General features: G+C 35.2%; 3 protein-coding genes across 12 annotated transcripts; 2 read left to right on the top strand and 1 right to left on the bottom strand.

The window, feature by feature from the left end:
- Window positions 1–1,171: 1,171 nt before the first annotated feature.
- LOC100254300 (cell division control protein 48 homolog B) lies at window positions 1,172–58,406 on the top strand. 5 transcript variants are annotated; one of them, XM_010657685.3, is made up of 13 exons: window positions 1,172–1,294; window positions 1,402–1,565; window positions 2,090–2,134; window positions 2,587–2,637; window positions 3,073–3,222; window positions 6,745–6,852; window positions 20,789–20,888; window positions 21,052–21,330; window positions 21,404–21,573; window positions 30,954–31,082; window positions 56,161–56,248; window positions 56,409–56,486; window positions 57,764–58,406. In XM_010657685.3, the coding sequence occupies exons 2-13, from the start codon at window positions 1,441–1,443 to the stop codon at window positions 58,232–58,234; spliced, it is 1,794 nt and encodes a 597-aa protein (XP_010655987.1). In that variant the 5' UTR covers window positions 1,172–1,294; window positions 1,402–1,440; the 3' UTR covers window positions 58,235–58,406. The 5 variants fall into 5 exon arrangements, with proteins under 5 accessions (XP_010655987.1, XP_010655986.1, XP_019078166.1 ...); XM_010657684.3 differs by having other exon boundaries at window positions 2,582–2,637; XM_010657686.3 differs by having other exon boundaries at window positions 1,179–1,302.
- Window positions 58,407–59,099: 693 nt separating this feature from the next.
- LOC100262960 (uncharacterized) lies at window positions 59,100–68,949 on the bottom strand. Its single transcript, XM_002267249.5, has 7 exons — window positions 68,138–68,949; window positions 65,932–66,034; window positions 65,755–65,820; window positions 63,030–63,203; window positions 62,817–62,913; window positions 59,570–59,703; window positions 59,100–59,463 (listed from the first exon to the last, which is right to left on the bottom strand). Exons 1-6 carry the CDS (start codon window positions 68,691–68,693, stop codon window positions 59,581–59,583), a joined length of 1,119 nt encoding a protein of 372 aa, XP_002267285.1. The 5' UTR covers window positions 68,694–68,949; the 3' UTR covers window positions 59,100–59,463; window positions 59,570–59,580.
- Window positions 68,950–79,193: 10,244 nt separating this feature from the next.
- On the top strand, window positions 79,194–90,143 carry LOC100268113 (transcription factor SRM1). Of its 6 annotated transcripts, none has more exons than XM_010657688.2 (4): window positions 79,194–79,360; window positions 80,496–81,277; window positions 88,480–88,983; window positions 89,542–90,143. In XM_010657688.2, the coding sequence occupies exons 2-4, from the start codon at window positions 80,898–80,900 to the stop codon at window positions 89,585–89,587; spliced, it is 930 nt and encodes a 309-aa protein (XP_010655990.1). In that variant the 5' UTR covers window positions 79,194–79,360; window positions 80,496–80,897; the 3' UTR covers window positions 89,588–90,143. The 6 variants fall into 6 exon arrangements, with proteins under 6 accessions (XP_010655990.1, XP_019078288.1, XP_059595872.1 ...); XM_019222743.2 differs by lacking the exon at window positions 79,194–79,360 and adding an exon at window positions 79,709–79,725; XM_019222744.2 differs by lacking the exon at window positions 79,194–79,360 and adding an exon at window positions 80,347–80,363.
- Window positions 90,144–121,896: the final 31,753 nt, after the last annotated feature.

The raw sequence follows: 121,896 nt of genomic DNA, 5'->3' as shown, positions 1-121,896 counted from the left end.
GAACAAGTTCAACTGGTTAAGTTTTATCAATTGAAGATGGGTTAAGCCTACACAAAAATTTATCCCCCTTCTAATAGCAGATAGTTCTCTCAGGAACTAATGCCCCTAAGCTTTCAAAACTCTCTAAAAGTTGGTGATTCTTCTTCTTGGATTCATAAGAGAAATTCATAATTCATGCATAGTGGTGTCGTGTCACCTTCTCAAGATTATTTGTAGTTATTGAAGTGTAAATCTCATGGAGGAACAACTGTCAAGTAAATTTGTATATCACTTGTGATCGTTGTTTTATATTTAATGAATCATAGCTATGCGATCTTTGAGTCTATGATTTTACATTCATGAAATCTTTGGGAGAATTTGAAGGTAGTTTTTTCCGTGTATTGTGCATTATTGTTTTATATACATATATAGTGATAATTGTTATAGGAAACAATACATATATGAAGTTAAAAGGCATTGTTTACAAGTCTTTGTGAGACTTTTTGGGTGGAATTGAAAAAGCATTGCGAACATGCAACAAGTTTAATTGTTTGTTTGACGGAGGGAATTAAATATTTTATAGGGTTCTTGTTTATAGTTGTATATATGGAAAGACGTGGTATTCTTGGTGGAAATAGGTTGAGAAAATTATTTTTTAAATTTGAGTTACGAATGTAATTTATTCCTAAAAAAATAGTTGTGAAGTTTTAAAGCGGTTCTTTAAAAACCTAATTTTGAGAATTGTTTTTAAAAAACATTTGTTCATGACAGTCACGCATTAGGCTATGCCAAAAGCTATGGGCTAAATATACATTTGGGTTTATCTAGGGTTTTTGTTCACTTCTTATAATGTTGTTCATTCAAAGTTTTGAAGAACTAAATTTTCTTTTCATTTTCTCAGCAACCAAACAGATTTTCTGAGACTGGATGAGTTTGAAGTTATGGATGGAATGGAGCAAACAGCTTGGTCTGACTTTGCCTTGATCGATATCCTGAAGGTGGACTTTTTCCTGCTTAGCCTGTCAAAGACAGCCTTGCTTAGGCCCAAATTGGGATGGTACTTTCCTTTGACACGGGCCTAGGCCCATGGGGATGGACCCGAGCTGGGAGACTGCGTATTGAAAAATATATTTTTTTAAATGTAGAAAAATTATTTACATTTTGTTAATGCTTAAAATCAAACGGTTGAAAGCGTTCACCTCTCTCTTGTTCGGGCCCGCCCCCGAGCCCAAATCCTTCTTTCTTTATAAACAAAGCGGCTTCGTATTGGGATGCCAAAAACTGTGAGCTTTGCCGCCATTAACGCAAGCACAGAGTAAACTTGTGAATAATTTTCCTCGTTCTCTTTCGTTTTCTCAGCAGCCAAACGGATTTCTGAGTTTTTTTTCTTTCCTCTTTTTTTCTTTTTCGTTCATTTTGTAGGGCTTTGATTTAGGTTATCAATGGAAAGCAGTAGCAGCGATGGCAGGAATGAGTGGAGAGCAGAGGAGGCTATTGCTGGCAACGCCCAAGCACTTGAAGCTCTCAGAGAACTCATCACATTCCCACTCTACTATTCTTGTGAAGCTCAAACGCTCGGTCTCAAAGTAATCTCCTTTGTACCTTTTCGATGGCGAGATAACACAGGAAAAAATGTTTAACAATGTTTTCGGATACTGTTTTTGATTCATTTCTTGAAAACGGGTTTTTGTTAGAAAGAGAATGCCAAATCACACAGAATTCTTTTTGGATTTGTTCATCCGACACATTCAGTGGCAGGGGATATATAATTTTGATAGGAAACAACCATTAATTATAATGAAATAGGATATAGGATTTATTTTGCCACTATGTATGATCTGAGAAGCTATTGGGATTGAATAGCATTACTCCTTTAGGAACCAATAAAATGTGGTTTTTGGGTTTTAAGAAATTCAAGCTTGTTAGTAATTGGAAAGGAAGATGAGAATTGTTTTATGTGTTTATTTTTAAAATTAAACCATTAAAATTTGTTATCGGTTTGGTTTTTGAAAGTTTTCTTTTGTCTCTATAAGCACAAATTGGATGTGGTTTTATTTCCTAAAGGCAGTAAAAGTAGTTCTAACTGTATATTAAATTTGATTTGTTTCAGTGGCCGCGCGGTTTACTGTTATACGGCCCCCCTGGTACTGGAAAGGTATTGATCGCTATGAACTCCTGCTTTATTGTTTCCTTCATCCTATTTTTTGTTGGGAATGAAGCGTCAATGTATGAATGAATATTCAAATATATTGGTTTGTGCACAATTGTGAATTCCTTGTTCCATGTTTGTTTACTGTTCTGGAGATTCTATTTTGATAAGAAGGGAAAAATGCTGAAATGAGCTTGATAAAAGATTTTATTTTTAAGTTGTTCCATCATTTTCCTCCATTTTCTTGTTCTTTATAATGTTCTAATAGGGTTGTGGGGTTTGAAAACCGAAACTCAGGTTGGAATACAGAGAATTATTGTTGCTGTTCTTGATTTTCTGCTAAATTATGTTAATTCAAAATGTGCTTTCTTCATATGTAGTTATCTTGTTCAAGTGTTAGGACTGATTATTGAAATTTCTTTTTCTAATTGTTATTTTTTCTTGCATTGCTAGACCAGCTTGGTACGTGCAGTTGTTCGTGAATGCGGTGCCCATTTAACTACCATAAGGTGCTGCATCTTAACCTATATACATTTCATTCCTATCCAAAAAAAAAAAAAAAAAAAGGAAAAAGAAAAAGAAAAAGAAAAAGAAAAAGAAAAGGGGAAATCTATTTGCATTTGATTAGGTGATCTTCTCTGCAAATGATGGTTAAAAAAGTTCTATTCGTTTTCTTTTGGCGACTATTGTATATGTCTTGTGTATTTTGATGTGCTCTTTTAATACAATCTTTATTTACCTATCAAAAAAAATAAAAAAAAATCACTTTCCTGCAGTCTTTGCTCTCCATTTTGTTAGTTTGCTCCCGGTACAACTTTTGAGCATTTCTCTTTGCTTGTTCTCAAACCTTCCATGAAACTGAAGATTTAATTCTCTCAAGCTATGGTGGTTTTATATTATTTATGTCTTTGTCTTTTCTCTTTGGGGTTGGCAATGTTTTGCAGTCCACATACTGTTCACAGAGCACATGCTGGAGAAAGTGAGAGAATTCTGCGAGAGGCCTTTTCAGAAGCATCTTCTCATGCAGTGTCTGGCAAGCCATCGGTTATCTTTATAGATGAAATTGATGCCCTTTGTCCTCGTCGTAGTTCTAGGTATGTAGCAACTATCTATATTACTTAAGCGAACTTTAAATATCTTTATTTAATAATAAAAAATATAATGAAGAAGTAAAGAAGATAATGATTGCTATTAAAGATAGAAGATGCACACGAAATGTGCCAAAATGTACACTGGGAAGTAAAGGCCAGTCCCAGCACCCACCAGGTAACCCAGTTGGTCAGGGGGAGCACTGGGAAGTGTGGTCTTAATAAGTTGTTCTGGTTCAAAACTTGCCACTGATGATACCTTGTTTATGGTTGTTGTAGGATGGTCAATATCTCAAGGTTTGGGTCCCCATAGAGAGTCTTAAGGGCTTGGCCATGGAAGGTTCCTCGGTTATCCAAAAAAAAAAAAGGATGGCAGATCCTTCCCACAAAGGAAAACAATCTCATGGGGGAAAAGTGTGGCCTATAAAAGCGTTAAGGCTCTTGCTCACCTCTTGTTTGGCTCATCTTCACTTGGACCACAAACCTAGGATGCCATCCGAAAGTGGTTCCCATATTAATGTATTGGTCCAAACTTCTCCTAATGTGACATCCATACTGGCATGTGCCCCTGCTTCAGGTTGAAACCCCAAGACCTAAACAAGGGGATCACCTCAGCCTTTAGATTCATAATCCTGTAGAAAGCCCTCTAAGAGAGGTAGGTTTTCAGCTTCAATGGCCAAATTGTTCCCTGCCAGTTTAGGGAGGCCCAAATGAATTTTTTTGTTGTGGTCTCTGAATAGCTTATACACAAATCCCATTTGACCCCAATGAATGTTTAGAAAAGATTCAACCTTAGAATACTCAAGGAAGGAGTCATTGGCCAAAATATTAGCTTTCCTCTAATTTCCTAGATACACAACTTCCGTTCCATAGATATAATGCTAATGGACTGCCAACTGCATTCTGACTGAAATCATAGGGAAGTCAATAACCTACTTGTCTGACATCTCATGTCCTGACCCTTGTTTGCTTTTGGAGATCATAGATTCATTTCCAACCATAAAACTCAAATAGTCACAATGTTGCACAGGCACACCCCTTGGCAAAGCCATTGAAGATGGTCCTCATAACATATTTCTTTTGGAGCCTCTCCACAAAATCCCAACTAAATTGAACAACCTCTGCCATAGCCTATTAGAGATGGGGCAGTGCAGAAACAAGTGTTGCATGCTACTCTTAAGCATGCGAAGCCTCTGTCTTGGTTGGTTGGTTTTATAAGTCTTCTTACATTGGGTCATATAATTGGTAGTGACCTCCTAGTTACAAATCATGCAAATGTTTTATTTATTGTTATTTTTTTATCTTTTATTTTTATTTTTTATTTTGGGAGGGGCCCCTTGACTTTCCAAGTTATTTACCTTATTGACTAAAAGAAATATTTGGAGGTAAACAAACCCCTCCTCTCCAAGGAACAGCAATGCTCCTTACAAAATACAAATAGAGGTTGATATGTGGACAGTTTCTTGAAATACAGGAGAAAAGTGAAAGTAGATTGGGTAGGATTAAAGATTGAGCAGAGATTAGAGCTAGTGGTCTTCCTCCACTCTTGCTTACTTATCAAAAAAGATTTAGTGGTGTTCCTCCACCTTGAATTCTAAAAAAGTGGGAAGGGAATTTTTCAAAGGTCGATTTCCTTGCCCTGAATCTCTCCAAAAATGAATTTGAATCTATTTTTAACAATGGATCTCACATGGAAATAGAGGTCAGGAAAACCTCAGGAGATGGCTTTCCAAGGGCAACTTTATGATGTATTTCCCCAGCATTAGCATCTCATTCATAAAGCTTGCAAACTATAGTTAATTTTAATAACAAAATGCAATAGTTGGGTTTGCTTTGTATGAAATCTCCAATCTGTCTACCTATAAGGGCTCTATTTAAAGAAATCTCATCCAATCCTAGCCCCACTCTTTTGCTGAGTCATACACATACCCTTCCACTTAATAAGTTGGTTTTGGCTAGATTCCCCATACCTTGAGTGGATGAAATTCCTATCTGTTTAATATGGAAGTGACCCTAATTGGTGTTTCTGTTATAATACATATAAGAAAGCTGATAAATACATCTTTTATTGTAATTGGAAGATGAGTTTTTTTATAAAGGACTTGTATACCACTTTGTATACATAGGGTGCACCACTTTTATTTTTTTTTAGACTCTGCTTAATTTATTCTCTGTCTGCCTATCAAAGAAAATATTTTTATATGGGAACTACCTAATCTCTGAATCCGTAATCTCATGCATAGGGAGATTTGGACCCTTCACTTGATGGTCCATCTTAAAGATTTCCAAGCTCTAGACTCACAAAACTCGCATTAGTTATTAAATTAGACTTCTTTCCCTACCATGTAATTGATATGTTGGCAGGATCTGATCTCAAGTCTAATTGATATAATTGAATATAGATGTCTCATTTTTGCTTCTAGGTGAAGTCATAGCTGGTGTTCATACGATCACTTCACTGGCAAATCAGATAAATGTGCTGATTGTTCTGAAAGCAAACTTTGGAATCTGATCTGGACAACAAATTTGGCCAAGTGACTTGGTTAGTCAGCTGGGTTAGTGATACTGCATCATACATAGTTGGGATAATTTGAGAAGTATGAAGTTTTGTGGCAGAGTTATCTATTTAATGATTTTGTGTTCAAATAACTGAAATTAACGTCACTAGTGAGAAAAATCACTTTAAGAACTCTTGAATGGAAAAAAAAAGTGTGCATCAGCAGTGGGAAAAGGAGGTAAATGTAGGATTCTTTAAAAAACTGACGTATAATAAGCAGGAATAAAATGGAAATATGCTACTTCCCTAGCTTGGTTGATTGGGTCAAAGTAGATTTTAAACATTGATGAGAATGCAGTCACTTCCAAACAATCGTTTCTGTTACTTTTTTGATTGTTGTGGAAGACATCTTCATATTATGTATGGCTTGACGGCTTGGTGAAAATCATCAAAATTCTAAATCTCAGTCTGGTGTTGAATTTTGATCTATCTAGAAACAATGTCAGTTCATGGTTAAATAGTTGTAGGTATGCAAGTTTTTTAACTTTATGTTTGATGAAACTTTAATCAATGTGGAATTGGGAATGATTTGTAAATTATGTCCGAGATAAACTTAAGGTATGGTTCAAATCAAGAAAACAGAGTTAAGGTACAAAACAATAACTGTTGTCAATCATGTGTTCATTTCTTATAGTGAAGTTTATGTATTCTGTACACCGAACTATACTTTAGGCTAAATCCATCCATAACTCTCTCATCATTTCACAAAGCACATTAGTTTCTTGTTTGCAAAATGCAGAGGTTGTTGCTTTTGTTTTCTATTGATTGTTTCTTTTCCTGTATAATAATTTGAAACATGCCAATCTGGATCAATTGAGAACCTGGGAACAATGGAATGTGCTAATACATCTGTTGGCTACTTCCTAGCTTGTCTTTCTTTGTTTTCCAATTTTCTCTCTTTGTTGATATCTGGTTAAAAATAGAAAAAGAAACTTGTCTATTTACGTATGTATGACATGTTTCATGTGCAGGAGAGAACAAGACATTCGTCTAGCCTCTCAGCTATTTACCCTGATGGATTCCAATAAGCCCTTGTCAGCATCTGTACCACAAGTTGTCGTGGTGGCATCAACTAATAGGTTATTGTTACACCTTTTGTTTTAGGGGCTCTCTCTATTTACTTATTTGGTCATTTCATTAATATTTCTATATACATATATGATTTTCTACGCTCAATTGTTTGTTGAAAATACATATGTATATATATATATGTATGTATTCTTTATTTTATTCGTCTCTGGAGTTACTAGATAATTTGGAAAATATTATTAAAACTCTGTTGTTATAGCCATAGAAGTGGGAAAAACATGTAATTGTGTTTAAGATAAACTTGGCTGGTAAAAACATTTTTTTCAAGGTTTTCTATTTTCATGGTTTTGTTCAAATTTGAAGGTTTTCTAAAGCCTATAAATAAGGCTAATTGGGGGTCTGATGGCAAAGTTTTTTGAAGTGGAGAAAAAGGCTTTCCAGGTAAAGTTTGAAAGCTTTAATGGGGGAACCTAGATCTCAATAACAAAGAGAAGTCGAGGTTTTGTTGTCTCGATAGGTTTTGGAGAGGAGGAGTTGGATTGGTTGTCGGAGCATTTGAAGAAAGTTGTGGAGTTGGAGGCTTCTAGGGGTTTTATTCGAAAGATTAGGGGCAAGACTAGGACTCATTTGATGGAGATTTGTTTCAATAGTAGAGGGAGATTTATGAAAATTACAGAATTTGTTACAAAGAGGAAACCTTTAGTTCTAGTTGTTCCTGAGGGTGTTAAAGGAAATGGGTGGGAAGCCCTTAGGAAGACGATTTCTTCAATGCAAGACTTGTCTGATCAAGTTGTAAGAGCCTTGAAGGAGACGATTGAAGATTCTCAGGTGAGTAAGGGCATTTATAGAGGAGGTCGGTCCTATGCAGATGTGGTTGCAGAGGAAGGACCTAGGAACGAAGCTCTGTTGCCAGTTGGAAAATGGGTCAGAGCTGTAATTTGTGAAAGCAAAGGAAAAGTTCAAGATTGGTTTTATGTAGGAAAAGCTATTGCGAGGATGATGGATATGAAAGGAATGGTGTCTGTAACCCCTATTTCCGCTTACAAGGGGTGCTTTTGCGTGGATTTTGCAAGGAGAGCTGATTGGTTTCAAGATCAGGGGAGTTTAATAGTGAGAGGGCCTGTTTTTCTGAGGAGATGGTCGCCAAGAGAAAATACGATTGTATTTGGAAAATTTAGAAGGGGTTGGTTAGAACTAAGAGGCCTTCCTTTTCATTTATGGGACGAGGTTCAGCTGAGATACATTCTGCAGAAGTGGGGGAAGGTAACGAAGGTGGCACGAGACTCTCTAAAGCTTGTAGACCTGTCGAAGGTAAGTTGTGGGAGGAGATGCTTCCAAATGTCGTGCTACCCGCGCTGCTAGAGGTGGAAGATGGGGCCTCGTCGTTCACGGTTGCAATTTCAGTCATCGGAGAAGTTGAAGGAGACGACCTTCTCTGGTTTGAGTCAACTCGGAGCAATGACGAGTTGATGTTAGCGGGAGGTTGCGTCTCTCAGAGGCCAAAGAACTCTGCGGGGCTACGTGTTACTACTAGGGACAATGAGTGCTACAATTGGAGGACTCTTGATCGTTCCCGTTCTCATTCTTCAGTTTCAAATTTGGCGGAGAAAGGCTACGGAGGGAGTCTCTTGGGCCCAGCGGTGGGAAGCGTTATCGGGCCAACAAAGCTAGATGCCTTGTTTAAAGCCCAATCTGTTAGGGCCCAGTTTGGGGCGAAGAGTTTTGGGCCTCCTGCTGGTCCAACCCACGAAACAGAAGTAGGATCTTTTAATGGCAGCCCTGTAGCACCTTTGCCCTCAAAGTTCCAATGCTGGGGATCCTCTGCAAAGGAGGTAATGTCGATTGTTCACTCTCAAGAGTCGTCAAAGATAAAAGGCCCCTTAGTCTCTGCAAGGCGTTAAACAAGAAGTTGGCCTCCAAGCCTAAAGGTGTCGTCTTTTGCACTGAAACGTAACCTAGATGGGGGTGGTTCGGCGGAAGCAAATCTTAGCCATTTTCCGGTGCAGTTCAGTCTCCAATAAGGGCGTTCTTTCTCCTGTTCCAGAAATTTCCCAAGATATCATCGGGGAGACAAAGGGAGACGAAGGGCTTTCGCGTTGCAGTATGGTTAACAAGGTGTGTCTTCCTTTCTCAACTTCCTCTGAGCAGGGCCATCCTTTGGCTGGGGCTTTTGTTCCAAAATCTCTTCCTGTCTCCTCTGTTTCTGCTGTTTCCTCTTTTCGGTGCCAACCCTTTTTTTCGATTCCGTTGGAGTCAAACTTTGCTTCTCAGGTTGTTCCCTTTTTGAATTCTCCTGGTGTTGAGCTTAGCCGTTGTGTTGGCGTGCCCTTTTCTGAAGGTGTGGCGTTCCCCTTAGAAGCCTTTAACCGAAATTTTAAAGACTGTCCTTTCCTTAGGGAATCACTTAGTAGCCCGAGATGCTTTGCGTCTCAGGTAAGGTTTCATCCCCAGAGTTAGATACTCCCACCCTCCCGTTGGAAGGTTTTCAGATTGAGGGCCTCACGCCTAGGAAGATGGTCAAGGTTCAGTCGGTTTTAGAGAGTTTGAGGATTAGAATTGTTAGAGATAATGGAAAAGGTGTGGTAGTAGAGAGCAAGAGTACTCCTTCTGCGGACAAGGTCTATTTTAGAAGGAAGAGAAAAAATGATTGTGGAACCCAGGGAGAGGCTTAGGTTTGGTTGCAGCTTGTGCTTGGTTTTTTGTTTACATGAAGATCTTAAGTTGGAATACAAGAGGATTAGGTTCCAAGAAGAAAAGGAGGACTGTCAGAAGGTTTTTAAGTTCTCAAAATCTAGATGTTGTGATGATGCGATGGAGAAGAGCGAGAGAGAGAGGGTTGGAGAGAGAGAGAGTAAGAGCGAGGGAGGAGAGCGAGTGAATCTGTGTGCGAGCGATGGTGCAGAAAGCATCGTCCGCTTGGAGCCTTGGAACAGCCGGAGGAAGAGCAGCTTCGAGGTGGAGTCGAAGACCTTCGAGATCGAGGTAGAAAAGAAGAAGGGCAAAGTGCAAGTCATTATTGTGGAAAGGAAAAGAGGGGTGTCGTCGTGGGTTAAGATGGGTTCGGATAGTCTAGGGCTTTTTGTGGAAAGTTTGGCTCTATGCATTAAGGACACGTGAACTGGCAAATGGATAAGAAATTAGAAGGAAAGAGGGAGGATCTACTCGCTGTTGCGTGATGAAAACAAGGGGGGATGCTTCATCCGTCTGGGTGTCGAGGATCTAGAGAAGAAAAGGTTCAACATCTTTATCCCCAAAGGAAGAGGAGGGAAAGGGGGCTGGGTTTCTATGGTGGAGACGCTTAGGGCTTTGGGTGTTGCTACGGAGAGGAAGGAGAGTCAGAAGGACGAGGCGATGCCGTCGGTGCCCATTTTAGGGAAAAGTTTTGCGGAAGTGGTTAATCTGCAAAATCGCAAAGGCAGGTCAGTGGCTAGGGTGGAAGTAAGCCACAAGGATCTCAGCCAAAATCTAAAAAGGTTGGATCACTGCCTCGTTGGCTCGTGGGATCCAAAATCAGTGAAAGGGGATGACTTGAGAAGTTGGGGGACCCAAATGGCACAAACTTGGGGGTTGAAGGGCAACTTAGGTTTGGCTAAGTTGGAAAGGGGAAAGGTGCTGCTGGAGTTTGAGATGGTGGTTGAAGCCGAAAAAGCTCTAAATCTGGGAGGAATTTTGCTAGGGAAGACATTTCTGCAACTGGAGAAATGGAGCCCTAGGACGGGGTGTCCGATGAAAAGAGAGAAGAAAAACGAGGCATGGGTGAGAATCGTGGGGTTACCCATCTCTTTATGGGATCAGGCCATCCTTAGAAAGGTAGGGGAGAAGTGTGGGGGATTTTTAGCTATTGATTCTCAAACGGAGAAGCTGGAGGAGTTGCAATGGGCAAGGATTCTGGTGAAGCTAAACGGCGATGACATCCTTAGCGTGGTGGAAATTGGGGTCGAAGGGGTGTGTTATTCGCTAACCTTGTGGTGGGAGGTAAGGCCGGTAATGAGATTGTTGCCGGCAGAGAGGAGGGGGAAGAACAGCGGAGCAGAAAGGAGAGGTTGAGGGTGACATCTCTGCACGCGCGTGTTGGAAGAGGTTGACGACGCAAGGATCGAGACCCACTTGCAGTCTGCTGATGGGAGCGGGGGCAGATAGGTGGGTCGGGGCTTCATTGGGCTCGGTCTTGGGGCCTCGTTGGGTTGTCAGTGGGGGACCAGGAAGGCCTACAACTTATAGGGGGCCCATTGGGCTTGACCCAGTCTTATCCCCTTTTCCTAAGGTTGGGTCGTCTTCTATTGGGCCTTCGTCTTTGGAGGGCTCTAGGAGGTTTAAGGCCTTGGAGGCCATTGGGGCGCCTGGGCTGGCTAGGATGGACGACTGCCGAGGCCCATCCCAATCTTTGGTGGGCAGCTTTGGTGTGGCCCTGCCACTGGTGTGGGCTGGCCCAAGTCTTTTGAGGGGTTCAGACGCTGAAAGCTTTTCCTTCTAGGTGAAAAATGGCCGGCGGAAGCAAATTGAGGAGGAACTCTATTCTGTGGAGAGATCAAGGACTGATAGTGCCCTAATTGAGGAAGCGTCGAGGTATGGGTGTGCTCCTAACCCTTGTGGTTTGTTTTGGGTCCTCATCTTCTCTTTCTTTCTTTTTCGGTCGGACTCCATTAGGGGAGTATTGCGATCTTTCTGGGGACGATAGGGTGACTTCCCAGAGGGAAATCCCATTACGCATGCTCCTCACTCCGGGACCCCTAGAAGAGGAGAATGTCAGCCGCTAGGAATTGACGGAGGTTATCAATGGCTGCAAGGAAAACTGTGGAAAGGAGTTGTGTTTAGTTCAATCTATGCCACGAGAAGGAAAGGGTTGGGAGGAGGATAGTTGGGAGGAAAGTGATATGGCCAAATTCAGTAAGTTTTTGGGGTTTTCGATAGAAGGTCTAGAGAAAGACATTTCGGATTTTTTGGTTAAAATCTGAAAGAGAAGGGAAAGAGTCCACAACAAAAACCTTCTAGAAAAATCTAAGTTTGAAAGGGAATTGAAAAGATTAGAGTGCTCAATTAACTACGAGGGGGGGAAAAACAGAAATGTGGAATGCAAGTAAGAGGGTGTCAGATCATGGTAGTTAAATGAAGCTAAGACTCTTGAGTTGGAATGTTCGTGGAGCTAACGACAGTTCCAAAAGAAAGGTGATTAAGGCCATGATCAGAAGTCAAAGGGTGGATTTGTTCTGCATCCAGGAGACCAAAATTCAGGCAATGACAGAGGGGCTGGTGAGAAGCTTGGGTAGTGGTAGATTTCTCAATTGGGGTACCTTGGATGCCCATGGTTTTGCGGGAGGTTTATTGATTTGCTGGGATAAGAGGACCCTGGAAGTGCTTGAAATAGAGGTGGGAAACTTCTCAATCTCTTGTAGGCTGAGGAACGTGGAAGATGGGCTAGTTTGGATGTTTACTGGTGTGTATAGGCCTTTCTCTATAGAGGAAAGGGAGTGTATGTGGTAGGAGATAGGGGCGATTAGAGGTATTTGGGATGATCCTTGGTGTTTAGGGGGTGACTTCAATGTCATCCTATCCCAGAGGGAAAGGAGTAATCAGGGAAGGCTAACGAGTGCAATGAGAAGGTTTGCCCAGATTGTTGATGAGTTAAAGCTCATTGACCTTCCATTGCAAGGGGGTGTGCTTACCAAGAGTGGGGGGAGGAATAATCAGGCTTGGGCTAGATTGGATAGGTTCCTAGTGACCCAGAATTAGCTTGATCATTTCAATGGGGTCATGCAAAGCAGGCTGCCCAGACCTACCTCAGATCATTTTCCTATCTTGTTGATGGGGGGTAGGTTAAGGAGGGGCCCTTCCCTGTTTAGGTTTGAAAATATGTGGCTTAAAGCTGATGGCTTTACGGACCTTCTTCGGGGTTGGTGGCAGGGGTTTGAGGTGAGAGGGAGGGCCAGTTTCAGATTAGCCACTAAAATGAAGGAGCTGAAGCAAAAAATCAAAGTGTGGAATAGGGAGGTGTTTGGTAGGCTGGAAGCTAATAAGAACTCAGCTCTTCAACAAGTGGAGTTCTGGGATGGGGTGGAAAGTGAGAGGAGCCTTTCTGAAGGAGAAACTGAGCTAAAAAAAAGAAGTCAAGGAATCTTTTAAAAAGTGGGTTTTAATGGAAGAGACCCACTGGAGACAATTGTCAAGGGAGCTGTGGCTTAAGGAAGGGAATAGGAACACTGGCTTTTTTCATAGGATGGCAAATGCCCACCGAAGGAATAATTCCCTGGATAGAATTAAAATTAATTGGGTGTGGATGACTGAGGACCAGGAGGTGAGGGAGGGGATAGTGAATGCTTTTCAGTATTTGCTCTCAGAAGAGCCAGGCTGGAGAGCTGATATTGAGGAGCTGCACCTTAATCGCCTCAATTCCCGTGAAGCTGAAGTCTTGGAGTTGCCTTTTACTGAAGAGGAAATTTACTCTGCCCTAATGGAAATGAATGGTGATAAAGCTCTAGGCCTAGATGGGTTCACAGTGGCTTTTTGGCAATCAAGCTGGGAGTTTGTGAAGGAGGAGATTGTGGACCTGTTTAAAGAGTTTTATGACCAGAGATCTTTTGCCAAAAGCCTTAATACCACCTTCTTGGTCCTCATCCCTAAGAAAGGAGGGGCTGAAGACCTGGGGGATTTCTGGCCAATTAGTTTGTTAGGGGGGTTGTATAAGCTTTTGACTAAGGTGTTGGCGAATAGGTTGAAGAAGGTGTTAGACAAGGTGGTTTCTGGAGATCAAAATGCCTTTGTGAGGGGCAAACAGATTTTGGATGTGTCACTTATTGCCAATGAGGTGATTGATTTCTGGCACAAAAGAAACGAGAAAGGGCTGATCTGCAAATTGGACATTGAAAAAGCCTATGACAGCATCAACTGGAACTTTCTCATGAAAGTTTTGTTTAAAATGGGCTTTGGGTCATGGTGGATGGAGTGGATTTGGTGGTGCATCTCAACCGCCAAATTTTCAGTCGTGATCAATGGGGTGCTTGCTGGCTTCTTCTCGAATTCCAAGGGGCTAAGGCAAGGAGATCCTCTTTCTCCGTATCTCTTTGTGTTGGGCATGGAAGTGCTAAGCAATCTGATAAGAAGAACGGTTGATGGGGGCTTCTTGTCAGGCTACAAAATTCGAGGGAGAGGGGAAGTGGAGATGATAGTTTCCCATCTTCTTTTTGTTGATGATACAATCATCTTTTGTGAAGCTAGGAAAGAGCAACTATCCACTTTAAGCTGGATTCTGGCTTGGTTTGAGGTGTCTTCCGGTCTCAGAATTAATCTAGATAAGAGCGTCTTAATTCCGGTTGGTGAGATGGAAGAAATTGAGGAAATGGCAGTGGAGCTTGGGTGCAAAGTGGGGTTTCTGCCCACTGTTTACTTGGGGCTGCCCCTTGGAGCCCATCACAAAGCTATTTCTATATGGGATGGGGTGGAAGAGAGAATGAGGAGAAGATTAGTCCAGTGGAAAAGACAATATATATCGAAGGGTGGGCGTATCACCTTAATTAAGAGCACATTGGCCAGCTTGCCTATTTACAATCTGTCCCTCTTTCAAATGCCTAATATTGTTGCAAATAGGCTCGAAAAATTACAAAGAGACTTTCTTTGGGGAGGGGGAAGCTTGGAGAGGAAAGTCCACTTAATTAATTGTGAGGTGGTGTGCACTCAAAAGGAGAAGGGTGGCCTAGGCATTCAGAAGATTGATCCCTTGAACAAAGCATTGTTGGGTAAATGGTTATAGAGATTTGCCTTTGAAAATGACAATCTTTGGAAGATGGTGATTGGGGTGAAATATGGTCAGGAAGATTTTGGGTGGAGAACTAAAGAAGCCCGTGGGACTTATGGAGTGGGAGTTTGGAAGGAGATTATGAAGGAGGCAAAGTGGTGCTGGGATAGCATAAAGTTTAAGGTGGGGAAGGGGACTAGAGTTAAATTTTGGACTGATTAGTGGTGTGGCAATGCGGCGCTATCCCAAACTTTCCCCCAGCTTTTTGCCTTAGCGGTCCATAGGAATGCAACGGTTAATGAGATGTGGAATCTTAGATTTTATAGAGATTTTAATGATTGAGAGCTGGACTTGATTAGAGGATTGCTTAATATGCTCAAGGACTTCAGGATATCTTTAGAGGAGGACTCAGTGCTATGGAAAGGTGGGGGTCATGGCAAATTTGGGGTTAAGGATGCTTATAATGTGCTGGTTGTTCCCAATGCATGCGCCTTCTCGACTAAATGCACCTGGGTGGACAAGGTCCCAACCAAAGCTGCCTTTTTTGCTTGGGAAGCCGCGTGGGGGAAGATTCTCACCTTGAATAGGCTTAAAAAACGGGGATGGCAACTCCCTAATCGCTATTTTTTGTGTGGTTGTGAAGAGGAAAATGTTAATCACATTCTTTTACACTGTATAGTGGTAAGGGCCCTCTGGGTGATCGTCCTTGCCCTTGTTAGGGTTCAGTGGGTGTTCCCAGAGTTAGTTAAAGAGGCGTTATTCAGTTGGAGGGACTCTTTTGTGGGGAAAAAAAAGGAAAAAGATTTGGAATTCCATCCCGTCGTGTATTTTTTGGACAGTATGAAAGGAAATGAATAGATTAGCTTTTAGGGGAGGTTCTTTAGCTATACAGAAACTCAAAAATTCTTTTGTATGTAACTTGTGGAGTTGGGCTAGGGTGTATATTGGAGAGGAGTCCTCTTCGCTCTTAGGCTTTTTGGAGTGGCTAGCGGCCACTTAAGGGTGGGTGAGGTTGCTTGTTTTAGGCTGATTTGTATACTCCCTGTATGCTTTGTGGCCTTTGCCCTTTAATATATTTGTGATTATCTATCAAAAAAAAAAAAAAAAAATCTAGATGTTGTGATGCTTCAAGAAACAAAGAGAGAAACTTGGGATAGGAGGTTTGTGAGTAGTGTTTGGAAAGGTAGAAGCATGGAGTGGGTTGCTCTTCCTACTTGTGGGGCATCAGGGGGGATTGTGATTATGTGGGATTCAAATAAGTTCAAGTGTATAGAGAAGGTGTTAGAATCTTCCTCTGTGAAGTTGAACTTTGGTGAGGAAGGGTCTTTTTGGTTAACTTCAGTGTATGGCCCGAATAAGCCTTTGTGGAGGAAGGACTTTTGGTTGGAGCTTCAAGACCTGTATGGTCTGACTTTCCCAATGTGGTGTGTAGGAGGGGATTTTAATGTAATAAGGAGGATCTCTGAGAAACTGGGTGATTCTAGGTTAACATTCAACATGAGGTGTTTTGACGAGTTTATAAGGGAGAGTGGTTTGTTGGATCCCCCTTTAAGAAATGCGGCTTTTACTTGGTCAAATATGCAAGTTGCTCCTATTTGCAAGAGGTTGGATAGGTTTTTGTTTTCTTCTGAGTGGGATTACTTTTTCTCTCAAAGTCTTCAAGAGGCACTTCCTAGATGGACCTCAGATCATAGCCCAATTTGTTTGGAAACTAATCCTTTAAAATGGGGTCCGACTCCTTTCAGGTTTGAGAATATGTGGTTGCTCTATCCTGAGTTTAAGGAGAAGTTTAGTGATTGGTGGCAAGAGTGTACGGTTGAAGGTTGGGAAGGTCACAAGTTGATGAGGAAATTAAAGTTTGTTAAATCAAAATTGAAAGATTGGAATAAAGTGGCCTTTGGAGATTTAAGAGAGAGGAAAAAGTTCATTCTTTCGGACTTAGGTAGAATTGATTTAATTGAACAAGAAGGGAATTTGAATCTTGATTTGGTATCAGAAAGGACTTAAGAAGAAGGGAGCTAGAGGATTTGTTATTAAAGGAAGAGGTTCATTGGAGACAAAAATCTAGGGTCAAATGGATTAAAGAAGGGGATTGCAATTCTAAGTTCTTTCATAGAATGGCCAATGGAAGGTGAAGCAAGAAGTTCATTAAGTCTTCGATTTCGAAGAGGGGGGGTGACTTTAAGCAACATTGAGGTTATCTCTGAGGAGATTGTAAATTTCTTTAGGTGCTTCTTGGAGGGTTGAAGGGTTAGATTGGGTCCCTATTTCTAGAGAGAGTGCGGTTTGGCTGGACAGGCCTTTTTCTGAAGAGGAGGTATGATTGGTAGTTTTCCAATTGAATAAGGAAAAGACCCCTGATCCTGATGGTTTTACTATTGCAGTATATCAAGAGTGTTGGGATGTGATCAAAGAGGATCTCATGAGGGTGTTTCTTGAGTTCCACACCAATGGGATAATAAATCAAAGTACAAATGCGACCTTCATTGCTATGGTGCCTAAGAAAAGCTAAACTTTTAAAATCTCATATTATAGACTTATTAACTTGGTTACAAGTTTATATAAGATAATTGCTAAGGTCTTATTAGGGCGTTTACGCAAAGTCCTCCATGAAACAATCTTTGGCTCTCAAGGAGCCTTTGTTGAAGGGAGACGCATTCTGGATGCTGTGTTGATAGTAAATGAAGTGGTGGATGAGAAAAGAAGGTCAGGGGAGGAAGGGGTAGTCTTCAAAATCGATTTTGAGAAGGCCTATGATCATGTGAATTGGGGCTTTTTAGATCATGTGCTAGAAAGGAAGGGGTTCAACCCGAAATGGAGATCTTGGATAAGGGGATGTTTGTCTTCATCAAGTTTTGCAATCCTAGTTAATGGGAATGCAAAGGGTTGGGTTAAGGCCTCTAGAGGTTTGAGACAAGGAGACCCCCTTTCTCCTTTCCTTTTTACTTTAGTAGCAGATGTTCTAAGTAGGTTGATGTTCAGAGCAGAGGAAACTGGGCTAACTAAGGGTTTCTTTGTGGGGAGGGATAGGACTAGAGTGTTTTTGCTACAGTTTGCAGATGACACCATCTTTTTCTCTAAAGCCTCTCTGGAACATCTTCAAAACCTCAAGATTATCCTTTTGGTTTTTGAGCAAGTATCAGGTTTAAAAATCAACTTAGAAAAAAGCACAATTTCAAGTATTAATACAAGGCAAGAGTTGTTGTCTATTTTGACCTTGGTTTTTTATTGTAGAGTGTCAGAGTGGCCTTTGTCCTATTTAGGTCTTCCATTGGGAGGGAACCCAAAGAAAATAGGCTTTTGAGATCCGGTGGTTGAGAGAATTTCGAGGAGGTTGGATGGTTGGAAAAAGGCCTTTTTGTCTTTGGGAGGGAGGATTACTTTAATTCAGTCAGGTCTGTCTCACATCCCTAGTTACTTCCTCTCTCTCTTCAAAATCCCAGTATCAATAGCCTTAAAGATTGAGAAGCTACAAAGGGATTTTCTTTGGTCTGGGGCGGGGGAAGGGAAGAAAGATCATCTTATTAGATGGGATGTTGTTAGTAGACCAAAGGAGTTGGGAGGTTTGGGTTTTGGGAAGACTTCTTTGAGAAATATTGCTCTTTTAGGGAAATGGCTTTAGAGGTTACCTAGAGAAAGAAGTGGTATTTGGCATAAGGTTATTGTGGGTATTTATGGGATACATCCTAATGGATGGGACGCCAACATAGTGGTTAGATGGTCACACAGATGTCCTTGGAAGGCTATTGCTCAAGTTTTCCAGGATTTTTCCCCTTTTGTTCACCTAGTGGTGGGGAATGGGGAGAGAATTCGTTTTTGGGAAGATCTTTGGTGGGGTAACCAAACTTTGTGCTCTCAATTTGCTGGTCTTTATAGAGTTATTTATGTGAAAAACCTCACTGTCTCAAATGCCCTTGGCAATTATTTTCCACTGTCTTGGAATTTTAATTTTCGTCGCAATCTTACTGATTCAGAAATTGATCTCCTTTAGAGATTAATGTCCTCCTTTAGTTCAGTGTTTTTCTCTCCTTTGGCAGATTTAAGAGCGTGGTCTTTGTCATCGTCAGACTTGTTTTCAGTGAAATTTTTTTTCTTGGCCTTGTTAAAAGTCTCAAATCCTATCTTGTTCCTTCCGGCCAAGTTCTTGTGGAGCTCAAAAGCCCCCTCAATGGTTAGGGCCCTCGCTTGGTTAGTAGTACATGAGAAGTAAACACCAACGACAAGTTGCAATCGAGAAGACCCTACAAATCCCTCTGTCCTCAATGGTGCATTCTTTGCAAAGGAAATGGAGAATCAATCGACCACCTTTTTCTTCATTGCTTGTTACCATTGGACTCTGGCACAAGTTGTTCAATCTAGCAAGGTTGGCTTGGGTCCCTCCAAGGAATATTGAGGACATGTTGGTTATTGCTTTTAAAGGTTTGGGAAATTCATTAAGAGGCAAGACACTTTGGCAAATCGCTTGCCTTACTTTGTTATGGATGGTGTGGCAAGAGAGAAACAATAGGATTTTTGAGGATAAGGGGAGAACGGAAGAGATGTTATGGGACTTGATTCTGTTCTTTTCCTCTCTTTAGGCCTCTTGTACTGCAGTTTTTAGAGGAGTTCCTCTAAGTGTTTTACAATTCAATTGGGCTGCGGTTTGCACTTCAAAAGTTTGAGAGTGTTGGGGTTTCTCTTTGTTTTTAGTTTTCTAAAGTTGGGTGGTTTCTACTTTGTTCAGTTTTTGTTTTTGTGGGAAGGACCTCTCATCCTTCTCTTGTTTTTTTCTCTTTCTCTTGTTCTTTTCTTCTATTAATATAATTTTCTTCGTTTCTGATCTAAAAAAAAAAAACATTTTTTTCATATACACTCTTGTGGCTTTTGCCTAAATATTTGAGTGTGGAACCATTTAAACAAGAAACATGAATTGTTGTAAGTTATTATAAGTTTTTATGCACCCTGGAAATGAAGAAAAAAATAAAGCTTAGAACTCAACTGCTACTAGGAAAATCGAAAGAACACTACAAAATAATGGAACTTACGTTTTTCTTTTTTTTTTCTTTCAAAATTTATAAATCAAAAGAATTAAATCACTTAAAGGATTCTAAACACATATCAAGTCATTCATTTAAACAAATAACTTCGATCTCCAAGGCCTTCAAAGTCAAGGCATTATAAGAAATTGGTTAAAGAAGGATTTCTTGTGCTTTTTCCTAATAATCAATATATACTAATGGATTTCTAGATCTAGAAGATTTTCCTTTTCCTTTTAGGTCAATTACTGCCTTTTAGCCCTTTCCAATACAGCATAACTTAACCTGTTCCCAACGATTTTGCTTCAGCTACATTAATCCTTTTTTGCCTCCCAGCTTTTTGAGAACCATATACTCCATTTTTCCTAGGAAATTGTATTTTCTAATTGCACTGGCCTGAATGTTCTTTTCAACTCTTCTCTTGTCCGTTGGCACCTACTATTTTGTATCAAAACTTCACTCTCCCAGACTTATACGCTAATTGGCCAAATGCTTCTCATATTTTCTTCAACTATTCTATTTCTAACTTCTCATGAATGCATTCATTTTTATTTTCTCTTTTCTTGTATATGACTCATCCAGATTAGCATTCTCATTTAGGATATAAAAATCATTTAGCATTTCATTTCTTAACGAATCAACTATTGCCATTATAATAGTTATCATATCAGCAATCAGCAAGTCAAGATGGTGGGAATAATCTTGGCATAGTTAACCACATTTAAGCAAGGAGCCAGCTGAGAATTTCTTCCACTTCTATTTTTAAAATGAAATATTTTCTATATATTGGCTATAAGATTTGCCAGTTATTCCCTTGTTTTTGTTTCCTTCGCAATTTTCCAATAGTACCAAGATTTTAAATTACATTCTTTGCTTCATATTTTCAGTGTACATCCAAATATTCTATACATGGAACTTAGAAAAATCTTAGAAAAATTCTCATTTGTCATCTAAATGTGTTTATGAATTAAATGCCTTTATGCTGACAAATATAATGTAGAGAAACAACAGGAGCTTATGTGAAAAAAAAAATGTTTTCAGTAGAGTGTTCCTCAAAACAAACAGGAAAGAAATGTTTTTGCACCAGATATGTGTAAATGACCTTTTCCTAAAACAATAAATGTTAGATACCCTTTTATCATTGTTATTATTATTTTTAAGAAAATCTATAAAACTTTCATTTGAATATATTTGTTATTTCTGGTTTTTATTTTATTTTATTTTATTTTTTTATGTTCATAGAGTGGATGCAATAGACCCTGCACTAAGAAGGTCAGGGCGTTTCGATGCAGAAGTTGAAGTTACAACGCCTACTGAAGAGGAGCGCTTTCAAATTCTCAAGGTAAATATAGCATATTTGAAGTTTATATGGTCTTAGGTTAATTATTCAGTGACACCCACCGGCCACTTTTTTAAACAGTTAACCTTTTGTAAGATGTTTGGTAGAATGTTAGAGTGGGAACAGTTATATGGATCTAACACTGTATCGGGTCAATATTGTTCAGCTCTATACAAAGAAACTTTTGTTGGATCCTGAAGTAGACTTACAAGGCATAGCTGCATCTTGCAATGGATATGTTGGGGCTGATTTGGAAGCTTTATGCCGTGAGGCTACCTTGTCTGCAGTGAGGTCTTCAGATGCAAATGAAGTTGGTGGTGTGCATTTAGCAATGGATGATTGGAAGCATGCAAGATCTATAGTTGGTCCAAGCATAACAAGGGGTGTTACTGTAGAAATCCCAAAAGTGTCCTGGGAAGATATTGGAGGACTTAAAGATTTGAAGGTTAGCAAATATTCAGAGTTCATTTCACAAACACTTCACACTGACCTCTAACTATGTCTTGATCTATGGACAGAAAAAACTCCAGCAAGCTGTTGAATGGCCTATAAAACATTCTGATGCATTTGCAAGGCTAGGGATATCACCAATGAGAGGGATTCTTCTGCATGGACCTCCGGGGTGCTCAAAAACCACTCTTGCTAAAGCCGCAGCTCATGCTGCCCAAGCTTCTTTTTTCTCCTTGAGGTTCAACCATCTTAACTCTTTTATGCAAGAGATTATTCACTGACGAAAACTTAAGCATAATAGGGAAATTTCAAGTACTCCTTTGCGAAAAACCATGACAAAGAATAATAATAGGGGGAAAAGAATAAGGGAACAAAAACAAAAACATACAAACCACACGACGATTAACGTGGTTTGGCCTAAAGCCTACATCCACGAGCGAAGACAAAGAAGAACTTCCACTATTGTTGAAGGTGATTACAACCCTAGAACTCTCAAATCCCAAAGTTCCAATTACACCTAAAAAGAAACTCGCCTTTTTGGTGAAAATCTCATCCTATATTTTTTCCTAATTACATAGGAAGATTCCATATAGGAAACTAATTGTATAATTCTCAAAGATGCTTATTTCTAAAAGATCTCACAGTAGGATATTTCCTTTATAATAATAAGAAACTCCCTTGTAAGAATATTTTCTATTAGAAAACTATCAATGACTTTCCAATTGACTCAAAAATAGAATTTGAGACACTTTGCAACACTCCTAAAAAGAAACAAAAGGCAATTTAGGGACAACAACACATGTTGTTTGTCATTTTATGCTGGTAGTGAGGACCCACCTACAAACTTCCTGCCTTGGAATCCCTTTAAGGGTAAAAGCTTGAGGCCACACTCCTTTGAAGGAATTTACCATCTGGATCCTCAATCCTAATGGTTAAACAATTCTTCCTATTTTGCTGAACTGAAGAATTCAATGTGCCATTTTGGTGGATTGCTCTTTGTGCACCTTGCCTTGTATCAATATGGTGTTTGTGATTGAAATACTTGAAATAGTCTTTTAGTTCATTGATTACATTATATTTGGTGTTTGTGATTGGAATACTTGAATAGTCTTTCAGTTCATTGATTAAATTGTATTTGGTGTTTGTGATTGGAATACTTGAATAGTCTTTCAGTTCATTGTTTCATTAAGTATCCTCAACCACAATGATTAAGTGTTCTAGATGAATTTTGAGAAACATATGAAGGTAACCTCATGTCTATATTTTGACTAAAATTGCCTTCCAGCCACCATTATTGATTTCATTAACAAGTTGCATGCTGATAAGCATTTATTTAAAATTAAGCTTCTTTTATTCTCATTTTGTGCATGCTTGTGGGTATGTTTTTTTTTGGTAAATGTGCCCTGTTATTTAATCTTATGCATTTTGTATAATTGTTTTGTGCTATGCTGCTAGTTGCTTCCTTTTGGTTTATTATCCAATGGATCCTTGCCCCAGTTGATTAGATATTTATGCCATGAAGCGTTTTCTATATTGAAAAAACCACTTTGTTGTCACTTTATTTCTCACTACCTGATGTTGAATTCATATTAGTTTTCTTTCTTTTATACCAATTTTAGCATCACTTCTTTTATGATTAAGCTTCATTCTCAACTTGGTAAACATAATTGTAAATGTCTAAATGACAATGCATGTAAGCTCCTCCTTGACAAGGCTATTGCATATTGCCAATGTCATCACTACAAAGTTCATTGATCGGGAAAAATACCAGCACCCTAAAATTTGACATATAAATTTTGGTCAAGTCGAGTTGTGCCACATGCTGAATCACGTGCTAAGCCGCCATTCGGGCCCAATGTGCCTAGCAATGCCTGCTGCCCCAACATGCCAGCAATGCTTGCTGCACCTCCAGTCACCACTGAGCCTACACATGAACCATTGTAAGTGTCCGTCTCCACCTTGCCTTGCTCATTAGTCACTCATGGGTGCAAGGTGCCATCCCATGAGGCCTTGGTGTCATGTGGTTCAAGTCAAGGTGCTAACAAATCATCCCCACCTAGAGAAGTTGATGCCCTTATCGACTTGGTCTACAAGTATGTCTAGATGGCCATGCCAAATCACCATAAAGTAACATCAGGTTCCAAACTTCCCTTTGATTCCTCATGTCTGTGCACAAGGCATTACACCATTGTGCTAAGCATTAGGCATCCCCTTTGAGTTGGCTGGGTTGCTGCTGCATTGCTATACCTTGGCCAAGTCTGTCTTGGTGCTGCAATGTCCAATGGCATTGCGCTCATGGCTTACTAAGCCGCCTCCTTGCACAAGATATTACGTCGTTGTGCCACCTTGCCTTTATCATAGGTTACTCATGAGGCCAAGGTGTCACATGCTCTATGTCAAGGGGCTAACAAACCACCCCTACCTGATAGAGTTGATGCCCTCGTCTATTGAGATTGCAGGTAGGCTGGACTGCCTCCTCAAATTGCCACAATGTGACATTTTGTTCCCAACTTGCTTCTGTTTTCGGGACTGCCCTTCCATTGAACCAGAAAATTAGTTCTACAATTTTTTTTGCTCATCACCATGGTTGGATGATCCAATATCTTCTCGGCCTCATGATCAAACTACTTTTAGATCACTGGTGGAACACATCTAGCTTGTATCCTTCCTGGACTTGGGTCCTCCTGGTAAGGATTCAAGAAGCTTACATGGATCATAGGGTGTATCTTTAGCCTGTCCGGTGACTTTAGTTTGTAAGCTGCTTGACCCCCTTTTCATTACCTTGAAAGGTCCATTGTATTTAGGAATCCACAACATACCATTCTCGGGGCATAACAGATTTGATATTAGGTGATGTGCAGTCTTGCTGCTCATATTTTTCCAAATATGAAGAGTTAATTTCAGGAGGACCTTGTCTCCAATTGGAAATTGTGAGGATCTTCTACCCTTATCAACCTACTTTTTCATCCTTCTCACTGCCTTTTCGAAACTCTCACAGGCTTTGTCAAACATTTCCTGTGTAGACCTCACAAATCTATAGGTTGCAGGCCCCTTTGCTTTAGAACCATCCCCATCAAAGTTGCGTGTGGCCGAACCTAAACCCTTCAGTGGCAGGTGGAACACGAAGGATTTGGAGAACTTCCTTTGGGACATGGAGCAGTATTTCAGTGTTGCCCATATCCTCGCGAATGAATAAATAACTATCACGACCATGTATCTCTTCGGGGATGCAAAGTTGTGGTGGCGAACAAGAACACGTGATGAACTTTGTTGAAATTTGGCATTCAAAGTTAGGGTTCTTAATTTAGGAAAGTTGTTTTAAGAATAAAAAAGGAGAGATCATTTAGGATGATTCAGTTTCCTAATTTTAGGAGAGAATCAAGCCAGATTGATATCTTCTTATTCAGTCATTTGTGTATATATATGTGTATGGGGTGTACCTAAAAAGATCAATAAAAGGAATTCAGAAATTCTTCATGGTATCAGAGCCAGGTTTCTGAAACCCTAATCCCTTCTGGCCACCTCTTATTCAGGCCATCATTCATTCCAGCCAAATCTCTCTGGCCATTTCTCAATCCGATCATCTCTCTCTGGCCATCTCTCATTCCGGTCATCAGTCCCTATTCTCAGAGCCAAGGGAGAAAATGCTTTCCGGTCGGTCGAATCGTCGTCAGAAAACATTCACCGTCGGCAACTTTTCAGGCGAACTTTTCCGACAAACTTTCCGGCGACGGTTTTTTTCTACACCACAAGGACCGCCTGGAGGAGATCTCCAATTTTTCCCAAAGCACCGGAGCCAGAAAACCATCCACGCGCCGTCCACGCGCGTTTTTTCCGGCCGGCGACTGCATCTCACGCGCCGGCGCGTGAGGGCGCGTGAGCCACTTTCCAGCGACGCGCTTCCTCCTCTAGGCTCGCCTGACGCCGACCAACCACCCTTTTTACCTGTTTCTGCCATCCGAGCCCTGCACGTGCCTCTTTTGGGGTTCTTTTGCCTCCGTGGGCCCTCCGATCAGTTTTTCCGGCGTCCTCTGGCTATTTTTTCTCAACTCCAATCCCTGCACGTGCCTTGGGAAGTGTTTTTCTACCTTTCCGGTCCATGACAAAATACGGAATGGCATCATCACAAGTATCCAGCGTCACGTCACCAGAATCAGGGGGCAGATATGAAATTCCAAACCTTGGTGGCAGTGATTCCTCTCCTATTCTCATCACAGGACACAAGTTAAATGGCCATAACTATTTACAGTGGTCACAATCTGTGTTGCTGTTCATTTGCGGTAAAGGAAAGGATGAGTACCTCACTGGAGAAGTAGCTATGCCAGAAACTACAGAACCGGGTTTCAGGAAGTGGAAGATTGAAAACAACATGATCATGTCATGGCTTATCAATTCCATGAACAATGACATAGGTGAAATTTTTTTGCTGTTTAGGACTGCAAAGGACATCTGGGATGCAGCCAAAGAAACTTACTCAAGTTCTGAAAATACTTCAGAACTTTTTCAGGTTGAATCAGCCTTACATGACTTCCGCCAAGGAGAGCAGTCAGTTACTCAGTATTACAACACACTCACAAGGTATTGGCAGCAACTTGACTTATTCGAGACACACTCATGGAAATGTTCGGACGATGCAGCAACATACAGGAAAATTGTGGAACAAAAGAGACTGTTCAAGTTTTTCCTAGGACTAAACAGGGAATTGGATGATGTTAGAGGCCGAATCATGGGCATTAAACCCCTTCCAAGTCTCAAGGAGGCTTTTTCAGAGGTTAGGCGTGAAGAAAGTAGAAAGAAAGTGATGATGGGATTCAAAGAGCAACCTGCCCCAACATTGGATGCCTCTGCCCTTGCTGCTCGGTCATTTAATAGTAGTGGTGGAGATCGTCAGAAACGGGATAGGCCTTGGTGTGATTATTGTAAGAAACCAGGCCATTATAAGGAGGCTTGCTGGAAGCTTCATGGCAAACCGGCTGATTGGAAACCAAAGCCACGGTCTGACAGAGATGGCAGAGCACACGTGGCTGCCAACTCTGAGAGCACATCTGTACCCGAGCCGAGTCCATTCAACAAAGAGCAGATGGAGATGCTACAGAAACTATTAAGCCAAGTTGGCAGTGGCAGTACTATCGGGATAGCCCTCACTGCTAATCGAGGAGGAATGAAGCCGTGGATAGTGGACACAGGTGCTTCTGATCACATGACAGGAGATGCTGCCATTCTTCAAAATTACAAGCCAAGTAATGGTCATTCATCCGTCCATATTGCTGATGGTTCAAAGTCAAAAATTGCCGGGACAGGTTCTATAAAACTTACTAAAGACTTATATCTTGACTCTGTCTTCCATGTTCTAAACTTGGATTGTAATCTTTTGTCCATTAGCAAATTGGCCCGTGATCTCCAATGTGTTACTAAATTCTATCCAAACTCGTGCGTTTTTCAAGACTTGAAATCGGGGAAGATGATTGGCAGTGCTGAACTGTGTTCCGGGCTCTACCTCCTCTCATGTGGCCAATTCTCAAACCAAGTCTCTCAAGCAAGTTGCGTACAGTCTCAGAGTATGTTAGAGTCTTTCGATTCTGTGTCAAATTCTAAGGTCAATAAAGATAGTGAGATTATAATGTTACATTATCGCCTTGGTCATCCTAGCTTTGTTTACCTTGCAAAATTGTTTCCCAAATTATTTATCAATAAAAATCCAGCATCTTATCACTGTGAAATTTTTCAGTTTGCGAAGCATACTCGAACAGTATATCCTCAAATCCCATACAAACCTTCGACTGTTTTCTCTCTAGTTCACAGTGATGTGTGGGGTCCCTCTCGGATAAAAAATATTTTTGGCACTCGATGGTTTGTGACATTCGTTGATGATCATACACGGGTAACATGGGTTTTCCTTATGAAAGAAAAGTCAGAGGTCGGGCACATTTTTCAAACCTTCCATCTTATGGTTCAAAATCAATTCAATTCCAAAATTCAAGTCCTCAAGTCAGATAATGCAAAGGAATACTTTACTAGTAGTCTCAGTACTTATCTTCAAAATCACGGCATTATCCACATAAGTTCTTGCGTTGACACCCCACAACAAAATGGGGTGGCTGAACGCAAGAATAGACATCTCTTGGAAGTTGCCCGGTGCCTTATGTTTTCCTCTAATGTTCCAAACTATTTCTGGGGGGAAGTTATTCTCACAGCTACCTATTTGATTAACCGTATGCCATCCAGGGTGCTTACCTTTCAATCCCCACGTCAACTTTTCTTAAAACAATTTCCTCACACCCGTGCAGCCTCTTCTGATTTACCACTCAAAGTATTTGGTTGCACAGCATTCGTTCATGTGTATCCTCAAAATCGTAGCAAATTTGCTCCTCGAGCCAATAAGTGCATTTTCCTAGGGTATTCTCCAACCCAAAAAGGGTACAAATGCTATTCTCCAACCAACAAAAGATCTTACACCACCATGGACGTCTCTTTCTTTGAACATGTCTTCTTCTATCCCAAATCTCATGTTCAGGGGGAGAGCATGAATGAACATCAAGTTTGGGAGTCTCTTCTTGAGGGTGTACCTTCTTTTCACTCAGAGTCACCAAATCCTTCCCAATTTGCGCCCACTGAGTTGTCCACACCCATTCCGTCATCAGTCCAGCCAGCCCAGCACACAAATGTTCCTTCTCCCGTGACCATCCAGTCTCCCATGCCTATTCAACCTATAGCCCCACAACTTGCTAATGAGAACTTACAAGTTTACATCAGGAGGAGGAAAAGACAGGAATTAGAGCACGGATCACAGTCAACATGTGGCCAATATATTGACTCCAATTCAAGTCTTCCTAAAGAGAACATAGGTGAGGATAGGGCTGGAGAGGTGTTAATTCCCAGCATTGATGATTCTACTCTGCCGATTGCATTGAGGAAGGGTGTTAGGAGATGTATAGATCATCCAATTGGGAATTATGTTACGTACGAAGGGCTATCACCATCTTACAGAGCATTTGCTATTTCTCTTGATGATACTCAGGTTCCCAACACAATACAAGAGGCACTCAAAATTTCAGAATGGAAGAAGGCAGTACAAGATGGGATTGATGCACTTGAGAAGAATGGGAGTGGACTATCACAGATTTGCCGGTTGGGAAAAGGCCCGTGGGGTGCAAGTGGATTTTCACCATAAAATACAAAGCAGATGGATTAGTCGAAAGATTCAAGGCTCGTTTGGTAGCTAGAGGGTTTACACAATCCTATGGGATAGACTATCAGGAAACTTTTGCTCTTGTAGCAAAACTGAACACTATCAGGATTCTTCTCTCATTGGCTGTCAATCAAGATTGGTGCTTGCAACAACTGGACATAAAAAATGCGTTTCTAAATGGTGACCTAGAAGAGGAAGTCTACATGGAAATACCACCTGGTTTCGAAGAAAGTATGGCAAAGAATCAGGTTTGCAAACTCCAAAAATCCTTGTACGGCCTTAAACAATCTCCCCGAGCCTGGTTTGATAGATTCACAAAAGCAGTCCTGAAGTTGGGTTACAAACAAGGTCAGGCTGATCATACTCTATTTGTCAAGAAGTCTCATGCCGGGAAAATGGCCATATTGATAGTCTATGTCGATGATATTATTCTATCTGGGAATGATATGGAGGAATTACAGAAGTTGAAGAAGTATTTGTCAGAAGAGTTTGAAGTTAAAGACCTTGGAAATTTGAAATATTTCCTTGGTATGGAAGTGGCTAGATCAAGGAAGGGAATTGTAGTCTCTCAAAGAAAATACATACTCGATCTTCTTAAGGAGACCGGTATGCTTGGATGCAAACCAATTGATACTCCTATGGATAGTCAGAAGAAACTTGGTATCGAGAAAGAAAGTACATCGGTAGACAGGGGGAGATATCAGCGGCTTGTCGGGCGCTTGATTTATCTCTCACACACTCGGCCAGATATTGGCTTTGCAGTGAGTGCTGTAAGTCAATTCATGCACAGCCCCACTGAGGAACACATGGAAGCAGTCTACAGGATTCTTAGATATTTAAAAATGACACCAGGGAAAGGTCTATTCTTCAGAAAGACAGAGAACCGTGACATTGAAGTATACTCAGATGCGGATTGGGCAGGAAACATCATTGACAGGCGGTCCACTTCTGGATATTGTTCTTTTGTCTGGGGAAATCTTGTTACCTGGAGGAGTAAGAAGCAATCAGTTGTAGCCAGAAGTAGTGCAGAAGCTGAGTACAGAGCTCTTGCACAGGGAATCTGTGAAGGGATTTGGATAAAAAGGGTTCTTAGTGAACTGGGACAAACGAGTTCATCTCCAATTCTGATGATGTGTGATAATCAGGCAGCTATAAGCATAGTAAAGAACCCCGTGCATCATGACAGGACCAAGCATGTTGAGATTGACAGACACTTCATCACAGAGAAGGTGACTAGTGAGACGGTTAAATTGAACTATGTTCCTACCAAGCACCAAACCGCAGACATCCTCACCAAAGCTTTACCTAGGCCTAACTTCGAAGACTTAACTTGCAAGCTGGGATTATATGATATATATTCTCCAGCTTGAGGGGGAGTGTTGAAATTTGGCATTCAAAGTTAGGGTTCTTAATTTAGGAAAGTTGTTTTAAGAATAAAAAAGGAGAGATCATTTAGGATGATTCAGTTTCCTAATTTTAGGAAAGAATCAAGCCAGATTGATATCTTCTTATTCAGTCATTTGTGTATATATATGTGTATGGGGTGTACCTAAAAAGATCAATAAAAGGAATTCAGAAATTCTTCAAACTTTGATCTACATCAAAGTTCTGAAATAGGGAAGAGCCCATTTGAGGTGGCAATTTGGTTCTAGCCACATATGCCCTTGAATGTGTTGGCTACAATGTAGCCAGGACGAAGTGTGAGTCCTGTAGCGTATAGGATTGCTAAGACTTGGCAAGAACTACTTGATGAAGCACGGGAAAGCCTCGAGAAGGCAAGTTGATGCATGAAGAAGTATGCAGATAAAGGAAAGAGAAGTAGAATTTCAAGAGGGAGACAAAGTTATGCTCAAACTCACTTCCCAGATCTGGAAGAAGATTAAGAGCAAGCAATTCCAGGGGGAATTAATTCCAAAATACGATGGACTTTTGAGATCGTGAAAAAGATTGGCACCGTGGCTTACAAGCTGAAGCTTCCTGAGAGATTGAAGCTTCACCATTTAAGGCGTAAACCTCTTAGTTGCAAAAGTTTAAGAAGAACCAACATTTAAGCCTAAAAAATGATAGAATAGAGGAAGAATTTGAGAGGAAAACCTAAACCTAGCTCTATATACCTCCAGTAATAACCTCACTCCAATGGAAGCATGTGCTCCTCTTCCTTGCCTCAGCAGGTGCACTTTTCCTCTTCTCTTGTTCATCCCGACAGGTATGCTTCCTCTTCTCTCTCAGTCTTACTTCTTTCTCTTCTCCTTTTGTTCCTCTCCACTCCAAGCTGCCACCTTAAGTTCTCATCATGAAAAGTAGAGTCCAATATTCTCATGATAATTTAGGGGATTTAAACTAGTTTATGAATGTTTTAGCTTCATAATTATGTGAATCTTGGTTGCTACAGTTGCATTTCTTGATAATTAACAAAAAATATTAACCAGTGGTGCAGAATTATATTCAATGTATGTGGGGGAAGGGGAAGTTTTGTTGCGTAATACATTTCAGAGGGCCCGCCTTGCAGCACCAAGCATAATCTTCTTTGATGAGGCTGATGTTGTTGCTGCCAAAAGGTTAGTATTTTATATTTATTTGATGGGATCTGTATTTTGTCAATTCATGCTACTTGTTCATTTTCATTATGATTTCATGAGAAAAAATGACAGATATTTTCTAGGTAAGTCTTTATCCTAACCACCTTTGCATTGTTTATCTTAAATATTATTATTTTTCTTTAAATGAGACTTTTTACTATTATTCATGTTAACATGTTTTCAAGGAAATATGTCAGGTCCCATCTTTTCAAACAAATTTATGGTGAATGTTGTTGAAGCAGATGCTAAAATTGTCCACTTGGCTTTATTAACTGTTTTATCTTCTACCCTCAAACACAAATTATTTGATAAAAAATATTTCAAGATAATTAAGAAGTGCACTAGTGTATTTCATTTGTCTATCAAAGGGGTAGAAAAAGAATAGGACGCAGTAGTTTAATTTCGCATTGCTGCTTATGACAGTCATGCATGAGATTTGGACAACAGAATCATTTGATACTGTTGAAATACATGTGATAACCCGATTAATTAGAAAAGATTTGTACAACTGTAAATTGTAAATTAGGTAGTTATATTTTGCTGTTTTAAATCTCTGATTTGTAGAGATTATTAGTCAACTTTCCTTATTTTTCTATAGCTATTTTGGTATGAATAGGGATCAATTTGGTACAGTTTAGAGCAGAGAAATACAATTCATAATTCTCAACATGGTATTAGAGCATTCTGAAACCTATACTCTGAAAAACCTACAACATTTATAGCCGAAAATAACCCCAATCCTGCTACTTTGCTTCCAACCATTTCAGAAGCATCCAAGATTAATCCCATCATGCCAATTGCTGAGAATCAGTTCATAGAAACTCAGCAGAACTCAAGAAAAGAGGAATTTCAGAATCTGCATGCTCATACTGATTGAATGACAGAAACTATGTCCAGTGGTCACAAGTGGTAAAAATGTTTTCGAAGGTGAATGCAGTTTAGGAGAATAATAAAAATTTCTTATTATTTTCATTTAGAAAAATAGGAATACAAATGCCTATTTATATACAATTATGTATGCTGAATTCTAACAAAAGTGTCAGGTTCAAGGAGATATGGGAAAGTGTTGGGTTGCGATAGAGTCGAAGATGTTTGAAATTTCAATAGAGGAAGTCAAAGGGAAACTAAAAGGTATCATTGTGGGGAGGAGTAGAGGTTTCTCCTCTTGGATCAGGTTTGGGGTGTCAAGTTTGAGAAAACTACTGAAGGTCTTGAAGAATGTTGTAGGGAGGAGAAGAAAGGAAGTTTGGTTAAAGTATGGGAGGAAGAGGGAAGAAAGTTCAGGATGGAGAGGCGTGTAAATGGGGCGGGGAGATATGTCTTATGTTCTGTTGTTGATGTAGAGTCTAAGAGATTCTGCTTAGTTTTTCCTGAAGGAAAGGGTTTGATAGGAGGATGGGCCATTCTCACTAAGAAACTAAGGGCGTTTGGGGTAGTTACTCAAGAGGAAGCTAAGATTGAAGAGGCATTCCGAGTCAAATCAAAGAAGAAAGTGGCGACATTAGAAGGTAAGGATGAAAGATGCCTTGGAAATAAGGTGAAGGGTGAGAAAAAAGACCTTCGTGGATGTTGCTAAGGAACCGGCTGGAAGGCTAGGAGAAGCGTTGTGGCTTCAGGTTGGAGGGAGAGGTTTGAGGAGTAGGGAGGAAGGGTTGGGTTGGTGCCTAGTTGGAAGGTGGGGTGACGGGTTGGTGGTGGAGACGGAGATAGCTTCGTTTAGAAAGTGGGGAGAACGCAGCTGGAATCTTAAAAAAGGTGTGAAAGTGTTGAAGATGGGAGAACCTTTCTTTCTGCTGGAGTTTGAAGATGAAGAGGAGGTAGAGAGTGTTAAAGAGGGGGACGCGCCGCTTTAAGGATAAAGTGCTGCACTTAGAAAGATGGAGTGAGGAGGGGAGGTGCTTGCAGATAGGAACCCAAGCAAAAGATGTTTGGGTGAGGGTGGTGGGGCTCCCACTTCACTGTTGGAGTGGAGAGTTATTTAAAAGAATTGGTGACTGCTGTGGAGGTTTTGTGGAGGTGGATGAAGAAACAAAAATTTTTTCTCAGCTTCAATGGGCCAGAATTTTGGTGAAGAACGGGGGGCAATTTTTTCCGAGACAATGCATTTAGTGGTGAATTCTTTTTGTTATGCAATTCAGTTGTGGTGGGAGGTGCTGCCTTGGATTTCTGCAGTGGTGCCAATGAAGAACTTGAAATGGAGAGAGGGGGAAAAGGTTAGGGAAGAGTGGGATGTGGGCTCATGCTCGGGGAGTAGCGGTGGTAAGGGAAAAGGAGAGTTGGTGTGCAGCTGAGACTGATGGAGCAGGTTTAGTAAAAAGGGCCGGGGGGGGGGGGGAGAAGAACAGGGTGATGAAGATAGGACGGAAGTTTCAGCTGATGGAGTTGTAGGCTATGGTAAGGAGGCTGGACAAAAAGGGAGTGGAAGGGTGGGCTTAAGAGAACAGGAGAGGCTTGCTAGGCCTGATAGTTGCAAGCCCGGTTGTGAGGTTGTCCAACCCAAAGGGATCTCAGGCCTGGAGTGTGAAGGCCCGACAATCTTTTCTATCTATAGAATGGATTGGGCTTTAAAAGATAGGGAGACGAGCGGGCCCAGGGCGTGTTGGGAGGAGGGACAGCCCATCTGAGGTGTGGAGCAGGCCTCTTGTGATGGCCCTTCAAGCTTTCAAAGGGATGGTTTGGGCTGTTTGGACAACAGGGGTGTGGAGCGGGTTTCATGTGACGACCCATCAATCATTCAAAGGGATGGGTTGGGCTGTTTGGACAACAGGCCCAAGTCGGCAGGGAAAGCGGGGCAGCCCAGTCTTGCAGCAAGTTGGGCTTTGAATCCACTTAAGACCCTTTTGGACGAACCTTTTAAAAAGGCTAGGGCTTCGTTTAGTCAAATGCGAGCTGAGGGGTGGTTTGCAGAAGAGACTCTAGTCGGTGGGATGGTTTTTAAAGTGGAAAAAGGGGCGTCATAAAGGTGTTCCCTAGCAGATGCGTGCCTTTTGGAGGAAGTTTCCAAGTATTCCCTCTTTGAGCCTTCGTCTGTTTGCGTTTTTTTTTTTTTTTTTTTGGTGGGGGGGGGGGGGGGGGGGGGATCTCTTCTTCTTCTCCTTTCTTTGGGGTGGTGGGGGCTTTGATTGAGGTAGAAGAGAGTTGTGGTGTTGATGCCTTTCTGAAGGAAAACGAAGGGGAGTTGAATGTAAGTCCTTTGAGTGTGTGTTCGGCAGAGGAAAGACTAGGTGAGAAGGTTACTGGCGGGTCTTTCCCGTTAAAAGAGGGGAAGGATGAAAGGGTTGAGAAAGAGGGAGAGGATGTGGAGTCGTGGAGGTATAGTTGTTTGACAAAGTTTTGTCATTGTTTGGGAATGCCCACAGAGGGTTATGAAAGTGAGATTTTGAAACTTCTTCATAAGATGAGGGAAAGAAGAGATCGATGTGAGAGGATAAGTGGAAAAAAGAGGAAATGACAGAGACCCTCGAGATTTGACTGCGAGCTGAAGAAACTTGAATGGTTCGTAAATTATGGAGGGTCAGGAGGGGACCGTTAGGAGTGTGTTAGATGAGGCTCTGAATCCTTTCGTGGAATGTAAGGAGAGGTAAATGATAGAGATAAGAGAAAATTGATAAAAGATGTGATTAAAACCTAGAAGGTGGACTTAGTGTGTCTCCAGGAAACAAAAACTTAGGAGATGGCTAGTGGAATTGTGAGAAGTCTCGGGGTAGGAAGATATTTGGAGTGGGGGGCTTTGAATTCAAGGGGTGCAGCAGCGCGGGGGGGGAGGGGGGTTGTAGTGTTCTGGGACAATAAGGTGTTGCAGATGGTGGAAATGGAGATGGGTAAATATTCAGTTTCTTGTCACTTTAAGAATTGTGAGGATGGTTTTTGGTGTATTTTTTCAAGAGTGTATGGGCCTACTGTGAAGGTGGAGAGAGAAGACTTTTTGAGTGAGCTGGGGGCCATTAGAGGTTTGTGGAATGAGCCGTGGTGTGTTGTAGGAGACTTCAACATGATAAGATTCCCTTCTGAGCGTAGTCGAGGAGGTCGTTTGTCCTTGACAATGTGGAGATTCTCAGAGGTGATTGAGGAGTTAGAACTAAGGGATTTACCTCTTCAGGGGGGGTTGTTCACGTGGAGTTGAGGTTTTAATAATCGTTTAAAGTTGAGAATTGATTGGTTCCTTATTTCTGAAAATTGGGAAGTTAATTTTCAGGGGGTCATTCAAGTTGTTATGGCTAGGCCGGTATCTGATCACTCTCCGATTCTTCTTGATGGGGGAGGGATGAGGAGAGGGCCCACGCCTTTCAGATTTGAGAATATGTGGTTGAAGGAGGAGGGCTTTCAAGAAGTGTTGAGAAAGTGGTGGGAGGGGGATTCAAGTTAGTGGGTCGGCCAACTTCATTTTGAGTGAGAAATTAAAGGCATTAAAACTGATTCTGAGAAGTTGGAATAAAGAGGTGTTTGGTCAGATTGCTTTTAAGAAGCAGAATGCTTGGAATATAATGGATTTTTGGGATAAGGAAGAGAGTGTTCGCTCTTTGTCCTTGGAAGAAGAAGAAGCTAGGAAGGAGGCAAGAGAGATGTATAAAAAGTGGGTCCTTTTAGAAGAAGTGTCGTGGAGGTAGAAGTCTAGGGAAATTTGGTTAAAAGAGGGGGATAGAAACACAAGGTTTTTTTCACCAGATGGCTAATGCTCATAGAAGAAGGAATCAGATGACTAGAGTTAAAGTGAATGGGAGGTGGTTCACTGAGGAAAGGGAGATCAAAGAGGAGGTGTGCAGAGTTTTTCAAGGTCTGCTAGCAGATCCTGGTGATTGGAAGCCTAGTATAGATGATTTGAATTTTGAGAGGCTGGAAGAGGAGGATGTGGAGGGGCTGGAGAAGCCTTTCTCGGAGGAGGAGGTTTTTGGTGCGCTGTTAGGCTTTTGCGGAGAGAAAGCGCCAGGCCCAGATGGTTTCTCAATGGCATTCTGGCAATTTTCGTGGGATTTTGTAAAGGAGAAGGTAATGAACTTCTTCAGACAGTTCCATGAGACTGGGAGTTTTGTAAGAAGTTTGAATGTAACCTTTCTAGTGTTGATTCCTAAGAAAGGGGGGCAAAGGACTTGAAGGATTTTAGGCCAATTAGCTTGGTGGGAGGGTTGTATAAGTGGTTAGCTAAGGTGTTGGTTAATAGAATGAAGGGTGTATTAGCTAAGGTGATCTCGACGTCTCAAAATTGTTTTGTGGAGGGGTGGTGGATTATGGATGCAGTGCTGGTTGCTAATGAAGCAATAGACTCCATTTTGAAAAGCAATAGAGGGGCGATTCTTTGCAAATTAGACATTGAGAAAGCCTATGATCATGTGGATTGATCGTTTTTTCTAGCGGTGTTGGAGAAGATGGGGTTTGGGGAAAGAGGGTGCAAATGAATAAAGTGGTGTTTATCCACTGTTAGGTCTTCACTTATGGTTAATGGAAGCCCTACTGGATTTTTCCAAAGCTCAAGGGGGTTAAGGCAAGGAGATCCCCTTTTGCCTTACTTATTCGTAGTTGTGATGGAGGCTTTTAGTTGTATGCTAAAGAGAGAAGTTTTTAGAGGTTTTTTATTGCCTTGTTCGGTTCGGGGAAGAAGGGGTGAAGGGGTCCAGGTCTCTCATTTGTTGTTTGCTGATGACACGATTTTTTGTGAGGCAAAGGAGGAGCAGTTGACGTACTTGTGCTAGTTGTTAATGTGGTTTGAGGCAATTTCAAGGTTAAGAGCAAATCTGACGAAAAGTGAGCTGATTCCGGTTGGTAGAGTTGAGAATGTGGAAGAGTTGGCTGATGAGTTCGATTATAAGGTGGGAAAATTGCCCTCCACCTATATAGGAATGCCGTTGGGTGCTCCTTTTAAATGTGCTGTAGCTTGGGATGGAATAGTAGAAAGATTCCGAAAGAGATTAACTATGTGGAAACGTCAGTACATTTCAAAAGGGGGGAGGATTACCTTAATGCGAAGTATCTTGTCCAATTTGCCGATTTATTTTATGTCTATTTTCCAGTTGCCTAGGGTGGTTAGAATGAGATTGGAGCAGATTCAAAGGGATTTCCTGTGGGGTGGTGGGGTTCTTGAGCAAAAACCGCACTTAGTAAGGTGGCTGATAGTGTGTATAGACAAAAGAAAAGGAGGGTTGGGAGTTAAGAGTCTTGGGACTTTCAATAGGGCTTTCCTTGGCAAGTGGGTTTGGCGCTTTGCAAATGAAAGAAGGGCCCTTTGGAACCAAGTGATTAGAAGGAAATACAGGGAGGAAAGAGGAGGGTTGGGAGTTAAGAGTCTTGGGACTTTCAATAGGGCTTTCCTTGGCAAGTGGGTTTGGCGCTTTGCAAATGAAAGAAGGGCCCTTTGGAACCAAGTGATTAGAAGGAAATACAAGGAGGAAAGAGGAGGGTGGAGATCTTATGAGGCTAGGGAGGCTTATGGAGTTGGGTTGTGGAAAGCAATAAGTAAGATGGAACATCTAGTAACCCCTTCTTTTGGCTTTGTGGTGGGTGATGGTAAGAAGGTGAGGTTTTGGAAAGACAAGTGGTGTGGAACCACCCCTTTGTGCGAGGCTTTCCCTTCATTATATGCTTTAGCATCTTCCAAAGAGGCTTGGGTAAATGAAGTTTGGACAGCCGAGGGGGAAAGGGGGGGAAGTTGGAATCCTTGTTTCAATAGACCTTTCAATGAATGGGAGGTGGAAGAAGTGGAAAGGTTGTTTTGATGTTTTGAGGGGAAGAAGGTTAGGGTGGATGAGAAGGATAGGGTGAGGTGGATGGACTCTAAAGGATGGGGTTTTTTCGATAAAATCTTTGTATAGGGCTTTGCAGCCAGTGTCTCTTGCTTCTTTCCTTTCCAAGATTATTTGGAACTCTTGTGTGCGGCCCAAATTAAGCTTCTTTGTGTGGGAGGCTTCATGGGGAAGAGTTCTAACCTTGGATCGTTTGCAAAAGAGGGGTTGGGCTTTGGCAAATAGATGTTTTCTGTGCCAAACATGTGAGGAGTCAATTGACCACCTCCTCATTCATTGTGAAAAAACAAGGGAAGTGTGGATGTTGCTCCTTTCTTTTTTTGGAGTTTCTTGGGTTTTTCCTCTTTCGGTGAAGGAAACCTTTTAGGATGGAGGGGCTCTTTTGTGGGTAAGAAGAGGAAGGTGGCATGGCAAGTGAGACCGTTATGTTTATTTTGGGTCATTTGGAAGGCTAGAAATTCAATTGCTTTTGAGGATTGCGTGTTGTCCATTCAAAGACTGAAAGCTTCTTTTGTGTATTTACTTTGGTCAGAAACCAATTTGTGAATAAAAGATGGTTCTTTGACCTTAATAGATTTTATAGATTGAGTGTGTTTGCGATAAGGGAGAAGGTTTTTGTTTTTTTTCTTGTTGTATGAGCCCTTTTTTAAGGGGGTGAGTTCCTTTATACTGTAATTCTTTTTTTTTTTTTGATCAGAAACGAAGAAGATTATATTAATAAAAGAACAAATACAGAAGAGAAAAAAGAGACAAAAGAAATAGAAAAAAAACCAAGGGAAGGATGAGAGGTCCTTCCTACACAATAACCAAGGAAAACACCCAACAATAGTAATCTAAAGACAAGAGAAAACCCAACAATCTTCAAACTCTTTAAACGCAAACCCCAATCCAATTGATTTGTAGAATACTTAGAGGAACTCCTCTAAAAGCTTCAGTACAAGAAGCCCATAGAGAAGAGTAAAACCGAATCAAATCCCACACCACCTCTTCCGTTCTCCCTTTATCCTCAAAGATTCTATTATTCCTTTCTTGCCACACCATCCAAATCAAAGTAAGGCAAGCAATTTGCCAAAGAATCTTGCCTCTTACTGAGTTCCCCAAGCCTCTAAAGGAAATAACCAACATATCCTCAATGCTCCTTGGAGGGACCCAAATCACACCTACTAGATTGAACAACCTGTGCCAAAGTCCAATGGTGACGGGACAATGAAGAAAAAGATGGTCAATCGACTCTCCATTTCTTTTGCAAAGAATGCACCATTGAGGACAGAGGGCTTTGTAGGGTCTTCTCAATTGCAACTTGTCATTAGTGTTTACCTTCCCATGTGCTACTAACCAAGCGAGGGCCTTAACCTTTGAAGGGACTTTTGAGCTCCATAAAAACTTGGCCGGAAGGAACATTAAAGGATTTGAATCTTTTGACAAGGCATAGAAAAAAGATTTCACTGAAAACGAACCTGACGAAGACAAAGACCACGCTCTTGAGTCTGATGATGAAGGGGAAAGAAGCACAGAATGAAGGGAGGACATTAATCTCTGAAGGAGATCAATTTCTGAATCCGTTAGATTGCGGCGAAAGTTAAAATTCCAAGACAATGGAAAGGAGTTGCCAAGGACGTTTGAGACAGTAAGGTTTCTCACAGAACTAACTCTGTAGAGTTCAGCAAATTGAGCACACAAAGTTTGGTTTCCCCACCAAAGGTCTTCCCAAAACCGAATTCTCTCCCCATTGCCCACCACTAGGCGAACAAAAGGGGAGAACTCTTGAAAAACTTGAGCAATAGCCTTCCAAGGACATCTGTGAGACCATCTAACCACCATGTTGGCGTCCCATCCATTAGGATGTGTCCCATATATACTCGCAATAACCTTATGCCAAAGACCGCTCCTTTCTCTAGGAAACCTCCAAAGCCATTTCCCTAAGAGGGCACTATTTCTCATAGAAGTCTTCCCAAAGCCCAAACCTCCCATCTCCCTTGGTCTACTGACAACCTCCCATCTGATTAGGTGATCTCTCTTCCCTTCCCCGGCCCCAGACCAAAGAAAATCCCTTTGCATCTTCTCAATCTTTGAAGCTATAGATACAGGGATTTTGAAGAGGGAAAGGAAATAGCTAGGGATATGAGACAGACAAGACTGAATTAGAGTAATCCTCCCTCCCAAAGACAAATAGGCCTTTTTCCACCCATCCAGCCTCCTCGAAATTCTCTCAACCACTAGATCCCAAAATCCTATTGTCTTTGGGTTCCCTCCTAAAGGGAGGCCTAAATAAGACAAAGGCCACTCTGACACTCTGCACTCCAAAACCAAAGCCAAACTAGACAACATTTCCTGCCTAGTGTTGATACCTGAAATGATGCTTTTTTCTAAGTTGATTTTTAAACCAGATACTTGCCCAAAAACCAAAAGGATAATCTTAAGGTTTTGAAGAAGATCCAAAGAGGCTTTAGAGAAAAATATGGTATCATCAGCAAACTGTAACAAGGACACTCTAGTCCTATCCCTCCCCACAAGGAAACCCTCAGTTATCCCAGTTTCCTCAGCTCTAATCATCAACCTACTTAGAACATCTGCTACTATAGTAAAAAGGAAAGGAGAAAGAGGATCTCCCTGTCTCAATCCTCTAGAGGCCTTAACCCAACCCTTTGCATTCCCATTAACTAGGATAGCAAAACTAGAAGAAGATAAACAACCCCTCATCCAAGATCTCCATTTCTGGCTGAACCCCTTCCTTTGAAGCACATGATCTAAAAAGCCCCACTCCACATGATCATAGGCCTTCTCAAAATCAATTTTGAAAACTACCCCTTCCTCTCCTGACCTTCTTTTCTCATCCACCACTTCATTGGCTATCAAAACAGCATCCAATATTTGTCTCCCTTCCACAAAGGCTCCTTGCGAGCCAAAGATTGTTTCATGAAGAACTTTGCGTAAACACCCTGATAAGACCTTAGCAATTATCTTATATAAACTTGTAACCAAACTAATAGGTCTATAATCTGAGATTTTGAAAGTTTGGCTTTTCTTAGGCACCATAGCAATGAAAGTCGCATTTGTGCTTTGATTTATTACCCCTTTAGTGTGGAACTCAAAAAACACCCTCATAAGATCCTCTTTTATCACATCCCAACACTCTTGATAAACTGCTAAGGTAAAGCCATCAGGGCCAGGGGCCTTTTCCTTATTCAATTGGAAAACTGCCATTCGAACCTCCTCTTCCGAAAACGGCCTATCCAACCAAATTGCACTCTCTTCAGAAATAGGGGCCCAATCAATCCCTTCAATCTTCCAAGAATCACCCTCGGGTTTGGAATAAAGATTCCCAAAGAAATTTACAATCTCCTCAGAAATAACCTCAATGTTATTTAAAGTCTCCCCCCTCTCAGAAATCAGAGACTTTATATACTTCCTACTTCTTCTTCCAGTGGCCACTCTGTGAAAAAACTTAGAGTTGCAATCCCCTTCTTTAATCCACTTAACCCTAGATTTTTGTCTCCATTGAACCTCTTCCTTCAATAACAAATCCTCTAACTCCTTCCTTCTTAAGATCCTTTCCGAGACCAGCTCAAGATTTAAATTCCCTTCTTGTTCAATTCTATCAATTCTGCCTAAATCCGTGAGAATATGCTTTTTCCTCTCTCTTAAATCTCCGAAGACCCTTGTATTCCACTCTTTCAACTTTGATTTAATAAACTTTAGTTTCCTCATAAATTTGTGACCTTCCCAACCTTCAACCGTACACTCTTGCCACCAGTCTCTAAACTTCTCTTTAAACTCAGGATGGAGCAACCACATATTCTCAAACCTAAAAGGAGTCGGCCCCCACATAAAAGGATTAGTTTCCAAGCAAATTGGGCTATGGTCAGAGGTCCATCTAGGAAGGGCCTCTTGAATATTTTGAGAGAAAAAAGAATCCCACTCAGCAGAGAACAAAAACCTATCTAACCTCTTGCAAATAGGATCGACTTGCATGTTTGACCATGTAAAAGCCGCATTCCTAAGAGGGGGGTCCAACAAACCACTTTCCCTAATAAACTCGTCAAAACGCCTCATGTTGACTGTTAGCCTAGAATCACCCATCTTCTCAGATATCCTCCTGATCACATTGAAATCCCCTCCTACACACCACCTTGGGAAAGTTAGACCATGTAGATCTTGAAGTTCCAACCAAAAGTCCTCCCTCCACACTTCCTTATTCGGGCCATACACTGAGCTTAGCCAAAAAGACCCTTCCTCATCAGAGTTCAATTTTACAGTAACAGAGAAGGATCCTAACACATTCTCTGAACAATTGAACTTAACTGAATCCCACAAGATCACAATCCCCCCCGACGCCCCACAAGCAGGAAGAGCAACCCAATCCAGACTTTTACCTTTCCAAATACTACTCACTAACCTCCTATCCCAAATTTCACGCTTTGTTTCCTGAAACATCACCACATCTGGGTTTTGAGTACTTAAAAACCTTCTCATAGTCCTCCTTTTCTTCCTAGAACCTAAACCTCTTGTATTCCAGCTTAAAATCTTCATGAGAACAATCACAACCCAACACAACCCGCACCCAGAACTAATCCTCTCCTCGAGTTCCAGAATCCTTTTTCTTCTTTCTTCTGGAATAAACCTTGTCCGCAGAGAGAGGATTCCTGTTCTCTCCTACCACACCTTTCCCATTATCCCTGACAATTCTAACCCTCAAACTCTCCAGAACCGACTGAACCTTGACCATCTTCCGAGGCGTAAGCCCCTCAACCTGAAAACCTTCCAGCGGGAGAGTGGAAGGTTCTTGCACAGGGAACAAAGCCTCACCTGAGTCACCACGCACCTCAAGGTTGCTAGGAATTTCCCTAATGAAAGGTCGGTCTTTAGATTTTTGGTTAGAGGTTTCTAGGGGTACCACCACACCTTTCGAACAGGACGCACCACCACGATGGTTATCATACACCACAGGAGAGATAGAAACAGATCCACGCTGAAAAGCGTGGCTTGACTCCAACGGATACGAAGAAGAAGAGTGGACACAAAAAGGATGACCCAAAGAAACCGAGGTTTCGGGAATAAGAATCGACTCAAAAGCCCCAGACAGAGGAAGATCTCTCTCAGAAACAGCTGAGATAGGATTACGCACCTCATTGATCAGTTTGCATTGCAAAATCCCCTCTTCCCCCTCTGTCTCGCTGGTGGAAACTTTGGATGTTTCCAAACCAGTGGAGAAATCACTCTTTCTGGAGTGAGATTTGCCCCGAGAAATGTCTCGATTTGTCACCAGTGAGCCACCTCCTTCAAAGCTACGCTTCGGGGAAGAAGACGCCTCGTCAAAACTCGGCGGCCCACTTCTTGCTCTGCGCCTTACGGAGACTGGAGATCCCTTCGTCTTTGACGACGCTTGAGGAAGACCTTCCGACGCTTTATTCTTTGTAGAGAGCCCTGGTCTTTGGAGCTTTGAAGACGAAGATACAACTGGGCCACCATTTGAAGATCCTTTATGGGCTGGACCCGCTATTGGCCCAAAATCCTTCGCCCTAACTTGGGCCCAAACAGAACGGGCTTCAAAGACTTCTGGTGTTGGCCCGACATTGCTTCCCGCCATTGGGCCCGACACCCACCTTCCCTTTCCTTTCTCCCCCTTAGCCGATTTTGAATCTGAAGAGCTAAAATGGAGACGATGACGGGGCATCCATCTTTGGCAGTCACTGGTCCTGTCAATAGCTCGTAGCCCCTCAACCATCTGTGGCTTCTGCAAGACGCAACCCCCGGCTGACCTCATCTCGTCCTTGCTGCGACTCGACTCAGGCTTGATAGAGTCTCCTCCGTCGTCTTCTCCGTCATCTTCTCCGGTGACTGTAACTGCAACCGTGTATGTCCAATCTCCATCTTCTACCTCTAATAGTGCTGGGAGCACACAACCTTTATACTGTAATTCTGTGGGTCGCTATTTTAGCGCCTCTTTGCAATACAATCTTATGCTTATTGATCGGAAAAAAAAAATGTATGCTGAATTCTAACTAAAAAATAGTAACTAACAAACTGTACAACTAATGTCTTATAAACTAGGAACGATTTTTTTTAAAATACAAATAAGTGAAACTGAATTATTCTGTACTAAATTAGAATAAAGTGAATTCCGAAACTTCAGAAATCTTCAACAGAAGGGAAAAGGCAAACTAAGTTATTTGATGGGTACTGGACCTTCTATGGCTGATCTCGCATTTACTGTGGGATGAAGAAGATTACATGATCATGTCATGGTTGTGAAATTCCATACTACTGGAATAACTGGAACGTGTAAAGATCTGCCATGCTAATAGTACCTGTCCTACTTCAGCTATTGAAAAACCAGATGAACCTGAGATTGGAAATTGACCTGGAAACACTACTCTAGACTTTGTCCCTGCCATTGATCAAACTAATAATATATTCAAGGAGAAAGATGCTTGTTCCAATGCCTATGCAAGTCCAAGAATCCACTCCACCACCATGTGTTGAATTTATTACTCCATCTTCTACTGTTTAATGGTCTTGACCTGCCTATTGCACTTAGGAAAGGAACTAGGCATTGAATTTATTACTCCTAAGCACAAAGCATTCCTCACTCAAATAAATTCTGTTCAAATTCGTCAAACATCACTTGAGATACTAAAAGACAAGAATTAGAAACATGCTATGGATGAGGAAATGAATGCATTAAGGAAAATTTGGACATGGGAAATAGTGGATCTTCCAAAGGAAAGCAACTTGTTGGGTGTAAACGGGTGTTTACTATGAAACATAAGGTTGATGGATCCCTAGAACAAATTAAAGCTAGATTAGTAGCCAAAGGCTACACTCAAGAATGCTTTCTTGCATGGTGACCTAAAAGAAGAAATGTATATGGAGCTTACCTCCGGATTTTGATAGGAATAAGGTTTGCAGACTAAAGAAAGCATTATATGGACTGAAACAATCTTGTAGAGTGTTGATGAAAGAGATGAGGCACAAGCAACACCAAGGAGATATCATACATTGTTCATGTAACTCAACCAAGGTATTTCTCAATTCCCTTATACTTTATTAGAGGAATAATACTTATATATATATACAATTGAGAGTCCTAAATTAGGAAGGTATTATCCCTAAGGAAACAACCAAATTATGGTATGTACAGATATATACAACTAACACTCCCCCTCAAGCTGGAGCATAGATGTTGATCATGCCCAGCTTATTACTAAAGTACTCAACTCGAGTTCCATTTAGAGCTTTTGTAAAAATATCCCCAAGTTGCTCTCCAGTCTTCACATAGCCAGTAGAGACTAGATTTTCCTCAATCTTTTCACGAATGAAGTGACAATCGACCTCAATGTGTTTGGTTCTTTCATGAAAGACTGGGTTCGCAGCAATATGAAGAGCGGCTTGATTGTCACACCAAAGCTTTGCTAGCATTGTGCACTTCATTCCCACTTCACATAAGAGTTGATGTATCCATATGATTTCACAAGTAGCCTATGCCATGGCCCTATACTCAGATTCTGCACTCGAACGGGATACAACACTCTGCTTCTTACTTTTCCAAGCCACTAGATTCCCACCAAAGAACACACAATAACCTGTGGTGGATCTTCTATCAAACTTAGAACCTGCCCAATCTGCATCAGAAAAACACTCAATGCGAGTGTGTCCCTGACTACTATATAGTATGCCTAGATCAGGAGCCTTCTTTAGATAGCACAAAATTTGCTCTAAAGCTGCCCAATGCTTTGTTGTAGGCGCAAATGTGAACTGACTAACAACACTTACTGCATATGCAATATCTGGTCGCGTCACGGTGAGATAATTCAGCTTCCCAACCACTCTTCGATACCTCTCAAGGTTGTATAAGGGATCTCCATCATCTGACATAAGTTGTACATTAGGAACCATCGGGGTAGTACATGGCTTTGCTTCTATCTTACCGGTCTCTTTAAGCAGATCAAGCACATACTTCCTCTGTGATAAGAACATCCCTTTCTTGCTCCTTGATACTTCTATTCCCAAGAAATACTTCAGTTCACCCAAGTCCTTTGTATGAAACTTGGAATGCATGAATGCCTTAAGATCAGAGATTCCTGCATGATCATTTCCTGTAATAACTATATCATTGACATAGACCACAAGAAGTATGATACTAGCAACTGATTTCTTGTAGAAAACGGAGTGATCTTTCTCGCTCTTGTTCATGCCAAATGCTTGAATCTCCTTACTGAATTTTCCAAACCAAGCATGGGGACTCTGCTTCAATCCATAGAGAGCTTTTTTCAGACAACAAACCTTCCCATACTCCCCTTGAGCAACAAACCCAGGAGATTGCTCCAGATAGACTTCTTCTTCTAGATCACCATGAAGAAAAGCATTCTTGATGTCTAACTGATGTATCATCCACTGTTGGGAAGCAGCAATAGAAATAAATAGTCGAACTGAATTTAGTTTGGCAATTGGAGAGAAAGTATCAGAATAGTCTACTCCATATGTCTGAGCATATCCTCTAGCTACAAGCCTGACTTTCAGTCTTGCCACAGCGCCATCAGGATTAACTTTTACCGCAAAGACCCACTTGCAGCCAACAACTTTTTTTCCTTAAGGCAAATCAACAAGTTTCCATGTATGATTATCCTCCAATGCACAGATTTCTTCAAGCATTGCATTCTTCCAACCAGGATGATTCAGGGCCTCTGTAACAGTTTTAGGTACTGAAATAGAATCTATAGAGGCTACAAGAACACTTGAGGAAGATGACACGTGATCATAAGACACAAAGTTAGCAATGGAATAGATAGATTTGCAGTGTCGTTTACCTTTCCGAAGGCTAATGGGAAGGTCGAGATCATTGGAAGGATCAGATGACGAAGAAGCTGGTGCAGGACATGTATCTGTTGTCACTGGGCGCCGAGAGTACACCTGTACAATTGGTGGTTTGACTGGAGCAGGAGGAATATTAACAACAGTACCCAAATGAGCAAGAGACGCATCAGAATCAACCACACTTGATTGCCCAACAGTTGGTCTTGAATTAACCACTTGATACACAAGCCATTCTTCATCCTCCTCTTCACTTGCAGAACTTGTGGGTGAAGAGAAAAATGATGTGTCTTTTGAAAACACAACATTCGTTGATACTAGATACTTATTGAGATCAGTCGAGAAACATTTATAGCCCTTTTGCAGTCTTGAGTACCCCAAGAAAACACACTTTAATGCCTTAGGATCAAGTTTAGTAACAAAAGGCCTTGTATCTCTAACATAGCATGTACATCAAAAAATTCTTGGTTCAATTGGAAAAAGTGATTTATGTGGATGTATTACTTTGTACGGAATATCACCTTTAAGCACTACAGTGGACATACGGTTGATCAGAAAACAAGCTGTGGAAACTGCATCAGCCCAAAATTATTTCAGAACCTTCATCTGAAACATGAGTGCACAAGTCGTCTCAAGTAAATACCTATTTTTTCTTTCAAAAACCCCATTTTGAGAAGGAGTATCAACACAAGATGTTTGATGAAGAATCCCATTGTGACTCATGTAGTTCTGAAATGAGTTAGACACATATTCTTTTCCATTATCGCTTCTTAATATTTTCACAGACACATCATATTGGGTTTTAATCTCAGTAGAGAATGCACAAAAATGTGAAAATACTTCTGAACGATTCTTCATAAAATAATCCAAGTCATTCGAGAAAAATCACCCACAAAGGTAACAAAATATCGAAACCCAGTTTTACAAGTAATAGGACAAGGACCCCAAACATCAGAATGTACTAACTCAAACAAAGACTCAACTCGTTTATTAATCCTTGGGCCTAAAGAACTACGATGATGCTTCGCAAAATGACACGACTCACAATCTAATGAAGGTAAATTATCAAATTGAGGACATAATTTCTTCAACACCGGTAGAGAAGGATGTCCTAACCGACAATGAGCTTCAACAGGAGAGGCAGTACTGACACACGCAACTGGTCGAGGTACCCACTCATCAAGAATATAGAGCCCATCAGATACATGTCCTTTACCAAATATCCGTTTCGTCATAAGATCCTGAAACACACAATGATTAGGGAAAAATGAGACACTACAATTCAGATTTTTGGTAAGTTTACTGACAGAGATTAGGTTAAAGGCCAAATTTGGTAAGTTTAACACAGAAGATAACGTAATAGAAGATGTTGGTTTCACAGTCCCAGACCCTTTAATCTCATAGGTAGAACCATCAGCAACAGTAACAGGAGGAGCAGAATGTGTTCTGAAGGTAGAGAAAGTTTTATGATTACCTGTCATATGATCTGTGACACCTGAATCAATTATCCATTTGTTTGAGGAGGAGAGAAGACATGTTTTACCTTGGAGACAAAGATCAAGGGAATTGTGGTTGAAGGAGGGGGACAATAATACCAAATTCTTTCATAGGATGGCGAACGTGCATAGCAGAAGGAACTGGTTATCTAGGCTGAAAGTGGATGATTGTTGGCATATGGAGGAGTTAGATTTAAAAAATAGTGTGGTGGGTGCTTTTAATAATCTGTACACTGAAGAAGGGGGGTGGCGTCCTGGTGTTGAGGGGCTGCCCTTCATGAGATTAGACAGCTGTGAGGCTAAGGGGCTAGAATTTCCCTTTACGGAAGGGGAGGTGTTCGCGGCACTTTCAGATCTAGGCAAGGATAAAGCCCCCGGCCCGGATGGCTTCACCATGGCCTTCTGGTTGTTCAATTGGGATTTAGTAAAGGTTGAAATAATGGGCTTCTTCAAGGAATTTCATGAGAGGGGCAGATTTGTAAAATCTTTAAATGCAACATTCCTTGTACTAGTCCCAAAGAGGGGAGGAGTTGAAGATTTGAAAGATTTCAGGCCAATCAGCCTTGTAGGCAGCCTCTACAAGTTGCTGGCCAAGGTGTTGGCCAATAGAATTAAAAAGGTGATGGGGAAAGTGATCTCAGAGTCTCAAAATGCCTTTGTGGAGGGTAGACAGATTTTGGATGCAGTGTTGATTGCAAACGAGGCTGTGGACTCAAGATTGAAAGACAATGTGGGAGGGGTGTTATGCAAGTTGGATATAGAGAAGGCTTATGACCGTGTTAGCAGGAGCTTTTTGTTGGCTGTTCTTAAAGAGATGGGGTTTGGAGAGAGATGGATAAAGTGGATTGATTGGTGTATCTTCACAGTGAAATTCTCCGTGTTAGTTAATGGGTCTCCATCCGGTTTTTTCCAAAGCACGAGGGGGCTAAGACAAGGAGATCCCCTTTCCCCTTATTTGTTTGTGATCGCCATGGAGGTTTTTAGTAGTATGATGAGAAGGGCTATTAGTGGGGGCTACTTATCTGGGTGGAAGGTGAGTGGTGGGAGGAGTGAGGGGATGCATATATCGCATTTGTTGTTTGCGGATGATATGTTGGTTTTTTGTGAGGAGTCTTCAGATGAGATGACTTATTTAAGTTGGCTTCTCATGTGGTTTGAGGCGTGTTTGGGTTTGAGGATTAACTTAGAGAAGAGTGAGATGATCCCGGTTGGAAGGGTGCTGAATATAGAGGGTTTGGCTTTGGAGTTGGGGTGCAAAGTGGGAGGGATTCCTTCTAGTTATTTGGGAATGCCCCTAGGGGCAGCTTTCAACTCTTTGGCGGTGTGGGATGGGGTTGAAGAGCGTTTTCGTAGAAGGCTTGCTATGTGGAAGAGGCAGTACATATCTAAAGGGGGAAGACTCACCCTAATTAGAAGCACTATGTCCAGTATGCCTATTTATTTGATGTCTCTCTTTCATTTGCCTAGAAAAGTGAGGTTGAGATTGGAGAAAATTCAGAGGGATTTTCTGTGGGGTGGGGGAACTTTAGCCCATAAACCTCACCTTGTAAGATGGAACTTGGTATGCTTGGAGAAAAGAAAAGGTGGACTAGGGGTGAGAAATTTATCTTTGATGAATAACGCCCTTTTGTGTAAGTGGAATTGGAGGTTTGCTAATGAGAGAAATGCGTTGTGGAGGAGTGTAATTAGCCTCAAGTATGGCGTAGAGGAGAGGGGCTGGTGTACTCAGGATGTGATGGGAAGAAACGAAGTTGGGCTTTGGAAAGCAATTAGGAAGAAGTGGGGGTTGTTTGATGGCAAGGTAGCTTTCCATTTGGGTAATGGGCAAAGAGTGAAATTTTGGAAAGACAAGTGGTGTGGTGATGGGCCTCTTTGTGAGTCCTTCCCATCTCTTTTTTCCATGTCCATGTCGAAGAATGCTTGGGTTTCGGAGGTGTGGAATCCTGTTAGTGATGGGATTGGTTGGACTCCTCTCTTTGCAAGGGCGTTTAACGATTGGGAGATTGATTTGGTGGAGCGGTTGTTGCAGAAGATCCAAGCTTTCAGGGTTCAAAGGGAGGAGGAAGATAGAGTGATATGGACAGCTTCAAATGATGGGGCTTTCTCAGTTAGATCCCTTTATTCTATGATGGAGCCGGGGGGCCTTTCTTTGTTCCCTAGTGAAAGAATTTGGAGGGCAAGAGTGCCTCCCAAGGTAGCTTTCTTTGCTTGGGAGGCTTCTTGGGGTAAAGTTTTAACACAGGAGCAACTTCAAAGGAGGAGGTTCTCTTTGGCAAACAAGTGCTTTCTCTGTCTATTTGAAGAAGAAACAGTGGATCATCTCCTACTGCATTGTGTCAAGACGCAGGTCCTATGGAACCTCCTTTTCTCTCTTTTTGGAATATCTTGGACTCTCTCGTGTATAGTGAAGACAACCCTTCTTGGGTGGAATGGAGGGTTTGTGGGAAAAAGACGCAAGAAGGCTTGGCAAATGGCGCCTTTATGTATTTTTTGGTCAGTTTGGAAGGAGAGAAATAGGTTAGCGTTTGGGGATGAGGACCTTTCGCTTCAAAGGTTGAAATATTCTTTTGTATGTAATCTTTGGTTTTGGGTCAGGGGTTCCCTAGCAGAGAGTCATTCTTCTCTTGTAAGTTTTGTAGACTGGATAGGCTCCTAGTGAGGGAAGGTGGTGTGTATACTCCCTGTATACTTAGAGGGCACCAGTTTTTGGTGTTTCCTCTTTTCGTTTAATATACTTCTTTTACTTATCAAAAAAAATGTTTTACCTGACTCTGCCAGAGCACTAACAGGAGTAGATGCTTTTAGTGCTTCTTGATACTGTGAATATTTAACAAACTCTTCTGCTGTCATTGTGACAATCTTGTCTGAGGAGTCTGAAAATGTAGCAGTATCAGATGTAGCAACATTGGCAGTTTGAATTCTCCGATTTCAATTCTGCAATTTCTTGCAATTCTTCTTGGTATGGCCAGCCTCATGGCAGTAAAAACACACAATAGTACTTGAATCATTGCCACGATTTTCAAATGCCCTGTTTCCGCCCCTGTTATTCACCCTCCTTGCATTTTTTGCATTTCCTCTTGCAACAAGAACATTGGTGTGCTGAGAAGACGGGACATTCTTAGTTCGTAGAACTCTACTGAAAACTTCCTGAAGGGAACCAATGTTAGAACCAGAAAGAATCTGAGATTTTGCAGTCTCAAACTTAGATGGGAGACCGGATAAGAAACTCGTAACAACCATCTGTTCCTGTTGAGCCTGTCTCTAACATCCGGACTGAAAGGCATAAGTGCATTCAATTCCTCATATACCTTCTTGAAGTCCATAAAATATGCAATGAGGGATTTAGCTCCCTTCTCAGGACAATGGAAGGCATTCCATACATCATACATCCGAGATACATTTCCTTTTCCAGAGTAAAGAAAATCTAGATAATCCATTAACTCTTTAACAAATTCACAATGACTCAGCAGACCAACAATATCACTATTAATATAGTTTTTCATCTACAGAAATAACTGTGCATCATCTTGCATCCAAAGTTTTCTAGTGTTATCATTAGGAGGTTCCTCAGTCAAGTGGTCATCTTTAGCAACACTTCTCAGATAAATTTTGATAGTCTTGCTCCATTCAATATAATTAGACCCATTTAATTTGTGTTCAGTTATTTTTGACACAATAGGCACTATATCAGCAACAGAATTCTTATTCTCTTCCATGACAATAAAATTCAATCTCCAAAGTAATTTTACACCAGCCCAGACCAGAAATTACAGTTCACCACAGCAAGAAGAAAGAAATAGACAAGTACCTCTCTTACAAGAAGGCGTCAAAAGCGTCGAAGGCGTCAAAAGCATCACTTATAATTTTTCTTCCCCCATTTCTGCCGTAGCAACTATAAAACCCTTGACTCCCTCTCTTTCTCACCCCGAAAGTTGTGAGGGAAAATGGATTGCTGACATGGAGACCAAGGTGGGCGAAGAGGAGTGTGCGAGAAACTCATATCGGCCCAGTTTCTAAGAGGAGCAGTTCAATTGGATCGGCGTCGAAGCGGTGGAGGTTTGAGATTTACTCCGGCGAAGTAACAACAGCGGCAAGTAACAGTAGCGAGGGTAAGGAAGGATTCCTTCGTGTTCCTCACTCCTCCCCGGAAAGCTACGCGATTCCGTAATCGTTGATGAATCGTCGCAATCCCTCGATTGGCATCTAGATTTTCCGGCAAAGGGAGCTGATCAAAGATCGAAGAGAGAAATTTTGGTTGCAATGGTGACAAATCTGACAAATCTGATCAGTCAAAGGAAAAGAGGAACTCCGTCGACGCGTCCCAAGGGCGGAATCTCACAGTCCAAGAACGAGATCACCCTGGCCGGAAAACGGGATTGCGACGCCAATGGAACTAGTCAGAGGTCAAAAGAAGCTGCTACGCTCCTCCACGCGCCGGCGCGTGAGTTGACGCATCCTGCTTCTCAGTCCGGACGCATGAGCTTCACACGTTCAGCTTCAGGTCGTCGGACTTCGGGTATCGACCGATCTTGACACCTCACTTCCCCCTTTGAAGGCAGTGACACTACCAGGTCACTTTTATTCTGTGACCTAAGAACAAACCCAGAATTTGAGCCAATGGCTCTGATACCATGTAACTCAACCAAGGTATTTCTCAATTCCCTTATACTTTGTTAGAGGAATAATACTTATATATATATATATATATATACAATTGAGAGTTCTAAATTAGGAAGGTATTATCCCTAAGGAAACAACCAAATTATGGTATGCACAGATATATACAGCTAACAGTTCATAAAGCATTCAGCCATAGGAGGAGTTACAATGTTGATAATGTACGTTGATGATATAATAGTGAAAGGTAATAATCTGGTGGAAAGAGAGGCACTTTGAAGGAAATTGGCACAAGAGTTTGAGATAAAGGAGCTTGGGAAGCTCAAGTATTTTCTGGTATTGAAGTGGCGAGATAAACTAGAGGAATTTATGTGTCACCTAAAAAGTATGTGCTAGAGCTTCTGAAAGAAACAGAGATGCTAGGATGCAAGTTGATTGCCACCTCAATTAAGCTAAACCACAAGCTAGGGCAGGCTGATGATGATGTTGTAGTAGATAGAGGTATGTATCAAAGGTTGGTTGGCAAACTGATTTACTTATCGCATATACAGCTAGACATAAGCTTATGTTGTGAGCGTTATTAGTTAGTTTATGCACGATCTGAGAGGAGTACACTGGGAGGCACCATATAGGGCCTTGCGCTATCCAAAGTATACTTTGGGGAAAGGGGTATTGTTAAAAAAAAATGAGGGATTGTGGCCAGAAGCATACATGGATGTTGACTGGGCAGGTTATAAATAGAAGGTCCACCATGGGGTATTGCACTTTACTAGGAGGAAACTTGATGACCTGCAGAAGCAAAAAGCAAACAGTTATGACAAGATTAAGTGCGGAAGTTGATTTCGATCCATGGTTCATGGAATTTGCAAACTCCTATGGCTGGAAATCTTCCTTGATGACTTGAAAATCAAGTGGTGTGGTCCTACAAAATTACATTGGGACAACAAATATGCTATCAACATTCTAACTAATTTGGTTGAATACAATTGAACCAAACATGTTGAAGTGGATAGACACTGCATCAAGGAAAAATTAGAGGGCGGTTCAATATGCATACCTTATATCTCTGTGGATAGGGGTGGCAATTTGTGTTGGTGGGTCGTGTTCGTATTGTGTCAAAACCTAAGTATTCTACTATATGGTTCAACCCAAACCCGACACGAATAATAATTGTGTAAAAAACATAAACCCAAATACTACCTAATTATTAAACAAGTAACACGTCGTGTAACCTATTTAATAATCACGTTAAGTTAGTTCTTGTACATGTCTATATGATTAATGTCTCCACCAAACATGTTTATGACTCAATTGACCTATTTATTTAAAAACAAATTTAAAATAAGTCAAATATGGGTTAAATAGTTTAAAGATATAATTAAATTGATAGCGAAATTATTAAATGGGTCAATTCGGGTCAAATTCGTGTTATGTAAGTTGACCCAAAAGTTACCTATTTATTAAACGAATTATGCAGGTCAACACAAATTTAACCCAAAATCATTTATACTCAACCCAAACTTGCAAAAAGCGTGTTGGGTTTGTGTCATGTTGGCGAATTGTATTAAACTTTGCCACCCTTATCTGTGGATGAATGTCAATTATGAATAACATCTAAAGGGGGTGAATTCGTATTTTTATATCAATTTGAGATGGTACCTTACAAAAGGTTAATCACCCCCTTAATTTTTTCAATTTGAGATCGTCTTTTTTCTATATAATGGATGCACCAACACTCTTCTAACAAGATAGTCAATGCAATTGACATGGAAATGAGTGAATACTCCCCAACCAAGATATATAAGACATTTCATTTATTCAAAAACACATTTTCTCATATCCATTAATATCAATACCAAATCAGAAATTATTTTGTACTATCTCAGAGCTTAAATGATCCAATTCCAACCTATTTCCTCAAACAACCAAAATAGTAAATCAATTAAAATTTCATAAGCTAAGAAGATAGACTACTGAAAAGATGAGATAAAGATAAAGAGACACTAACACCAAGATTTAACGTGGAAATCAAGGATTTACCTCATCCAAACCTTTAATCTTCTCCTAGACCACTTGCCTAGAACCTTCAAACTTGAATTACCCACTTTCTTCTTTTAGAGCATACTAAGAGTCCACACCAAACTTGATCTCGGCCTCTTCTTGAATCCACACAATAAGAAATTTGGGTTTTACCCCTAATATGATGAATATGAGAGTAGGGATGAAACTCAGACTAAATCAACCCATTTGGAAAGAAATTTTCTCACTCAAAAGATGATTCTTAGCTCAAAACCCATAAAATTGTCTTTTAAACCAATCACTCCTAAAATAGGTAAAGAACTTGAAGCTCAAGGGAGGCCACCTAACTATCATAGCTATTAAGCCCTCATTTAGTAGCAGAGCTTAAATACATGTTTTTAAACTCCATCAAACAGTTTAGATTTGTTTTAAAAAATGAAGATTTCGTCAATGCGATCAAATTTTGATCGATCAAATGAGATTGTGAAATTTTGGGTATGACAAAAATTATTACCCATTAGTTTGATCTATCAAACACAAAATTTGACACTTTTAAGCTTCTACTCCAATTTTTAACAAAAGAATAAAAGTTCAAAACTTGGTTGATCAATGTTTGATATCATCCATCATCTCAAAAACACTTACCATTTCCTCTAGCAATTTACAATCACAATCTACTTAGAATGACAAGAGTCTAAGAGAAGATTTGAAGCAATTGAGCTAGAAGAACATAATGAGAATTTTGACCTAGAATTGCCAATACACAAAGCTGCTCATAGTCTCAACACATGGACAGCTGTGGACATTCTGACAAAAGGATTACCGAGTCATCCATTTCAAGTGATCACAAACAAGCTGGGGAATGGAAAATAACTATTCACTAGGTTGAGGAGTGTTGAAATCCTCATAACCAGGAGCATACATAATATATAATCTTGTGATATCCAGATTAATTGGGAAAGATTTGCACAGCTGTAAATCATAAATTAGGTGGTTATATTTTGCTGTTTTAAATCCCTGATTTGTTGGGTTTATTGGTTGGTCAACTTTACTTATTTTGCTATAGCTATTCTTGTATAAATATGGATCAATTTTAGAGCGGAGAAATACAATTCATAATTCTCCTCAGATAATTATCCTAGAAGAGTCTGTAACTTCTGAATAATATAATAAAAAATAGTTTATATTTAAGATAGTTTATATTGTGATGGTTTGTGCATCAGGATCTAGGATATGTTCACATTTCTAGTAAGTGTACTTGAACAGGTAGACACACCCACACACGTGCAGGGTTGCACCTCAATCTCTATTCATGTCCCCCCAACCCAGCTGCATTTTTATAGATGTTAAATATATTCTTTTTTCTCATCTTAATGGCAGAGGTGGGAGTTCAAGTAACAGTACTTCTGTAGGGGAGAGGCTTTTATCTACTTTGCTGACAGAAATGGATGGCTTGGAACAGGCGAAAGTAAAATCCCATACAGTATTTTAACATTCATTTATTTTAGAACTATAATCATGACACCACTTACATCTACTGTTCATTTTTTGTCAAGATTGTTCGGATAAGAAATTAGATCATACAATCCAACTTCTGCGATTTGAGTTTTTGCTCATCCTTTTTACAGGGAATTCTTGTTTTGGCTGCTACTAATCGACCTCATGCAATTGATGCTGCACTAATGCGCCCTGGACGTTTTGATCTGGTAAGAATACTGTAACATAACACTTGGGACAGAGTGGTTGCCTCTTAAGAGTATTTGGAAGTACTTTCCATCTAGCCTTGGAAATGATGAAACAGGTTATTTATGCTTGCTAGCCGATTGGTCTTTGTACAACTTAGGCAGAGGCACATATAGGCCTCTTTTGGGATAGCTTCCTATTTTTGGCTTTAGCTGGAAGCTGAAGTTGAAGCTAAAGACAATTTTTATAGGGCAATATTCATACTGTAAAAGTTTTATTCAATATGAAAGAACTTCTTGCATAAGCTAGAAATAGAGCTTCTACAAGAAGCAACATTTTTCTAGATTTCATTTCTCTTTAAGCCATAAATTATTTGATCAAAATTAGCCTAACAGGTATAGAAGCTCTATTGAGCTAAAAAAAATGCTATTGGCTTCTCAAAAGTTGATCCAAATAGAGCCTTACGAGATTTGAAACTTCCCCTTGAAGGAAATAATATTAAGATGTGTGCATGGAAAATAGTCTAATAAGAAGTCCCTTCCATTCTTTTAGAGGGGATAAGGCTAGAAACTACCCCCTCCGTTCCTTTAGCCTAGTGGAGGAAACAAGACTAAAGATTTAGGGCTTGTTTCACAACATTATTGAAAATAGTTTTTAAAATGTTTCTCCATGAAGGCACTGTGCACTTGCATAGACAATGCAAAAGTTCTTGATCCATTCTCCATAAAAACCGCCTTTTTTTGTTTAGAAAAAAAATTGTCAAAAAACTATTGAGTAAAAAGATTTGGTAAACCTGCTTTTAAAGTTAGAAAACAAAAACTGTTTTTAAGAACAGTTTATGAGCATGCCCTTAGTTTGACAGCAAGATCTTATCTCTGTCAATTTCTTTGAAATTGTATGGGCTTCACTGATTGTCAGAGCTAACTACAAGATATCTCATGTATATACACATCAATAGCCAGTATTCTATTTATGTACACAATAAGACAAATTGTATATGTACTCATTATGAAAATAGGAAAAGAGTTTAGATTTACGTTGTGTAGGAGAGTTGTACGAATCCCTAAGGAGTCGCACTTTTTTTTGTTGTCCAAGTGGTATCCTTTTGATGTATATTGTAGTAGGTATCTCTGCCTCCCTTTTTTATCAGATTTTGTAAATTTGGGAATGATTTCTCATCCTTCACTTATAATTTTAATCCATTTTAATGAATATATCTGTTTCTGATTAAAAAAAAGGTCTAGATTTTGCCTGTCAGTGGTGTATCCTATTGACTTGAGCTGTTACTATGAAACTGTAGGTGCTCTATGTACCGCCACCAGACTTAGAAGCTCGCTATGAGATACTGTGTGTGCATACACGAAACATGAGAATAGGGAATGATGTTGATCTGATGCAAATAGCAGAAGACACTGAGCTTTTCACAGGGGCTGAACTGGAGGGCCTGTGTGTGGAAGCTGGAATTGTAGCACTGAGAGAGGATATATCCGCCACTGTGGTGAGCAATCGCCATTTCCAGACTGTCAAAGCTTCCCTGAAGCCGGCATTGACGCAGGCAGAAATCAACTCATACTCTTCATTCATGAAGAACCCATCTTCAAAGCCTTCAACCCAGTTGGAATCAGGTATCAAACATGAGGCCAAGAACTCGATGAACGTTTTGGGTAGCAGTCGAGTTAGGATTGGTGGTTTGAGTTTTTTAGTTCTTGCCATCGCGAAATATTTCCTCACGCATAACTGGCAACTTCTCGAAAGAACTCATCCAACATGATAATTATACCATCGTCCTGATCGTGTTGTTCCAGTTTTATCTTCGACAGTAATCCAAAACTAGCTGCAAGTAGTTTTCTTTTGGGTTGTTGTCAAGAATAAAATTTATGTGAGAATTTAAATATGAAAAACTGGTATAAAAGTTATGTGAGAATAAAAATCCTTTCTCTCTCTCTCTCCCTCTCTCTTGGAAGTTTGGGGGCGTGCACGCAGAAGGAAATCTTGGCAGCTCATTTGTTTTTAATCTTGGATGAGTTCTCAGTTTTTGTCACCTCATAAAGTTGGTGAAAAAATATTCAACCTTATATCTAGTATGACACAGGCAAGAGCTCTAGAACCTAGATAAATGGTCCTTAAAATTGGTTGAAATAAAAAGAAAAAGAGCAAAAAAGAAAGAAAAAAACCAAGCAAAGACCATCAATTCTTAAGCTTATGTAGGGCTACAGCTTGGGGTAGTTTGAATCAGATTAATTCACGGTTGTGGCCAATTTAAGCTCACCTTGAATTAAGAAATATTTAATCTAGTTAAGAAAGACGTAATCGAAACCCCTTTCAGAGATGATATTTCTCGAAAAATCCTTTACCTTCTCCGGCATGTGTTGTCTGTCAACAAGATATACCCACAAGCAAGAAACCATTGTAGACCACAACAGTTTCATCCACTAAAACAAATATATCGCTGCAGTGAAGAAGATACCTGTTAGGGTTTTGTCAAGGAGAGCTTGGGTTGAGTCTCTCTCTGCTAGCATTGTTCAAGTTCTTTAGGCTTGAACCCAAACCCGTAAAACTCATAAAACTCTTTACAGGTTTGGATCCAAAGAAATGAAGAAAAAAAAAGCGGCAATCAATGCCATACTACACCCACGTTAAACAACAAATGATTATTGATATTTTCTAATGTACATGTATAATAATAAAACATGGATATGATAATTCTAAGTATTAAACAAATGTTTGCAACAAAGTTGGAATTCGAAGCCACATCAAATCATGTATAATCCTCAGACATGGCAAATGACCCCTATAATCTTGCGAGGGAGAGCAGCAAGAATGAGGAATGGGTGATCAAAAAATGACACCTTAAAAACATCCAAGGCCTCACCACATGCGGCCTCTTGAAAGGTAATGATCCTCATGAAAATTGTTGAAACTTCTCTTTACTGATGCTATATAGCATGATTCTCCCGCCAAAGAATGATTAGAACTCTTGCAATGATTCTTCTAACCATCCTGCAATTATGGTATTAAAATTTTTTAATACATTAAGCAGATGGAAATTGCATAAACCATAATGTCAAAGGACTCAAAACCAATAGTGAAAGAGCTTCCTTCTTACCTTGCATTAAATTAGAACTCATCATGGAAGTCGTCATAGTCATCTTCATCATCATTGAAAATGGCACTATAAAACACATATGGATTATCGATCATCTCTGTCAAGGTTAGACGCCCATCTTTATCCGCATCTGCCTGCACAAAGTAAACTCTGAACCAGATCAAGACACAGACTTGAAACAGGTGATCCTCATCAGCATCCTAGCATTATCCAGTGGAACCAATAGATTTTTTTTCATTTTTTTCTTTTTCCTCGAACTTTCAACTCCACAGCAAGACAGTTCAAATATTGTCCTCAAATCTCAGTAGGATGTAAAATATATTTTCCCTTATGAATAGTGCAATGCATATTAAAATGTAGAATTCTGCTGTTCAGCTTGTCTCACAATCAAGATTATTGGATAAAATTCAACCTCCATATGTATCATTTTCACAGCAGACCTGCAGTGGATTTTGACAATTTGATCTTACATGTAATGGTGATATATGCATGCAGCATATGGGGGATAGAGTACATATTCGGAACTATTGGGTTAAGTATATAAATCTGGAAATTAACTTTATGTGCATAAATTAATAAAACCTCACCAAAACCACTCAATCTTGTCATCCTCATATATGAGAATAATTACTCAGTTGTTAAAGTTCCTATTTAAGTTTACAAAGCAATTGGGCAACAGTTAGAAAAACCTACATGTCTGATGATACTTTGTATCAAGAAAACTCTTAATGCTCTTATGTTTGGGATTCAGTGGGTTCTTCAATAATCTATCAAAGATCTGAGTTGGGTTGGAAAGATTGGGACAAGAATAAGGAGTTGAGAAAGGTGTAACGGCTGACTCTTCTTCTCTTGTTTTTGGTGCACATGGAAATTGCATCTTCAATGAAGGAGAATTTCATCAAATTCCATTGCAACTAGTCTAAAATCCCATTGGCTACGGTCAATTGCTCTTTGTTAGATTTCAATGATGACCTAAATAGAAAATAGTAGGTTTTTGTATGGCTTTCTTCTTTCATCCTACTTGTGGTTCCCTTTGTATTAGTTCCTGTGTACATGGCATGTGCCCCCCATTTTTTTGCTAGACATTCTTTAATACATCTTTATTTATCCATAAAAAAAGAAGAAACTGAAAAAAAAAAAAAGGAAGCCTAACTGAAGTTTAGGACTATTTCCCCATCAGAAAAAAGGAAGCCTAATGCTCTGGAACTTTGGGAACAAAGTGCATCTTCAGTTAAAGAAAGAACAGATACAAGAGAAAAGGTCTCCTTTTAGAGGGAAGACAACCAAAAAGTAAGGAATTTTTTTTTTTTTTTTTTTGATAGGTAAACAAAAACAAATATATTAAAAACGCGCAAAGAGTACACATGGAGTATACAAGAAGCAGCCAAAAACAAGCAAAAAAGAAGAGAAACAACAAACCGGTCCCCCTAACTAAAGGCTTCACCCTACAGCCCAGCAAAACAAAAAGGCCCAGACATAGCTAACCCTTGGGTGAAAACTGCCATATCCCCTCTTCCTAGCCCTTCCTGAATTCACCACCTTCAACTCCTCAAGAATAATAATCCCAGAACATGGTCACTAACAGACCATCTCCCACCCACTACTCCAACTCCTCTCTTTTTTGTTTGAGTCGCAGTAATTAACCAAGCATTCCAAATTTCGCAGCTCCCTAACAAATCAGGATGTGGAGCATGGCCTCCTCTTCGAGACTGAAACGTTGCGACCCTTTCTGCTTTCCATCTTTCTCAACAGGGAAGCAATTTCCTTCTCATTCCCATCCACTAGCAATCCCAAAAACTTACTAAAAGAGAGAAATTTTTGAAAAGAAGGATCGGACAGGCACATTGCTACCGATGAGCCCCTACTAGGACTCTTGCAACCCGAATTCCCCTCCTCACTACACACTTCTTGGTTCGCCTTCTCGGTATCCTTAGGCTGATGCTCTAGGGATTCCACTACCAAGCCCTCGCTAGAAATAACACAGAGAGGCCTGTTAACATCACCGTTGCCCCTCTGTTGGAGACCCACATCTTGCTCCCTCCAAGGAACTAAACTTTTGGTTCTCCCCTCAGAAAAAACCCTCATCTTTGGACATGGAAGAAACCAAAGAAGAAGATCCTCCTCCCAACAGACCAACTGGAGAGGAAAACTTACCAAAGGCTTCCTTTCTGTACACTTCTGCTAAAAGGGTCTTGACGATGAATGCAAGGTGAGAGATTCCCGGAAATTCACTCAACCTATAATCTGTTGAAAGGGAGAGTAAGTAATACAGATCCTTCTATTCTTTCATCTAAATTGATCCCAAAGGCACAAATGCAATCCAAATAGCAGATGGGAGAGGAATGAACCCTATGATGAAGGATTTGGACAAAGAACTACATAGAATTATATGGGGAATGTCCTGAACAAGATACCTATGCAAAGAACTGCCTTAGCATGTGTTTAATCTCCATAGCATCTAGGGTCACATGAACTCCCCTCTCTAGGTAAATCCACAATTTGAAAAATTGTAAATGGAAGCAATTGTGAACTTTCAAAAAATAATAAAAAAGTTACAACTAACAGTCATGTATACAGAAGTTTCTCCAGTCATCTAAGAGAAGACTAAATAACAATAATAAATTCTCAAAGTAGGAATTCAAAATAATTCACATGATAAATTTCAAAATAAAGGCATTAGCCACCTTTCATATTTTGGACTACAGGACAAATTCCAATGAACCTTGAAGTCAAAGTTCATATTGGTTCATATTAACCAATTAGAAAGGAGGGAGCTTCTCAAGAAACTAGACAAAGTTCTAACAGTTGCAGAAAACAACTATTGCCTGTTTGGAATTACACTGAGCACCTTCAGCAGCTTTCCCAAAGACAAAGCACCAAAAGATATCCTCTAGTCCATGTTCTTACTCATGATAAGTATCACTCAACGTGACAATGGCTGCCCCAGTAAGTTTGTGGGAAACATTTGCCCCTTTCTAGTGTGGATGGATTATAAAGTACGATAGTGTGCATCATTTTTCAGTAATCCAGGATAAACAAATTCCTAGATTGATCATAGTAAGAGCACTTATGACTTATTCTTATATGACAAGTGGCTTAATTAATGTTTCATTGTTATCTACTTGAACAAGCAGTATTAGATTCATGTTTATACACAAAGCATTCTTCTGGTCCAAACAAACATAGAGTCCCAAAATTGATGAAATTGTACTAAATTGAAAGAAGTTCTTCTCAGTTAAATGAATACCTGTGATATGATATAATCTGCCTGCTGCTTTGCATAGTAATGCTCTGATGGATGAAGTTTTCCGATTATAGGCAGTAGTTCATCCTCTGACAAAAGTCTATAAACAAAAAGGGCAAGTCAAGTAACTACTAGTATTGAGTGACTCTTGAAATCCTCTGGAAAAAAAAATGCAACTCCTCAAATTGATTTAGAATAAAGATATTTGAATAATACCCATCACCATCTTTGTCGAGCTGAGAAAACAATTTCTTAGCAGGAGCCTCCATTAAATCAGAAGACTCATGTGAGGAGTTGTGACCTTCTTCATTATAATTCCGTACCAAGTCAAAGAGCCCATGGAAAAATTCATTAAAGTTAACCTTCCCATCTTTGTCTGTATCTCTTTCCCTAAGGAGAAAAAAGGCAAAATGGACAGTTAGCAAAACTGAGCAAATGACGTTACAACAGGATCAAGAGCAATTATGGATGAAGTTTTGTAGGCAAGAATGGAACTTGCTAGTAACTGAATAGATTCACCAAAAAAAGTAACTAGTAAAAATAATTATTAAAATAAATAAATAAATAAAGCAGATAATTGAGCAAAAAGCAATTATGTATTTCCAGTTATGGTTTTTTTATTTTATTTTTTATCAGAAACAAAGATATAATATATATTTATAAAAAGTGCAAGAGAAGGGTGAGGGGTCCTCCCCAAAATATATATTTCCAGTTATGTTTTCTCAATAACATTTTTGACCCTAATAGGACATGCACATAAAGTACATTTATGTATTTATTATTCCTATCAGAGTAATTGAGTGTTGAATGACCTATTTTACCACTCTTATTCTGTATCTCTTTCCCTAAGAAGAAAAAGAGAAAAATGGCCAGTTAGCAAAACTGAGCAAATGACGTTACAACAGGATCAAGAGCAATTTTTTGTTTTTTTTTTTTTGATAGGAAACAACACATGTATATATTGATAGAAAACGAAGTACAATAGAAGGATGAGGAATCCTCCCACCAGAGATGAAACTAAACAACACAAAAAGATAACAAGACACCACACTATGAAAACTACAAACAAGAGCAATTATGGATGAAGTTTTGTAGGCAAGAATGAAACTTGCTAGTAACTGAATCAATTCATCAGAAAAAGTAACTAGTAAAAATAATTATTAAAATAAATAAATAAATAAATAAAGCAGATAATTGAGCAAAAAGCAATTATGTATTTCCAGTTATGGCTTTTATATTTTATTTTTTATCAGAAACAAAGATATAATATATATTTATAAAAAGTGCAAGAGAAGGGTGAGGGGTCCTCCCCACAATATATATTTCCAGTTATGTTTTCTCAATAACATTTTTGACCCTAATAGGACATGCACATAAAGTACATTTATGTATTTATTATTCCTATCAGAGTAATTGAGTGTTGAATGGCCTATTTTACCACTCTTATTCTGTATCTCTTTCCCTAAGAAGAAAAAAAGCAAATTGGCCAGTTAGCAAAACTGAGCAAATGACGTTACAACAGGATCAAGAGCAATTATGGAGGAAGTTTTGTAGGCAAGAATCGAACTTGCTAGTAACTGAATCGATTCACCAGAAAAAGTAACTAGTAAAAATAATTATTACAATAAATAAATAAATAAAGCAGATAATTGAGCAAAAAACAATTATGTATTTGCAGTTATGGTTTTATATATATATATATAAAATAAACAAAGATATAATATATATTGATAAAAAGTACAAGAGAACGATGAGGGATCCTCCCCACAATACATGTTTCCAGTTATGTTTTCTCAATAACATTTTTGACCCTGATAGGACATATGCACATTAAGTACATTTATGTATTTATTATATCAGAGTAATGTAGTGTTGAATCACCTATTTTGCCACTGTAAATATTCTGACCCATCAATTGAACCTGACCTTAGCTACTTATAGACAGCCAAGTAGAGCAATCAGAGGACTTTGGCTTTTGTTTAAACATGTTATTATCATCATTATTATTTATTTATTTGACAGGGATTGGCTTCTGTTTAAACATGTTATCCATAGAGTAGAAGTAAAGATCTACCAAGTAAAACGCATTGCAATAACAGCTCAAACAAAAATGCAGTAGAAAACTTTCAGTTGCTAGTGCAGTAAATAGAGACAGGAATGTCTGATGATTCGATTAGATATCCATTTCATGCACCTTACTTAATGGGTGAAGAATGCTAACCTCACAAAAGTAACACCCTAAAAAGAGGAAAAAATGTCCCCCATTATAATGGCCAAAGGGGGTAACTGGATTGTGATTTTAACTATTTTCAAGATGGTCTCTTTGTCATATTAGGGTTCCACCTCATTTTACAAGGGAAAGGTAGTTTTCATCCTTTTGTACCTAAGTTTTAGCTTCACAACTTTAGCAAGATTAAGGGAACATAAGAAAACCCTCAAACTTCATTGTTGGATTAGAGCATTATATTTCTCATTTTGGACCAAATTTCCAATCTTCAGAAATCTGGCGGTAAGATTTTAATATTAGAACTTTCATAAAAAAAAAAAAAAAAAAGATTTTAATATTAGAATAGTCTGAATATAAACAACAGGCAGGAGTTGAGCCCAACACCACAATCATTTTATCCCTGGATCTAAGAATGTAAAGTAAAAATAAATAAATAATATAATATAATGAAGTGAAACAGTGGGGACTGTAGGGAATTGGAATTTTAAGACAGACATGTAGTACATACACTCACACACATGCTGGCAAGCATTCATTCACATGCTACACACATTCATGCATATACACACATAAAGGCACATGTAGACACATGTGAATATGTGCATGTGTGTGTGCGAGTGCATAGATATAAATATAGATTACAATAAAAAAACATATTCATTAGAGAAGAGAATTACAAAGGACAAAATAAAACCTTCATGAAAGCAATTTTACCTTATTTCTTCCTTGCACAACCATTGAACCAGCTTTGGATTTTTGCTGTCAGCTGGGTGCAGAAAGCTAGAAAAGCACAATGAAGAGAATAATTTAATAAAGAACTAGCAATAATAAAGAAAGTAAACAAGTTTTTTTTCTCCTTTCAAATGAAAATTTCTAAATGCAGAAACATACTCATTGAACTCAGTTATATTCAGAAGGCCATCTCCATCTGCATCTGATGCATTAAAATGCTCCTCCTTCCACCAACCCATGTCATATCCAAAGGAAGTATTATCTGGTAAACACAACAGGAAACAGTTACCCAATAAACCTTTTTGTGAAAGTAAGCTGTGTTAGCATAGGAAACAAATGTGCAAACAAATTTGAGAATGCAGCATTTAACCCATAACTTCAATGTTAACTTATGTTAGGAACCAGCCAAATAGGTTCACATTATGGATTAAGAGTGAGTCTCTGTCTATTTGCATGGATATGATAAACTAATTTGTCACCTTTAGCAAAAGGGTTCATACTCCTATGGCCTATCTTGTTTGCTGATAATATAGCTTTAGTTGAGGAAACCTGAGCTAGGTATTACTAGGGATTAACGCTAAACTATAACCAGGGAAAGATATTTGAAAAATCAAAATATTTTGGTATTTGCAGAACAAGAATAAATCATATGGAATATAATTTGAATAAGGAGAAGAAACAAGAAGGTAGCAAAAATGACATCTAGAAGTGAGAGCTTGATATCTTGGATGATCATCCCCAAGGGACAGATCGAAGGGAACCACAACCATTGAGTTCTGGTGACCTAAATAAAGTGAAAAGGTGCTTATGGAGCATTTTGTGCTTAACAACTACATGTCAGATCACAGGAAATTCTATCAACCGTTCTATGCATAGTTGTCAAATCTGAACAGTTCCTAACATGTGTTACTTGATTTTGACACTTAGATGTATACATATCATGGTCGTCAATTAATTGCACAATATGCATAATATGCAAGACAACACATTGCAGAATCAACTGTTTTTAAATACAAAAATATTTTTAAAGTTCTCTAAGAACCTATGAGGCCGAAAAATAATTTTCACATGTTTATATCATATGTTAAAGAGCCTATCAAGTACAAATTCAAAGAGACTTCATAATTATGTCTAGGATATGGGGGTTTTTTAAACCTTTAATCCATATTTCAGAGTGTGCTGGGCTCAGAACTAAATTTTAGTCTGATATGTGCCATAGGAAAACCCATCTTAGGGATTGTTCTCCAGATCTATTATTCATTACAGTGGATTGAGATGTCTTGGTGATAGTTTGAACAGGAGGACAAGAAACTAGACCTGCAGATAGTCTAAAGCTTCCATGATTCAGAAGTGGGACTGGTAAATTTGTCCTTGTCTTGTATATAGCATATAATACAACATGTGATTGTGGATGTACGTGGGAGGATAAGCTAATCAAAGGATGCTTGCTTCTCCTTGGAATCCTGCTGTAAGGCCTTCAATCTAAATCTTGGTATGTTTTTCCTCCATAAAAGGGTCTGCGTTCACTCCCTCTTTTCAACGATAGTTTCTTTGTTCATAAAACTCTCACTTCGGACTAGTTTAGGAGAAGAGACATGATATTAACCAATCAGTATTGTTTGTCGAAAAAGGACCAGGAACCTACCAATCATTTACTCATTCATCATTGTATAGTAAAGTCCATGCTCCCTATTGCTTTCATCATTTAGTATTTCTTGGATGCTTCCCAAGTCAGTGGCTAGTGACAAGGAAGGTCTTTACTTCATAGAAAGAGGAAAGTAAGTATTCAATGGTTTAAACCAGTTGAAGTTGCAAACGGAAAAAAAGTTATCATGAATCTCTATTTGTGTGGTCTAGGAGACCTGAAAGGAATGGCAGATTATACTTAATCATCGGAGTGCCCTAACGATAAGAGTTCCTACTTTTCCATTCCCCGTTTCAGTTATATAGTTTATTTGTCGAGTGTTCCATGTATACCTCCAACATAGATAGGCTACATCAGCATTATTCCGTACCTCTTTGTATAAAGAGGTATTCACCAACCAAAGATCAATGATAGAATGAATAAAAAGATACACAAAAATAAAACCAATTGAGGACAAAACTAGAAGCAGTCTAAGATGATATACATCACAAATGGCCAATACAGCTGAAAGACAAGAAACAATCACAATGTAACAAAATTGATATATCTATATATATAAAATCAGACACCCAGTATCTGAACCTCACATTAGAACTCAAAATTAATCAACAATCAAGAAAATTACGATGAATGCAATCACAATTAGGAAACTAGAAACCCATGCACCAAAAAATTCACAAAACAAATACTAGTTTTCAAACCCTAAAATCTCAGATTTACCTGAATTTCGAACCCAACTGGGAGCCTCATACTCCGAAAAGGAAACCAATCCATCCTTGTTTTTATCATGAAGCTCCATCTCCCTCTGTGTCCTGTGCAACACCTCCTTCTCCGACTGTTTCAGATTCCACTGAGTCAACTCGCTCTCACTCACAAACCCGTCCTCCGGATCAACATCAATTTTGGGGAAAAGCAACACCAGCCGGCCAGTGATATTGAACCGGTCCTCGTCGTTAAGATAGTCCTCGGCGTTCATGAAATCCTCCCACTCCGGCTGCGACTCGGCGGCAGGGGCCGAGTCGAACTCGGGGTGGCGATTTTGGAACTGGAGCTTCTCCCACTCCTTGTCCTCGCGACGGCGCTCGATGTCGGCGACTATAGGGTCAAAGGCGACGCGGTGGTCGTTGGCGCCGGTGAAGGTGTAGGAGGAGCGGAGCTTGAGGCGGCGGGAGGCGTGGTGGTGGCTGCGGTCGAGGGATTTGTTTGGGGAGTGAGAAACTAACCAAAATACCAGCAAAGCTACTGATATGTAGATCACTACTGACACCTTCCCCATCTCATTCACAACAAAATGCAGGCAAAAGGCTTTTCCACTTTGCAAGCCCACCAATGAATCAATCAATGGATGCAACAATCTAAAGAACCCAATAATGCGTAATGACGAAGATTTAAGTAGGGTTTTAGCAATCCAACTCACCAGGGTTTTGGAGAGAGATTAGTGGGTTGTTGACAATTTGGACTGGGAGAGGGTGGGGATGAAGAAACAGGGGGAAGGGCGGAGTTGGGTCTTGGGTGTAGATCTGGTTGGCAATTTCACATGCTCAACACCCCTCCTATGCAATTTTTGCCACGTAGGATTCACACCCTGCTGTGGAATTGCCACGTAGGAAACCAAGGACTATCAAATTTTTTATATTTCTACCGAATGACCTCAAATTTAGGAAAATAAAATTATTTGATATTTATAATTTTTATTTTTATTCCTCTTACAAAACAAAGTTGGAAAGCATTCCTAGAAATTCAAAATTTCCTTCATAACGGTTATATAATTTAAAAAACATATTGAAATAGCCTTTTTAAAAGCAATATTTGCGGAAAGGGATACAATAAAAGATAAAAAAGTATGATTTTTTTTATAAAAAAATTATTATATAAATTTTTTTTTTTAATTTACATATAAAAATCAAGTAGAGATTTACAATCAAATAATTGAATTAAACATGAAACCAAATTAAAAAAATAATTGGGATTAGATATAAATAAGATTTATACTTTTTGACACAATATTTTATGATAATAAAATGACCAGTTAAAGTTGCAACCTGTTAAAAAATCACAGGAAAGATGGATTTGGTTCGTCTAATGTTAAAGTTTCCAAGTGGTTTACTATAGGATTTAATGCTCAATTGAATCGTAAAAATAATTATTGATTTTTCCGAAATCACATTAAACGTAAAAAAAAATATTTGTGACCTAGCATGCTTAAGACTTTTTTTAAAAATTATTTTGTGTTAAACTAATATTGAATTAAACTAAAATTAGGTTTAACTTGTAATATAGTGTAATTCAAGGCAAAATTCATGTTAAAATCTTATGAAAACTTATTTGTCACGAATGTATGATGTGGTTAAATATAATATTTTTCCGTGAATACAAACTTCATATCTAAAAAAAATTCTTTTTACCATAAAAATAAAATTTGTTGCAAAAATCTTCTTTTTGTCATAAAACATTATTTATGTTAACAAAATATGAAATTTGTTGTAATGTACTAATTTTGATGATAACATCAAAGGTTTTTAGAAAAGGTATTAAATATTTTGTACTACTTGACAATATAGATCTAATACATCTATCATTCATATAGATCATCGTCTAATAAAAAAATAGTATATTATAAAAATAAATAAAATGGTAAGTTATCTTATCAAAAATAAAATGGTGAGTTATTTTGTTTAAAAAACTTCATTTTTTCTTCATTATTTTCAATTTTCAACAACCTTTTAGACACCCATGTCGCCATCCATGCTAACACACTGATCCCACCTTCCTCCCTCATCCATGGTTGTCCCCATCTTGTTCTAATCTAGGGTTCCAAAGTGGGTTTGAAGGTAAGAAAATTTTTAAGCTTGATTCGCATAGTACATGTTCTTGGATTTGTTATGATACTTGGGCTTTATATTTTTTTGACTTGAATACTTTTCATTTAGGCTTTGTTTGCTATTTATTTTGGGTTTGGTTTATTGTATTTCATTTACTCATGGGTCTATCTCAATTTTCTATGCATGAGCCCATTTTTGGTTATTGGAGGTAGCCATGGATATACACCATGTGGAGGGCCAAATTTCATTAAAGAATAGGATGCTCAGGAAGGTTATACAAAAAGCATGAAACCCTAGGTGGAAGGTGCTCAAGGAGGGAGATATAGTGATCCTTTTTTTTCTTTACTGTAGATTAAAGCAATCCGATCCGTTAATTTTAGGAGTTATATAATTAGGGAATCGTAATTATTTTCTTGTTAGTGTAGAAGAGTCTTGCATTTATATATATATATATTTTATTCTCATTCCTACCCTTAATCATGCCTAAAACATTAGAAGTAATCTTTACCATCCTTGTTTCAAATGCCAACACCCAACCTCAATCATCAGGGGAATACCAAAATCTTCAAACATCGTTTCGATTAAATGATCGAAATTATTTGGTATAGTCACAACTAGTGAAAACCTTCTTGAAAGGCAAAAGAAAATTAAGTCACTTGATCCAAAGATGAGCAAAGATGATCCTAGATTTGGTGCATGGGATGAGGCAAATTCCATTATTGTATCATGGCTATGGAACTCTATGCAGCTAGAGATCAATGGGCCTTATATGTTGCTTACCACTACATGCGAGATATGGGAAACTGGTCAACAAATATATTCCAAAGTACGTGATGTAACTTAAATTTATGAGATCAAAACAAAGATTACAACCACCAAACAAGGTATTTTATATGTGATTGAATATTATAATATCATGAAAGGATTGTAACTTGAATTAGACTACTACCAAAATTTTAAGATGAAGTGTAGCGAAAAATGCTACCTTATTGCAATTATTTGTTGAACATGAGAGAATTTTTTATTTTTTTGTTGATCCTAATATGAAATTTGATCAAATACATGTCTAAGTTCTTCGTAAGAATCTTTACCACCCTTGAATGAAGTTTTCTCACTCATACAGGCAAAAGAAGGACAAAGGACAATGATGCTTGGTAATCCAACTTTTGAAAGTTTAGCCCTTGCTATGACAACTTCTTTTGGTGTACTACCAATTAAAAATAACGAAAGCAACAACAATGTAAACTCTAGAAAAAAAAAATAAGGGGCCTCGACCATCCAACAACAAAGATAACCTATGGAGCAATTATTGCAAAAAGCCATGACATACCAAAGAAACTTGTTGGAAACTTAATGGAAAACCTCAATTCTTTAGCAACGGCATTGGAAATCGAAGTGGCCAATAGGGAGAACAAGCTTCTCTATTCACTAGAGAAGTCAAGTGCCTCCTACTCTTTAGCACAGTCAAGTAGGTATATTATTTCTCATTCTCTTAGTGTTTCACAAGACTGTTGTTCTCGGCCTTGGATCATCAATTCAGGTGCCATAGACCACATGACTCACTCCTCTACCCGTTTCACTACACATAACCTATGTTCTAGACACCAAAAAATCAAGGTTGCTGATGGCACGCTTACAACCATTGTTGGATAAGGAACCATCAATCTCACACCATATCTCACACTCAAATTTGTATTACATGTTCCTAAACTTTTAGTCAACCTATTGTCTATTGATCAAATAACCAAAGGCTTGAATTGTAGTGTAACATTTTTTTTCCATCCTAATGTGTTTTTTAGGACCCAATTATAAGCAGGATGATTGGACAAGCTAGGGAACAAGAAGGACTCTACTTCCTTGAAACTAGAAGTGGCAATGGTGATATATTACCTCTTTCTCATCTTTCAACAACATCTTCACCTAATAAAGGCCAAATTTAGCTTCGCCATTTCCATTTATGACATCCACTTTTTTCTTTATTGAAGAAAATGTTTCCTTCATTATTTACATATTTGGATGTTAACAGTTTTCATTGTGAAACATGTAAATTGGCCAAATACCGTGTGTCCTTTCCTTTAAGAAATAAGAAGTCTTCTACCTCTTTTGCATTAATTCGTACTAATGTTTGGAGGCCCTCTTGAATTCAAAATATTTCAAGGGCGCAGTAGTTTGTGTTCTTTATTGATGATTGTTCTAGAGCGACTTGACTTTTTCTTTTGAAAGATAAATATGATGTGAGTAGTGTGTTTCCTATTTTTCAAAAAATGATTAACAACCAATTTGGGGTCCAAATTGAACAACTTAAACAACGATTATCGAAGGAGTGAAACTTGAAATATTTTTTAGGAATTGAAGTTTCTCACTTTTTAGAAATGGCATTTTTGTGTCACAACAGAAGTATACTCTTGATCTCCTTAAAGAAATGGGGATGCTCGGATGCAAGCCAAGTGAAACGCCAATTGAATAGAATCATAGGCCAGGTGATTCACCTAAATCATTAATGGTAAATAGAGGGTAGTATCAATGTTTAGTTGGGAAATTAATCTACTTATCATACACACGACCAAATATAGCATATATTGTAAGAGTAGTGAGTCAATTCATGCACTTTCCCAAGGAAGCACATCTAAAAGTAGTACATAGAGTTCTCCACTATCTGAATGCTACACTAAGAAAAGGAATTCTATTTAAGAAGAATGAAAAACTAAACTTGGAAGCTTATACAGATGTAGATTGAGTAGGATCAAGTATTAAGGTTGTTTGATAAAATTAACTTAAAATTGATTTTAAATTATCAATTTAATATATTTATCTTTATAAATTATAATTACGATAAAAAAGGTAAAGTAATAATGGAAATCATGAAATAGAAAAATAGAATGTGGAGGTAATTATAGTAAATAAGGGTAAAAAGGTAAAATAAAGATGTGAACTTAAGAATAAATTAATTGTTTTAATTTATTACTTAAAATTGTTATTGACTTTAAATTATACCATTAAGTTATTTTATCAAACATACTTAACTTACTTAATAACTTAAATTAAGTCATTAAATCACTTTAAATTATTAAGTTGGTTTACCAAATAGTCATGTAAATATGGTCTTAAAAACTGCTTTTAATGAAAAAAAACATGGATGATAGACTTTTTATTGAAAACGTTTTTATATTTGAATTTTAAAATAAACCAATTTTTAAAAGATGTTTTTGAAAACTGATTCTCGAAAATGTTACCAAATAGATTGATTCTCATTAATTTTATCACGGAATTTTAAGAAAAATAAAGTGTATATATATATATAATTTAATTATACAAAGGATTAGAAGAAAAAATCAGGAGAATTATCGGACATTACAGGACAATAAAAAGTAATTCATATAAAAGAAAAGGTACTTTTTTTTTTTTTTTTCAAAAAGCACATGAAGACTTTCTAGACAAAAATCATTGGAGGGTACCCACCTCTACAAAAGAATGATTAGAGCTTTTCACTTTCTATTCTGTTAGAAAGAATATACCTATGATTCGGTAATAACTATGTAGAATGAAAATTATTTTTTAAAAAGATTATAATAACAATTAAAAAATATTTTAAGGGTAAAAATATGTTTTTGAAAGAAAATAAAGTGTTTGATAAAATTTTTAATTTTGAAAAATCACTCTTAATATTAAAAATTACTTGTAACATTTTTTGGAGAAATACTTGATAAATAATTTTTCCATTTTTAAAAAATATTTTAAAAGTGTTTTACAATAATTTTATTTAAAGTGTTTTAGTGAAAATGTTTTATCCGAAAGCATTTTTAGAAGAATAGTCTATCAAATGTTTTTTCAAAGTGATTTTCTAATATTATAGTAATTTTTTATATTTTAAAATTTTTTCAAACATCTAATTTTTTTTCTCAAAAAAACTTTTTATGATAAAAACGATTCCTAGAATTACTAAACAGACTTTAAAGTTTATTTGATAATGATTTTAAGAAGCACTTTTAACAAAGTATTTTTGAAGAAAAAATTAAGTATTTGGCAAATTTTAGGAAACCCTTTAAAAAGATCTGAAAAATTATTTATGGTATTAAAAAATCATTTATAGTGTTTTTTGAAGAGACACTTGAGAAATAATTTTTCTACAAATATTTTTGGATGAAACATTTTCACTAAAACCACTTTGAATAAAAATATCGTCAAATGCACACTTATTAGTGTGTTTGGTAGTGATTTTAAGAAGTGTTTATAATATTCTTAATTTTATTTTTCAAATGTTAAAAAAATTATAAATACTTTTTTAAATCACTGTCAAACGCACTTTAAGTGTGTTTGACAATGATTATGGGAAGTGCTTTTAGTCCTTTTAATACTTAAAAATATTCATTTTTCAAGTATTAAAAATACTAGAAACACTTTCTGAAATCGCTGTCAAACACATTTTAAAAGTGTGTTTGGTAGTGATTTTAGAAAACATTTCTACCATTTCTAACATTTAAATAATACAAATTTTAAAGTGTTAAAAAGTTATGAAACACTTCCTAAAATTATTGTCAAATAAGCTTTTAGAGTGTGTTTTGAAGTGTTTCCACTCGAAATGCCTTTAATGGAAATGTTTTTTCCATCACCTATCAAATAACTTAATTTAAGTTATTAAGTATATTTAGTAAAATAACTTAATATTATTATTTAAAGTAGATAACTTTAAGTAATAAATAAAAATAATTAACTTATTCTTAAATTGACATCTTCATTTTACATTTCTATCATCATTTACCACAATTATCTCCACGATCATCTTTTTTCTTCCATGACTTCCAATGTTACTTGACCTCTTTTACCCTAATTATAAATTTATGATGATAAATATGTCAATTTGATAATTTAGAATAAGTTCTAAGTTATTTTAAATAAGAATTAAATAATAAGTCTTAAGTCAATAACTTAAGTATAATTTAACTTAAAGTTAACTGAAATTATTAAGCAATAAGTATTAAGAAAATTAAAAATGAAAAAAATAAAATATAATTAAAATTAATGAAAAAATTATGTATTTTTAAATCATTTAATTTTTACACAAAAAAATAAATTAAATGAGTTTGAAGTGATATATGAAAATAATTTATTAATTTTAATTCTATTTTTTTCTCCTATTTCTCCTTAAAATTTTTGGAAACCAAACATCAACATTTTTCGATTTTTTTTTTGTAATTTTAAATTTTAAAAACATTATTGATATTAATGCTTCGTAGTCCACCGTCTTGTGCGGATGTTGACCCATCACCCATTATGAAAGTTAGGAACTTGTAATTTCACAAATATGGGGTCATGACTTATTCTCATATGCTAAATATTTTCCACCTGGACAATGTGAAATGTCATAACCCATCCTTTGATGAGTCATCGACGATGTGGGATATCATAACTCTCCTCCCATATGAGGCCTCAAGTAATTACGAAATGCTACAAGTAATTACGAAATGTTACAAGTAATTACGAAATGTCATAACCCGTCCTTTGATGAGTCATCTAATACTCTTTTGTTGTCTTGAGGTCTCCAATATTTGAATTTGTATACTTGGGGATGAAAATGTACTCTAATACCTTTGACTAAGATATTACATGTAATATGGTAGTTCCCGATATTTTTCAGTTTTAAAACGTGTTTGCACAATTAAGAAGTATTACTCTTTATAACATCAATAATTATCATTTTTAGACGATATGATATGTCATATGATGTTTTTAGATTTACTTTTAAAAAACTTAAAAATGATTAATAACCTTTTTAACCCTAATTTTTTTTAAATAAAAAAAATCCTTATAACCTTCATTGATATAAATGTTGTCAACTTAAAAAATTTTAGTGGGTTAAATCACCACTAAATTGATCCTCAAAATTATGATTTCTTAGTTCAACAAAATTTGGGTTTAATAAGTGATGAATCTTATACATTAAACAAATGACATACAATTCAAAAGGTGATATGTGACGAAATTTGGAAGATTACAAAATTAATATTAAATTAAATAATTAAAGCCAAAAAAGGATTAGAAAAAGATATTCCCTAAGTAAAGGAAATAAATCTTTTGATTGAAATTATAAGAAAATTAAAAATAAATAAAAATTCCAAAATGAAGGAAACAAGTTGGTAAAATAAAAAAACTAAATTATCTGAATTAAGAAATCAAATCTTAGGGATTTTAAATTTAATTCTTTGACTTCAATCATAAATAATGGTGACTTTCTCTTACGAAGATGATTGAAAAAATGATTTCACAAGGAGAAAATGCTAGACCTTCAAACATCAACATCCACGGGATTGTAATTAAAGCAATTGGAGAAGAGGAACATTTTTTTTTTTTGTAAAAAATATTACCATAAAGATTATACCCGAAAAATATTTCAATACAAGTAATTCTTATATGCATATTTTCTTATAGTTTTGTTTATTTTTATAGGAATTGTGTACAAATATCTTCACACTTATAAGTTTAAAAACACTAATATAGAGAATAATATTTTGAAGGTTGCTAAATGTGTCCACCCAATTTCTCTACATATGCATCTTTTCCATTTTGTTTTAAAATAAACCTTAGATATGAAATATCCAAAATACCCTTCAACCACTCTCCATCCACCCATGCAAAACCTAAACCCTAAACCCTATTTCTTCTCAATTTTCTTGTCTACGATGTTGCTAGCTGTGATTGGCGACAACTCATAGGTGTCCACCAATGATGCTTATTATTGTTGTGCAGTTAGAAAAGGGTATTTTGGTCATTTCACATAAAGAAAAAAAATAGATGAGTGTGGATAAAAATTAGATGGGTGTGTTTAAAATTTTATTAAAGAATAATCGGACATAATTATAATTTGTATTCAATAAAAAATTAAAAAATAAAATAAAATAAAATAATAAAAAAATCCCAAGATAGGCCAGCTTGGACCATGGAGACACAATCACACTCCAAAAGTATTGAGACATCTTCCTACCAAAAAAGAAGGAAATAGAAATGCGGTAAAAAGTTGAAAATAGAAACTTTTGAGATTGTCATAAAGTTGAAAAGGGCAGAACTCAACCACAATGATGGAAGTGTTGTGGGTAAGGACTAAGGACACAAGGATATAATTTTCGTATCAAGTTTGGCACCAAAATTTATTGACAAATCTGATTGTAATCTTCTTCACAATCAATATTTTATTGGATTGTTAGTTTTAAATTCTAAAAACTGACAACATCAATATCATTTCACCAAACAAATCTTATTTTATATACCAACTTTGGAATCTACTCATGTGTAATTAGGTTTATATTCCAATAATCTCTTGACTCACAATTTTTATTTTTTATTTTTTATTATTGTGAAGGTATATTAAATAATACCATTGTTCTTTTTCTTTTCAAGACAAAAAATTGTGTTGGGTGAAACTCTATATTTATTACTTAATCAATTAAGTTGAATTTAAGTTAAATCATATTTCAGTTGTTAATTTAAAACTTATTATATAATTTTTATTTTAAGTCCGGGGTTTATTTGATAAAATTAACTTAAAATATATTTTAAATCATCAAATTCATATATTTATTTTCGTAAATTATAATTAAGATAAAAGAGGTTGAATAATAGTGAATATCATGAAATAGTAAAGAAGATCATAAAGATAATTAGAGTAAATAAAAATAAAAAGGTAAAATAAAAATATAGATTTAGGAATAAGTTAATCGTTTTTATTTATTACTTAAAATTAATTTTTACTTTTAAGTTATACTATTAAATTATTTTATTAAACATATTTAATTTATTTAATGACTCAAATTAAGTTATTATATTATTTTAAGTTAGTAAGCCGATTTATTAAACATCCAATAAAATTTGTCAAATTTCATAATTTAATATCCAATAATAATATTGGAGGTCAATAGATTTTAAAAGCATTCTATATTTAGCTTATTCTTTATTGTATTTAGTACGATGCAAGGAAATTTAAAATATATCATCCACATGTTTTATTATTTTTAAAAGCACTCTAAAAAAAAATTTAAAAATAACTAAATTTTATTTTTAAATATATTTTAAGAATAAATGATTACAAATACCATTTTCAATAATAAATTTGTTAAATATATATTTTTTAAATTATAAAACTATTTTGGTCATAATAGAAATCAATTTTGAAGAAGAGTTCTCGATCAAATCCGTATATAGGCCTTTGATTGCACTTTTGTTTTTAAATTTATTTTTATAATTAAAATTATAAAATAGTTTTGAAAGTCATATTTGAAAATTCATGTTTCAAAAATCCATTTCTTTTAGCTTTTTTATTTTTTATTAAATTAAGAAAAAAAACACACCTCACCTATCATCATTGAAACTTCAGTAGAAAATCATTGAAAAATCATTAAAAAAACATTTTTTAATAAAAAATTAAATTAAACATAATAAAATACTTATCCATATTTTATAATCTTGTTATTTATTTATTTAATTTAAAATTTTATTTAAAAAATGTTTTTTCTGCCACTAGAAGTAGCTTTCTACTTTCTTGTCCACTTGGGTCTGCTGAAAATTTTTCAAAAAGGTCAAAAGGGAAAAAGAAAAAATGGGATACAAATGGTCTCCAGTTTGAGGGTGTTTGATTAGTGTTTGTTGTTTGTGCCTCAGATGATGGGTTGACGGTGTCAGATATTAATGGGTTTGTGCAGATTCCAGTGTTTTTGTGAGCAACTTGGGTGAGCCTTTTTCAATCCCAGCTGTCTTACTCTTTGCAAGTAGTTGCTGTGATGGGCCCTACAAGACCCATCCTGTGGATATTTCAGGATAACGCATCAACATCATCCAGAGTTTCCCTGTGCTCATCCCGTAAATTTCAACTCTTTTGGGGTTACTTCTAAACCCAAATCTTGTTCTCTTTCGTGGGTTCTTTTGGGTTTATCTCACTTTCTAGACCCTCCCATTTTTTTGTTCTCATTAGGGTTCTCTAATCTTGCTTGTAAAAATACACAGTGGAGTTTTACTGACTTAAGCTCACTCTTTTTATTTATTTATTTAATTTAATTTTATTTTGTGGGTTTTGTTGGAAACTTTTTACAGAAAAGCAGAGAGGGGAAGTAGAGTGAAATCTCGGACTCTCAAGGTTAGATTTGTAGTTTTTCTTTTGTTAATAGCACATGATGTAAATGATGGTTTTTTGGGTGTTGGTTAAACTGTCAGAATCTTAAGAGCAGTACGATCAGCTGTAGGTAATCTTTCATTTTTATGGCGTTTTGTGAGGGTTAAACAGTGAGTAGAAGTGGAATCTGAGGTGGGTTTTTCAAATCAAAGGGTTGTTGAAAAGGAAAACCCAGGATTCACTTAGTGGTTTTGGTCTTCTTCAGTGAAAAAATTAGGGTATCTTGAGATTGGTTTTTCAAATTGAACCACAGGAGTCAACAAACTGGGTTTACTATCTACATCCAGGACCCTTACTCTTGTTCAGTGGGAAAAAAACATATTTCTGAGGTGGGTTTTTGCTAAATATGGCTAGAAACCAAAATCTTATAGTGGGGGTTCGGCCCATGGTTTTGAATTTTGATGTCATATTTCAGAATTTGAAGGATCTGAGAAAACTGGGAATTTAACCTTTTTGTTTTTTATATAGAATTTCTAGTGTATGAATAATTTTTGAAAAAAAATTGAACTTTTGTTCTGTTTTTTCTTTTGTTTTGAATTTTTCCCTTCCGAAACCCAAATGTACATTGGTCTGCTTGCGATGTTTTTGGAGTAAAAGTTAGAATTTCCCTTAACTTTGCTTCGTAGCAAATGAGGAGTGTGTATATAAATGATGGTGATTTTGCTCTCTGTTGATCAACAGAAGAAGACAAATATATGTAAAAATGAGGTTTATGCCAAGCAGTATTGTAGCAGAAGGATGAATTTTTGTGGGCCTGTGCTGTCAAAAGTGTTATTATCAAGGAGGGCTTTTGTTTAACTGGGTTTTTGTTGAAATCAAGAATAGCAATTTTGAATATTTATATTGAGGTCCATTATTGGCTTCTGGTTTTTTCTCCTTTGTTTGGTTTCTCTGTGGTCTCCACATAGAACAATCCAAAAATCTAATTACCGTCCAATTGACTTCACTGTAATTTACATCTATCCAGGTGAATTCACCGATGTCATTAATATCATTTTTTTGTTTTCCAAAATTTTATTTATTGCATCTTTGGGTTTTATGGTATTCAGATATTTCTCATGGTCTAACTGAACTTTGTTGCCTTTTCTTTCATCATTAGGTCAGCATCTCACAAGAGTCCATTTTTGAATTGTGGAGCAAAGAGCCATTGAATTCTTCTTCTTCTTCTTCACTGGTATTTGGGGGACTAATTGGAGGCAGTCTCTTGTGCATCTCCCTTGGTCTTTGGTGAGGGGGGCGTTTGTTTCTCTTCTTGCTTGCCTCTCTTCTCTGACACATCTGCTTCCCATAATCCTTCTCTTTCAATCATTCAGAGTTCAGTGTTATCGGGTACCCCTTATTCCCTTAAAGGAATTGTTCAGATCCAATTATATGAGGTATTCTAAAAAAATCCAGTGTCTTGGAGATGGGTTTTTGCCTGGATTTTAGAGCAGTATGGTGAAATATTTTTTCAGTTCTTCCTGTGGATGTGATTCTTGATAGTGGACTCCTAAAAGACTAAATGACCGGAGATGAAGTAAGTGATAGCTCCTTGTGGAGTAGGGAGCAGAATAAGGCATTTGAGAATGCCCTGGCAACTTATCCTGAGGATTTATCAGATCGGTGGGAGAAGATTGCTGCAGATGTACCAGGGAAAACCCTAGAAGAGGTTAAACATCATTATGAGCTTTTAGTTGAAGATGTTACCCAGATCGAGTCTGGCTCTGTGCCTCTACCTTGCTATAATTCTTCTTCTGAGGGTTCATCAAGCCATGTGGGTGATGAAGCAGTTGGTAAGAAGGGCAGCCATTTTTCAAACAGTGAGTCCAATCATGGAGGGAAGGCTTCAAGGTCAGATCAGGAGCGTCGCAAAGGGGTTGCTTGGACAGAGGATGAGCACAGGTGAATTTCTCACTGTTAATTAATCTTCATACCCTCTATAGAATTGTATATAGAAACTGGAAAGATAACTGAACAATGATAAAAATTGGTTACTGTTGCATTCCTTTAGTGATTAGTGGGTCTCTGCACTATTAATCTAGTTATATGCTTTACAGATTAACTTTGTGGATTCTTGTGAGACTATGAGGCTAACAGGTTATAATTTTATAATCCAAAATGATGCGAGTTAGATGAGGAAAAGGGAACTTGGATATATATTTATATATTTCCTTATGCACATGGCCTTAAAGTCTTGTTGTTTATGTGTTTGTTTGCCACACTTGTGTCAGAAAGGAAGTTTTTATTTATTGTGTGATTATAAGTTTTTAGTCTTTCATAGTAGATTGTATTAATTCTTTTTTTGATCAGAGATTTTGTAGTAAGTTTTTAGTCTTCCATAGTAGATTGTATTAATTCTTTTTTTGATCTAAAATAATAAGAGCAGAGAAATTTAAAGTTATTTTTCATTATCTCCTAGAACTATTTTGAATCAATGGTTGTTTCAGTGGAGAAGGAGACCTAGGATACATAGATTTGAACTTCAGAGTGTAACTAAAATGAAAGAGAAACTAGTTGCTTTTCTTGAAAGTGGATTTGATAGAGCTGTGGTATAGTGTGATGGATATGAGGTTTCAAATGTTGAAATCAAGTTAAACTTGAGGACCTGCACTCAGTTTGTGAAAGTCTAAAACCAAAATAATTATAATTTGCTTTTGTCTCAAACTTGCTGCCTCTAGGTGAAAATCTCCTTCTTATGCTTTGTTACAATCTTTTTCATCTTATCCTTCTCTATAAGAAAGCACAGTGATGCTTAAAATTTGAACTGGTTTAAATTCTGTGCACTAGGAAGTGGATTAATTTGTTGAAGTTCAAAACTTATGCTCAGGCTAGGAGAAAGTTTTGTCACATCAAATTTCCTAGATTGTTTTCCGTATATTACCCTCATGGAGTGAGAATAAAGCTTCTAGCTTTTATCAGTTCACACACCCTTGTAGCTGCTGTTCCCCCAATCCCATGTTATCTTTTTGCCTTTGGTAGAACCGTACCTTTAGGGCCAAGTTGTAGGACTGACCTTGTACAACATTAATTCTTGGTACTTGAGCTGGATTCTTATGTGGTTTGAGGCTATGCTAGGCCTAAAGATTAATTTGGAGAAAAGTGAGCTCATCCCCATTGGGGAAGTCTCAAACTTAGAGGATCTTGTTGGGGCTTTAGGTTGTAAGGAGGGTTCCCTCCCATCTACGGATCTACCTATTTAGGACTTCCACTGGGAGCCCCTTTCAAGTCCTCTAGGGTTGGGATGGGGTGGAAGAGAGATTTCGAAGAAGATTAGTGTTGTGGAAGAGGCAGTATTTTTCAAAAGGTAGAAGGTTGACCTTGCTAAAGAGCACTTTGTTTAGTCTGCCTATTTACTTCATGTCTCTTTTTGTCATCCCAAGGAGAGTAGTTGCTAGACTAGAAAAGATTTAAAGAGATTTTTGTGGGGAGGAGGAGTCTTGGAACAAAAGCTGCACTTAATGAGATGGACTATTGTTTGGTTGGACAAACAGCAAGGGGGCTTGGGCATTAGAGATTTATCCATCCTCAATGAGGCTCTCTTAGGCAAGTGGTCTTGGAGATTTTCAAGTGAAAGAGACCCTCTTTGGAAATGGGTGATTGTGGGCAAGACGAGGGGGGGTTGGTGTTCTAAAGTACTGAGAGAAGGGCATTGTGTGGGGGTGTGGAAGGCTATTAAAGGCAGATGGCAGGTGTTCAAGACCAGAATTGGTTTTAAAGTTGGGTTTGGGAAAAAGGTGAAGTTTTGGAAGGACAAGTGGTATGGGGATTCATCCTTGAGGGAGTCCTTTCCAAAGCTTTATTCCATAGCCTCCTTTAAAGATGCTTTGGGTGAGTGAGTGACCTTTGGGAGGATGGTGGTTAGAGTCCTAGGTTTACTAGGCAATTGCATGATTGGGAACTAGAGGAGGTGCAAGCCTTCTTGGGGAGATTATCAGCACACCCCATTTTTGTGGAGACTGATGATGCCATGGTTTGGTTGCCTATGAAGGATGATACTTTTTCTGTTAAGTCATTCTACTCCTCTTTGGCCAATAGGAGGGTGGAGTTGTTCCTTTATAGTATAGTTTGGAATTCTTGGGTGTCCTTGAGAATTAGCTTCTTTGCTTAGGAAGCAGCTTGGGTCAAAATTTTGACTCCGGATCAGCTCAAAAAGAAGGGTTGGGGGATTCCTAATAGATATTACTTGTGTAAGGAAGAAGAAGAAACTAGTGACCATATACTCATCCATTGTTTGAAAGCTCGTTTGTTCTGATAGTTGATCTTTGCGCTCTCTGGCATCCAGCGGGTGTTAAGTTGTTCAGTTAGAGAGGTCCTTTTGAGTTGGCACTGGTCATTTGTTGGTAAAAAGAGGAAGAAGGCTTGGAAGGTTTCTTCGTTGTGTCTGCTTTAGGCTTTATGGCGGGGGAGGAATAAGAGGGTTTTTGACAACTATGAAAGTACAGATCAAACAATTAAAAATTCATTTTTGTATCTATTTTGGGATTGGGTTAGATTGTACATTGAAGGTGGATTTTTATCATTGATAGACTTTGTGGATTGGGTAGGCTCACTATAGGGCACGGTAGCGGGTTTTTGTGTTGTCGGTCCTTTTTTCTTTGTATACGGTGAGCATACTTTATTTCTTTTAATACAATTCTTATTTACCTATAAAAAAAAAAGATAAAAAAAAATGTCTTGGTAGGTCTTATGTGTCCAACAAAGTGTTCAGGGATCTTTTGAAGTCCATACTATCAAAAGGGAAAAAAAAGGATAAACCCAAAGACAAGGTTCACATTCTAAAGTGATGGATGATTTGTGGTGGGAATAAAGCTTCTAGTTAGTCTCAGTTTACACACCCTTGTGGCTGTGCTGTGCCCCCCACCCCTACCACCCTGCACCCTCTTTTTGCCTTTAATAGAACTACACTGCTAGGGCCAAGTTGTAGAACTGACCTTGTATAGCATTGATTTTTAGTAGGTCTTATGTATCCTACGGGTTAAAGATCATTGAAGTCCATCAAATCAAAAGCAAAAAAAGGGATAAGTTCCATGACTTTGTTTTGCAGTCCAAAGAAATACTACATTTCTACATTTTTTGATATGCTATTTATTTTATCTTATTTTTAAAATTTAGTATATATTTTTTCTATATATGAATCTTGACTTTTATTTTGGTGACATTATGTATATCAGAGCTCTTTTGTCTTCCTTTTCTTTCTTTCATATGGTTTTCTTTTATTTGAGTGAATAGAAGAAATTTAATTAATAGGACTACAATGTCTTGAAAGACCTAAACCCTAGTATTATTGTCAATAACTATAGGGTAATCCCCCAGAAGAACTAGATGAAGTAATTTCCAAAGAATGGTGACCTCTTTAATCTTGTTTGGATTCCTGTATGTGTTCCATGCCAATCATTTGCTTTGTGCTGACTGGGCCATATAACAGGTGAATAATTCATGATAGTTAGTCTAAAATGATGCCCCATTAAATAAATTCTCTTTTGTTTAAAACATGAACATCTCAAAACATACAAGAGATAAGGTTAGTGTGATTGTATGATTCAAATTTTTTGATGTTTTTATCTTTTCCCCTTTATTTTATGTTGCTGGTGACTTGTGTTGCTGAATGGTGTTAAAAAGTTTTTGAGTCTATTATCTCTTTGGTGAATTATGTTCCCTTATGTAGTTAATTATTTTCCTTTTCAATGTACTGCTCTTTGTTTGATGTTAGTGCACCCTCTTGTGGCTCTTGATTGTACATCAATTGAACCTATAGATGACACCAACCTTCAAGATTTACTTGATTTTGGACTTATAAGTGTGGTCTAGACTCTAGAGTCACTGGCAGTATATTTTTAAGAATGTTGCTGTCTTTTTCCTTCTTTTAGAAAGTTTTAGTGGTTTTTGCAAATGGAGCACAGAAGCTAATTTATATTCTGTCTTCAACCACCAAACTCTAAATTTCTTTGAGCTTCCTCTTTTTGTTCCTTTTGATTTGATCGATGAACTCCAAATCTGAATTCCTGTGAGGAAATTTCTTCTTTTTGGCTTCTTCATGTTCTTCTATTTTTGTTTCTTCCTTCTTTCCTATGTTGAAGAACCCAAGGACCAGTTAAATTGCTTATGTTGCAACCAAGGTTTCATTAAATGTATCTTCATAGAGGAGGAGCTTCTGACAGGACCTTGGCATGGGATAAGGCTTGTGCTGGAGTACATTCATGTGGGACTAGCAATCAAGCATGTGCTTTGTCTGCCGGTGAGTGAGAGATGCGATGGGGTAACCTCAATGCTGATAGAAAGTGATTTGCCTAGAATTGTTCATGAAATTCTGAAATGAAGTTACTATGACTCATAGGAGAAGAGTAGAGGAATTATTGACGTTTTGGCATTGACATGGGGTAGAGGAAGTGTCATTACATGGGAAAACTATTGAATGAACTGATCCACTTGACTACACTTAAATCTGATCACTCAGGGAGTCATTGAACCTTTACAACTAGCCATGGGGATGACCTGCTTAATTAACTTAGTGAAGATGGGTTCAATAGGCAAGGGGTTTCTAATGGGGAGAGGCATTAATTTTGGTTGCCTATTAATTTTCTCATTGATAATTTCTGAATAATGCAGTGTTTTATGTCTAGATGTTTAATGCCTGTTACTAAAAGCTGCACAAGTAGAATGATCCCTGTTGCTCTCTTGAGTTTCTGATATTCTATTTTCTTTGGAGTGGAAAACCATGGGCTTTCTGCTAAGGGGTTTTCTTTGCTTTACACTTGACGCTCTGTACATTTTTTTTTCCCTCTCTTGATGGATTCTTTGTCCTTCCTTTTGTACAAGCCCTAACTTTTTTGCAAGGTGCTGATTAACCTTGATGGGAAATGCTTCTGATTTGGAACTTGGCGTTGTGGTTAACCTTGATAGAAATAGATGGTAGCCCAAAAACTGTGCAAGCGAAGGCCTAGGGACCTTGATTCTAAAGCTTCATGATTCATATAACAATTTTTGAAGATTGTCCCGAGACCACTTGGGAGGTTTTCTAACTGCTTATATGTGTTTGTTTAAGTCTTATTTGGTCTTAGTTTCTGTCTTTTGGGTTTGTTTGGATGTAATTTATTGCATTGAAATATGGATCCACAAGTGAACTTCCCATGACTACACATGAGATGCAAGGGCTTAACAAATACCATGTAAAGTTGAGACACACATGGAAATCGGGTAGCCCAAACTCTTCTGAAGGGGGGCTATTGCTCATATCATATTGCTTCTCCAACATTCTTTGACAAATATTGGTCCAAAATTTTGAAATAATTCTTTTGATGCATACACATGGTTGACACCAGTCAGACATGCGGAAATATGGCTCTTCTGTTTCAATATAATGAAAAAAAGCATAATTTCACAACAAAATATTATAGGACATGAGTAAAATGAGGATACTACCAGATACACAAAAGAAACTACCAGATCTACAGAAATATATGCTTATCAAGTCAGTCAACTCAACAAAGCCTCAATTATTTTTCCTTTCAGCTCTATCTTGAACCATATCCTTTGATGATATCCTTGTTGGATGTGTGTGTTTCCACTCAGCTCAATCTTGAACTGTAGCCTTTATTACATCCTTAATGTATTGTGTGTATTCATGGTTAAAGAAAGTGGTAGTGATAGTTGGGGAATCTCTGGCATTGATGATGAACTGGTGGTAGTAGTAGGGGAGTCTTTGGCATTGATTTGGTTTATGCGAGAAGAGTGTAACAGAAGGATTTCTGAAGGGAGGGTCTCTGCTTCTGGGGAGGTCCTTCATAGTTGGAACTGTGCTATTGGGGATTTTGCTTATGAAAGGGAGTAAAGGTTTGTGGATAGCAAATATTTTATTTTATTTTGATATATAAAAATTAATGCAAGGGATAGCACATATTATGTGTATATGAATTTTCAATAGGCAAATATAAATCATATAAAAAGGGGCATGGATGACCCTAGAACATGAGATGCTAATGAGGAAATAACCATAACCAGAAGCTTAGGCAATTACTTAACTCTCAATATATAGAAGAGGGACAAACAGCCCGCCCCTATATCTGGTACCACAAAAATAAAGACTTAAGGCACAAGATTTCTGGTCTAACAAAAGGAAGAGTTCGGGATGCACTGTTCTTATTTACACCCATTGGATGCTTACATTTTTAGGGGTGAGCTTAAATTGGATGTGAATTTTTCTTAGCAGGAAATTGAATATTGATGCCTTTTCAGTTTGAAATCCTAGGAAAATCGGTGTAAGAGCCTATATAGACTTGAAGAGGGCAAAGGATATATTGCCTGCCTTTGCCAGGCCAGGAGTTTGGGTGCAGGTCTTTAGAAGTTGAGGTTCTTGTACTCATCTGAGGTTCTTACATCAACTTAAGCTGGGTGGCTAACCAGATAATTGGTTGATCTGCATCTAATGCAAGAATAAGATGCCAAATGTTCATAAGGGCAGGATCAAGCTTTTATAAATGCAGGGACCAAAAGGCTTCTGCTGTTCAAGTCGTAGATAGGATCTAACAACTTCTATTGTAGTGTTCAATCAACTTATAACTCACTTCATTGCAGCTGGAATCACCACCAGTAGAGGAATCTGATAACTTCTTCAAACTCCTTTGAGATGCCAGTGACACAATCTGGGGCAAACCTTCCAATCTCATTTGAGATCCTGTTTCTCACATATTTACACAATCACTGTCATTACTATTTCCTGATATTTTTTACTTAATTCTGTTCAATGGAGTGATGTTGGCTTTATGTGACTTTACACATGCACTGTGTTTTAGGATGCTTAATCTTAACAATTATATATGACATCTGGTTTAGCCTTGTCTGCTCCTATGGCTTTAGCTGAAAGCCCTTCTGCATGCTAATGCTATTTGGTTTCGACAAGCAGTTGCTTATGCGGTACCTTACATGTTAGTTATGGTTGTATCATACTTGAAGATAAACATAATGTCTGTGGATAGTAAAATAAGAAATGCTTCCTTGTCATGCTTAAGAAACTTGCTCTTTTCTATGCTAAACTCTGCTAAATCCTTGCTTGGGGTGAGTATTTTTTTTATTGGTATATCTCTAAGTCATGTGTCCTTTGAAAACAGGTTATTTCTTCTTGGTTTGGATAAATATGGGAAAGGTGATTGGCGAAGTATATCTCGGAACTTTGTGGTGACAAGAACACCTACACAAGTGGCAAGTCATGCACAAAAGTACTTCATCCGCTTAAACTCGATGAACAAAGATAGGAGGAGGTCAAGCATTCATGATATCACCAGTGTTGGCAATGGAGATATTTCTGTGCCCCAAGGACCAATCACTGGCCAAACAAATGGTTCTGCTTCAGGAGCTTCCTCCGGAAAATCAACTAAACCAACCCCTCAACCCCCAGCCGGGCCGCCGCCGGGGGTTGGCATGTATGGTTCTACAACTATAGGGCAACCAATAGGAGGACCCCTTGTTTCAGCAGTTGGAACACCAGTGAATCTTTCGGCTCCACCACACATGGCATATGGTGTCCGAGCCCCAGTCCCAGGAGCAGTGGTTCCTGGTGCGCCAATGAACATGGGTCCTATGACATACCCAATGCCACATACATCTGCTCATAGGTAATATGCTGTTGAACTTGCAAAATGTACAAAGGACAGGAGACTATATGACTCATGCTCGTGTTCGGTTAATGGGTTCTTTTCGACTTGAGCCAGAATAAGATTTTGCTTATTTGCAAGCACAAGTTGCCTAATGCCAATGTCATTTGTCAATTTTCTCATCAATTTTAAAGTAGCCCTATGGAGAAGAACTAAATGCATCAATATTATTTACTAGGGAGGAAAATGTGTCATTATTTACGGTAGACTAGAATTCTAGTTTCTTCCTCAAACATTTTGTCACAGTTAGTAATCTTCTTATTAGAGAGATTGCAGGGGTAGTTAAAAAAAACATGGCTTCTCTGTGGCAGAATTTGTATAGAACCCTCAATATTTTGCTATCTTTAGTAGCAAATATGGCACATATTGTGCCAAGCAATGAAATACATTTGATTGAATAATCTCATCTGATTGCTTTATCTGTTGGTCTGTTTCTCGGAATATTGCTGCATTACCCTGTTCATAAATATCTTTGTTTTCTTGAGTTTGAATTCTTGATCTTGTCGTTTGTTGTTAAAGAAACCCAGATGCATTTGTTTGGAACGAGCCTAGTCTTCCTTGGTAGCTGCTGCTGCTCTCTGCCCCATCAACTTTGGGGTCGTCTTCTTGCCTGACTTCGCTTCTTCCTCCTTCCTCATCGCAGGTTGGCATGCAGAGCGTGCTGAGTCCTCTTTCATGTGAGAGAGCATGATGTATATCTAAAAATCATGTGCAGCACTCTTGGTGTCTAACATGATATCAAAGCCTTGTTTAATAACGGTAGGATTGAGAGCGGGCTATTAGCTCTCCATACATGGGCATGGGCCGAATGTCTTCCATAACACTAAATGCATGTATTGTGTCTAGGGTAAGAAGAGGTAAGACTCTTCTTGAAGGCTGTATCTGCTTCTCCAGTAAGCATCTCAATGCTGAGCCCTTGTGCTATAAAATGATCTAGGTTAGGTTGTAGATTCTTGATGCATTTTCATCTTGTGTGGTGCATGATATAGAAACTAGAGCGTAAAGCCTAAAAGGGTCTGTGTCATTCAGTAATTTTGCTTTCAAACACAGTTTGCATTTGTGTTAATAATTTAATGCTATTTTTAGGTTGACATTTAAGCTGATTTAGGAAACTATTTTGAGTATTTGGGTTAAGCTTGGGTTGAATTTTCTCAATTTCAACTCAATTTGGATTAGACTCGGACCAAGGTTCTGATGGTGTAGGAGCTAAATTGAATCCAATTTATTTTATTTTTTTAAAACAACATAGATAATTTATATAATTATTATATATTTGAAATGGTTTAAAACAATTGATCAGATTAAATTATATTATGATAAATTTTATTTTGTTAGAAAGATGAGTAAATTTATCTGCTTTTTGTTATCATCTTGAAATATTATGATGTTAAGTAAATCTTAGTAAATAATATATATATATGAAGTTAAAAAAACCATTATGGGTAAGTTTTATGATCTAATTTTGATCATTAAAAACTATTCAATGTGTATGACTTAACCAACTTAAATTTAATTAAGGGTGTAGAATGTTTCTACCCGAAGTGTTTTTAGTAGAAGTATTTTCTTTAGGAGTGTTTTTAAGAAAATTACCTTTAAAGTGTTTTTTCAAAAAATATTGTAAGTGAATTTTTTTTTAAACTTTATAAATGATTTTTCAAAATTTTAAAAGTGTTTTCAAAATTTTGCTAAATTACAATTTTGTTTTTCAAAAACACTTTTTACTATTAAAAGTGGTTTTAAAAATATTATTAAATAGAGTCTTAGCTTTGAGGAAATGAAGCTGGATTGGGTTTGAGAGAAAATGAAGTTGGGTTGGGTTTTAGTATGAATTGAGTTTGAGTTTAAAAAATTGTCTTTTTTTTTCTTCGAATTAAATAAAATAATAATTTAAGATGTTTTAATCTTCTAGTACCATTAATTTTAAGTCATACTTGAATTTTGAGAACTTTGAAACCTAGACAACTTTTACATTGGTTTCTATTTAAATACCCGACAAATTTAAACACAAAATAAAATAAAATAAAAATAGATTTAAAGTTAGTAAATTATTTTTATATGTTTCTTGTCATTCATTATATTTATTTTTATCATTCATATAAGATTAAATAAATTAAAAATATATAAATTCTTAATTAATTTTAATTATATGATTTTTCTTTTATATTTTTATAATAAATTCAACATGAAAAAAATCATTTTCCTTTTCCTTAAATAAAACTTAAAAATAATTTTACTTGGAATTTAGTTTAACTTTACCAAGTAGTAATAAAAGTAATTATTATTCAATGTGGATGAATTTTATTATGCATTCTTTTTTCCTCTCTATAGAAAGCATTAGATGCCTTTTTTAATAATTATTAGATGAAATAATGATAATTGGTATTATAGTGGAATGGATGTGATGCAGAGTAATTAATCTTTAGAAACAATGTATTTTCATATTTCTTTTAGATACATGTGGCCTACTTGGCTTTGGGCTTATTTTAAAATATTTATTTTTGAAAAATTTTTATTTATTAAAAAACAAAAATTTTATTTATGGGTTGGATTTTATATTTTTATTTAAAAAGAAAAACAAAATATAAAATGAAACCCTAGATGATTGAGTCCTAAAAGAAACTCAAAATGACTCCACACAAGTGTCGGTTTGTAAATTGTAGTATTAGAAACAGATTTAAGGATCACATTGATTAATGAAAAGGTATTAGACACTCAATTGAGCTTAAAAATAGGTTGATATCTATTAAATAAATTAAGATAACTATAACAATCGATTAATTTATTAAAAAAAAAAATCATCTCCATTGGGTTCTTCGCATTATAAATACTTTGCTTAAAGAGGATTTCCTCTCTGATGCAAATATTTGGGAAAATAAAAAATAAAAACTTAACTTGCCTTTTTGTTTATGAAACTCTTAAAGATGTTTGTTCTTACATTCTTTGGGTTGAGAAGGAGATTTGCATCATCTCAAGTGTTGGTAAGATCCACTAAGAGTACGTGCGGTGTTGCGTTGCAAAAGTGAAGTTCATAGTAAGTATATGAGAGTAAGGGTTACAGACAACTTTTTCCAGTGAAATATGTGTATTGTAATTCGAATAGTACTGGATTTACGATTAAAGGTTTTTGACCCTATAGGTTATACATCTGCATGTTGTGTGAGTGGTTTTCCATGTAAAAAAAATCTGTGTCCTTTACATTATTTTGCTTATTATATTTCCTTATTGAAAGAGAACATTAAAAGATTAAAAATAATCAAAATAGCTAAAAAGTTGTAATCACCGATTCACTCTCCCTTTAGGTGTTATTTTCTAAATCAAAATGTTACTTACAAACTTTTAGTACACATATAAATAATCAAATTGATAATTGGCAAAAAGTGATGAATAAGGAATACATGTCTATATGGGCAACTTGGGTTCAATTGTAAAATGGGAGGCTCAATTTATACAATTTTATTTATGAATCCTTTTATGAACAAAATGCTTATAAATGAACACCATTGTCACATAGAAGAATGGATTGACCAACTGCTATAGGTATGTTTGGGAAGTGTTTTCAAAAACAGTTCTAAGACAATTTTTGAAAACTATTTTTTAATGTTTTGTAAAACAAAAGTCTGTTTGAGACTCTAAAATGTCTTTAACTTGTCTACTATATTTTTAAATATGTTTTATAAATAAGTTTTACATGTTATGCTTTATTTTTGTATAATTATTTCTTAGAACAACTCTCATAAAACAAGTGAAAACAACTAAAAATACCTTGTTTTTAAGTTGCCAAACACGTTTTTTTGATTTTTTTTTTTTGGGAAAATAGATTTTTTTTTTTTTTAAAATTCCAATGTGGCCTATATATCACATAAATAATTCCTAGAAATATTTGATTCACCGATTTAAAATTACATTTCCTAAATCAAAATGTTATTTTCTTTAAATAAAATTGAATGTTTAAACAAATATAATCATGTCTTTAAATCATCAAGATCATCTAATAATTTAATATATCTAAATATTTTTAAAGGTCATTAAAATACCTGTTTATAAATTAGAACTCCTTTTTCAAAAATAGTAAAATCACTACTATTATTTACAATTGAATTCTCATTTTATTTATTTATTTATTTTTATCATTATTGACACTTAAATGTACCTGTGTGCATACATGTATTCAATGATTTTAGTGAATGAAAGTTAATAGGTTCCACAATATACATTTATACATACATATATTCTATTTCTCAAGTAAAATTGTATGTGTTATATATGTCCTTCAATCCATGCAACTCACACGTTAAAATTTTTATTGGGAAATCATGTAAAGGTTCACTAACAAAAAAATATACATTTTTTAAAAACTTTTAAAAGGTAATCTAGAAAGCATGCACTCTAATAGTAACACAAACAAAATTCCAAGATTATTCTTCACTTTTTCTCTCTTCCACTGTCAATTACCATACCTACCTTTTTTTTTTTTTTTAAATTGATATGCCAATTGAAAAAACTCATTATTGTTATTTTTTATAAGAAAATTGACATGTGGCAATCAACCATGCCACATGATTTTTTTATTTTATTTTTAAATCATGCCTATCAATGTTTTTAAACTTGACATGTGACCATCAACATGCAACATTATTTTTGTTTTTTTTTTTTTTTTCCTTTTTCTTCATTTTACCTTTTGACTTATTTTATTTTATTTTTATAATATGTCACTAACACATTCTCATAAAATATTTTTAATTTCATTTTTTTCACTCTTTCATTTTTTGATTTTAATTATTTATGAATACTTTAAATATAAAAGAATAAAATATAATAAAATCATTAATAAGAAAAATTAATATAAAAATAAATACATAATAAACAAATTTAACTTTTTACTTTACATATAAATTCACCTGGGTTTTAACTTTTTTCTTGATTAAAATGTTTAATAATTTTAATTAAAGAAGATAAAAACTTGGTTGTGGTTCTACCATTTTGATTTGTTAATTTTTTATTATATAAAATAAAAAATAATTTTTTCACAAAGAATTTGTATTTAATTATTTATATTAATTTTCTTTTAATTTATTAAAAATTAAAATTTTTGCATATCTTAGCATAAACCAAAGAACAATTATATTCCCTTCCCACTATAGTGGTACTTTTAGCACACATCAGTATTATTTTTTTTTAATAAAAAGCGATACATTTTCTTTTCTACAAAATCAAAGAAGAGTGCTATATCATTCACATCACACTCGTACTATTAATATATATTAGTGTTACTTTTTTCATAAAAGAGTGGTACTTTTTTTTTTTCTCCAGAAAGTGTGGTATTCTCTTTTTTAAGAGTTATGTTGAAGGATGTGCAACAAAAATTTTAATTTTTAACAAAATTAAGAGAAAATAATATAAATGATTAAATACATTTTTTTTAATGAAAAATATATTTTATTGTTATTTTATATAAATAAAAAGTTTTAAATTTTAACAAAGCAAAATGTTAAATGTTAAAACTACAACTAAGTTTTTATCTTTTTTAATTAAAAATATTGAACATTTGAACCCAAAAAAAAGTTTAAACCACGGTCAAGTTAGATCTACAAGCAAAAAAAAAAAAAAAAAATTAAAACCATAATCATCAATTCTGATTTTCACATGAAAATTTTAAAATATTAAAAATGTAATAAAATTTATAAAATAAAAAATCTTGTTTTTTAAGAATCTAAAAAATCTTATGTTGTAAATCTCTAAATGTGTTCTTATGTATTTATTTTTATATTAAATTTGTTCTCATTAATAATTTATTATATATTATTATTTTATGTTTAAAAGATTCATAAATAATTAAAAATAAATAAATATGAAATTATAAAATTGTGGAAAATTTTGAAATTTAAATTTTTTTATGAAGCCAACATATTAAAAAAGTAAAAACTATGGAAGTATTATGGAGGAAAAAAAGAAAAAATAAAAATCATATGACATGATTGGTTCCCACATGTCATTTTTTTTAAAATATTAATCATAATGGGTGATGAGTGATGTAAAAGTACAAAAAAGAAAAAAAAAATGGTGACAATTGGTGGCTGGAATATGGATGATGAGGGTTAGAGGGTAATTTTGGCATGCTAAGGAACTTTTACTATTTAAGTGCATGTTCTGAGGGCTATTTTCCACAAAATGAATGAATTTCAAAAGTAAAAAGTCAAAGTTTCAAAAAATTTATTTATGTTTAGATAACACATTATTACATGATTATCCCAAATTTCATTCCACTTTAATCCATGTAGCCAAACAGATCTCCCATTGCCCACACCCCTATCAACTTGTTCAAGGAGCTACAATTGATAATTCCAAATATGATGTCTTCTCTGCTATTGCTAGGAAGAGACAAATTAAAAGTAGTAGTATGGTTCAAAGTCATGGTATCGGTCATTAATTTGGAAGGTCTCTTAAAGCACATTGGTCCTGGTGTCTCGATATGGTATTAGACAATGCATAAAATAAAATAATTAAAAATTGAAAAAAAATTATAAAGATATTATGTAAATTACTAAAAAATAGATACAATTAAATAAACTCAAAAAATTAATAAAGCAATATAGTTACACATTTAACATTGTTTAAACAATTATAAAAACATATGTTGAAAGTTATTTTGGATAATGCTAAGAATTGTAAATTATTTTATTTCAAATATAATGATATTTTTAATAAAAGACAAACAATTCAATAATCAATTCCATATTGAATGACGAGGGACTTTAAAATCATCATTAGTCTTATGACAAGTATACAAATAAGGATGGTAATTCCCTTAGTGAGGATATGATTGAAAAAATTGCCCATAACTCGAATATGATGGCTAAGATGATTGGCTTGATGATTTGTAATCAAGAAAGTATTACTTCGGAGGTTGTTTGGGCTTAACACCATATTGATAGTATCCAAAACTTCAATAGCCAATCCTAATACTACTAAAAGATTGATCATATCCATAGTAGTTACTAGCTTGCGTTCCAGTATCTCAATATTCCTCTAGAGGCATCCTTGGAAATTGATCAAAATCATTTCTACTAAAAGTACTAGAAGAGTTGTCATGCTCTTTAAATTTTTGACATGATCCATCATTTACTCATTTGAAATGTTGCCTTGATCCTATACCCAAAGTTTGCAAGTGCTTGCTAGGATGGTGATAATTGGACATGTTATAATCATGCCAATTGGAATAATGATCATTATTGGAAATATAGTTAGTATTTATAAATGCTTTCATTATTCCCATATCTTTAGTCTATATCCATGATTTGTATCTTATGTGGCATAGTTGTAGAGAAGCCCAAATCACTTTATTCCCTATGCCTGGATTAGTTTAGGTGCATGTGAAAACTTTCTAAGCCTTTAGAACCTAAGCAACCAAAACAAAACATGCATTTTTATTTTTATTTTTTTAACAAAATGAATCTATATTAAAATACAATAGAATATAATGCCTTGATTTCGATGTTCCCAAATCAAATCCATGTGGTGAAGTTTGTTGGGACATTGAGTCTTGTTTGTATGTTGACAATTTTGTTCCTTTTAATGTTTGGATTTAGAAGTCTTTTTAGATATATGACTTGCACTCCATTGAAGATTAAAGGTTGTTGTTTGTCTAATCGAGAAGTCACAGGCACATCTAAAAAGGTTTGACTTATAGTAAGTTAGGCTCTTATGAGGTATAGAGAGAATCAATTTTGTTTTTGAACTTAAAATATTTTAAACTATTGTTTTGAAAAAGGGCAGGACTGCTCAAGTGCTCCAAAACATTCAAGTGCCCAAGGCACTCAAACGGTCTTTTAGTTGGCTTGAGTGGTCATACTGATTCTACCGAGATTTTTCACACAAATTTGATTTATAACTCTTCCAAAATCGAAACTCTTCGAGTTGTTTGCCTATATATATACCTTATTATAACCCTTTAAGTGTAAGACATCTTATTTTCTTTAGAGAGGGTTTATTTGGAAATTAAGAAAGCCTAATGAGCCACACCATTCTTGATATCTCATTCAAGGATTCAATCTTTGAATCTTGGGTTAAAGACATTCGTCTCTTTAGTGAGGCTGAAGTGTATTCATTGGAGCAGTCGGAGGTTGGTGCATCATGGACATTGATTAAGTTGTAGGTATTGGAAAGTAAGTTTTTAGGGTAAAGTGACTAGGTAAATTTGTGTAACTTGATCTCATATAGTGGATTTAGATTAGCAATCTTAGACCTTTTTTATTTTTATTTTTTTATTTCCACATTTAGTGGAGAGGTTTTCCACGTAAAAATCCTTGTGCTTTATTGTTTCTATTTTTTATTATCTTGTTTGTATTACCTATCTTTAATTGATTTGGTAATTCTTAACTATTTGTAGGAAAAAAGTTGGTAATACATATAAATCTTTATTTAAAATTTTTAAATACACCCATTCACCCTCTCTTTAGGTGTTACCCTATTGAATTTTGGGGCCTTTTCAAAGTTGAAGCTTGAAGTATCTGAAGGTCTTGTACACCTAATTAGGATATTTCTCCTAATGGCTTTGACTCAATCTTGGCACTTCAAAGGTAGGTGTTTGGGAGGGTGGAGGCTCAAACTCTCTCTCTACTCTCTGGAGGTGGAATACGACTCACTAGAAACCCTAACCCCTAAAGGGGTATTTATAGGGTTCCCCACTTCTTAAGTAACTTGAGCCCATATAGGCTTAAATCACTTAATCTGGCCTAAAAAAAGATTTTAATTGATTAATTAACCTAATAAGGTTGTTCAATTAATCAATTAGTCCAATCCAAAGATACTATTTACTAACCCTGTGCAACTTTGTGTAATTACCAAAATGCCTTTATGCACATAAGTGAACCTAAAGCTTATTCAATCCTTGTAAATAGTGTCATCAAGGTGTATAAGCTTAAATGAGGACCATTAGGGCCCATAAGACAATATTGGTTCCATCATAATCCAATTATGAAGTTGATTCAATATCCTATTAAAGAGAATTAACTGCACTCTAGTACCCCATGTAAATAACAACGAGACAAAACTCGGGTTTGTGACTTACTATCCACTGCATATAAACTCCCTATGAATTGATGCTCGTAATCTAACAAGGTAGTGCTATAACGCCATCAAAATTACCTTTCTATTCCTTGAGTTATAGATCCTCCTTGTTATGTGATTAATTGACATACTCTAACTCTAAGAAACATATGTCAAATTTTAGTTAGTGAAATGTTATGACTATAGTTTTCTAGATCACATGTCCTTTGGATGACCCAAAGGGACATACTGTCTTAATATCATGAGATATTATGGTTCTTTTATTGAGAATATCAATTGTCACTAGCCTTCATCAATAGTAACTTAATCCATAGAGATATATAGGTCTTACCTATATGTCAAAGCCTTCTATTGATTTTGACATAGGTTTAATACCCTCTCAAGGTTGAGAGTCCATGCGATATAGTAGCTTGATGAATCATGACAATTGATAGCCTTATGTCATGATTCACCATAGCTCATTTCCAATATGCATCACATACACTAGTACACTCACCATGGGAAAATCATCTTGATGACCGAGACAAGTCATTTATCCAATTAGGAGGTAGTGGATTACAATCTTAGATGGATTGCCTAAATCCATGAACAACCATGAATTGATTGTGGATTACTCATCACTCTGTAAGGAACCTATGATTTGGATCTTTTGTGTAACACTTAATGTACCTAAGTTATGTACAATGCAAGTGATTTGGACATATATGCTCAAATAACCAATTAACACATATGTAATAATAAATGGGAAACTAAGAAAAATAGATAAATAAATTTATAAATGAATCTCAATTTGTTACATCATGTCATGCTCTTTAGTGCTCAATCCCAACAATAGTAATTTTAATTTCCTCATGCTCATGACATGATATAATCTACTTGACTAACATAATAACCACCACCATTGCCACTAGCTCCTCCACTGGTCTCACCAATGCCACCACCCCATTGTTACCATCATCATCATTATTACTATTATAATCATTAGAACTTGAAGAAACTTTTCTAGGAGCCTTACCTTTATGATGAAACTCAATGTCTTGCTTGTGTAATATTGATTTTATGCCCACTAACTCTACACCTTGTAGTACCATCATCTTCATTACTTTTCTACCTCATTCAGTAGGGGGAATACCTTTATCTAACCAATCTCAATTATTAGATCACAAAATAGGTTCCTCTCTTTCTCGTATCCACTCATCTAATATATCATCATTATTAAAATATGATTAAAATTAGTTAGATTGTATAAATATTTATTGTTTTGTTATTGTATCAAATTCTTAACATAGAGCTGTATATTGTAGTGTACATAAACTAACTTATGCAACCTTTTCATTGTTAAATGATTGTGTAGTTTTGTGTGAATCAAGGACTATGTGTTCAAATTTCTATCACAACTTGATGAAGAATATGTTTAACTTAAAATTCTAACAACATTTTTTTTATAGATATGGGTCTTTGTCACAATAGTTATTCGACCACTAAGTTATAATAAGAAAATGCATACATATTAAACACAAATGATGTATTTAACAAAAAATGATGATAGTTTTTATTTGTAATAAAATTAAATGTAATGAGTTTCTGTAAGAGATTGATTTATTGCTTTTCTAGGACAAGTGCACTTCCAAATTCTTTACTTTCTTCAACAAATAATTTCACCTACATCATTAATGTTTTTTATTTTTATTTTGTTAATGCACATTACATACACAAATGCATTATATAAATGTCATAGGTTATTGTGATACCTTGTTAATGGTTTGTTATTGTCTATCCAAATATGGCTCCAATATTTTGATAACCTCCTCTAATCTAGTTTAATTTCTAGATAGTTGGAGACAGACTTTGAATATTGGAACATTGAATTTAAAAAAAATTGTTGTCATAATTTAAATAATTATAAGTTTATAATATTTTGTACTCAAGTATTTTTATCACCCATAACATGCAAATGTTTATGCAATTGGCCTTCCCTCCTTTTATCAATAACTTCCTAATACTTTTCTTATTGCTTGACTAAGTCCTTTACAGACATTTTAGCTCTATCCATTGCTTCATAGATGATTTATAGTGTAGTTTTTATTTTTATTTTTATTTTTATCTTGATCAACTAATTTCAATACTTTGATGAGAGGTTTCATGATGTTTTGGACTTCCCTTGTCTTTATCCAAAATTGATTGGTTAAGATAAGACTGAATACCTTATCTTTTAGACTTTTTTTGCTCCTATCTTTATTGAATTCATGCCACTCATTTATTATGCACATTATCTTCATATCAGTCTCATAACATATAAAACTCTCATCTAAAATGAATTGAGTGGAAAATTGGGTTATACATGGCCTTAATAGATCTCTAATGTTATTAGTGAACACTTTCATCAAATTTATTACTTTCAAGCTATTATAAATAAATGTCGTTATCATCTTTGCTTGTTCTAAAGTCTCCTTAATCTACTTCATGCTTCCAATATCTTCAAGCATTAAATCAATATAGTGGGATGCATAAAGAGACCAAAACAAATGCTTTTGCTTTTCCATCAACATACTGACTACTTTAAACTTGTCTTATTATCAGTGACTACTCATACAACATTTCCTCCCCAACCTCATGATAGGCTTTCTAGTCCTAGACGTACTCCAACCATCACACATGATTGTGAACCCATATGTAGGCCATTGAGCCTTCAATGCGATTATATATGCCTCAAATTCTTTCCTCCAAATATGCATTTCCAATTTGGTATCCCGTGGGACCCTTGATACCTAGACCTACATCTGTTATGGTATCAATCATTGATTGATAGTAAGGCTCAATATCAATTGAATTTAAGGGTATTGCATTAAAGAGAAAGAATTTAGAAATAGCTTTATTCACTTTCTTCACACTTTCAACAGAAAATAAGCTTTTTATTTGTTTCTACTTTAATGGGAACGTGTAGATCAATTCTTTTTGGAGGTATGTTGCTCATTTTCTTACACATAAGTGATGTATTAGTCTATGCTTAATCATTGCATTAGAAGGTTGCGACAAACTACCAACCTTACCATCCTCTTGCCTACATTCTTGACGACTTTCTTTTATTACTTGTTTTAAATATCTTATCTCAAAATCAACCACTCTAACTTCCTCAATTTCATCATTAGACTCAACCTCATCAATGTCATAAAAATTTTCTTCATTTAAAGAGCACAAAAAATGTTCCCTCTTTTCCTTTAATTAAGTTTTTTCTTTTGAAGCATTAGACATATGTAGTCTTAACACATTTTGTAACACTTCTATTGGTATATGTGGACATCCTTCTACTTGTTTGACACTTCTCCATGTATAACTTTGTCATAATATTTACACTTAGTAGTTCTTTTACTACTATCAACAGGTTCTACATGCTCTTAACCAATGTCATATTTTGGAGTCATTACAAAATTTTAACCTAATCACATATAAAAATAAAACAATTTAATTTTCAAATTGAACATTTATGTAAGAATTATAATATGTAATTTTCCACTCATTTATATTATTTTTTAATTAAATTAAACCATAGTTAAATAAATGAATATTTTTATAATTATGATTATTTTAAAAAGTTTGTTTTAATTGTAATTTAATTCTAGAATATTATAAGATAAAAAATTTACATGATATATTTAAGTAAAATTTATTCAAATATAAATATATTTTCTCTATTACCATATAAAAATAAACTTCACCAAAAAACAGTATAAACAACCACAACTAAGTTTAGTATATAAAACATAAATTCATAAATTCATATCAACTTTACTAAATCAATTTTGAATCCCTAAACATATTATTAAATTGTAAATTCATATTATTAAATCAAACTATATTATTAAATTTCATATATTGTCATATACAATTACAATTCCACTTTCCTAATCATTTATTCAATTCCCAAATATGTTATTAAATCATGAAATCTTACCATATATTAAATCCCACACATTACCACTATTACCATAGAAAATTGGATTTAGACTTAACTAAATCAATTCTTCAATTCTCAAACGTGTTATTAATTCATTATTTTTATACTTATGATTCTATTAAAAAAATTTATTTTCAATAACTATTGATTTCTTAATGTAAACATGTTATTAAATCATTACTTTTCTAATTATGATTCTTTTAAATAATTATTAATTTACTAATGCAATTTAATTCTACAATATTATAAGATAAAAAATTTACATGATATAATAAATACAAAAATGATTCAATATAAATATAATCTCTATACCATACAAAAACAATTATTAATTTCCTAGTGTAAACATGTTATTAAATAATTACTTTTATAATCATGATTCTTTTAAAAAACTTTGTTTTAAATAATTATTGACTTGCTAATGCAATTTAATTCTACAATATTATTAGATAAAAAAATTTATATGATATAATAAAATTAAAAATGTAATCTCTATATGATATAAAAACATATCATATAAAGTTCACCTTATAAATTTATTTTATACAATCCATATTATTACCATTAAATCTCATGCTACATATGAAGTTACTATTTTACTTTACCAATTCGATGAGTCAATTCAATATTATAAGATAAAAAATTTATATGCTATAGTAAATTAAAAATGCAATCTCTATACCATATAAAAAAAATACCTTAATATACTAAATTAAAAAAGATTCAAACATAAATTGAATCTCTATACCATACAAAAATAATTGTTGATTTCCTATTGTAACCGTGTTATTAAGTAATTACTTTTATACTCATGGTTCTTTTAAAACACTTTGATTTAAATAATTATTGATTTTCTAATGTAATTTAATTCTACAATATTATACATGATATAATAAATTAAAAATGTAATCTCTATACCATACCATATGAAGTTCACCACATAAATGCATTTTATTCAATCCATATTATATCTATTAAATCACGTTCTACATATGAAGTGTTAGGATAGAGTCCTTAAAAGCATAACATGATGTAATAAATTTGGAATTCGTTATTTATCTAATGATGTTCTAGTTTCATTTTTTTTCTATCCTTATTCTATGTATTATACTTTATGAGCATTCTTGTCTGCATCTTTTGCATTGTACGTGACTTAGGTGCATTAGGAGTTGCATAGAAGATCTAAGTCATGGGTTCCTTGTAGATAGATGACTTGTTCACAACCGGTTCATGGGTCGAAGCAACCCATTAGAGGTTGTAGTGCACCATCTCCTAATTGGATGGCTAATTGGTCTAACATTATCAATGACCTTGACTTACGGGTGAGATTGTAAGCTAATCATATATCCCCTATGGATTGGGTCATTGTTGATAGAAGTTGGTAGCAATAGGTATTCTCAATAAAGGCACCATGATATCTCATGGGATTGAGACAATGTGTCCTCTTGGGTGATCTTAAGGAGGTGTGTTCATGGAAACTATGGTCATAGTAGTTCCTTAAGTGGAACTTGACATAGACTCTTTGAGAGATAAAACATGTTAGTTGAATACATAATAAGAGGATTTGTAACTCAAGAATAGTAGAGGTAGTCTTCAAAGGCTGATAGTTTTCACCTTGTTAGACTATGGACACCAATTCATGGGGAAGTTGAACACAATGGATAGCAGGTCATAGACCCGAGCATGTAGTGTCTCGTTGTTATTTACATAAGATACTGGAGTTCAATTGATTCTCTTTAGTGAGATGTTGAATCAACTTCAAAATTGGATTATGAGGGAGCCAATACTCTTATGGGTCCTAGTGGCCATCGTTCTGAGCTCATATACCTTGTTGGCATGGATTATAAGGGTCAGATTGGCTTTAGGTTTACTTTTGTGCATAAGGGTGTTTTGGTAATTATGCAAGGTTACACAAGGGTAAGTGAACAGGTCTTTAGAATGGGATAATTGATTAATTAGTAGGTTTTATTGGGTTAATTAATCAATTATGACCCATTTTGGGATAGATTAAGTGATCCAAGTCCATGTGGGTTCAAGTAACTTAAGCCCAATAAGGAACCTTATAAATACCCCTTAGGGGTTAGGGTTTCCATAACTTTTGTCTTCTACCATCTAGAGAGAAGAGAGCCATAGCCTCCACCCTCCTTTCCTTCCCACCGGAAGTGCGCCAAGAACGAGGTTGAGTCATCGGGTGGAAGATCGTGGATTTACGAGACTTTCAACAACTTCAAGGTCGTCTTTAACACTTGGAATTTGAGATTTGGGAACATCCAAACCTAAAGGTTAGTACTTTACCAATTCATGTTAGCACCTTAGATCTAAGTAACGGTTTGCCAACATGAAGTTACTATTTTACTTTACCAATTTAGTGAGTGAATTCAATATTACAAGATAAAAAATTTACATGATATAATAAATTAAACATGTAATCTCTATACCATATAAAAGCATACCATACAAATGTATTTTATACCATCCATATTATTACCGTTAAATCCTATGCTACATATAAAAAAAATATTTTACTTAACTAATTTGGTGGCTTAATTCCCATTTTACTTAATTCCCATTCAATCCACAATATTTCAAAACATAAATCTTAAAAGACATTTGATCCTTTATTAATCTTCTTTCCCACTTTCTTCCTTAGCACCTCTACAACACTAGTAACATAAAATTATATTTCAACATAAGTTTGACAATTATAAAAATATATGAGTGAAGTTCTTTAACATAATTATAAGTAATAGATTAATTACAAAATTTTTATGGATATAGTAAGAGTTGAACAAAATGCATATGTTATTATTAAAAAAAAAATTAAAGCTTAATTTTATTTATATTAAATAAACTTGCATTATTATGATCCTAATGGTCTAACAATTTTTTTTTTTTTTAGCTATATTAGAAAAATTAATTTTATGAAACTTTATAAGGAGATAAATATTTTCATTACAACCCTGTAGTCAAACTATTTTCTCAATTGAATACAACCAATCTCATTTGATGTTTTGTTCAACTCTATTAAGTTTTGTGCAATGTCATACATGAACTCATTTCTTAATTCCATAACCTAATTTTAAAATTTATGATTGATACCAAAATACAATAATAAGTTTACATAGTAATCACATAACGACTATTTTCCTCTATTGAATAGAAATTAATAAACTAAAAGCAATATTACCAATATTTACTTCGTGTTGCAAAATAATCAAATAATCTCTAGAAATGATTTAGGCTAAACAACAAATTCACCTATGCCGACTTCAACAATTTCATTGTAGGCATTTGAATTCAATAACACTATTTCACTTTCTATCGGATAATAAAAAAGATCTTGTAATTGTTGTCTCCTAAGATATAATTTTGGATATTGGTTGTAGGATCAATAATTGAAATCACCTCACCATGAGCACCTATTCCTCAACATGGAAATTCATACAACTTACAACTATATCTCACATTAGTTTTTCGAATTTGTATGTATATACACAAAAAGAAAAGTGTAAGCACCTTAAATAACCAAGTAAACTCAAATATCATGCATTCCACTTGCGGAGCTAGGTAAGGCCTAGGGGGGCACTTGCACCCCTGAAAATGTTTAAAATAAAAAATAAAATTCAGTTCTTGCAACACAAGTCTTAACCATTTGGCTAAGGCCCATATATGCATTAAAAGTTGCCCTCCTTCAATCAAATTGCTAATATAAGTGTTTAGAAAGACATCTTTTTTGAAACAAGATTGAAGTAATGAGTACTTATAGGTCTTTTTAGTTTTGGTGTAATCATCATCTCAAGAACTATTACACAAATATTTGAAAATCACTTTTGAGATTCTCAATTTCATTTGTATTAATTTTGTTCTCTTTTATAAGTTTATGATTTTTTTCTTCCACTAAATGGTTTGCCTTTTTTAGAATAAATAAGCAAACACCACTACCTAGTCAATGTAACCTCATTTTCAAAAGTTTGTAAAGAAATAAATGTGAAAGTAGGCTTAGAATATAATTACAATTAAATTTGTATCAAAATATACCTTTAGGGAATTGACTATTATTTGTGCTATAATGTATACGTCAGTCTTAATCACTTCTAATTCACTTACAAAATTATATTCATTTGTCTTTCAATATGTTTAGATGTGTGTGAATTAGTTATCAAATATAACTAAAACTAATTAAGTTTTAATTTGATATGATTAATTACCAACTTATGCTAAATACTAGTCATACTTTATCTAACTGATGTGGATTAGAACACTTGTTTATTCGTATTAATAGCATTTGGTGAACTGATAGCTTACATTAATTTAATATTAAAATAATTACTATTATTATAATTAAATATATATAACTAAAATTATTATTATGACAAAATAGAATTAATCGATTCCTTTCTACATCCACTAATAATACAATTGAATTGTTATTCTTATTTTATTTGTAGCTAATTATTATCATTATTTATCTTTGAAATACATAATGATGTATTTTAAAATACAATATATTGAAATCTTGTATTTTAATTACTATAATATTTTTTAGTATTATATTATCAACAAAAATAACCTTAAGATGAAACCAGATGAAAGAAATGAAAAAAAAATGAAAGAAGAATGTGCAAAATATTGTTGTAGTAGCAAATGTTGTTGAACTAAGATATGTGTTGAACATGAAAGAAATGCCATAAATCTACGACAAAGATGAAGGAATAAAAATTCTGAAGAAAAACCAAAACAAAAATAGAAGCATAAAAATCCATGCATGAAATACAAGAGAAAGAGAATGAAACCACAACATCCTAGCTAGAAACCCACAATATATATGAATCATACTTTGTGAATTATTTGAAAACCTTATCCAAATTGAAATGAAATTTACAAATTTCAAAGTTAAGAGGGAGTAGTTGAGAGTAAACCTTCTGCTCTTGGTCTATGCCTTTTTTTTTATAGGTTTTCTAGTGGGTTCCCTAAATTCACTTGTCACCAGTAGATTTTTAATTTGTCTTAATATCTACTTTTGTCATTCATTAAATCTAAATAATTTTTTAGAAATATTTATTCATTTGATTAAAATTTGGTTTGAAAGTGTAATAATTTGTATTGATAAAATTTTAAATATTTATATCATTAAAGTGAAATAAAAATTACTAGTTAAAAAAAATTACCTATTTTATATTTGGTTAAATGATGACATAACTTGTTTATCATATTTCTCTCGTTTGTTTGTTTGTTTTTGTTTTTGTTTTTGTTTTTATTTTTTATTTTTTTATTTTTGTCAATCATGATGTAAAACAAAATATTTTGATATAAAAAAGTTTAAAATTTGGTTTGAAAGTGTAATAATTTGTATTTATAAAATTTTAAATATTTATATCATTAAAGTGAAATAAAAATTACTAGTTAAAAAATAAATTACATGTAGAAAGAATTCTCCAAATAATAATAATATATAGATTTCATAATGCCAACTTTGGAAAAGTAATATAATTTGTTTTTTAAAAGAACTATTAGGATACATATATATATATATATATATATATATATATATATATATATATATATATATATATATGTGTGTGTGTGTGTGTGTGTGTGTGAGATGTATTTATATGAAGTTGATATAAGAGAAAAAAATTTAATTTATAAAATTTAAATATTTAATTAATAAATTTTTTATGTATTAAAATATAAATTATAGAGGATTTCAAAATGATATTCAATGAGAAATAGATTACATTTTTTTTAACAATGAACATCAAAATGTAATATATTTCTTATTTTTAGAAAGTACCAAAAATTGAAATACAATTGTTAGAGTTGAAAGTATTATTGATAGTTTGATTCCTAGATACAATAGATAAAAAGTAGGCAAGGTTGCTTATTCCATGTTTGGTTAAATGATGAGATAACTTTTTTATTATCTTTCTCTTGTTTGTTCTTCTTTATTTTATGATAGTCATGTTATAATACAAAAGATTTTGATATAAAAAAATTAAATTTTTGGTTTGAAAGTGTAATAATGTGTATTTATAAAATTTTGAATATTTTAAATCATTAATGTGAAATAAAAATGACGTATTAAAAAATAAAATTACATGCATATAGACAATCTTAAATAATACTAACGTGATAAAGATTTCATATTTTTTTTAATACTAAAGCTAGAAACTTAATATATTTTTTATTCAAAAAATGTACTAACTAATAGGATGAAATATATTTGATCCATTTTTATATTGGATTTCAACCTCTAGTCCAACTCCCACATTGGAAGACATATAGGATAAGTAATAAAATTTCTATCCTAGCACGTGGTTAATCTAGCATGTTTTTTCAACAAAATAAACAACTAGATCATTACTTAGGTTTAAGCAAACTTGAATTCCATGATATGTTCATAAGTGATCTTCAAATATTATACCATTTTATATAAAAATAATATCTTAAAATATCTATATTCCATATATCTTATCCTATCCTATTGCATTTAGGGCATATTCATTATGATAGTACTATTGTTATTATATAATAATCACAGTATAATTTTATTCTTTATTTTTTGTCTACTTTTACCTTACAAAAATACACCTCTTGCTTTATATATATACTATTTTCTTTAAAAAATAACATCTTCCTTTAAGCATGATTATTTAGGTTTGTCTATTTTTCTTGTATTGTTTATAATAAATACCATATGTGTATCATTTTCATCCTTGAAAATAATATTAGAATGAAGAATTGAATTTACTAATTTCTAAAACATAATGAAACCCGATTTATTCATTTATTTAACACAAGTGCATCTTCATAAGAGATATCCATCATCTATCCCTTGAAACACTAGCAATATATATCAACCTCAATGAGGCCAATTATATCGAAATTTCCACTCTCCTTTATCATACTGAAAAACTCCATGTTGGGTAAAGTTCCAACCACAACTAGACCTGCATGATTCCGCGGACTCATTGAAGGCTAGAAATCGCAGTTCTTGGGCTCCTTGTAGATTAGCATCACATAGTAGTGTTGAAGATAACGTTTGTTTGAACTTCCATTGACATGTCCACTTGTAGGGAATTTGTTGGTGCCCCATCTCCTTGGCACCCCTTAAACAATGAAGATAGATGATGGTGTCATGACCTAGATCATTAGTCATGTGGACATGGACATAAGCAACAGCTGAAGCACATAGAGATACGTTCAAAATGATGAGAATGAAAGCTTGGAACTTCCTCAAAAAGGTCAGATCCATTGTTGCTTTGTCTCAAAATTGTGTTAAATTGTTTCCCAGTGTTCTTTATATTGAAGTATTTATAATAGCCATTATTATTTATATATAGAAATCATGCATTTTGATAAGATAATATCAAAATGATAATTTTGTTTCAACTATACATTCTTTTTTTTAAGCATGATTATTTTCACTAAAAATTATTAGTACAAGTATAAAATAGGTAATATAGTTGTCTACCTTTTTTTGGTCATTATTTCTAAAAATATTCATCTCCAAAACATTATTTTCAAACAATAGATATTATATGAAAATGCATTATTGGAAATAAGTATCATAAAAAATCACTAATTATCATGTAGTATATCCTCTTTAATAATAATAATAATAATAATAATAATAATAATCTTTATTATGTAATTCCAACATGTAAATATTAATTGCTAGTTAAAAAAATACTTTTATATACAAAAGTATTGTGGCATTTCAAAAGTATTTATTGTATAAAAAATGATTCTATATATGCAATATGTATATTAAATAAGATTTTAAATGTTTAGAAAAATAAGATAAACCTCATCTTCAAAGCATTATTACAATCAAAGGTTAAAAACCATTTATAAGTATTAATATAATATTCAAAATCATTAATGTGAAATAAAAATTATCTATTTGAATACATGGAGGTAAACAACTCCAAATAATACTAAATATGATAAAAATTTCATAAGTTTTTCCATTGATCTATAAATTAGGGTACAAGATAAAAAATTTCTTTATTTACAATAGACATATTCACATAAGCTAAATATATAACAAAGAAAAAATTAGGATCATGATATGCCATATACCCTGTTTTTATTTCGACATTTTTTGTTTTAAAATGTTGGTACAAAAGTTATTGATTTTTAAACACTTTGTTATATTGGGTTTATAGAAAGAAGGTTTCAACTAAAGAGTACTTATCAACTTTGATTAGGTTTTTAACAAGTTTTTTATATTGTTAAGATAGAAGAACTGATTTCCTAATTAAATTAAACATTTTAGGTTGACTATTTAAACAACTTCTTTGACTGGTTGACACTGTATTGGTTTTCAAATCTTTTATTAGTCTTTCTAGATTTTCTTGGATTTTAAGGTTTTGAAATTTTTGGGTTTCTAAAGTAATTAGTTGGTTTTTAAGGTTTTGTAAATGTTGGGCTAAAGTTGACATGATTTTTCCATAAGCATATTTTAATTTTTGGTTTGGAAAACTTTGTGGTTTTAAAGACCAAAAATTATCTACTATGACCTTATGTTCTTCAAAAGGGTTTTGAGAATATAAAGAGTTAAACCTTAAGTTTGGATTTAATACTTCATTCAGACATATGGTTCCATATTGAAAGGTTTTAGCTCCAGTGGGTTTTCTTTGAGCCATGTTCGTATAAAATAAAATCAATCATTAGTATCATCAACATTATTAATAATTATTTGTCTACTTAATCAATTTGCTAATATATTATCCTTTCCCTTAATATGTTCAAATTTAGGTTTGAAACCAATTAAAGAGTTTTGAAATTTTATCCATCTTTTGGTGGACAATTTCATAGAGTTTTTATTTTTAAAGAATTTTTTAATATTCTCGCAATTGGTTCTTAAAGTAAATTGTTCTTGGTTTAAAAATAATTGAAATTTTTCTAAGACAGATTATTGCTTCAATTTCTAAGTTTGTAGAACTAAGGTTCTTTTGGTAATCATTGAAAGTTCCACTATAGTATCTACAAAGTTTTTCTTCTCCAATGTTAGTGACTGCTAAAAGTATACCTTTCTATCCTGTTTGGCTAGCATCAATTTGAATTATTTTGTATTCACTTTCTAAGGGTAAATATAAAGTTGGAAGATTCTTTACAAGTTATTTTATTTTCTATTTAAGTTTAATATCTTCTTGGTTAAAATATCTCTATACCGTTTTTTTTTTGTTTTACTATAAAGGGGTTTAGCTAATCTACTAAGGTTTTTAATATATTGTCTAACATAGTTTAATAATCCTAAATTTTTTTTAAGGGTTTTTAAGTGTTCGAGTTTATCTGAAAAATTATTTATTTTTTGTACTATATGATCTTGTAGTTTTATTTGTCCATCCTCCAATTCTAATCCTAAAAATTCTATTTGGGTTTTAAATAATTTTAGTTTCTTTTTACTTACTATTAGTCCATGACTAATTAGTTTTTCAAAAATTAATTCTAAATGTTTTAGATGTTCCTGAAAAGTCTATGAAAAAACAAGAATATCATCAATAGATACAAGAACAAAAGAATATTTGCCAAAAATATTTTCCATCATTTGTTGAAATATATGAGGAACATTTTTTAGTCTAAATGGCATTACATTCCTTTCATATAATCCATAGGGACATGAAAATGTTGTCCATGGTTTGCTATCTTCTTCTAATCTAATTTGCTAAAATCCATTTTTACAATCTAGTTAGGAAAAGTATTTACATCCTTGAATAGAATTAATTAAAGAGTCTTTATTTGGAATTTTATAGACATCATCATATGTATTATCATTTAAGCTTTTATAATTAATAACCATCCTAGTTTTACCTCTTTTTTTTTTCAATATGGTATGAAGATTTATAGGGACTTAAGCTTGGTCTAATGACGTTATTCTACAATAGTTATTTTATTTGAATTTTAAATTCCTTTGTATCTATAAGGTTACATGCCATATTTGCTATTTTTATTATTAAATCTAGGTTCTTAATTGGTATTTTACAGGTAGTTTATGCCTATTCCAATATTTTTGTGGGTCTTCACCTATAATTCCTATTTTTTATGTTTCTAATATAAGTTTAAAAAAAAAAAACTTATTTGCATTCCTTAATTGTTCTAAATAATCATTAATTATACTATCATTTTGTGCTTCTACTTTATTAATCTGATGAGAGGTTACATTATGATTTTTATTTGATTCATTTTCTATATTTGTATAAACAATTATTGTTGTTTTAGGATGAAAACTAACTTGGTTATTTTGTACTGCTATCCCTTCTTGTAAAGAATGTACAAAATTTAGACATAAAATGAAAGAATATAAACTTATAGTAGGTATAAAATAAGTTTGAGGTAATTTAAAGTTATACTGTTAATTATGATTGGTACATTTGAAATATACTTGGTTAATATTAGTTTTTATTGATTATATTAGACTAATTCTACTGGTTGGACTAGTGTTTGTTGGTCTTCCTGAGGTACTAAAGTTTCAAATAAAAGGTTTTTACTAGCTCCAGTATCTAACATTGCATTTACTTTTAATTTAATTATTGTTGGGAAAATGATAGATTTAACTTTGTTTACCATATTTACTTGTTCTATTGTTTTTATAGGATTTATTGGTTCTTTTATTTCTTTAGAATTTGAATTGTCTTCATCTTCTTTCGAGATTTTTCCTTTAATTATTATTTGTAAATCTTTTCATAGATTATAAGGATTCATTTTACTTTCTAAAGGTTGTACAAGATTTTCTAAATTTAAAGAAGCTTTCTAATATTGATTTTTCTCTTTTTCAATAATCATACAAAATTATTCTCTTTTGGTTTCACTATCATCTATACTATATACACTTGAATTTTCACTTTCAAAATCTAATTCGCTAATAAGTTCTTCTTCACTATCTACCTAATATTCATTTATTAGATTGATTTTTTACTTGGGTTTTTCTACTTCATTCATTTGATGGTTTTTTAAGTTTAGGACATTCAGGTCTTAGATGGCCTTCTTGACCACACAAATAACATTTATAGTCTTTTTCTTTCTTTATTCCTTCTTTTGTTTATCTAGAATTTTCTAGGTTTTTTATACCTTGTTTGATAATATCATTTCCAAGAAAAGGTTTTTGGCTTTCTTCTTAAAAATCTATTATAGTTCTTAGGTTTTTTGAACTTATACTCTCTACATCCTATGTCTAGATTTTCTCATGTATGTAATTTTCTACAAAGTTGTTGATTTATATCTTGTTTCTTTATTTTGCTTCTTTCCCCTATCCTTACACATTCTCTTTCTAACCAATTTTTTACAAATTCTATATTGACACCTATTAAGGAGAGTTTTTATATTCAGAGGTTGAAAATTCATTCCATAATCTAACTCCTATAGGTTGTTGTATTTTTAATATATATTTATTTAAATATTCATGTGTTCTATCTACTCTAGCAAGAATTGCATATTTCCTAAAAATTTGTTCATAATATTTTATACATGAAAAGTTACATAATTTAAATTGTTCTAACTTATGAAGATATATTGCGGGTTCCTTTATATTTTCTTGGGTTGTTCCTAGAAAATAGAGTTTTATTAAATTTATAAATACAAATATACTAAAATTATTTCTAACTTCTTGAAAATAACTATTATTTTCTTGTTCCATGTTTCTAAAGAATTGTAATACAGTTCCTCTAAGGGTACTTTTACAAATTTCATAAATTTCTTGTTGATTTTCAAAGGATACTACTACACTGATAGAATTTAAGGATTGCTCTAAATTTTCCATGGTTTTCTTAAGGTCTTATGTATTATCTATGTCTAATATTGTTCCATATTCATATATTGGTTGCAAAGAACTAGAAGGTTCTATTTCAGTTTTCCATTGAGGTCCTTTTGGCTTATTGTATGACTCACTATACCTTACTATTTCAGTTTTTGCATTTACAAATTCCTTTTCTATTTTTATTGTATTTATTGACTTATCTGAGACTGTTTCTAAGTTTTCTTCAACTTTTGGTTGAATAATAAATTGATTTGTTGTTTCTATATCTATAAGTTTTTTTTATCAAATTGGTTTTATAAAGTTGTTCAATTATTTGTTCGTCTGTATAGTTTTTACACATTATTTCAACAAATTTTTCTTGATCTACCTAATCTATTAATAACATTGGATTACTAAATTCTTCTCACATTATATTAACTAGATTTGAACTTCTATATAGGTTTTCCACTGTTTCAATGTTCAATAAATTATCTTCTTGTATTGTAATAACATTTATAGATTCTATCTCAGTATCTGACTGTACCTCCACATTTATGGTTTTATAATTTCCAAAATTTATACTAGCATTTCCATCTCGATTTTCATATAAACCACTAGATGTTGGATATTTTATTACTGCTTTATTTATTCAGGGTAATTCCCACTCTCGTCCTAATAAATAATCTTTCTACAGGTTTTGCTTTGACCATATTTACAACCTTACTTCCAAAGGTTTTTATTATATCATCAAATTCCATCGTACATTTTAGGCTTAAAGCATTAGTGGTTTTTCCTATAAATTCTATAACTATGCTGGGGTTCTTACTTCCTAATTCCATATCATAACCTTTAGTATTTATAATTTTTTTTTGTGAATTCCTTAAGATCTATAAAAAATTGAGGTATACAACCAATAACTATGTAATTTTGGTTCATATTAACTTCTATGCATGCTAGAAGAGCTCATCATACTGCATTATTTCTAGTATATAAAAGATTGATATTTACAAGTGCACCAATTTCTTTACGATAAAGTCCTATTATTCCTATTAAAATTATTCCTAAATGCTTATATTTGTCAGTTTTGTTTTTTAATAGTTTATGTTTTGTTTCTAAAGAGACTAAGTCTAAATATACAATATTTCCTATTGAACTTATATTATGTTGATTTAGAAATTGAGTTATTTCAGAACTTTGAACTAATTCTTTTTTATAAGGAGTTACTTCCTTGACTGCCATTTTCAATTTTTCTTCTACAAATTCTTTTACATTATCTTTAAGGTTTATAGCTTCTACTATTTCCATGGCCTTATTGCTAATTTTTTTAGTTCAAAAGGATTTAGTTTTCGTTCTATTCTAATTACTAGTTTTTCTCCTAAGCTAAAGTTTTCAAATTGTTTTAAAAGATTATTAAATTTTTGTTCTTCTGATGATCATTCATTTCTTTGTTATAAAAGTTTATCTACTTTTTGATTAACCTTTTTTTTTTATTATTTCCTTTAAATTTTGTTGTTCTATCTTTGTTTGTTCTATTTATTTTCTAACAAAATTTTATTTTTTGACTAACTATTCTTTAATATTATTTAAGTTATTTCTTAACAAATTATGGTTCTTAAAGTCTTCCAGTTTCTTTTCTAATTCCTAGAACTATATTTAATTTTTCTAAGGGTTTTCTATGTTGTTTATGGATTTCTTCTAAACAATTGATATTATTTTGGTTTTCTTCCTTAATTTATCTTTTATGTTCTCGTAATACTACATTTGTTATTTTTAATTGTGTTTCTACTAAAATTTTTAATTGTTTTACCTCTTGGGTTTGTAGATGAGGATTCATGAATTTTCAATATTTTCTAATAAGATGAACTAGCATATAAATTATCAATATAATATTTTATAATTTATTTTTTAATAAGGGTTTTTGTAGCAAAAAGTTCATCAAAGGATTCTTTTATAGCTACTTCGCATTCACTCAAATATTTAAGAGATGTTAGGTATTTAATATCTCTGGTTAAATCTTTTACAGTAGTCCTTAAAATATGCAGTTGATCATAGTTTCTCTAAATTCTTTTCATTGAACATACAACCTATTCTTAAGTTCTTTTACACGATCATAATCTAAATTATATATACCGGGAGGATAAGGAATGAAAGACATTAATTCATATCATTATATAATGATATTATTATTTTTTATCTACATTTTCCTTTGAACTGCACATTCTTTTTTTAAGCATCATTATTTGACAAAAAATTCTTAGAATAGATTAAAATAGGTAATACCATAAATACTATATGTGATAAAAAGAGTAAAAGATTTGTTTGATTTTAATTATTTATAATATATGATATGTGTAATATAATTGCATTCATATATACACACATTCCAAAACTATAAGTATCCAATGTTATGGAAACATCTATATAGTAATTGTGATATTGCCATTAGATTAATATTTATAGTAGTTGTCCATTTTTTTTTTTGGCTTTTCTTCCAAAAGTTTTCATCAAAAACACTATTTACAAACAACAGATGTTGAATAAAAATTCATTACGTAAAATAATCATCATAAAAAATCACAATTAATCACATGATGTATCCTCTACAATATAATAATAATAATAATAATAATTATCTTTATTACATAATTCCAACATGTAAACATTAATTTCTAAATAAAAAATACATCTATCAATAAAAAGGTAAGGTGATATCTCATTTCAAAAGTATTTATTGTACAAAAAATGATTCTAAATGTGCAATATGTATATTAAATAAGATTTGATATGTTTGACCTTTTTGCAATAATAATAATAATAATAATAATAATAATCTCATCATCAAAAAATTATTAAAATCTAAGGTGAACTTAAGGTAATGATGACAATACCATAACCAATGAGATTATCATATATATATTTCAAATATTTGATCAATAAAAAAAAAAAAAATTATGTATTAAAATAATAATAATAATAATAATAATAATAATAATAATAATAATAATAATAATAATAATAATAATAATAATAATAATAATAATAATAATAATAATAATAATAATAATAATAATAATAATAATAATAATAATAATAATAATAATAATAATAATAATAATAATAATAATAATAATAATAATAATAATAATAATAATAATAATAATAATAATAATAATAATAATAATAATAATAATAATAATAATAATAATAATAATAATAATAATAATAATAATAATAATAATAATAATAATAATAATAATAATAATAATAATAATAATAATAATAATAATAATAATAATAATAATAATAATAATAATAATAATAATAATAATAATAATAATAATAATAATAATAATAATAATAATAATAATAATAATAATAATAATAATAATAATAATAATAATAATAATAATAATAATAAATAATAATAATAATAATAATAATAATAATAATAATAATAATAATAATAATAGACATGATTGCCCATTCTAGATTTGGTTAAATGATAAGATAGCTTATACATACACCACATTTTTCTCATTTGTTATGTTTTATTTTTATTTTTATTTTCATTTTTTTGTTAGTCATGTAATAAAACAAAAGATTTTGATATAAAAAAAAATTAAAATTTTGGTTTGAAAGTGTAATAGTTTGTATTTATAAAATTTAAATATTTATATCATTAAAGTGAAATAAAAATTACTAGTTAAAAAATAAATCACATGTAGAAAGACATCTCCAAATAATAATAACATATAGATTTTATAATACCAACTAGGAAAAGTAATATATATTTTTTTTAAATGAACTATTAAGATGAAATATATTTGTTTCATTTCTATTCCTTTGACAAATCAAATATTGATATAATATAACATATCTCATTATACATTATATCCTCAAATATCGTATGAAAATAATATCCTAAAAAATCTATATCCCATGTATCTCATCTTCTCCCATTGCATAAATGTTATATTGCTTATGATAGTAATATTGTGATTATGTAATAGTCATAATATAATTTTATTCTTTATTTCTATCTCATTTTTCCTTTCAAAAGTACACATTTTACTTTATGCATTATCCATTTTTCTTCTATTGTTTATAATAAATATGATATATATATATATAAAATTTGAAAATGAAGAACTGGATTCACTAATTTTTGGAACATAATGAAACTTGATTTATTAATTTATTCAACACAAGTTCATATTCATAAGAGATATTCATCATCCATCCCTCTAAACCCTAGCAATATATATCAACCTCAATAAGGCCAATTATATCGAAGTTTCCAATCTCCCTTAACTTTGTGAAAAACTCCACGTTGGGTAAAATTCCAATAACAACCATCACTGCATGCATCTATAGATGTGTTGAAGGCCACAAATTGTAGTTACTTGGCTCCATGTAGATCTGCCTCACATGTTAGTATTCTAGGAAATAAAATTTTGAACCACCATTGACATGTCTAATTGATAGGGTGCCAAAATTATTTCTTTAGGACATTGCAATTTGCAAGCCTCTAAACAAATGAATTTTTTTTACTTCCATTCGAGTTTTTCTTGTTTCTACTTTTGAATTACTGCAGGTTTGTTCCATCATCACCCCAACAATCTAAAGACATAATTTTTTTTAGTGATCTTGGAACAAAAATTCAAGTCAGACTCTACCTTACCAAACATGAAGTTCCTATTCCTATTAAGACAGGAACACACCATGAAAAACCAGAGAAATTCAACGGAGATGACTTTAAAAGGTGGCAACAAAAGATGCTCTTTTATCTTACCACCCTCAACCTTGTTCATGTCCTGAAGAAGGAATGCCCTAAAGCATCAAAACAGCCAACAAATGAGACATTCAATGCTACAGAGGCTTAGAAGCATTCGGACTTCTTATGCAGAAACTACATTCTCAATGGCTTGGTTGACTCCCTTTACAATGTCTACTCTTCATTCACCATAGCAAGAGGGTTGTGGGAGGCACTTGAGAAGAAGTACAAGATTGAAGATGCTGGAACAAAGAAATTCATTTTTGGTAAGTTTTTAGATTTCAAAATGATTGATTCTATTAGTGTTATTAATCAAGTTGAAGAACTTCAAATCCTCATCAATAAAATCCATGTTGAGGGAATGATGATCAATGAAGCATTTCAAGTTGCTTCCATCATTGAAAAGTTTCCTCTTTCATGGAAGGACTTTAAGAACTATCTGAAACATAAACGCAATGAATTGTCGATGGAGGATTTGATAGTAAGGCTTGGGATTGAAGAATAAAACATAAAAAATGAAAAATCTGTTAATAAGTCATTCATGGCAGCCAGGGCCCATATTGTGGAAGGAGAGTGCTCCAAGAAGAGGAAACTTCCCTTCAACAATGGAAAGAGGAAGAAACCTGCCAACAACAAGCCTAATAATAAGAAGATCAAAGGGACTTGTTGGGTTTATGGAAAATCCGGCCATCGTGCCAAGGATTGCTGGCATAAAAATAATGAGAAGAAACCTAAAAGAAAGGGAAAATCCAGTCAAGCAAACATGGCAAAATATGAAAATTTTGTTGCTGTAATCCTAGAGTCAAATGTTGTGATGGACTCTAAGGATTGATGGATTGATTCTGGAGCCACTAGACACATTTTTTGTGATAGAAATTCCTTTGTGAATTTCCAGAAGATTGAAAGTGGAGAAAAACTCTACATGGGAAATGCTTTTTCATCTATGATAGAAGGCAAGGGTGATGTGGTTCTGAATCTCACTTCAGGAAAGAAACTCACCTTGATGGATATCCTCTTTGTACCTGAAATTAGGAAGAACCTTGTATCTGCTTCTCTTCTTAGTAAGAAGGGATCTAAACTTGTATTCGAGAGTGACAAACTTGTGTTGACTAAGGGTGGAACCTTTATGGGAAAGGAATACATGAGTGAGGGCTTGTTCAAACTCAATGTATTCAATGGCAATGTAATTGCTTCAACTATCAATAAAAGATTTATGTCTTCTGCTTACATTGTTGAGTCTTGTGAATTATGGAATTCTCGGTTGGGACATGTTAATTATCGTTCCATGTATAAGATGGAAAACTTAGGTTAATTGCCTAAATTTGATATTAATAAAACATATAAGTGTGAAATATGTGTTGAATCAAAGTTTGCAAGAAAGCCATTTAAATCAATTGAAAGATCTAGTGAACTACTTGAATTAGTTCATACTGATCTTTGCGATTTGAAAATGACTCTAACTAGAGGTGGCAAAAAATATTTTATAACTTTTATTGATGACTATAGCAGATTTTGCTATGCTTATTTGTTACATAGAAAAGATGAAACCATTGATCTCTTGAAGACATACAAGAATGAGGTTGAAAATTTGAAGAATAAGACTTTGAAAATGCTAAGGTTCGATAGAGGAAGAGAGTATGAGTTTACAACTCTCTTTGAATTTTGTGCATTACATGGTATAGTGCATCAAACTACAACATCATATACACCACAACAAAATAGTATTTCTGAAAGAAAGAACGGAACACTTAAGGACATGGTTAATTCTATGTTAAATAGTTCGGGGTTACCGCACTACATGTGGGGGGAAGCATTGCTTACAACTAATACCATTTTAAATAGAATACCTCCTAAGAAAACATCAAAGTCTCCTTATGAGTTGTGGAAAGGAAAAATAGCTTCCTATAAAAAGCTGAAAGTGTGGGGGTGTCTTGCAAAAGTGCAAGTTCCATTACCTAAACGGACAAAACTTGGACCAAAGACAATTGATTGTGTCTTCATTGGATATGCTTCAAATAGTTCAACATATCAATTCCTAGTGATCAAATATGAAGTTCTTGATATTAATAATAATATCATTATGAAATCCATAGATGCTGAATTCTTTGAAGAGATATTTCCTTTCAAAGAAAGACACAATGAAACCATCAAAAGAAAAATTGATGATAGCTTGCCTAAAACTCAACATGAACAAAAGGATGATGTTGAACCTAGGAGAAGCAAAAGAGCTAGAACCAGCACGTCTTTTGGACCTGATTTTATCACCTTCTTGACAGAAGTGGAACCTCAAACATATAAAGAAGCTATGTCAACACCAGGGGCTCCTTATTGGCAAGAAGTAGTAAATGATGAAATAAATTCCATTATGCAAAATCATACTTGGGAATTGGTTAATCTTCCTCTGGGAAATAAACCAATTGGTTGCAAATTGATATTTAAAAGAAAGCTACGAACTGATGGTACTATTGACAAGTACAAAGCATGTTTAGTAGCTAAAGGATATCGACAAAAGGAAAATTTAGATTTCTTTGACACTTACTCTGCTGTAACAAGAATTACATCCATTAGGATGTTAATTGCTATAACTGCCATCCATAATTTTGAAATTCATCAAATGAATGTCAAGATAACCTTTCTAAATGGAGATTTAGATGAAGAAATTTATATGGAACAAATTGAAAGGTTTGTTGTAAAGGGACAAGAAAAGAAAGTTTGTAGACTTATCAAGTCCCTTTATGGGTTCAAGCAAGCACCCAAACAATGGCATGAAAAATTTGATTACACCATGTTATCTAATGGTTTCAAGATAAATGAGTGTGACAAATGTGTGTATGTCAAGAGCACTAATGAATCACATGTCATAGTATGTCTATATGTAGATGACATGCTCATAATGGGAACAAACAAGAACATTATAAATTCTACCAAGAAAATGTTAAGATCAAAATTTGACATGAAAGACTTAGGTCTTGCTGATGTGATTCTTGGTATTAGTGTTAAGAAAAATCATGAAGGATATGTTCTTACCCAATCCCATTATGTAGAAAGTGTGCTCAAAAGGTTTGGTCATTATGATAGTAAACCATGTGCTATACCTTTTGATCCAAACTGTAAATTCAAAAAGAATATGGGTGATAGTGTATCACAATTAGAGTATTATAGGGTGATTGAAAGTCTGAAATTGTACTAGACCAAATATTGCCTATTCTGTAAATAGACTGTCAAAATACACTAATAACCCAGCCAAAGAGCATTAACGCTCTTGTTAGGGTACTAAGATACCTTAAGCATACTATTGAGTATGGATTGCATTACACAAGGTATCCATCTTTTATTGAA

Source organism: Vitis vinifera, chromosome 10, assembly GCF_030704535.1.
Source record: "Vitis vinifera cultivar Pinot Noir 40024 chromosome 10, ASM3070453v1".
Lineage (NCBI taxonomy): Eukaryota > Viridiplantae > Streptophyta > Magnoliopsida > Vitales > Vitaceae > Vitis > Vitis vinifera.
Note: the sequence above shows the minus strand (reverse complement) of the source record. Positions and strands in the feature narration are given on the sequence as shown.

Excerpts from the sequence above, each read along its gene's own strand:
- LOC100254300 (XM_010657684.3), top strand. The coding sequence starts at position 1,422 with ATGGAAAGCAGTAGCAGCGATGGCAGGAATGAGTGGAGAGCAGAGGAG. Across the intron at positions 1,566-2,089 it reads CTCAAACGCTCGGTCTCAAA|TGGCCGCGCGGTTTACTGTT; the intron begins GTAATCTCCTTT and ends GATTTGTTTCAG. Across the intron at positions 3,223-6,744 it reads TGTCCTCGTCGTAGTTCTAG|GAGAGAACAAGACATTCGTC; the intron begins GTATGTAGCAAC and ends TTTCATGTGCAG.
- LOC100262960 (XM_002267249.5), bottom strand. The coding sequence starts at position 68,693 with ATGGGGAAGGTGTCAGTAGTGATCTACATATCAGTAGCTTTGCTGGTA. Across the intron at positions 62,914-63,029 it reads CTCGACAAAGATGGTGATGG|ACTTTTGTCAGAGGATGAAC; the intron begins GTATTATTCAAA and ends TTTTGTTTATAG. Across the intron at positions 59,704-62,816 it reads CAGATTATATCATATCACAG|GCAGATGCGGATAAAGATGG; the intron begins GTATTCATTTAA and ends TACTTTGTGCAG.
- LOC100268113 (XM_010657688.2), top strand. The coding sequence starts at position 80,898 with ATGACCGGAGATGAAGTAAGTGATAGCTCCTTGTGGAGTAGGGAGCAG. Across the intron at positions 81,278-88,479 it reads TGGACAGAGGATGAGCACAG|GTTATTTCTTCTTGGTTTGG; the intron begins GTGAATTTCTCA and ends CTTTGAAAACAG. Across the intron at positions 88,984-89,541 it reads CCACATACATCTGCTCATAG|AAACCCAGATGCATTTGTTT; the intron begins GTAATATGCTGT and ends TTGTTGTTAAAG.